This window comes from Anneissia japonica, unplaced genomic scaffold (assembly GCF_011630105.1).
Source record: "Anneissia japonica isolate Jap-2015-1 unplaced genomic scaffold, ASM1163010v1 scaffold234_len1672027_cov178, whole genome shotgun sequence".
Taxonomy (NCBI): Eukaryota; Metazoa; Echinodermata; class Crinoidea; order Comatulida; family Comatulidae; genus Anneissia; species Anneissia japonica.
This window is the reverse complement of record NW_022738761.1, coordinates 683,241-793,561: the sequence shown is the minus strand read 5'-3', so window position 1 is coordinate 793,561 and position 110,321 is coordinate 683,241. Positions and strand designations below refer to the sequence as shown.

Below are 110,321 nucleotides of genomic sequence, written 5' to 3'. Positions count from 1 at the left end.
AATGTAGACTGTATCCCCATCTCATGTTTACTACATTGATGTATTGATAAACAAATTGTTTTTTTCTCTTCATCAATAAAATTACTTGATTGTGCAAACTCCAGCATTCAAATTGACAGTTCTAATATCAGGCAATCCATTCTATGTAAATTTATTGCTGTTGAACTGTTTCATTCCCACTTCACTGCCTTTCTGTAAAGTTTAGGAAAAATATGCCTACAACTCTACCCTTGACAGGCCTATATTGGTTAATCCACTCACTGCCTCTTCAGTGCCAACCAACCTATGTTAATGACTTTTCTGTTGAACTGTATGGTTTTGTGCCAAGTTTAGCCAATAAATGCCTACAATACCCTTGGCTGATAGGTCTAGGCTAGCCACTTCCTAAAGCACTTCTTAAATTAGGGGATAGGTCACTTTCTTGCTTACTGTACACCTGGTATTACTGCCTAGTCCAATTCTACAAAAATAATTCCTCTGGGATTAGTCTAACCCACCATATTTACTCAGCAAAATTCTGAAGATAAATAAAGCTGGAAGTCAAGTCCACATGTCTCTTGGTCTAGGCCAACTTACACCACACTCAAACCAGTGTTCTACATCCTCTAACATTTAAATAATGTCATCAACCATTATCATTCGTTGTACTTCTGGAGCTTAAGTCTAGGCACAATGTTCATAGATTGTAGTTCTTGGAAGAGTAGTTTGCAGGCGTAGGGAATGTGCAGCGAAGACACGTTGCGTGATGATTTACAATAGTGACACCTGTAGGAAGGTGAAAAAAAAAAATACTGCTGAACCCCAAAGTCCTGTCCAAACTTCCATGTTGGTTTGAACAAGTAGCATATATCTACAATTACATTATATATATTTGATCTGTTCAGTGTTCAGGGCAATTCAAGGGGGGGGGGGGGTACACAGGTATAAGGCCCTCAAAAAAGAGGAAATAAGAGAGAAGCAAAAAAGCGGGGTACACAGTACTCCAAAACTAAGTTTTTTTTATTTAAATTCCATATACCAGTCTGTGGTCAAGCATTTTTTAGCAATTGAAATTCCAAGCACAGACCCCACCTATGTGCAGAGCCCATCACATGCCCCTACCAAGATTTTTCTCTGGATCTACTCCTGGTGTTTCTGTGGTTATTTGACTTAAATTGAGAAATGTCTAGAAGAAAAAAATCATGGATACATTTTAATAAGAAGTTTAAGTTCAAATTTGTGTTTGAGTGACCAGAGATTACAGTAGTTCCAATGAAACTAAGCTACTTGTGGGTGTTGGGTAGACATGTTTAACATGCATTGGTCAATCTATGCCTAAACCTGCATAAGGCATTGAATATGTCCATTCTGAGCTTCTATACTGCTATAACTAGTTCTGAATAAATTTGAATAAATAATCTTACCATCCTGAGTAGCCTAGGAGACCACATGTTCCGCAAACATCAACCTCAAACTTATCACTTGATATCATGAGACGCTCTAGAAGCAACATGCTGGCTCCATAGCCAATCAAACAATCTCTCTCCATCTCTCCTAGACGGAGACCGCCGTCCCTATAAAGAGAAAATTAAACAAATAAGTAACTAATTATGAGTAATATAATTATTACAAATATTGTATTCAATTATTAAATGCAGTTTAGATTTATTGTACTAGAACTACAGAAAAAAAAAATAATGGTTGTATAATTATGATGTTTATGAACAAACAGTTTAATGGATGTGCAAATATAATATAGACTCTATCTTATTTATCACATAATCACTATCTGAAGGGGCACCCTATAAGTCTGGCAAGCCTCCAACTAGCTAGGCCTGACTTCAAGTACCTTGATCTGCCTTCTGTTGGCTGTCTTGTCAACACAGCTCTGGGGCCTTTAGCCCTGGCATGCATTTTGTCCAATACCATGTGTTTCAGTTTCTGGTAGTAAACTGGACCAAAGTAGATATAGGCACTTAATGCTTCACTGAAAGAAACAAATACATCTGTGGTATACATGAAAAATGATATACAAATGAATTGACAAAATGATACTTTGGTGCACCATGATGAATATAATAAATGTTATTATTATGATTATGATTATTATTATAAATATTATTTTTATGATTATGATTAAAATTCTTACCCTGTTATGCCACTGGTCAGGTAGTCCTTGCCAAGGTAGTTGTAACCATGGCGAATTAGGATTTGACAGACATCCTTAACTTGATCGCCTCCAAATGCTAGGAAACAGCAAAAAAAAAACAAAAAAAAAAACATTGTGCATAAAAACAGGAATTAAAAAGTACAAAAAAAAAAAGAAAATAAAAAAAAAAAAAAAAAAAAAAAAAAAAAACAAGAATAAAAAAGGCAACACTCTGAGATAAGTAAAACTTACCTGTTCCATAATGGAATTTCCCATCTAGTACTCCTGCTTTACCTGCAAGCAGCTCCATGAGTTTACCGACTGTCATACGCGATGGGAAACCGTGTGGGTTCATGATGATATCTGGGCACACACCCTGATCATTAAATGGCATATCCTCTTGCTGTACAATAAGTCCACAAACTCTACAACACGAACAATGTATGTGACCATCAATTATAAAACTAGTGTCACTCACTAGTGACATAATAAAATACAAAATAGGTTGGAACATGAATTTTGGGTTTGGAAAATTTGAAGTAGTTCAATATCTATATTATTAGTGATTTAGTACTTTATTTACTTATTTCACCCAAATTCCATTATTGTACATGTTTTTTATATTAAAAAATGGATTACGTACCCTTTCTGACCATGCCTGCTACTGAACTTGTCACCAAGTTCAGGTCTTCTTGTTTGTCTCAATAGAACTTTGATTAAGAAGGCTTCATCTGGATTTGAGCTGATCATCACTTTCTCAATGTAAGAATCTACTGGGCCTTTATACCTAACAGCAAAGAGAACGTCCGATCAGTTAGTGTTAACCGCTAGTGGTATCCGGATACCGCTAACAGTTAACAAGCGCTATCGGTTAGCAAGCTGAGGGTGTTTCTATCATCAACCAATCACACATACGCGTTTACAATTTCCAGTTTCTTATTGGCCAGTGATTCGATCATCATATTGTTGGTATCCGGATCGGGGTTTTCTTGCATGGACGCATGGCAGCTAACGGTTAGTAGGATCCAGATCCTGCTAACCGTTAGCTGCCGTTTGAGAACATAGCCATAGTTAACTTACATACTGATACACACGACAATACTCACCACAATATTATAATGAGATACATGTCACTGACTTACGTTATTGGAACATCCTGGTAGTCAGTTTGCTTCTGTTCTCTCTCTGCTCCTGGTGTAACAAGAGTAGAATTGGTGACCTTTGGCACAGACTTGTTGAGTAAGACTTGTCTGTTTGTCACTCTTTCACCTAGTTAAAAAAAAAAAAAGTGATAACATTAGGTTAAATTATCTGCAACAGAATAAACGTTAATTGTACTGGTTATATACCAAAAAACCTATAAAAATAAAAATATTTATAATATAAAAAAAAATCAAAAATAATATGGAGTGATTTGAGTTATGGTTGTATTTCATCATCCCAACTTTGAGGTAGGAGGTTCGAATCCCATACTGTGGGTATATTGTGGGATGTTGCAGTATATTGTGGAAGCGGTTTGGTGTAGCGGGAACGGTTTAGTTTCCCAACTTCGAGGTCGGGGTTTCAATCCCTCACTGTGAATTTCGCTTGTGTCCTTGAGCAAGGCACATTTTCTGCAATGCTTCTCTTTACCCAGGAGTATGGGTACCTGGTGGGGTTGCTTGCTGTGCCAATATTTATTTATTTATTTTTTTTTTAACCATAATTTGAGTGGGCAACCCTTACTGAACACGTCTGATGTTCCGGGGCCCACTTAATATATGGCAGCAACACTTAAGCATGTGGACCTATTGATCAGGGACAACAAAGCGCTTTGTAACCCTAAGGAACAGGTGCTACACAAATACTAAAATAACAATAACAATATATTAGTTTAGGTGCAGTGATTTGCAAGAATCACCAGGAAATCTCCCCAGGAAGCAGAACAGCTGCATGATGTACATGTTTGTAAAGAGCTATACATATATATAAATTACCCAGCATTATTATACTCATAATAATTATTAGATATCTTCCTAACCTGGTGAACATATGCCATCGGCATCCAGGATATCGTGTCTCCATAGTGGTTTGCGTGTATTTGGATCCAGCAGAGGTCCCAGCATCCGGTCAAAGGTCTGGTTTGCATAGCGTTTTAATGTACACTTTTGGTTCCTGTACACCAAGCATCTTCCAAATCCTGCGAAAAATAATGCTTTGCAAGTTACTGTATATTCAATTGTAGGCCTATACTGTAATACTGCTTGACAAGTCAGAAACAATTCATATACTTAAAATTGGTCTGACCCCCTGTGGAAGTGGTAGAATCCACAGTAAGCCCCATTTCAGGTAATGAATGGGGCAGTAAACTGGGAGACAAATTCCTTCACTTTACTGTATCCTGTGTAAGCTTTTGTCTTTGTGTATTGGGTTTAGTGACAAGCTCTTGTTGCTAAGTAACAGATGTCCACTAATTTAGACTGCAAGAACACATTTCTTCTTATATTGTTTTCTTCGCACAATTTTGGAAAATATTATATTACGTACTCTTTCCTATAATGTATCAACCAACAAAAAGAACAGTAAATTCTATAGAAGACTTATATACAGTGTAGTTATACCTCTGTCAACAGATGCCTTGTTGAGGATAAGGGCATCTTCTATATCATATCCACTGTAACTCATAACAGCAACACAAGCATTCTGCCCAGCTGGTATCTTATCAAAATTGATAAGATCAATTGTCTGAAATTAGCAAAACAATTTGAATCTTCATGACATTTATCTTATAATCAATTTTAAGGCAAGAGCTATGAATGAAATGTATTATTAGTTATAATGATAATTATTATGTTTGATAGAATCATATTTAAACAATAATTAATAATCCACAAGCCTTGTGCAATATTCAACAAATTTAACACCTCTATATTTTGATAAAATCTTTGTATGGAATTTAAAAATTTCCTGTTTATTTCAATTTTATTGATTTTTGTAATCAACCATTACAAATTTAAATTTTACTGTTACTGTTTAGTTTTAGGTTTATTTCACAGTTGGACTTTGTATTTGCTCTTTATATGTATGTTTTTTCGGTATTGACATTTTATTGCCAATATTGTGACATTGCACTGCAAAAACAAGGATAAAAAATTAATTAATATCAATTATAAATTTATATTGCCCATTTTTTTACATTAGGTCATTTAAATTTCAATGTTTATCTTAATCAAACAGAAAATTTCAGCATTTGAATGCTTTCTGTTTATTTTACTTGAACAAATATACATTTGGTATGGTATTAATTAGAGTGTTCAGAGTACAGTATGTAAACTCACTCTAGATTTCACTAGCGGTGGTTGTGGATATGCTAGCAAGTACATCAAGGTATCAATGCGATTTCTCTGGTTGTAACCAATCGTTCCTGTACAAGAGCAAGTATAATTCTTATTACAAATTAAATAAAAACATATTTTAAATTTCAGTACTACTATTATCATGGACCTATTAACAAGGTCTTATTAATAGGTCCATGCTATTATTTTTATGTAAGTTATATATTGTAGTTTAAATAAACACATACTGTATATAATAATTTAATAATTCTGAATTTTTAAAATATATTTAATATTTATAATTCATATCTTCATAGTTTTAAGTGTTTATTATTATGTTCATTTTGATGTTATTTATGTATTGTGGTTAAAGTAAATAAACAAATAAATAATTTAATAACTTCTCTTTTCATAATATACTTAATAATATGTATAACTCTCTTTCTGCAATTTCTGTTTGATTTTAATCAATTCTGTGCAATTTTAGTGTCATATTTATTTATTGTAGATAAAATAAACAAATAATTAATAATTCAATAACTTCTCTTTTTTATAATATCCAATGTTTTTATATATATTTTTAATGTTTTTTACATGTATTAGTTTAATCAAATAAATCAAATAATTTAATAATTTTCTTGTAATAATTTTAAAATATGTATTCTATAATGTTCAATGTATTTATGTCTTTGTTTCTATACATTTTTGTGTAGTTTTCTGTATCTTATATTGTGGAATTTTCCAAATCTCTTTTTTTGTTTGATGTGATGTTAATTTGTTCAAGGGGGAATATAGATAGAGGTGCTTGACACCTGTTCATCCCTTCCTTTTTGCTGCTCTTTCTGTCTTGTTACCCTGTTACTTTTGCTCGTTGTATATGCAGTGATGAAGCTTAATAAATAAAACATAAATAAATAAATATTATATACACTATCAAAATGTATGTCAAATGATCAAGAAGAAATAAAGGTAGTATCTGTTCATCCCAATTGATTTTAAACTTCCATTTTCATCATCATCATTATCCTAATCATCTTTATCACTATCATTCCTATCAGAATCACAATCACCACTGCCAAAAGCACCACTAGCATTACCACTGCCACCTCATCATCCATTATCACCACTACCACCACCATTATCCTCACCACCATAACCATAAAACCACAACCACTAAATTACCGCCTAAATCAAGTACATACCCATTGCTTGTTTTCCCATAGCACATTGGTAGGTGTTTCTTGGTGATTGGTTGTGGTGAGGGTAGGGAATAAGGCCAGCACACACTCCAAGTATTGTAAATGGCTCTATCTCTAAATGTGTAGTTTCACTGGAAAATATTTTAAAAAAAAGTCTAAAACATTGAATAAAAATCACATATGAATATTCAAATCATAAGAAAATTACAAATAATTATTTTGCATGGTATACCAGAATAACTGGTTTAAGAAGAGGGCTTTTTCTTGCATGAAATGCTTGAAGCTAGGTTTCCATAAAATCACTACACAGTCGCTACAGCGTTTTCACTGCAAGCATTGCACTTCGTAGTTGTCCCCAATTCAATAGGGAATGCTCTGATTCAACTGACCAATCCGCATGGCCAAAGGAGTCGGTGATATATTGTTATGGAAACCAGGCTTTAGGGAATTATTTATTTTATTGCAGAGGAGAAATTGGTGGTTGTTCTCTCTTTCATTAATTCAATTTATTGTATCATGGGGAGTTATTTTCTTTGACTCAGATAAAACAAAATATTTTAATTCATTTGCTTTGTTTATAGTACCTTTGAAAAAAATGTTTTATGAAATGTATTTTCTCCGCCTATATTATAATTTTACTGTATACATTTTTCTACAGTAAATTCACATGGTGCTCACTACAAGACAACAGTTGAATTACAAAATGTGTTAGTCAATCAAGATGCATAATTAATGATTTTCATATTTATCAATTATATTCACAGAATTATTAACACAGACAATGGCTGAGCATAGATTGAATCAGTTTTTAGATGATCTTGACCAAAAAATCTTGGAATGTATGATATGTTTCAGAAGACTGCAAGAACCAAAGTCTCTGAACTGCCTCCACAGCTTCTGTAAGGCGTGTCTGCAGGACTGGATAAATGCCAAGGGAACCCTAAGCTGTCCAACCTGCTTGAAATCTTACCCAATTCCAGAGGGCGGGCTCCAGAACTTACCTCCAAACACATTCCTCAATAACTTATTGGAGATCGTTGAACAAGTTGAGAATGGAGAACATGAGTGTATTTGTGGGAAAGGTGAAAAGACAAAGTACTATTGTCAGGATTGTAGGGAGTATTTATGCCCTTCCTGTAGAGACTACCATGTTAAATTCAGAGGATTCACAAACCATCAACTGCATCTGAAGCAAGACATATTGCAAATGAGTCCACAGCAGCTTGCAGCCCTCCATCCCCCTCTCTGTTCACAGCACAATGAACGTTTGAAGTTCTTTTGCAAAGGTTGTAATATACCGATCTGCATGCATTGTGCCATTACTGAACACAATGTAGCTGACGGAAATCATAAACCGGTGGATATTTCCGAATTATTCAATGAATTTCGAGAAATTTCAGATAAACTGAAGAAAGATGCAAGTGTCTACAAGGACAATATACAAGACGGCCTAACAAAGGTTCTTCAAAATGCTTCAAACTTGGACAAATCTAAAGACACCTGTTCAAGAGATATTGAAAACTGTGTCAAAGCAATCATCAAAAGAAGCAAGGATAAAGAAAAGGAATTGAAAAATGAAATGGAGAAAATATATGAAGAGAAAAAAAAAGTAACTGAAACTCAGACTCATGAATTGAGGGCAATTATTTCTGATGTAAATACTAAGCTGAATTTACTTGATCAGTTATTAAAGAGTGATGAAGCCATGGCAATGGAATCAAGTGTTAAGGTTACAAAAGCCTTGAAGGAACGGATCAATGAATTGCCAAAATTAGAGCCAATTGATGATGGAGAAATTCACTTTATTGGCAACAAACCAAATATTAAATTATTACAGAAAAATGAGATTGGTATTGTTGCTGCTGCGCCTCGTTAATTGTTATGTCATCTTCACATTTATGTATGCCAGAGACATGGACCTTGCCTGCCAAAATAGAAGACATTTTGAAATGTGGATTATGAAAATATCGTGGACTTGTGGAATGACATATGAAGAAGTGTTGGAAATGGCAAACACCAGAAGATGTCTACCTAAAGAAATTAAAAAGAGAAAACTAAAATTCTTTGGACATATTATTAGAAGGGAGGGCATGCAAAAACAGCTCCTAGAAGGGAAAGTAAATGGAAAAAGGATGCGAGGCAGACCATGCAAGAAATGCTCTGAGAACATTCAAGAATGGACTGGGATGATATATCAAGCTTGTAGCAGGATGTTTAAAGACAGAAAAGAATGGAGAAACATTGCCACCGACCTCCTAAAAGGAGACGGTACATGAAATAACTAACTATTTTTGCTACTGATGATAGAATACCAATAAAACTGACTGAGATTTAATACAGTCGAGATTTAATACAGTAATTGTAGAAACATAAAATAATATACTGCAAATATGATTATATGAAATGAGTCATAAGTAATATGTAACAAATTGAATAAAAGGTCTTCAACCTAATGTAATAATGCACAAGAAATATAATCTTGACATCAGCAATACTTGGTATCATTCGATAGGTTCAGACTCGGATATTTCATAGTTTGATTAGTTTAATGTTTTATCAAAATTAATATACTCGGATAATTTGTGGTTTCAGTGCTAGTTGCTTTAAAATTACCTGTTGTTAGCTAAGTTTTAATATAAAACGAACAAAGTAGACAAACTTAGAAAAATTCCATATGCATTTATTACTACAAGTTTGTTTTGTATGGACAGCTGTTAAAAGCTGCCCACACTCATCAGGTACAAATACATAGTGAGTAGTCAGTACAAGGATTACATTTATGCTAAGAGATATGGGGAAAATACGTTGCTATGGTTCCTACCATTGTCAAACTGAGGTGTTAATATTGCTTAGTTGTTACACAATAGATGCTTTTTTCTGTGTCTACATGAAGTTACCAATTCATTTCTGTTATTTAATGTGCATAATTTTGGTTTACAAATTATGAGTGTGGGCAGCTTTTAACAGCTGTCCATACGAAACAAACTTGTAGTAATAAATGCATATGGAATTTTTCAAAGTTTGTCTACTTTGTTCGTTTTATTTTGCTCCCAACCGGTTGAGCCCTCTCACGCTTGATGACTTACAAAAAGATCACCTTGATTAAGTTTTAATATAAATAGTAAGTTTGTAATTGTTGTTTTGTCATATATAGTTTTACTAGCAGTTCAGTATGTGTAAGATGCAACCATATGGAAGAATAACTTGTAGAAGCGGTTGGAGTATTGGTTGTGGCTTGGACTCCCAACCTTGAGGCCAGGGGTTCAAAACTCTCACTGAGCAAGTTGCTTGTGTCCTTAGGCAAGGCAGTTTATCTACATTTGACTCTCTCTACCCAGGAGAATAAATGGGTACCTAGTAGAATGTTGTGGCATTGAATGTACTAGTTTAATGCGCTAAGTACAAGCGCACGACTAGGTTTACTCCCCAGGAAGCAGAGAAGGTTGCACTTTGTGCTGGTTTGCCACCATATGTTATCCAGTGACAAGGAGTAATAACGCTCAGCGCCTTTGATTTTAAATTGGCGTTATATAAATATTTGGCATTATTATTATGGCTTGTAAAAGTACCGAATGTAAAGATATGTTTCAATGTACCATCATTGTTAATAAATTATTTAATAATTTGCATACCTTGTGATTTGCTTTTCATACAGTGCAATCTCGCTGTCACTTTCCTCATTCACATCCAGGTACTCAACCAGGCCTTCTCTCAGGAAATCATCAAAGCTCCGTATGCCTTGAGTTAGCTCCTTAATATGCTCTTCTGTTACTAGTGGCTGGCCTTTGTTTACTATAATATATGGCCTGCAAAAATACAAACAGACAAATATGGTATGATTTCTATGTTTTGCTTTATATCATTAGCTGTACGTGTAAGTGAATGTTTATCATAAATTATTTCAAAACAATCATTTCATACAATTTGGCTTGTGAGTGTCTTTGCAATATTAGATAAAAATATAGCTAATGAGAATAAAACTGAAAATAAATGAAAGCAAAGATTTGAACAGCTTGTGGGAAAACAAAGAGTAGGAATATCACTAAAATTGAAGGAAGCTACCAACCAGCCAATGTGGAGACGGTATATTTAAGTTCTAAGTCATTATGTGCAAGGAGGATACATAGATAGCAAATTAATTAAAGTCAAAAGCTTCGTACCTACAAACACGTCCACCATCTGAAGCTATATTCACACACTGCTGAGCATGGTTTGGGCAGATTGAGATGAACTCGTTGATAAATCCTGCCCTCCTCATTAGACGAAAAGTCTGGATCAACCTTGTATACTTTGTAATTGCCCCTAAAATATTACCTGGAAGAAAATCAAGAAGGAAATAGATATGAATAAAATTGTGCATACAAGGCCTACCTAAAATGCCTAAGATGTCCATACTTCACTCCCATGGCCTTCTGTTAAAACCCAGTGGTGATGTTCAGGGGCAAGAGGACTTAAGATCCTCCCACACCAGAATAGATATTTTTTGTGGGCATAATATGTTCTAAAAAATGTCTCAGAACAAATTGAAATGGCCAAACTTCTCAGTTTTTCTTAGCCCCCAAACCTAGATGTTCACCAGGAATCTTTCAAAACCATATTGGACAGCTAAGCCCCACTTCATACACTTTTTGTGTAATCATTAAACATAAAAAGTCTGTAGTACCATTGACACCTACCATTAAGAAACACTATGTACATTCCAGATGAGCTGAGTTCTTCTCCAGACATCAAATTTATGTCTTCCACTCCAAGATTGAAAGCCAGCCGGACGATTGGTCCCTCCTCAATGTCGGTGGTAATGTGTGTCATTAAAGCAAGGTTCTTTACCAATCCACAGGCCTATAAAATTGACCAAGTCCAACCAACACAGAGATTAAAGTTGGGTAACACTGATAACAATAATAACAACAATAATTTTAGTATCAACTTATTACTTACAAGATGACAGATGAAATAACAGAATATTTAAAATTACAAGTACATAAAGAGATAGCTACCTCTCCTTCCGGCGTATCTGAGGGGCATAACATTCCCCACTGTGAGGGCTGCAAAGAACGTGGTCCACTAACTTTCCTGGTCTTTTCAAACTGATATAAGAGGAAAAAATCAATTGTTATACCAGAAGTTTAAATAGTAACTAAACATGACAATTATCCAAAAAAAATTGTAAATTATATAAAAGTATTAAAATACACACCAATCTTAGAATTTCCCCTCTATATTCTTATACTTTTTGCTTGAAACACAAAGGAAAACTGTATGATTTACTAATGTATTGTATATTTACCTGACTAGAAATTCTTGTCATCATTCCTAGGCAGGATATATATGAAAGTCGTGATAGCACCTGAGTCACACCAGCTCTTTCCATTTTAAATCTTTTTACTGTCCAATTACCCTGAAAATACAAAACAAAGAAATGAATCACAGTTTATTAATTGCCTTGACCTTTGACTCAGACATGCGCAGTTGAAATTACAAGATGTAATATTTTCAAATTAGTAAGCACAAATGAGATGAGATTGGAGTTGATCCTATAAAAGAGCGGATCCTTGATTGAGCATAATCTTACCGTTGATATGGCATTGACTAAGCCATTGGTTATCTGGTCCTGCCTCATATGTTTTACTACATCAAACTGCGCTGCCCTCGGTTTTGGAATTGTTTGGTCTGCTATCTTCTTTAATTCATCGTTGAACTTCTTGAATAGATCTTCGAATAATAAAGCTAGAAGCTGCCAAATATATTTAATATTCATTCATTATCAAAATATAATTATCTATTGAAGGTTCAATTTTGTAGGAGAAACTTAATGAAAATGCTCAAAATACATAATAATACATATAATAATATAAAAATATAAATACAAAATATGAAATTTTATGAATATTTAATATAAAAGCATTAAATGTAAATGTAAGGAATATCCATTACAATGTAAAACATGAACTTTAATGATCACTTCAATAATACATACCTGTCCTGCCAACTCCAACCTCTTGTTACCATAGTAATCTCGGTCATCGACTCTCTTGTCACCCTCAGCCAAAATAACTCTTCTTACCATTAAGGCAATATAAAAACACTTTGTACGAAAATTGTACCTTACAACCTATAAGGTAAAGGTGTATTGTAAGTTTAAGTAGTAGAGATTTAATTTAGGCTTTAGAAAAATACATAAGCTCAGTATGATAGGATTGGAAGAACAAGCATTGTAACCACCAATCCACATCACTGAATGTGTAAAGCTACACAGAGGCTTTGGGACAAAAATAATACATGCTGATTCTTACTGGAACATGTGCTAAGATGGTGCCAGCCAGAATATCCCTTGCCTCGTCTAACTTGCTCTTCTGTGGACCGCCCCACATTCTACGCTGTCTTATCTTACTACCAATGTACTTCAAAGCCTGCAAGAGAAATTCAGGGAGTCTTCTTAATTATCTTGTGTACTGAAAGGCATGCAAGGGTTTAAAGGCCAGTGACCTGTGTACATCCATTACCTGCATTTGTGTTAGCACCTGTAGACGATGGCACTCTTCAATGCTGGAGGAAAATGCTGTAATTATGTTCTCTTCAGTTCCGATCATCTGAATAATTTCTTGATCGGATTCCACACCCATAGCCTTTAAGACCACTGCTACAGGTATGTCCTACAAAATAATGATAAAGATGAAATAAACAATTAATGCCAACAAAAACCAGTAATGCATTTGTAGAAATGTGGGCCATATAGGTATTTATGCTTTTTAACAGGAATTCTTCTTCTGCCTTTATCAGTTTTCTGCAAATGTCTGGTGGTGATTGGGCAGTACCAAACAATAACTATACAAGCAAGAAAAATAATATGATGATGGAAACTAAGGTTTCGTGGCTTTTACAGAACGTTAGGTTATAAAACTCAATAAAATTCATTATATGAATAAATACATGCCTCAATTTGAGATTATAAAAGTAGATGATACTGTTTGTTTTTATTGTTCCACCTTATTTAATGAAATTTATATAATTCCTACCTCTGTCATGGTGTTGTGTTTGATGTAGTATCTTCCTTTTTTAACGATCACACTTGTTCTACTCTTCCTTTCATGTGTTGAGCTGAAATTAAACAAAGTAAAGAAGGTTATTCATTTAGTACTTAAGTATCTCTCCTACTAAGGTTTCATTTCTCTACAAAGGACTGATATTTTGTGTTACCTTAGAAAACCATTCTGGAGGTGGGGGGGCATTTAGCTGAAAGGAATGTTATTATTATTAAAATGACTGATATTTACAGGATCTGAACTCAGGATGATCAGTTTGGAAAGCAAACATCTGAACCACCCATCTCCACTTATATATTTGAGCTAGTTGTCAGTTGTTTTACCTGGTTACAGTGCAAGAAACTACATCTTTCCTGTCTGATTCAACGATCATTCGATTCTTGGACAACTGCTCCTGAATCAGGATCACCTTCTCGACTCCTTTTACTACAAAGTAACCACCGGGGTCTAATGGGCACTCATTCAGCTTTGCCAGCTCAGATTGGGTCTTTCCAGCTAGGATACAGTTTGAACTTCTCAACATAATAGGCATCCTACATAAAATCAAGACTTCCAATTATTAACGTGTCTCAATATGCATGCATCCACATATTTTATTTAAGAGTAACATTTCTGTCATGCCGAACTAGGCTAGGCCTACTGTATATATGCTGTATTTTCAAGAGGGTAGGCCGCATATCAATACAACAGGCCCGAATCCAGTAGGGGAGAGCGAGAGCACATGGAAGGGGTAACGTGCCGGCCCCTTTGCCACTATTTAAAAAAAATTTCAGTGCAAATATTATGTGCTACTCGCTTATTTATTCTGAAACTTTACTGTGGAGCATGGGTATAAGCTAGTCCTCAATAAATAAATGATTGGTAGAGTGTTTTGTCAAGTATATTAATAGCTTCAAAAAATCCTGCCGAAAGTTGATAGTCTGGACAAAGCAATGATGTTATAAAAATATCTTAAAGCTAACAGTAAAGATGTAGTACATACAGTATTAGAAATCAAAATTAATTTAGTCATATCATACCTGCCGATTGGTAGATTGTTACGAATGACCCTCTGCTGACCTCTGGTATATTCAATGTCCACTTTGATCTGAGCTGAGTAGGTCATGTCGCGAAGTCGACATTCGTGAGGAGAAGTTTCTCTTGTGATGCTGAATGTTTCTTCAACATCTGGCTTTCCAACATATATATTCAGGTACCTAAGGAGGATAGAAGAATCCAGAAATATCTTATCTTTTAATTATTGCCATTTTTCTTTGCAGTGAATCTTTCTACATCAAACTGATATTACAACTGAGTGTGAAACACTATTAGAACTAGAAATGGGATTTTTATTATATAGTGCAATAGCAAACATTAGATAATTCAGGTGTCTAAAATTAAAGAGGGTTCCAAATTCGCTAATCAAATGGTTCGCTGCATAAGTTTGAAAAAATGGGCGACTTGCCTACTTGCACCTAATTCTGAAACATGACAATAAGCCACTTTTACAACAACTTTTATAACAATGCAAGCTGGGGTATCTATGCATGGCCGGTTGAGAATGGAGAGCATGAGGTTGGAACTTCAGACCTTGAGGTCTGGAAATCAAACAGATCATGCTGCACCAATTAGTTAATCTCTGTAGTTAAATTTCTGTAGTTAAGTAGTTCTGTAGTTAAGACCTTTTTTCCCCTGAAAAGTTGCACCTCCTTACTTGAGGTAGCACTGCCAACTTAGCAGTGCACGGTAGGGGGAGCCATAGGCTTATCCTTGGTGGAAGCTACCGGAGCCGAGCAAACTGACGCCGAGGTACCTACGTGTACATGATAGTGATGGCGACGCTATCTCAAAATCGGGGGTCGCACTCCTCCCCCCACTTCGCGTTCTTTTGTCTTTGTTTCTTGTGGCTTCAAAAGCACCTTGAGACGGTTTTCTGTGGAAGGCGCTATATAAATACCATTGACCATCCGTCTACCCCATATATATATCTATGTTACCTATGTCAAATAAAGATTGAGTCCAACAACTGTCCATATTTGTGCATTTGGTTGATTGATAAATGTTTTGATTGATTGATTGATTGATTGATTGATGATTAAATGAACATACTTCATGTAGAAGTTGGGATCTGCATTGCTGACAACCTTCTCATTTGCCTTCATAATCTTCTTGATCTGTGAAGGGAAATATAGGATATTTAGCATGCAAGTTTTATATCCTTTATATTATGTTATATAGGGTCTCCTATTTAGGTAGCCTTTTAGTAAGTTATCCTATTTTTCATTTATGCACTGGGCTAAGGTTTGCAAGTAATAAATTAATAAACCATATACTTGGGTGCCTCGATTACTTCCCTGTGATTATCAAGAGTTGATTGCTACAATACTTACTTCTACATTTATGAAATAATTGAAGGAATCAATATGCTGCCGGACCAGACCTCTGACCTTTAAGAAAGCTGGCAGGAGTTTCCATTTTTCCTGTGGGGAATAAATCAACAGTATAATCAGGTAGAGAAATGTATTACTGATCTGGTTAAGAATTAAATCAATAGGTAATCTGGTATGATTAAAAAATAATATAATTTGGTAGGAATTAAATAAAACAAATATATAATGAATGCAAACTAAAAAAATTGATTTTAACTTGACTAACATTGAGTTAATTCAGAAAATAATTGGACATTCACATAGTACATTAAGTTGAAATTGTAAAAAAAATATATAAAAATCAATAATACATAATGTGACTTTCCAGAAAACTTTATAAAATGTTGAGGTTTGTTTCAGTTGGGTTTCCATAAGCTTAATAAATATTTCTATATACCTGTAGGCCTATGTTACCACTTCAAAAATATATTATATTAAAGAAAACCTAACATAATATAAAACAATCTTGAATATTATTTCCATGGAGCTTATATTACATACAGACATAAAGTGCAATTCTATAAACTATATTTTGAAAATGAATATGGATTTTACTGACACCCCAGTGAGATGACCCTATACAGGCTTATTAAAATGAATTCTGCATTATAATTTTTAGGAATTATCAGAGTTATATTAAATCTATGAGAAATATGAGCAAATTCATATTCATTTCAGCTGACCTGGACAGTATTGACAGGGGCAGCAAGTGTGTTCCTGTCAAAGTCTTCCTGAGTTTCATCTTCTGTAGCCATAGCAAATCTTGGGACTACTTAGCAAAAATCTACAAATGAAAAAGTAGTATTGTTTGTTTAGAAGAGCAGCTAAGCTCTCTTCAGAAAAGAGAAGAGGATTGTTTTTTGGTGTACCACTAATTAATGAACCTTTCTGAAAACTGACCAATCTGATTAGATCCAAGAATACTTATATTTTTTTTTTAAATAGTCATTTTGAGGGACCTTAGCAAGTATCGAAGTGGCGGGCCTTACCGGAAAGTCCATTCACCACCAGGACCCCACAAGAAGTAGGTCCTTGGAATTAGGGGTTATCGCTTTGTTTCACTAAATATACTCCTCCTAGTGTCTTATCCTATAATACTAAATATAAAATGCATTTAGAAACTAGGGCACATTTCCAGTAAAAAAAAAATCGCAAAACAATACTACACTATCACTATGAATATTCTTCTCATCTCCACCAAGAACAACTCAGATTTACATAAAATCGTCAGAACAATATCCACGATCCACGACTAGCCTATATATTGGCAGCATAGTCCTATGACCTAGATATCAGTCATTATCAACTTTACATTCAATTACACCTGTTTTCCAAGCAAAGTTTCATGTCATCTTTAGTTCATGTTTCTTGTGGGTAGAATGTTTTTGGCAGTGGAAGATATACAGTACATTACATTCATTACATAGAACATTATTTTTTGTGTGATGAATGTTGAGGGCGCAATTTAGTCCTAACCCAAGATAGTAGTAAATTCGAGCTTCAGAAAGTTCTTTCTTTTTTATTTTAGCACACCTAAAATTCACCAATGTTGCAGCCGATGGCATGTGAAGAAATATATAACTCTTAATATTTAGGTAATACATAGATGTTGACATTGTAGCGATAGTTTCCTGGCAGGATGGTGCAATATACGGAACGCCAGGCCTAGCTACGGTACACATGACACCGGCAGTGCGCGATGCATTCAAACCTCACCTGCAATGCTGGTCTATCCGTCCAACCGGGGCCTAGCCTAGCTATTCTTTCATAATTGTATAACATTTCTGCAGCCAAAAGTCTTTGTACAGAAACCCCTAATACAAAATGATACAGAAATTGTGTACCTTAGTTTTTCTTGTCATTTACTCTTTTTATTAGCAATAAACTGAGTTAAAACTCCCGGGCCCATGTGGTGTCCCGCGACGATACGATACGACCAGCCTGAATAATAACGACACGGCGGACGTATCGTATGGAACGCCGCATGAAACGCCAACACCACCATGACCATGAACACTGACTCTCTAATTGCAAGTACTGTACAGATGGTATAGTCTCTGTTGTTGACGGCAAGGCGCCACCAATAGTTGTGTTGGCAGTACAGTATGCCTACATACAGTGCCTACGATGACACCAGAAATTAGATCTAACTACATCATAGATTATATTATGGGGCAGCTGACTCTCAATGAGTTATAGTAAAATTTTGCTTAAGCTGCTCCTGACGATAATTTTTGTTGTACTGTACCTTTTGTAAATGTGTATTGGTCGAATAAATAAATGAAATGAAATTAAATATTGCCTACCTTTTATCACCTTCCAGAACAATTTTAATATATTATCAGGTTCAGTAATATATGAAAAAAAAATGCTCAAAAATTAAAAGGGCTAACCTAATTTGTTCCTGTAAAAAATAAACAGTGCATTTCGCTATTTAATATTTTAGATGCAACAAGAAAGTAAAGAACATTGAGAATAAATTGTATGTAATTCATTTTTTGTTTGAGCGAATATGCTCTTCAAGTAGGATCAATACTTAGCTAAGGCCTCCCCTATTGTGCCATGCCAAATGGTGTTCCAAGATATTTTTCTTATAATTAATTATTTGAATTATAACATAATGATGGTAGAGCCAGTAAATGTTGATAATTTTAGACCCTGATACACACAAATTATTATGAAAATCATGTTTTAATAAACGTCTCTACTATAGGCTAAAACAAAATAAAAGGAGTTTTAGACACTACTTGTAGTACTACCGTATGTGTCATTCAATTTTTAATAAATATTTTAATATTTATTTAGAGCAAGTGAAAGTGGGCATCAAAGCACCGGGTCGCAAAGAAGTACTATTAATTTTTTTTTATTTTTTAAATATATAGATAATCTGTTTTTAAAAGGTTAAATTCCAGACAAAACACTAATAATGAACACCCATGTCATATGTTGTTCAGTTTTTAATTAGGCCAAATTTAATTCATTATTAGTATTTTTAGCTAGTGCAACAAAATACAGTATGCATATTATACCTCACTAGGTGTATAAGGTGGCCTAATTCCATGATATAAATGAATAAAACTTGGCCGAAAATTCATCACACATGGAAGGACACAAATAAAATTTAATTAAAATAAGGTATGTATTTTACTGATTTTGTAAAACGAACTTTATCATTCACTGGTGTGGAAGCACATGCGACTGTGCTAAATAGATGACCCGTGATAAATAGGTTTTGTACACAGATTGTACAGTACCATTTGGGATACATGTTGGTTTAACAGAAAAAAAAACAAACAAACAAACAAAAAAAAAATCTCACGAACTATGTGCACATGTACATGCTACACTCAAATCAGTTATCTGAGGGTACCGATATAATTGCCCGGCAAAATCAATTAATAACCCTTATTATTAAAAAAGAACGAAATACATAAATAATTAAAATAACAACCTATTTGGTATTTTTAGGTCTTGTTGCGAAATACAACATTATTATTTGAAGGGGAAGTATATCTTTAATTAACATTTATTAGTTATCAATTTTAAAAATCTAATCGTACAAAGTTAAAATTGAATTTAGATATTTAATATATTGCATAATTGTATAAAAATTAATTATAAACTCGAACTAAAATATAAAAAGTATATAAAATATTTATATCATAGCCCTTTTAGATAATGGTTTTACCATGACGTCATTATTGAACAGATCGTGGAGGAGAGTGCGCTCTGCTACCGTATGTTGGATATGGTGGTGAAAGAAAGAAAGTTCGTGAAATGACGATTTTCCAACATAAAGAATAAGGCGAACTGAGCGACCATGACGACGGAAACCCGAAAAAGTATACGGCATAGTTGGCAGAAATCTTCTTTAAATTTATTTTTCATGTTTGTTACCAATTTTAGTGATTTTTAAGGTGTGTTTTTCCAATTTTTTTGACAAGCTAGCCAGATTGCCTGTGTGTGTTTGACCGCATGGCTCTTCACTATTGTTCATCGTTGGCATGCAGGATTGTGTTCGTCCAGCGAGATTATTGTCACTGCGGAGCAGAGCTCAGCACCAGGGCCTAGGCCTAGATAAAATAGTAAGTATGAACATATTTAACAATATTTTAATATTTCTATCCTGTTGAGATGAGTGAACGGTTGTCTCGGATTACTTAATTCACAGTAAGAGAGAAAAATAACGTTGTTATTTTCTAACTAGGGGTAGGCTAGTTAGGGCCTAGGTAGGCCGAATTAGCCTAGGCCTATATTTATATTATTATTTAGGTAGTAGGAGGCTATTGTTGGCTACATTTCAAGACCAAAAGAATGAGGAGTAAAAAATGAGGAGTAAAAAATGAGGAGCCTGACTAAAGTTCATGATATAATTAAAAAAGTGATTAATGGAAACAGAGGCTAAACTGTCTGAAGTTAAGAGGAGACTGAATTTAGCATCTAGGCCTAGGTAGGCCTAGGTAGCTAGGAGCACACAAAAATGTTAATCCTTCAATTGACTTCAGATATAGTTTCATATATTAATTCAGTGGAAAGAACACATTGATGCGAGTAATCTGTAGTTTATAGGACAAAACTTGGTTGAATATTTTCAGAGTCATGCTAAATTGAATAAAATGGCAGCCTAGACTAGAGTGGCTCATACTTCACCTAGCCTACAGTAGGGTATTTAAACATTCGGGGCACAGAGTAGTCTTATTAAATTAAATAAAAAATAACATTACTTAAAGTTACTATATATTATCTTTGATATTTTCATAATTTTTATTGAGAACGAGTTATTTTCTATTTTTTTCATATTTTATTAAAATTGGGAACGTTCTGAACATATAAACCGAAAGGTCCACTGATTAATCAGATAAGATACTATAATACATACTCCAAGTATCGAAATGCACGCCATCGTGTCGGGATTCAATATTTCGACATTAATTATGTCATCATCAGATACTCCAAGTATCGAAATGCACGCCATCGTGTCGGGATTCAATGTTTCAACATTAATTATATCATCATCAGGAATATGATGATGACATAATTAATGTCGAAATATTGAATCCCGACACGATGGCGTGCATTTCGATATTTGGAGTATGTATTATTCTAAACATATCACCACTAAGTTTTTTGAAGGTGGGAATTACATATTCCGAATCGAAAACTATCTGAGAACATCGTCCGAGTGTTTGTTTTTTGTAATTCCCAATCAGAGTCCAGGAAAAGGCCCCTGTGACCCTGATTTTTTTCCGATATGGTAACACTTTCCTATTTGGGATTTTGACAAGCGCCCTCACATGGATGTACTATTAGCTAGCCTAGGAGGCCTACTATTACCAGCCTAGGCCTAGTCTTAAAACATGTTTGTGAATTTTTTTTTCATTTGGTTTTTATTTAACAATATTCCATTTAGTAGGCCTACTGTACTGTAAGTCAGTGTGTCTCACACCACAGGGAGATAGTGGTAAAACAGTAGGTACCTAGCAGTTCACATTATGTAATCTGGGTCTACAGTATTAATATTTCAAAAAAATTTTATTTTTCTAGATGTAGATTTATAAATCTAGATGTTTAATTATTCAAGGTACTGTATACATTAGAAACTTGATTAAAATTGAATCTTTTAATAAAAATAGGCCTTGAAATCAAAATTTTATGTGTTTACTTTAGTAGGCTTGCAATGCAGAATATAGTACAGTATTGCAAATTATATGAAAGGCAGATAAGACAGTGTCACTTTGCTGGGAATTGCATTTTGATGATTCAGACTGTAAACTGAAGTGATAATGCAATTTGTTTAGTATATTATTACATACTGTACTTTTAAGGTATTTTTGTAACTTCCTACAGTACAACAACTACAATACTAAAATATAATAATTATAAATATACCTAAAATTGAATTTCTGATATGAAGACATTTGGTAATACTATCTGAACAATGATTCCAGAAAATCAAGAGTTAAAATTTTGATTGTATGAGATATCCTGAGAGTGGCCATTTTGAGGGAAATGACAGTTATCATTTGGGATATTAATAACTAGTGTGTCTGTCCTTAAAGGCTCTGATAATATTGTTGGCAAATAACATGTGATATCAAAGATTCCAAATTGAATTACAAGAAGTTGCTGAAGGATAGCAAAACCTTTTCTGTCGTGCATGAAATTAACGTTCATAATCATTAAACCTTTTGAATTTTTTTTTTAATTACTGTAGAATAAATCTAGAATTGCAGTTCAAAATGTGAAATTGAGGGAAAAAAATAAAAGTTTACTTTAAGGTTATTAACATGTAAAGATTACCATTCATTGTTTTGGAATGATAATAATCCGGTAAATATATTTTTCCCAGCATTCTTAATATTAAGGTATACTATGTAACATCATTTAACAAACAATTTACCATTGTTTATAGATCCCGTCAATTACTGTCAAGTGTCCGCTTATATCTGTAACTTTAACTAATATATCTTTTCTAGTGCAAATTATAGCTTATAAAATATATTAATTACATTTATTTATGTTGTGTAATCTGTTTGTTTAGTTTTGCTATATTAATAGCAGCAAGAAAAGTCTTCTTGTTATTCATTGGAAGCTTCCATTAAATCCTTTTCCAAGAATATTAATTGAAGCTTGCATTTTAAAACCTATGTATGTAGAAATACTGCAGTTATAGGCTCTATTTGTTATATTTTAATATTATATAGTTTTTATATGCCTCTGATTAATCTGTTGTTCATGAGAAACGCATATTTAATTGAGGTTAATATCCATATTGTTATGAACAGACATGTAAATTTCAATTGGTCTCTTAGTTATGTGCATACAGTAGTTATAAATGATAGATAGGCCTAGGACATTTTTCAAGTTTCTATTGCAAATTAAATATTCTGACATTGTCATGTGTGGGATTTGTCTTTCTAACTAATTAATTTTTGCTTTTCAAACATGAAATATTTAGACTGCCATAGTGACATAAGTATAAACACGTGGTCACAAATATGAAACTGTGCCAAAATTAGAGACTCTGGGCTGTTTTCTCTACCCTGGTGCCAACAATTGAAAGCAGGAATAGGCCTACTGCAGACAAAGTGCTAGCTAATTGGTTTCTATACTTGTGAGAATAAACCATCTGAATGCATGTATCTATTCAATGTTCTATTGTTGTAGACATGATGGGAGAGTTGATAAGTGGAACAAAGTCAGCAAATCCAGTACTGAACATACATTATGTCCATACTGTACATATGCACATTATTGATAGACACTTTTTCTATAATCTTCAAATGTTAGATTAGTTTACCATGGACATACTGTACAGCAAGGCTAGACTGATGCAGCTGTTAGCATAGCTATATATTCAGTGAGACCTACCAATCATACATTAATGACCTGTCTAAGGCACTATTTTTCATTAATCGTCAAACAATCAAAGAAATATGATAGAGAGTCTGGTGCTTTTGTTCTCTCTGAGAATGTGACCTGTCCCACATAACATTTATGCCATCTTGAATATGACTATACAGTAAATATCAATGTTGACTCTATTATCAACATGTGGCTCAGGTCAGTTTCATAATCAATTAACAAGCTGAAATGTGACCTAAGTATTGAGTCACTATATTGAGTCTAGCGTGAATGAAAAGCATGGGATTTATGTAAAATTAATTGTTGTTTTAATGGTATAATTAGTTAACCTGGCTGACTGATGTCTGTCTACAGTATGTAAAATTGCAATTTCTAGTACTGTATATATGATACCTTTTTATACAACATAGTGTATGGTCCAGTATTTTTTGGTAGTGAGAATAAAGCATGTTTTATGAAGATCCGCTTGTTATATGGACATTTAAAAAAATTATTAGTTATCAGTGACTTAATTATTGAAAAGATTTATCTTTATCAAATTTTTTAAATTTCTCTTTACAAAATATGTTTTCATGAATGGATAAATAAAAACAAGTTATTTTATTCATCAACTTTCATTAGCTTTATTTTTCTATTATAATGGCTATATCTCATCTTGAAAAGATTTATCGTTATCAAATTTTTAAAATTTCTCTTTACAAAATATGTTTTCATGAATGGATAAATAAAAACAAGTTATTTTATTCATCAACTTTCATTAGCTTTATTTTTCTATTATAATGGCTATATCTCACCATGAGTTGTGACATTCTTTTTTATCCATAATAAACTTTCTTAAAGGTTAACTGTAAGTTTTTCTTGTGACATGGCAGTGTTTTGGTGTTTTCTTGAATGGGTGAGAAAGTGTCAGATTTTTATGTTTAATCTTTCTCTTGTCTTGCATGTCTAGCCCTGGCTAAGGTCATCAGACTTAAGCCATATGGCATGCAGATTAAACCTGCTTCACACAGTTACTCAATCCAACTTGGTGCCAATACATTTTACTGTAGGCAAGGGGCTATTGCATATTCGTAGCTTACTTTATTTTAAACAATATATTACAACAGTGACTTAACAATGAGAGTAAGCATATTTGATTCATTAGGTTGGTGCCCCAGTTGGTTCGTTAGTCAGCTAGCTGTCTGAATGTATTGATTTGAGACTTGTCAGGCTGGTATTGTCAGAGGTATTGTTAATCAATTTAACACTGTGTTAATTAGAAATAAAGAATCAAATACTTTTTTGTTTGTAATTTCACAAGTTTGGAACAAATTTTTATTAAGAAGATTAGGATTTAATCTAATATTTAGTTTTCTTTTGTAGAATTTTCTTTGAAATTTGGTGTTTATTTTTGTTAGCAAAAGTACCCTAAAGCCCAGGTACAGATTATACTTTTTTTGGTCAAACTAAATTACAGTATGTACCTGGTCACTTGATTAAAAAAAAAAAAAAAACAAAAAAAAAAACAAAAAAACAAAAAACAAATACCAGTGTGTAACATTCTTTTATGTACTGTAAAATTAACCAAATCACACAGAAAGCTAAACCAAGCAATCATGCCTAAGGAAAACATACAGGCTGTTTTCCACCAGCAGTGGACAAATTAAAAAGTGTTATCACCACCCATTATCACCACCCATTTTATGCGACAAAAGTTTAAAATTCTGTATCATGGTTTGAATGCATGTTAGATTCCACATTTACACAACAAAACGAGGGTACCATGACAACAGTGGGTTGTTTAATCTTCAAAATAGATTATATATATTCGAGGTTTATTCATTCAAACATCAAAATTGTAAAAGGCAGCCAGTGGCTGAATTGTTACAATTGTACAAAACATCCAAAGTTAAAAGACTTGTCAATAAAATGCATATAAATAAAAAGAAAATGAATTTTTATTGATTTTTATTTCAGAAGCCCATAGATTTAAAGAAAATACAATACTGTGATTGTAAGTTGCATGCAATATGCTACAGTGCATAATGAATAAAATGAACAAAAAATGAAAAACTTCACATGAATATTAGCAGTTACAACAAACCACCTTTCTCATTATACTGTAATTAAACCGGAATTCCCCATGCTTCCAATAGCTGACCATATACTTTTTCATCTCCTCAGAATGACAAAGTCTATTTAATCTTGTCTGTCCACAAACTGCCAGCTGTCGAAATTAAAAAACTAAACACCGCTTAGGGTTTCTGCACCAATAGATTTGACCCAAGGCCATGGGTCAGTTAAAACCTGTAAATGCAGCCGGCAGCAAAAAGTGCACCACTATTACTAAGTTGATTGGTGCTCCAACATTCAATCAATTTTGGGTCTAATCCTTATTTTGTAACAGTATTTAGGCTGGAAAAATATGTTGGTCCTGTTTCCATTGATTATGAAATGAAAAAAAATAAAGGTTTATTTATTATTATTATTTTATTATTTACTTGTGTATTATAGACCTGACCTAAACTGTATATTCATTGATCATTTTATTTGAAATCTGGTACTGTCTCATCTACTTATAAACTAAAGTTGATGATGGATGAGCAGAACCATAGTATGCATTAAATCAATTAGTTCTTGCTCCTAATATATTGCATATCAAATATATTGTTCTCACCAACCATGCCATCAGGACTACGTTATCAGGGCATACTCAATAACGATTTGAATGATTCTAGATATTTAATTACCACAAGAAATGTCTGCTTTGAATAAACGTCCCCCTCGAATACATTCCCCTCTAGACGTTCATTTGAAGTAAACACCTCCCTCGAATAAAATGTCCTGGCCGTTTATTTTTTTCTTAAAAAAACGTTTTTCTCCCCCCCCCCCCCAATAACTGTAAACAAATCAGTAATATGTGTTGTAGCTCCACATTTACAGCGAAATTAGGGAGGGGAGGGGGGTTTATTTGAATCACTTGCATCCATTTTACACCAAACACAATAAACGCCTTCCTCAAAAACCCCCTCTCAACAATAAATGTCCCTGTGTGTTTATTCAAATATGTAGGCTGCAAAACTCTAAAGTTACTATCTACATTTACTTTGCATGTTTACTAAACTTTATGTTGTGATCTGTAAGTTTTTTCAAGAACTTTTTTTTTTATTTGTTTATTATTTTACACTATATAATAACATTGACTTTTTGTTAAAATTATGTCTTCATTGGCTCTCTTTTGTATATTAACATAAATTATCAGGTCAAATATATATAATTGACTGTCCATTGTCATCTCTTTCATTAGAATTTTTAATAGTATAATAATAAACAGTTAACAGCTATTTTCCGGATTGCCATGGTGGAGGATTCAGATCTATTGATGTTATTGTGCTCACCATACATAGAAATGATGTCTTCTGATTGACTAGTAGGTAGGCCTACACTATAAAAATTTATTAACTGAAAAAAGGTTATTATAATACCAGTACTGTAGGCAACACATAGAAACTAAGCCTAGAGCAGTTTCAAAGAATTAATGATTAAAGTTCAGGAAAAGCTACACAAATTATTTAAAGAGTAAAGTATGCCATATAGCTAATCTGTTTTGATAATTAAACTTTTTTTTTTAAATTAATGATTTTCATGATATTAATATTAATACTCATCAAGCATGTATTATGTGTTATACTGTAATTTAGGCCAAATAAGTTTCTTTGAGTTATGTTAAGCAAAATGATCCATATTACCTAATTCCTTGTTTGGGAGTACTTACTGTAATTACTAAACTATTATTATCAATCAGTTAAAATTAATGATAGTTAAGAGCCAGTCGATAATGTAGGTTGTAAACAATTCTGTATGACCTATTTTTTATTAGAATATAAAACTTTTAGGATAAAATTTTTAAAATAGAAAGGAAGAGACAAAGGAAAATGTAATATATTTTGCTATTGACTTTATAAACATATTCTAGTAACATCATAGAAAAGTGATTGTTGATCTCATCTGAATGCGAGGCATTACAAACAAGTACTGCGCTGTGAATTTTATTATTACACTGTGTCCATATGCATGGCAGCATAGTATACAAACCAATCAACAGAGACCTGGTAAAAGCGATTAATTTATGGACTTGATTACAAGGCAGATCAGCTGCTGAAAAAGGTGCCTGGAAATCAAATAAGAATGCTGGTGTTAAAGTTGACGCTAATCACAACCTTATAATGCATGTTATCATGTACAGTAATTATCTTACTGTCATTGACATTGTTTAATTTTCAGGTTTTTATGATGTGGGCTAATTTGAAATTTCTATGTAGATTGTGGGTCAAATTTATTATATTTAATCTTTATAAGGTTACTGTACAGGGTCATGAACATTGGGTTTTCTGCTCTATGATAGCCTTTCTATTGGGGAAGTGGATGAAAAACATGTTATCATACTATAGTTATATGTTTCAATATTATTGATGGATTTAGCATAGATGATTTGATGTTGAGTTTAGATTGATAATAAATATTATGTGATAACATTCGACCTTGTGTTGCTGCACAATACTTTGTCATTCGGTACGTATTAAAGTAGAAACTACAAACTCTTTAGTAAAATAGTACAGTATACATTATCCTTACAAACTTTAGCAAATTGACAAACTGTATGTCACCGGATTGGAGGGACTTGATAATAATGTTTCAAAAGAAATACTGTACAGTAAATGCTTTAAACATTGTTAATAAATAGGATTAGTTTGCTCCGAGTGACGTCAACACGAAACAGCTGTAAAAAAAAAGAAGAGATCAATATGGGGGAATTTCCATGCTTTGAGTAGCAATGAATAATCAGAATAAATGTTAGAAGTATATAAAAAGACCTCAAACATTTAAGTATCTATATTCATTCAAGTACAGTGTACAGTGCTAATAGTGAAGTTAAACATACAACAGGGTGTATTTCTACTAGAAAGCGAGATCAAAACCGTTATTTTATCATTGGTTGGTAATCGGATAACCAAGATAAACTGCATTGGTCATGAGAAATCGTTCATGGCCTGTTGGAGGCAGAAGTGATTCCATGTCAAAGAACTGTTCTTCGGCACGATAGAAGAACCCATGTTTTTCGTTGGCCAGGAAATCGTCCTTTGGAAGAGCCATTTTTTAAAACCAGTTTTCTTAGCCATGAAAGCACATGTATAGATACTAGAGTACTTTAATGTAAATTGCCATTGTAACTGCCGAGTAAATCTTGGAATATTTGTAATATCGCATTATAAATATGAACAAATAAAACAATAATAATGGATTTATAGAAGCATAACATTAACACATAAGCAGCATCAGTCAGCTGGCTGCATTTACATCCAACCATGGAGGTTATACCTCCATGATCTAAACCACCCATTGACATTTGACCTTTGCTTGAATAAGTAAATTGGTCATGAATGTCATGGGCTTTAAATGTCTTTAATAAAAACATCCAAGCTTTCTCAGAAAAACCTGACAATTGGTTTTTCATTTGCCGATAGATTGTTTAATCATCTAGTTGGATAAAATTTATGACTTATACTGTCAGCATGGAAAATTTATATTGAATAAAGTTCAAAACACTACCAGTAATTTTCAAATTTTTGTTGCCATTTGTGATCTTTCCATTGAACCTTATCCAATGCATGTTTGTAACGCTTGAGTCTTTGGATAAATTTACAATTATTGTCAGTTATAAAGCTGAAAAGATTAAGTTTTTAAGACAATATGATAATATAAAATTGCAGATGATGGTATAATAAACCCTTGCAAATTTGTATTTAGTACTGTAGTTATACGCAATTGGAACTAAGCGCTTTAATTCAAGCACCTTTCTTTAGAATGACCTGGAAACAATTATAATTGAATGTGATTATTTTTATGTTTTTCAGTTGAATTTAACATTTGAACATGTACATTAGGTCTATGGCTTCTTTCTCCTTATTATTTTATTTAAATGATGGTTCATACAAAAACTTTGTAACAGAATTACTGTATGAAAGAGACTTAGCTTTGATGAATAGAATGTTGTTATTAATTATTGGAAAGGGAATACATCTAAAACAATGGCACAGTATTATAATATGATTAAAAATAGTAGGATCCACTTGTTAGCAGCAGCTGTGCTGAAGAAATGATCATTGTCAATTTAGGCCCAGAATGATTAGGTTTCATATACTTTACACAGTGGAGTGGAGGTGAAACAAAAGGTATTTACTGATTCAGTTGGGTATTAAAAAGATGGCCTACTGGGTTTTGACATTTCTCTGTGTGTGAGGCTGCGATTTAGACTCGACAAGCCGCATGAATTTGACCTTGCCTACCAGTCATTTCTTAGAATTCAGCGGTATCGTTTTATGCTTTTCTAATTATAATATGTCTTGTCACCGTATAATATAATGCCCTATTTCTAAAATGGAGAATAAGTTGTGGGTATTTTGTTCAATGCACAAAATCATTTGAAGTCGCTAGCCTATTAATTGTCACTGCTAATGCAGTAGAACCCCTAATAAGGGGACACCTCCGGGATATTAAAAAATGTCCCCTTAATAGGGATGTCCCATAATAGTGGGACACTAACCAAAAATGTGAAATTATCCCCTTAATAGGGGTTTTTGACATGTTTTCATATAACGATGACATACAATTCTTTATAATTTTATTTTTATTGACACAATTAGTTACAGTAGAATTAGAACTAATTTATAGCTATAATTTGTGAAGCAAATAGAATCCATTTAAAATATGAAATCAGCAGAAAAGTAATTAAAACAACGATAGTTTTATGTGTTCCCAATATTGTTTCATGATGTAATGTTAATGAATAAATTAGAATCTTATGAAAGTGGACAAAAAACCGAAGAAAAAGAAATCCCCATGGTTAAGGGTCAAAATTGACAAGATTTGTTTACAAAGTAACACATGCAGTAGGTCTTACCAATATTCACTCCAAGGATTTGAGGAGAAAATTCTGGTTTATTGCTCATATTTCAAAATTCAATTTTCATTTACAATTAATTTCAATTTCAATTTATTCAAAAAACCTCCGGAACAGACTAGAAGTAAAGTAGTAGGCCTAGAAAAATTAATAGAACAATTTCATTAAAACGGACAATTTATTCATACATATACAAGAACAATTCAAATAAAAACCACAAAAAAATGAACAAATTCTCAAAATACAAAATTCAATCAAATCAATACGAGGTGAGAACAGAACACCACTTTAACAGATACAAGCAAAACAACAAACCATGAAAATACTTTTTTTCATGGTTTATTTTACTTGATTCAAAATTCTTTTTTGCACTTCAATTTCAATTAAAATATTATTATTATTATTATTATTATTATTATTATTAATATATAAATTTAAGTGAATTTTTCTTATTTTGAGATGGTTGTGTTTGTTGTGATAGAATAGAAAAAAAATAAGTGTCCCCTTAATAGGGGTTATTTAAGCATTTGGCACACTCAGAAAGTGTCCCCATTCCCTTAATAGGGGTGTCCTCTGAATAGAGGTGTCCTAAAGTTGGGGTTCTACTATAGTAATAATAGATAATACATGTATAGAAAAAACATACAAATTTGTATAATACTTTAAAAATAGATGAAATTTCTACCTATATTCACTCATTTTTCTTTGTGTATATTGTCTTATATTTCATATTTGTTCCATGTTAGTTTTATGAATACTAATAAATATTCTCCTGTTTTCAAGGTGTTGGTATAATAAAGATTATCATAATGACAGTGTTATAGACAGGATATCCATATAAATTCATAAGATTCATAGATAAAAAGTTCACAGATAATTGACCCCTTTCCTGGATTATGCTCTAGCCATGTTTCAAGTAATTCTGACTTAGTTCTCTTTGTCCACCTTGTCAGTATGCAATAATAAAGATATCTATAAACTGATTGATAGTATTTAAAATCCTACATTGTGGTAGCAAGATGTCAAGAAATGTACTATAATAGGCCAAATACATAATTTTAACATTTGCTTTATACTCAATTCACAAAGGGCAAGTATTACATATGTTGCATGCTGAATAATTTTTACCCAAGATATTCCTACCAACATCACTGGTGTTAAACATTTTAAACGTAACTGATGATAATGAATACAAATATGTGCAGCGCCACAGTGAAAGTTAAGCTTCACAACATGAGCATACATAAAAATTGTTTTTACTACTACTATTTTATTGTTTTTGCATGATTATGCCGTCATTTAATTTGATTTGTGAAATTATTTTTTCTATCAATAAATTGTTATCGAATCGTGCTAGTTTGAAAACTTCTCTTATTTCTTTTATTTTATATATGAACAATTGCTTTTTAACTTTTTATTGTTGATCATTACTATTATAGTGTAAACTGGACTTCTTCATTGGGTCACATGAATGTGAGTTCATCAAGTTAAGGTAATTGGTGGTATTGGTAATCTGATTGTCATTCAAATGAATGTGTACAGTATCGTTATAGGGACCTGAAATTGATGTATACTATAAACTTTTGCATTGCCTTTCAAAAATATGATTGACTGGTTTCATTTCTGTGCTGTCCTATCTTGTATTTCGTAATGCGATTGAGTTTTAGCAAATTTTATTTTTTATTGCTATCTTCCATTGTTCATTTTTTAAGGTTTTTATTGATCTGGGTAAGAAAAGTTACAAGGAATTCAACTTTCAAAATTGTATCATCGTAGCAATAGTTACAAAAGTAAAATGCCAAACATATCTAGAGTTTAATATATTTCCCAGCATAGATGAATTTCATATTTATCAAATTATTCTGCTGTTTTTGAGAACATTGTGAGTAAGTTCATTCACATCAAAGATTGACTGAATATTTTGTGCACGATAGAAGCTTGTTCAAGATCAACAACCCACGTAGAGCTGTTTACGACTAATCCCTACAATGCGCTCAACTGCACCAGCAAACCTCAACCATTTCAAATTATTGCCCTGGAAAAGATTATAACCTTGGACCATCAGACCTGTGTACAGGTTAGACCATTTAGAATTTTAGGGTATTTCTAATTCAGTTGACAAGATAAATTAAATATTAATAATTAATTTAAAGAAATAAACAAACTGTGTTATGAAAATATATTATTTTACATTGCTAATAATGAATAGTTTTATTTAAAAATATGTTACTAAGGGGTCATCCATAATTTTAAGAGTACAAAACAGTTTTTTCTGTGTCTTGTACTCTTATGAAAATGTTGAAATGTGGATAGCCCATATGGTGAGTCTTTTTTTATTCCTTGTTTTGCGTACTTATTTTTTTAAAGATTATCGGAGGAGGGCAGAATAAAAATATAAATAAAATTTTGTTTTCTTATTTAGGAAATAGTCTTGCCAAATCATCCAGACAGAGGAGAAAATAAAAATAAAATTTTATTAGTGAATGTAAAATAGGATGGTTAAATGCTTCAAATTTATATAATTTGAAAGAAATATTCATATCTTATCTTTCGAGATTTCAAGGCGGTGGAGGGCGTAATAAAAATAAAGAAAAACTTTTTTTCTTATGAAATTTTCACTTTTTCGTGGTGGCGGGTGCGCTTAATTGGCCAAAAATAAAATTTTCAATGTTTTATTTGAAATCATCAATATTTGCAGTCGGCGGGTTCGCTAAACAGGGTATAAAAAAAGTCTCACCTAAATAGAATAAGTGATCTGTAAAAAACTGAAACATACACTGATTAATCTCAGATAAGAAAGTATAATATATACTCCAGTATTGAAATGCACACCATAGTGTTGGGATTCAATATTTCAACATTAATTATGTCATCATCAGGAATGATGATATCTGTATTTTTAGGAATACTTCATAATATACATGATATTAAATTTGATATTATGTAGCTTAACAGTATACTGTAGGCCTGCTGGACAAAACATAAAATGATTCATATCGTCATCACTGGTTGATTCCTGTCATTTCCTTTGGATAGTTATAGATTTGATGAAGACTAATTGATAGGGCTCCAAATGGGCTGACCAAGGATATTAACTTCATTCATGTTCCATAAACCAACATTTTATTAATATAAACAGATTTGACCATAACTTAAGAAGTCTTTTTTTTTTTTAATCATTTTTACAAGAGTACAAGACATACACCAGTGTGAGGGAGGTGGGGGTGGGTGGGGAACAACAGATTCTTATGGAAATGACAACAGTCATGTAGGCCTTTTCTTCTCTTTTTTGGCATGGTAGTGGGGTCACAGAAAAGAGTGTTTATTACTTTTCTTACTAAAATGATGAAAAGAAATACATGATAAATGACCGCTACTTAAATCCAAAAGAGGGAATTGTTAGTAAGCGACAGTAGGTATTGTGCAATTTCTAAGGTGTACCATGTTGTGTTAAGAGTAAAGTCTTTTGTCCTATTGTATTATCTTTGTATTGTGTAACAGAAGCTTGACCTATACCAGTTTGCCCCTATCCTGTAGCCACTTAAAAATACTATAGAGTAAAAATCTTAATGGTAAGACAAATACAAATGTGTAGTGGAAATACACAAGCGTAGTGGAAATCAGGTTGGAAGGTCAGCAATTAATTTTATTTCTAGTACATAGCATGGCCTAATTCTTGTGGAACACAAAGATGTGTTTTTCTCATGATTATAACATCTCCACTGCCTAAGCCTCCTAATGAGAATTTGAGTATCGTCCATCCATATAATTAGCAACTGAACTTTCCTTTTGATTGAAAGGAAATATATTAAGTTATTTTTTATATTTTAATCAGATAGATTGTCTGCAGTATTTATTAAATATTTGCTTCATTCACTTAGTATCATTGAATATTGAAGGCCATTTAACTTTACGAAGAAAGGTTAAAATTTATAAGTTATAGTAATAATGATAAATAGTAATATTCTTTAACTTCTAACCTTTTTTTTGGTCTTTGTACCCTTTTTTTAATTTTGAAAATATATGATTTATGACAATGACAAGTTTTGGATGATTTGGCATAAATAAATAGTTATAGTTTTTATAGTGGTTAATTTAATAGTAAGAAACATCTTGTAGACAACTTGGGGAGCCTAGGCCACTTTAATTCTCTCAGGTTAGAAGTTCAAAAACTTTAACCACAATTGAGTTCTTGAGAAAGATCTCTAGGACATAAACTAACGTAGATGATGCGCCATAAAACTGTCCATCATAACTTTATCGAAATTTGAATGGCTAAATTTCATTAAATTCTTATTAGATAGCAATCATAGTACCAAGTAACTTAGCAGTTTAGGCTAAAATAAATGATTTACTGGGAAAACTCTAAATAGGACCTCTATAGGGGCCAGCTTCTTTAAATGATTATAATGGCTCAGTGAAGAAGACTTGTATCTGAAATCTATTAGGGAACCATTATTTGGGTCATTCTGTGCCAAATCTCATTTTCTGATAATTGGCAGAGGTCATCTCAGAAAATTATTCTATGTGCAGTATTTACAGTAACACATGTAATTTAAAAAATTTCAAATCATTTCAGAACTATGGTCCATCATACTTAGGGTACTACAGTACTGCAACAACCTCGGCCATTACTTGTATGCCATAGATCAGCTTTATAATAATTAATACAATTACAAAGCTGAAAATTGGAAACCATTGAGATTCAACCCAAGTATTTTCAACAATGCATTCTCATTAAAAGTCGGTGTTTTATTTGAATACAGGTTTTACCACGGACACATTCTCATTTAATGTAGCTAGACAGTACTGCAGTAGCTAAGAAGAAGCTATTTCGGTTTTTAACCATTGTATTAAAAGGTTACAAAATGCTAACACTTTCCAGAAAAAGAACGAAATCTGACAGTAACATGGCAACCATTTAAATGAAATTCTGATAATGGCATGATTGTCAGTTTAACATGCCCTGCACATTAACTAATGATTCATCAATGTCAATTATATCGCTCACGTCATGTCTTGTTAAATAATTTTGTGATATTCATTAATTATTCATCTTACAAAAAATGTAAGTTACACATGAGGTATATAGGTTAGAGTAGAAAAATAATTACTGTACTTAAAAGCAAAATATTTACTTATGTTTTCAATTTCAAAGTTACATTAGCATGTCCAGTATTATAATTGTTGTTCTTATTTAGAAGCAAAACTTACTCTGCATGGTGGGTGTTAATGATGTACTTTATTGTTTTACCGTGTTATGTTTCTTCAAAATCCTGAAAAAAAGCTAGTTAAGTAATTTTGAAATATAATACAACTATTCTTTTTTATTTCTTCACCCAAAATTCCTTTAGTAAATAATGATCAGTTATTTAAATGATAATTAAAGTTTATAGTTTTTTTTTCTTTCAGCTATGTCAGCCCACGTCAATGCAAATTTTGCCTCGCAAAGTAGTGCCTTTTCTTCAATAAAGAATACGCACATTGACAACGGCAACCATTTAAACAACAATGACGTGATTGAAACAGATAATGCAGTAAATGGTGCAACAACGAGCACACTCCGGACCGTACCGATTAGTGTCACAAACGTTGACAACTGGTCGAGAACTAATGCCCACAATGCACAAAACGTTATCAGGGCTTCAACAATACGGTTGCTTGATACGTATCAAAAATGCGGTCTTAAGCGAAAAAGCGAGGAGTTGGATAACCATCAACGGAGACGGACAGAAAAGGTGCACACAAAACAATATCATGGAAGTAGTTTAAGTAGTACAGCGACGACGTCGACTGCAACGACGTCAAAGACAACCTCCAAAAAGAGTTCTAGTAGTGATGGTGATTACCAACTTGTACAGCATGAAGTATTAACATCATTAACGAATCGTTATGAAGTTCTGGAATTTTTGGGGAGGGGAACATTCGGGCAAGTTGTGAAATGTTGGAAGCGCGGAACCAATGAGATTGTGGCAATAAAGATTCTAAAAAACCATCCATCTTACGCGAGACAAGGTCAGATTGAGGTGAATATTTTAGCGCGGTTGAGTGCCGAGAATGCAGATGAATATAATTTTGTACGTGCCTACGAATGTTTCCAGCATAAAACGCATACATGTTTAGTTTTTGAACTACTTGAGCAAAATTTGTACGATTATTTGAAGCATAGTAAGTTTAGCCCACTGCCACTTAAGTACATAAGGCCTGTGACTCAGCAAGTACTAGTAGCGTTACTCAAGTTAAAAAGCCTGGGTCTTATACACGCTGATCTTAAGCCGGAAAATATAATGCTTGTGGACCCTGTGCGCCAACCGTACCGTGTTAAAGTGATTGACTTTGGTTCCGCTAGCCATGTTTCAAAAGCGGTATGCTCTACATACCTTCAGTCCAGATATTATAGGTAAGTAAAATTTCAATTATTTTCGGCGTTTAGATATTTCAAATTCAATATCTTTGTTTATCACTTACTGTACTGTATATTTTTATTATTATTATTATAATTTATTGAAGTACATGCATCCAAGTCAATAGAAAAGGTATAACTAATAAAGTAGGCCTACAGTTGTCATACTGCTAAACTTATTATTGCTCCTTATTATCATTACAGTAATTAAGAAACCATTCATTTTCTATACATGAAGAACGATGCTACTTTCAATTACTATCATTTTTATGTGATATTCTTCATAACCTCTTGACTAACCACTGGTCTGCAGACTTAAAGACGTTCGAATTTGATATTACTTCATTTCAAATTGAGAATTTAGATCTGTATGAGTGTGTTCAGCAAGTAAACATGTACCGCAAAGACTGTATACGATTCATACACGTACATCAGACCATTCCACATGAAACTTGTCATAGAAATGAAATTAGCTTTTTTAATATGAAACTTGTGTGTGTTATATTGAATCTACTTCAGTAAACTGCGTTTCAGTAAGAGAAAATTTATTCGTAGGCTGTGCCTGGATGGCCTGTGCCCTATTTTTTTTTTTTTTTGTGTCATTCTAGCATGTAGACTTTTTCCTAACACAAAAATACACATTTTTGCAAGTCAGTATTTGCTTTTATTGTCACTTTATTTGTACATGTATTTCAGAGCTTGTAGTCTATTGTTGATCTGTATAAGCCTTTAAAAATGGAACTCCATAAAAGGATGTAGAAGATATGAATAACAATTTCAGATAAAAAATATACCAATATGACATTTGTATCGCATTCACAAAAATATAATAGAATATTAATGCATTCATTTGAAATATAACTTATAAGTTTTTTATAATATAATAATTTCAATTTAATAAACAGGTGTAAGAGAATAATAGATAACTACAGTACATTATAATAAGAGAATCAGAAATATTTAAAATAAAAATAGCAAAAATAATCATTATAACAGGTCCTTTTATATGCTATGATAAACAATTTATAAGGTTCATGTTACAGTCTTGAAAAAAATTAGCACACAGTTTTAAATAATATAGATTTTCGAATTTATAAATTGTTAAAATTCCATATGTTGTGAATCTTACGACGGATGAGTATTTCTGATCAATAAATTGGCTACTAGTTGCCAAATTTAGATAACCTTGGATTTCAAATATGGTGGAATACCTAATGGTTATGGAATATCATACAATACAGGCTTCAACAACAATGTACACACTACTACCTGTGTTCTGAAATAGTCTAATCGTAATTACTACAATTAAGCATCATTGTAGACCACTTGGTCCACTCTTCTCATGGAAATATAAAATTAAAATAAGTAATTATTATATTAATAGGAATTAGCTTTTTTAAATTGTTTCATATTTCATCAAAACTTTCTTATTCAAATTATATTTTTTGTTAAATAATTGTATTAAAATACATGATAGTACCATCCAAATTAATATACATTAAGCAATTAAATTGCACACAAATTTTTTATATGATTAAATAATCTTCATTGCTAATGAATATTCATAAGCTCTGATATCAGACAGGAAACACATAGTATCCTTGAGAAAGAATTCTCTTTGACCCCTCTTTGACCTGTTTCCATTTCAAATGACATTTTCAAATTGTCATATGTCTGCATACATGCGAGAATAATTATCCAGTCTTTCAAAACATGTTCAGTTCGATTAAACAAAAAGCCTAGCGAGTAGCCTTTGATGTGGTCATGTGACCATATCTTATAATGAATCCTTTAAAATCAGTAAATAAATGAAAATTTACTGTCTGTTATAAGGTGAAAATGGGAATAGTAATATTTAAATTAAATTTACTTTGTGTAATTATAATAGGTTAACTTAAGAAATTAGACCATTAAAAAAATAACCCCACAAATCAGCAGACTCATTCTAGTTAATATATTGTTCCCTATATTTTTTGGCATACTGTAGTACTTTAAATTATTTAAGGCCAAATATAATCTATTGCCAGTTTCATGTCCCATCCCTTATCATTTTTGTTTTTGTTTTTTGGAATAGGATAGTGAAATAAAAAATAACAAACCAAATAGTAAAATACCCTCACAAAAACATTTCAAATTTCAGGCATGGAACTAACAATTTTATTTGTTTCTAAAATAAGTGTACACTAAATATATATATATATATATATATATATATATATATATATATATATGTATATATTTAATTAATAACTCCTAAATTTTTAATGTGAAAAATAATAAACTGATAAAATAAGAATTTAATTAAATAGTTATAAATATTATTATAATCATGCAGTTTAATAGCAATTTATTGTTGTACAGTATAAATCACTTAATGCTATGTACAGTTAGTTAATGAAAATATGCATAGTTTCTGTTTAGCATTATAATTTGTTTTTGAAATCTATCTTTTTTGATCAGTATAATGAGAATTTTTTTCAATATTTTTTTTTTGTGGATGCTCTCCGATCACCTTGAGACATCTGTGCAGTAAGTTACTGTACTTTCAAAATAAGTCTGTAATAAGTTCACACACTTTGATTCATTGTTTTTGGAACATAGTGAATAAAAATAGGAAGTTCAGTTCAAAGGTCATGGTTATTTGTTAGCATTACAGTGAATAAATTATGTGAATTAGTTGGTTATCTGTCCAAGTATTAACAGATTATTTTGAAATATGTTTGAAAGATATCATATTTGTGGTAAGCTAAATAAATTTGAAATATAGTTCAATATATTATTCAAAATGCTTTGTTAATTTCAATTGGAAAAAGAATTATTTGGCTAGTAATCAATTTTAATGATTTTAAGGTAAATCAATGAAAGCTAAATTTTTTTGACCCGAGTTATTTGGAAGGTTATAAGCGTATTTGCAAATTCAATTTTGAAATTGATGAATTTTGAAAGAGGTTTAATGTTATTCAATATGACACACTAGCCACAACTTTACAACTGGTTCTAAAACTCTGAAGTAGTGTTGTAAATGGTCTTGCAAGTCTCACCGTACGTCACAGGAAATTGACACGGGGTCTTGTACAGTCCTGCAAGCAAGCAAAACATCCCCCATTCCCAAAAAGAAGCAGAAAACCTCCAGCACTCTCATAAGCAAACAACAAACCCATCTCCTGTAAATCATGTTTGTACGGTATGTTTTAAGTTTGTCTGAAGTCAGTTGGCCATGGTTTTCACTGTGTTTCGAGAAACCTCATTTACAGAATACAGAAATCTTTATTGTCCATACTGAAATTTGTTTTGTTGACAGAGCTCAGTGAAAAATATTTAACAACAATGCAGTGAAGTAAAAATTTTACAATACTTAATCATTATTAAACTTATAAAACTATGATTACATATAATACACAAAAAATATTACCGATTATAAATTTAAAATATACATTTGACTGGCATTTTAACCATTTTTAGTTCCTATGCATGTAAGCCAATAGGAACTATTGTAATCACTTTTCACTGTTTTCCCTGTGTGTAGTGTGTAGTTTGTGCTTGTGTGTAGACATTTATCAGGGTTGTCACCAGCTTTTTGGAGTGCCAGTTGGCGATCATTCCCCGTTTTCCCGGGGGTGGGGGGGGTCGCCGTATTCGTGAAAGCTCTTAAAAAACCAAAAGGCCTAAGTCAAGCAGGCCTAGGTCCAAGGCTAGCTGACGCGATTTTTTTAGGCTAGGCCTAGGTAGGCCTAGCTAGGCCAGAATTTCAGGAATGCAACAAAACAGATGAAGATGAGATTTACTGTAGGCCTAATTAAATTCAATAGTTGACATGCTTTGTTTTAGATTAAAAAGTAATAATGAACAAATCCCGGCGATAAAGCGTCGATCCGACTATACCCAGCCGCATTGTTTGCCGTAATTTCACATGTTTGACGATTACCACGATGAATGTGTATGTCACAGATTCATGTGCACTCATTTATTTATTTTTTGTCCATTTACACACATTAAATTAAAAGTGAAAAACTTAAAATACAAAATGAAAACAAAGTAAAGAAATAAAACATAAATCAGGTTTCGTAAATTTTTAATAATCTTCCTGCCCCGGACCATGCTCTCATAATAAAACACTTGAATGGTCACGATTTCAACTTTAACCTTTGAATGTGTACAGAGCAACTGTGTCATGCCAGCCCACGACGTTCGCTATGACTCAATTGGGCCTAGGCTGTTAAGTTAGCGATGAATAGCAGGGCAGTGCAGTATTTTGTTACAATTAACGTAACCACGGAAGCATTTATTGTATTCTTCTTGTCTTTTATCAATTTAGCTTGTCTATTGTGTTTAGGTAAACTAATTATTTTGTTACAATTTGTAAACTGTTGAAATAATAGTGGTGGTCGGGAGCCTGTAAATCCTGGTCGGAAATGTTGGGTGCTGGACGGGCCTGTCCACCGCAGAGCAGCGTGGTGACATCCCTGATTTATGCAAATGCGCATGCTTAAAAAAAAGTTTTCCTACATTTTGGGAAGTTTCTGCAGTGTTCAGTCAGGGCTCACGCTAACCGATCGACAAGTCGGCATGGATAAAACTTTTGGTTTTGCGGCAAAAAAAAATCAACTGAGTAGGCATAGGCATTTTGAAGAAGGCCTAAAATTTAAAAAAAAGTTTTAATACTTGCTGAAATACATCGTTTTTTTCATTTAGATCTCCATTTTTCACTACCTCTATGCGACGTTTTTTTCTGTTGTATGAGTAGTCATATGAAGGTACTATATCCCCAACAGTTGGCTATGCAGCAGTGTACCCTTTGAATGCAAACTGAAGACAAGTGAATATATAAAGGCAGCCGACTGTCGGGTACATAATGACTATCTGGCTTAGGCTTTTCACAAAAACATGAGGCCTAGTCCTAGTTTAGTACAATAGTTACTGCGATGCGAGGGTGGTAGATCGTTAAAATCAATGATATCGTGTTATCGTCTAATGCGTAAAATACATTTAAATAATGTGTATAAAATTTAAGAATGCACCGCGTGGGTCGCTTTCTTTGTTATGCAGTAGTATACATAGCAGAGTGACGGTAGCACGGCTAGGCCTAGCCTAGGGCCTAGATCGTGTACGTTCTTGATCATCGTGATGAAAACTTCGGGTGACAGACGATTGGGCCCAACTGGGTGAACGATCGGGCCAAAGCTATTTTCAAATAAATTGTAGTCTAGTAGGCCACTGCCAGCTCCCCCACTCCCGATATCGTTCCAAACTACTGTAAAATAAATATACTGTATACCTAACTAGGCCTAAGCCTACAAAAAATTTTTCAAAGAAATTTGCTAAAAATATTACTGTAATTTGCCTATCAAATTACATTACCAATGTGGGCCATAAAGATTCCCCCTGAATTTTTCAACCACCACACAAACTTGACCCAACCATATCTGATTATGTCATTTATGATGACTTAATCAGAAAATATGGTTGGTTAAGTCATGTATCATGCATAGTAACGTTGACGCCTGCATGGCTGTGGTTTAAAGATGGCTTCTCCTAACTTGCGAGCCTGGTGTTTCAAACTAAAACTTGTTAGCTACAAAAGCAACTCATCCAGTTAACCCTTGTGTGCTTCAACCTACAGTAATAATCATAGTTAACCCAGTTAACCCTAGGCTCTTTAACTTTAATTATTGTTTGCGATACCTGCATAAGTTATACAGTATCTGACCGTAATGTTAAGAAAGGTTACATTTGATGATGCATTGAATTTCATGATGCATTGAAAAACTTATTCACGAGAAAATTGGGAATTGAAGTGCACATTTAAGGTTAACAGTTTATAATCTAGACTTATTTTCTGTACTTTCTTTTTTAAATCCCAAATATTCCTTATGATAGATTGTATTCTTATATTAGAATATAATTGAATTATATGACATAGCTAAACTTAAAATATATAGTAAATATTAGTTTTAGTAAATTGTGGTTAATAATTAATTTTATAGGATAAGAAATTGAACTCTTGTATATAAAATAAATTGACATGAATTACTCATTAAAGTGTAGCTCCTGTACTGTAGCAATGATGAGTCATAGGTATAGAATACATCATGTTCTGTAATTCTATAGTTAAAGTATTCTAAGAGTTGTCTTCTGTAAGTTTCCAACTTCATATACAATTTCAATTTCTATTTTGATATAATTAAAAAACTGTATCAGTTTATAGCATATTTTTCTAAATTATTTGATTTTTTTTATAGTAAAGTTCATTTAATATTGAATACAAATAATGATTTAAAAAGGAGTTGTATCACACAAAATTTACATGTACCGGGTTGAGAAAAATAAAAGATGTAAACAAACTTCCTTTTGATTTCCCACTTGCTGCAAATCTAGTTAGACCTCTATAATTGTTAATGCTCCAACTGCTTATTATTTTTTCCAGTGTATTTGTAAAGCCATGTAGCATTTCTTCTGCTCTTAGGTCCATGGCACCAATGTATTCTATTCTTCTTTAACAAGTATGTTAGTTTCTTTGAAAAGCTGACCACACTCTAATGGTATTAAGGAAAATCAGTATTATATTTATCCTCTAACTGGTTTACATAGATATATTTCCACTATCACCCTTTTTAGTGGCATGTACTTTAATAGCATGGCAGGATTTAATTTGTGGATGTAGTTATTAATTCATTGTTGATAAATCAAATTTCTATTGGTACATGGTTCATGATCATGACATTCAAGAAATAATTTATTCCAGGAATTATTTTATTTAGAATCTGTTTGAAGTTATAGTATCTAAGAAATTGTATGCCATTGAGAATTTATTGATTTTAGGTTGTCTAAACATAATACTCCCTGGACTGCATGATTCACACTCAAAAATAATAAATTGTTAGGAAATTAAGATGCTATGACCTGCACATTAGGCAGTTAGAAGAAAATGTTGCCCTAAAAACATATATGCTTGCCAAATAATTTAATAAAAAGATGAACATTTTCTATTTTGAAAACTACTCATGATTTTATCATGTTACATCACATCATCAAAATCACTGCAGAGATACAGTACAGTGCAACTGATGCAAAAGTAGGTTTCTAGTAAAGGAAAGTATAGTACAATATAACACTTGACTATATTGAAATTTTGTTTCTTATTACTATATATTATAATACAGTAGGCCTACTTATATCATTCCTATACCTGTGTACTATTTAAATAATGGCTGTCTGAAGTTAACTTACTGTAGATATTCTCTTGTTTTTGTTTTAAAAAAAATCCCCCACTAATAATTGACCTTTTCCATAACTACGATGATGCAGGAAAGACTCACCCTTCCTCAATGAAGGAGAGGCTAATTAAAGCTTCATTAATTAAATGATAATTGTTTAATTAAGCTTCTTGTAGTGTGATGAACATTCATATCACATGTCAAAGCTATTAAAATTAAATACTCTTGACATGCTGGTCAGATATTGTTTTATTTCAAAATTATTAAAACGTTCAAAAGTTGAATCCAACCCTGATAGTATTTTACAACCATATTAATCGCTAATCACTAATTCTCCTATTTATAATAATTTGCCTATCCTTGGAATGGTTAGGATTTTTTAACAAAAAATATACCCTCTCAAACAGCAGGTTATCTTGTGATGTTGACGTCAATGAAAGGCATCAAGAATTTAGAAATAGGTTACAATTTCAGTACTACTGATCATGTTGTACTGGTAAACTGAAGAGGGTTTGTTTGTATCTAAGGATACAGTGTCTACCAGCAGTGTTGAAACGTTTAAATAATGCATACTTGGTGTGTATCTTTCTCAGTACGTCACAGCCTCCCACAAAGTTGTCATGTTTGACACTATAGATACAGTTCCAAAGAAATCAATACTTCACAAAACCCTCACGAACAATGGCCAAACAAGTAGGTAGGTCATGCCACTAATAATCAAGCCCACATTGAATAACTCTAAAGGTGCTACTCTTTATTACCCCTGTTTCAAACATTAAACAAAGTGAAGGTCCTAACTCAATATTGTAAATAAAATGGGAATAGAAACACTTTTTATAATTAAATATGATTTGAAATTTTTTTTTTCTGTTTATAAGTTGACCTTCAGTAATCATGTGGGTCTTACCGGTAATTATTATAGTGGTGATAATTAGTGATGATGAGGATGATGGTAGCCATGACGGTGGTGATGATGCTTTTAATTTCCTTGAATTGGGTACAGTATTTCAGATTCTTTCATCGTGGTTTTAGTATTGCCTTACGTAATAGCAAAGTCAGGGAGGCTGATTGATTATCACCATGACGACAATGATGGTGAATGAAGGCGATAGTGTTGAGGGTGTTGTTAATGGTGTTATGATGATGATGATGGTAGTAGAAATTTGCTTAAAATTAGATGCTAAGTAATAAACATGTTGTGAATAAATACAGTATTATGGATACAAAATGACAGTTTATATAAAAATGACATTTCGAATATAAACCACCGATTAGGCCTAGTTAGCCTAGTTTGGCCTTCTTTCATTATAACGATAACTATCGTTACAGCTTAGGCTGTGACTGTATGTGTTGTTTATTTTCAAGTCATTGAACCCTTCCCCCCCCCACTTTTCCACCCCTTGAAAAAAAAAAAAAATAGGGCTCGACTCACTATGTCTGCTCAGCTGACTTTATATTGACAAAATTACAACTTTAATGAATTTTTCACTTTTATAAAAAATAAAAAGCAAAGAACATGGAGGTAGAATACATAAAATGATTAACTTTTTTAAAATGAATTTTGTAATTTTATTATGTAAATAGAAAATTAAATGCTAAGTAATAGACATGTTGTGAATGAATATTATGGATACAAAATGACATTTTAAAAGGTATACTTACTACATAAATCTATTAAAATATAAACAACTTCGTTTTTTATATCCAATGTATTTTGTTCCTTTTTCTATGATATTTAATCTTATAAATAATAATTAATTTATAATGTTTTTTTTATATTTTTCTATGTCATTTAATTATAAATTATTAAATACTGTAATTATCGTATTTTGTAATTCAAAATATATATATATGTGTGTATATATGTGTATGTATGTATGTATATATATATATATATATATATAGTTGATGTTATCGAGGATGGTTTTGCTGATGAGGCCGATTTCGCTTTTTGCCGGGTTTATGAGTCTGCAGGGTAGTTTGTTGGCGAAGTTTTCCTTGTGGTCTTTCAGGCTGATGAATGCTTGGTTTTTAGCTATGGTGTTCATTCGGTCGGCTTTACCAAGTCTATGGGCGATATATATATATATATATATATGTATATATATTTCCCAGTTTTCTTGTATTTTTGATTGTGAAGTTATTTGTTCAAGGGGGAATGTAGACAGAGGTGCTTGTCACCTGTTCATCCCTTTATTTTTGCTGCTGTCCATTGTATTTTTATATTGTTTTAGTTTTCTTTGTGCAGTGATGAAGCGTAATAAATAAAATTAAAAAAAATTTATGTTGTTATAATGAGTAATTCATGAAGAAGCTTTCCCATTATTTTATTTTTGTGGTACTGTAGTATACTGTATACTTAATCAATGCAAATGCATCAAGTAATAATACAGTATTTGAAATGAAATATTAAATAATTATAATGCCTACTAAAATTATTTATACACATCATTATTTTATTGTGTTTTTTTTTTCCAGGGCCCCAGAGATCATCCTTGGTCTACCGTTCTGTGAGGCGATCGATATGTGGTCGCTTGGGTGTGTCATTGCTGAGCTCTTCCTTGGCTGGCCTCTTTATCCAGGTGCATCAGAATATGACCAGGTCAGTATATATTCCTAATCTGAGATTTGTTCTTAAAGCCACTTTTCATACTTCTAAATAACTGCCAAGTTCTAGTGTGGATTATGTATACAGTACTGTATACTGTAATTCTTTATTCAGTTCTGTATTGTTGGTACCAGTATACTGCCACTGATCTGTTGAACTTAAAAAGAGATTTTTTACAAATACCATTCAATATCTTGTCAAAAGGTTAACAGACTTCTGCCAATTTTATTATCAGTATGTATTTTACATATTTTGTATCATAAAGAGATATGTGTGTTCCATTCTCTTAAGAGGTGGGCATTACACATTATGAATTAAAATGAAATAAAAATTTTTCTCAAAGTACATCCCATTTATATGAAGGTATGACATTGTACCTAGTTATAAATATGTGAGCTTTGATATAGAAATATTTTATGAGAAATTACAGTATCTTATTGTGCTTGGTCTCTTGCCAAAATATTAACTCAAACAATCTTGCTTCATATAAATTTTCGTTAGGCCTATACTTAAAAAAGTACCATCTGTGATGATGATTTTCTTTGCTTATTATAGTAAAGTTACACAATAAATTAAATATTATATTTATAAATGTAGAATGCATAGTTCATGGTCAGGGCACTGCCTTCCGTTGCTTGCATCATTGGTTCAGTCAGTCCAGGATATTAATTGGGACAGTAAAAAAAAAATAAACACTGTCCGACTCCAACCCTGACAGAGAGGCTCGCTATAGAATTTAGGGAATAACATGAGTATCCATTGGCGGCTTTGCGTACGCCCATTTAAAAAATTGAAATGAATGTCTGAGGACTATTAATAAAATAATATTTAACTGGTAGATAGACTGCAGTACATCCTAATTTGCTAGTTGTCTTGTTGACTACTCATCATTTTGATATTTCTTCTGAGGTTTGGTAAAAGATATAATATATAGTTAGTACACAGTAGAACTCCTAGAAAGGGAGGGATGGGGTGTCCCCTGAATAACGGGTTGGCAGTAGTGTTAAAAGATATACAGTACTTTTTCTCTTTTTGTGGCCAAAAAAGTGTCCCTTTATAGGGTATCCCCTTAATAGGGATGTCCCAAAGGAGAGGTTCTACTGTAAATTGATTTTATTGACCCTAATGGATGCTGTCGGAAATTTTTTGGGTTACCTGAGAAATCTAAATTATACAATATTTTCTTATGAAATTGCTTTTCAAATGAGTGTTCAATGATTTTCCAAATAAACTAAAATGTAATTATAGTAGGTAGTTAGCCATATATTATATATTGTACCATAAGTCTTGTATAAATAAATACTCCTACACATTAATAAATTTATATTTATTTAAGGTTTACATAATATGTAATCTGATAGTGTTCTTTCGTGGTACGCCAACTGTTTTAAAATTTAAAATTGTAAATTCTGAAGAGGCTTTGTAGGCTGTCTGGACTTCCGAATATTTCCTTTCAATTCCTTGAGATGGTTATTATGCAGTACTTTGCCTTTTAATAGAGATTAATAGATTCAAGATATAACCTAAATACTGATTACAACTGTTAATGATATAAAGTGCATTATCAATAGTGGGGAAGAGGGTATTTTTTTCTATTTTTTATCCTGTGTACATTTTTATTCTCGGACATTTTTTGTTGACCAGCACTGCAGTTGTTGAGGGTCTCTGGGGGCCAGCTCAATGTTTCCAGTCTGTAAACTAGGATCAATGAATTGCTTCACTTCACTTGTGATTTTTTTAATTTTTATTCCTCAAAATTATTTAAAACCGTGCTGGAAAAAGATATACGATTGCTGGTTAGTTTTCCTTCCTTTCTTGTGACCTGCAGTGACGAAATCATAATAAAGGTCTGCCAGAGTCTGTCACATGATCAACCAAAAGCAATAATATTTTACCCATAAAATACTTTTAGAACATGAGCATAACATGTTTTCATTGTGTTGTATTAAATTGTTTAATTTACCTTTAGAGTACAATTTTTGTTGAGTAAGGGAATAAGCTATGTTTATGAAATTTGAATGCTGGCATTGTAGAGGTCAAGCATCTACATAGTACACTTGTATGAGCAGTTAGTTATTAAATAGGCAGTGTGTTCATTTTTTGTGTGTAGAATGTTAATATTATAAATTATTTGTATTTATATTTAAAGCCCCATTCCCGGCAAAATTTCAGTTTTTAAGAAAAATCTAATTTTTGTATAATGTTATAAAGATTTATAAATATAATACGGAATTGCTAGTTTAACAGAATTTAGACATTCCTAAACATGAAAAAAATGTAAAATAAGACTGAAATTTGATTTTTTGTGTTCCACACAAAAAATAAATGCGGATGAATTTTTCATTTTGATTTTGCGATAGGTCGTGAGAAGAAATATCGTAGGCGCCGAAAACATTAGCCTATCCAGCGCTGCTAGGCTAGGCCTAGCCTTACCTCGATTTAGGTTCTGTTACCACACATATAAACGGCCGACATGATATTTTCCGTTGCTAGTATTGACACTTGTGAAATATAATATTTCATAGGAATTATTTTAAATTTGTTAAAAAGCTGATTCTGACTGGGATTTGGTAATATTTTATGAGAAATAGTCTGTATTTCTCATTTTATTCTTTTGCGTAAAACTAAAATTCATGCCAATATTTTTCCATGATTTATAATAATTGGAGTAATGCAAATGAATATTTTCTTTAAAAAGTCAGTTTTTAGTGAAATTTTGCTGGGAATGGGGCTTTAACTTTATTTCACATGGGTCACACTTACACTCAAGGAAAATTAATAAACTTTTAATAAAATTAAACTAAATTAATAAACTGAACAAATAGCAATTTCAATAAAATATTGATATAAAAATAATATGATTATTAAATACTTAATAATCACTACTTAGTTTTTTTAAATACTGTACCGATAAAAGCTGACTCAAAAGCACAATATATTTTTATTATAATTTGTTTACTTTTAAAAATTAAACAAAATTAATAAACTTTTAAAGGTAAACAAAATTAATAAACTGAACAAATAGCAAGTTCAAAAAATCATTGATATTATGATATGATCTGATTATCATCAGCAAATGTGGAAGTGGTTTTAATACTTCTGATAAGAATAATGATAATTATAATTAAATTAATTAAAATTATCAATAATATGTCAATGTCTATCATATGACCAGGGCATATGACATCCATGTGAGTTGAAGTTTATGTGATAGATGATTTTGTGTGTTGCAAAATTTGAAAAATACTGTGTTTATAAAAAATAAAACAAAGAAAACCTTTAAAAGATTTGAAGCATACTCATAGTTTTACGACTTCATAAACATATGGAGCGTTTTCCAAAAACCGAAAGGTCCACTGATTAATCTCAGATAAGAAAGTATAATACATACTCCAAGTATTGAAATACACGCCATCGTGTTGGGATTCAATATTTCGACATTAATTATGTCATCATCAGGAATGATGATGACATAATTAATGATGATGACATAATTAATGTCGAAATATTGAATCCCAACACGATGGCGTGTATTTCAATACTTGGAGTATGTATTATACTTTCATAAACATATGGCATCTTGTACAATAGACTATACATACACTTGCCATTCAAAGACTAGACATATTGACATGTTTCAGCATATGCCATAAAATTACTGACTAGCTATTTACACAATGTTCACATTTAGGCTCAGTTTCAAGATATATTTATATTCTGTTTTTAGATTCGGTACATCTCACAAACACAGGGCCTACCTGCTGATAGGTTGCTCAGTTCAGCCACCAAGACCACTCGCTTCTTCAAACGAGATTGTGATGCTAATTTCCCACTGTGGAGGCTGAAGGTAAGTTAATGGGATGGCGGTAGTAGTACCATCACATTATGCTCTATTGATGAAATACAATTGGGTAATCTCAAGTAATCTTTTTCTTTGTTCAGTAGAATTGTCCCAAAGTTGAAAGTGGTATATTTTATGTTAATTTATTACATAATACCCAACGAGGTTTTGTGTATTGATGTTTTACAATTTTAATTCATGTGAATTATGATAGTGGTATATGAAAATATAAATATATGTATAGTGGATACTAGATTTTGTTACAAAAAGGAACTATAAATATATTTAAAATAGTACCAAATTCAATCTTAAATGCTTTTTAAAATAACGAGAAGTTTGCTTTGCCTTTGAACTTTTAAATAGATATGCCTCAATTGATTTGTGAAATTTAATTAAATCTACAGAGCTAAATATGCTGATTTTTATGATAATTTGTATAATCTATGACATTTTCTCTAAATAAAATAAAATTAGAATGGAAGGGGATAAACATCCCGGAAATAACCCTAATAGTGAAAGGAATAAGGGGGTAAGGAAAACATGCACTGGTGGAAGCAATTGAATGAGTAAGCAAGAATTTGAAATGCTAAATATAGTGCTGTACAGTGTTCATCCTGTTTAATTATCATACTAAAAAAGTAAAAAAGAGAGTGTTTAATGTCATTAAACTGATCTTTTTCTCCACATCCTAGCTAGTTTACTGTGTTCTCCCGAAACTGGTTGAGTTGCCAATTTTACGAGTGAAAATTGTGTGTTGGGTAAAATTATAAACCACTGATTAGGCCTAGTTAGCCTAGTTTGGCCTTCTTTCATTATCATAACGAAAATCATTACAGCTTAGGCTATGACTGTATGTGTTTATTTTCAAGTCATTGACCCCCCCCCCCCCCCCCCCGAAAAAAAAAAAATAGGGCTCGACTCAGCTGACTTTATATTGACAAAATTACAACTGAATTTTTCACTTTTATGAAAATTAAAAGCAAAGAACATGGAGGTAGATACATAAAATGATTAACTTTTTTTAAATGAATTTTGTACTTTTATGTAAATAGAAAGCAGAGGAACATGAGGTTGAAACAGGTATCAAATCGAAAGAAGCACGCAAGTACATATTTAACTGTTTGGATGATATTGCCCAGGTGAACCTTCCATCTGATTTAGAAGGGGCCGAGCTTCTAGCAGAAAAGGCGGACAGGTAGGTCACTGGCTTAATTTTGCATAGATTGTTAAAAAGAAGTTGGCATTGGAAAATCCAAAAACACAATTCTTTTTTATCTCCACACCCCCTCCCCCTTCCTCCCCCCAAAAAAATTGTTCTGGTATAAAATAACTTTGTAACAATTCATCTAGAAATATAAATAAGACAAAAAACACTGGTGGATAGATTCGATAACTCACACCTGCCTTATATTCTGAGCACAGGCAAGATTTTAAACCCAAATATGAACGTTGACAAATGTAAAATACCTTTTTTGGTACCTTGTGTGTAAAACAACTTGTTGGAATAGAAGGCTTTGTAACAATCAGTGAAACCAAAGAAATAGAACAATGATGGGTGGAGGGATCACATAACTTTTGACCTTTTTTATTTTAATCTAGAGGAATGCCCTAAATTCAGAATGTTAATGGTTGATTATCTATGCGTCATTGCTTTCTTAGTAAACCATTCTTTATTATGAATTGTCTACAATTTAGTAGTAGGCGGGGGAGAGCTTGCCACATGTCATTCTTTGTTTATTTTGTTTTTTGGTTGGTTAAGTATCCTAGTGTATAAGATCATACAGATATATTTTGTGAAGGTGTCATGGATTTTATGTTATAGTACTTTGAACTTCTTTCACCCTTAAAATTTCATTATTGTGGTTATGAAGAGGTTCTACGACCATCACTACAGCAGAGATTCTCAGACATAAAAACATTTTAAACAGTATTTTTCATCCAGTTATGTTCTTTACTCCATTCATAATGTAAAGTATATCTAGATTTTAGTTTTTCATTTAAATATTTACCATTTCATTTACTCAATATTTTATTTTGTACCCGTTAGTTTGTACATTATTCAATTGCGCATTATTTCCGTCGAGCATTAAAATATCAATTTAATCTCAATCTTGATTGGACTCGTAAATTTTTTTGTCGAGTGGTGAGTCCTCAAAAAACCCATGCTTCACTTTGCATTACTTTCAGTTACAAACAGATAAAAAAATAATAATTTTCTCGGTTTTCACTGCCAATTTAAGGGCCTATGCAAAGAATATTGGAACCATATTTTTTAATTCATTATTTGGCAAGGAACAGATAAATTTCAATTGGAACTTAAAATGTTACCCAGATATTAGGTTACACAGCAGTTCAAACATAGGCTTAAATATGTTATTTCAATGCAGGCATTATATGTCTTTAAAATTACATTACTGTACATTATGGCCATGTTCATTATTAAATTATAGCATTGGCTGGTGTTTTGTAGTGTGTCGGAAATGATGTGAAGAATTGAACTTTGACTTTAAGTAAAGGGTGTAGTTGAACTGCCTGTTGTGCAGAAGTAAATCACCATTTAGTCAGATGTTTGTAAAAGGTTTCATTTGAACTGCTTGATGTAAAGAAGTTTGTAATCGACTTAAAGGATGATATTTTGTAAAGATAGCTCGGTTTTGTGTCTTCCTATCCTATCATCCTACATTTATATCGTGCAAAGAGTAATCACTTTAAGCATTATAAACACAGACTAATTCTTGTAAGAGGAAGGTACTGATTAAAAATTAAGTAGGCAGAGGTAGATCCAATAAATTTAAAAGCTTTTATTAATACTAAGGATGTAGCTGCCTGTTTGTTGAAATAGGGAACAGACAGTAGGAATTTAAAAAGTAGAGGTGAGAGGGAAGTGATAGACAAAAATGTGGGAAAATGGGATTCAAAATGTGTGGGACACCTACGATTTCTAGGCCAGCTCAAGGTTTATAAAGAGTCACATAATTTTAAAACACAAAAATGCACAGAGAATTTTAAACAATCAACAATAATAAATAAATGGAGTTGTAGTTCTTTAAAGATAAGGCAATTGTAAAAAACTTACCAGCTACATTTCGGCTAGCTTCGGTAGCCTTGATCAGGCAAATGACCCCTTCTTGTTACAGTTACATCGTTCATGCTTCAGTGATCTTGCATGTAAGTTCTTACGTTAGCTTTTCGTTGGTTCCCCCTCCTCTTGTTACCAGTTCTACTGTTGGCCTTCGTAGTAAATCATCGTATATATGGCTGAGATCATGTCCTCCTTGTTCCCGATTAATGTTGTTGCTTGTTTTGCGTATCCATAGTGATTCTTTGATTTTTCTGGCTATCGTGTGTGGTTCTTTGTCTAACATCTTTGTGTTGCCCCAGTTTGGAATATGATTTTCAGCAATGACATGATCTGTAATAGCCGATTTGTGAGTGATAGAGGACTGAGAGTTCCTTGATGCTCTGGTTCTAATTTTAAAGTAAGTATAAAACACTATTTAAACCAATAGTATTGCCTTTCCTTACCATTTATTTTTCGCATTAACTGTGGGCGGTTGTCTTTCAACCATAAAATTACTCTTTCCTATACTTTCATATTGATCGCATTGTAAGTTATACCCACTATACATCACATAAACAGTACTGGTTCCCAGTCGCAGAATCCGTCTATTGGGTATCAGTGGTGTTGGTGGAGTCAAAAGAGTGATAAAATATATAATTAATAATAATAATAATAATTCTGGATTTATGTAGCGGTATCAAAGGAGGGGGATATAGGCCTGCCTACTACATATACTACTACTAGGGATGGTGGATAGGGATGTAATGTGATTAGAACATAACTTAATAACGAACCGAAGTCTGTATGTATCGAAAAAGTAGGGCACCTTTTTAAGCTTGATAAAAGAATGTGGCTGCTGCGAAAGAAACTCCAGAGAGAGGTATACATTAATCAAGTTTTTGATAATCATCAGGTAATAGAGGCCTGGCCTAGGATTCACTTCTTTGTGTGATTTTATCACTGTACGACCCATAAATCCCTGATGAGCTTAAATTTCCTGCCTAATGTTTTATTTGTTCTTTTAGCTACTTATCCTTGAAAGTTAGCAGATAAAATCTATTTTTTGCTGGATAATCTATTAAAGGGTATTTACTCTATACCCTGATTAATTTTAAGTCCCTGGTACATAATGTGTAAGGGAAATATAAGAAGCTTGGTATGATTTTAGGTGACTCCAGGTTGGTGGGGCATATTACCAGTATATTTAATTTGGTTTTTTTTTATGAGAGGAAGTTGGATTAGCACCTATTGGCAGATACCAGCATATAAAGATGTTTTTGTCGTTTATGTTGGTTTGGTTCGGTTTTGGTATTCTTCAGGATAATCTTACTTCTATTTGGTGGTGAATTAGCGTTTAAGCCTTCACCAGGACACAACCTCTGCTACAGTTTTATGCTATATCATATACTTTGATTCCGGCCCTCCAGCTAAGTCCTACCCCTTGGATGTTATTGCTAATGCCAGGTTTACAGTATTTTCCAGGTGGCCACGGCAGCCCCGTTCGCCCTAAAACGTGGTGCGCTGTGGGATTTTTGCAATTTTTTCTCTGTATTTAAGTTTTGTTAGGTCTTGCTCCATTTTTTTTCGCTTTGCCTTCTTTCATAGCTTTGTCTTTGTCAATTGCTTCTTGTTGTTTTATTTGTGGCGATTTTTGCTATTTATGCTTCCCGTCTCACTATGGACAGTCTCCAAGTTTTGTTACGGCCTATTACGTACTGTCACGTTTTGTTGCGTTCTCCCCGTTTTACTACGGCCTACTAGGTTTCTCATCCGCACCGTGACTGCAGTGGCAAATTTTATGACAAATCTACGCCAGTATTGACAGCAATCACGGCCTGTCACGTTTGCCCATCCCTGCGTTGTCTCATGTCCATCCCGTTTTGTTCACGGTGGCCTGAAACATGGCTTCCGTGGCCACTGAGAATATAGTGTAAACCTAGCATAAGGTCCCACAAAATGAGAGCATAACCGTACATAAAAATGTGTGAGTGTGGGACAAACACATACACTATTTTTGGCCCTGTTTTGGTCTTTGAATGACACTCCAGAATGGTTAATCAAGCTTAAATCAATATCAAGTGTCATTAAAAAGTGATAATTTTATATTATTTTTATTTCTACTTTAAGATCAATTTAATATTAAACTTCCAACACCCAAGATGTGATTATCGCTTTTTCTACACATACTCATATAAATAAACGACAAAAAAAAATAAATAAATAAAATTGATTAGCTCATCTACAGTAAGAAGATCAAATAGACTATTAACTTCCAAAATAAAAATATTGAAACAAATTCATTTTCGCTGATTTATTGACCTTATACTACATATATCCTTAAATAGGTTACCAGCCAATTGTAAGTATTTGTATGTCTGTTAATTGGCAAGGGAAGTTTTTTTTCTCTTGCTGATTTTCTGGTGAAAGCAAATCTAAAAGCAAAGTAATTCAAGTTCTCAATTCTTTCTTGTCAAGTTTTTAGATTGCAGTAAATCAGGCAGTATACATTAAAGGACATCAAATAAATGGGTTTGTTTAATAAATAAAAGGCAACCACATATTAACTGCCCAACCCAAAAATATATCTTCGATTTGAACATATGGACTAAAAACGAAAGAGAGTCCTATTTCCTAACTATATCTAGCAGAGGAAGTTTTACTTGAAACAAAGTTCAGTACAGAAGGAGAAAAAATATATCAACAGAAATCAGTCTCTTTTTGATTAACCTTATCAAAATCCTGTCCCAGATAAATATAGCTCAGGAGATGACCCGTTTCAAACGTGTTATTCCACATACGCCCTATGGCACTGGCAGCATTTCTTAGATTAATATTAGCATTCTGGGTTTAGTGGTCATATCTGCATGACCCATCTGATAGGATTTTTTTTTGCATATGCACACTTGCCAAATTTATTTTTTTTTCTGTAGAAATGTTACTCAATCTACCAACTACCAATTTCTACTTCCTTTGCTATATTTGATATTTATAAACATTATTCTATGAATAGGTACCTAGATAATTGCAGCTACATATCTTGATGACAAGGGTAATATGCTTCCTGAGTATAGGTGGGTTAACATTCCAGCCTGAGAAAGCTTATTCGTGTTACACTGTTTCATAACATGAAGAAGTATAAGCTAATATTTCATTTTGATATGGTGCCTATACATTATTTTTCTTGCACATATCTAATAGGAAGGTACAGTTTAAAAAACAATTACAGAGTGGCACATGACTTGTTTAAAAAATATCTCATGAGGGGAGTAATGTTGTCTTAAGTTGTGAGAAAATAAAAAATATTGGCTCTATGATTTGAATCTACAAACAATGGAATTTAAAGACAAGCACCTTAACAACCAAGCCATTTATCCATTCAAAATATGATTTTCATACCAGTAAAGATTTGTGAAATTCTTTACACTGTATATTTGTACGATTTTAATATGAATGCATATATAATAATAATAATAATAATAATAATAATAATAATATATTTATATCTATATTTATATTATTATATTTATAGTATTTATGTTAAACTGGGAGAGTGAGGTTCACAGACTTATAGTGATTTAGTTTGCTTTTGTGATCCTGCCAACTCATTAAAGTTATTGTACTTGTATTCTGTATGTATTCCACCACTGTATTGTACTTTGTTTTTTTTTTTGTTTTTTTTGGCGAATAAAAAATAAGAATAGGATTTAAACCTAAAACCAATGAATTTGAAGGCAAGACCTTAACCGCCAAGTCTTATATCTATTCAAAATATGATTTTCATACCAATATAAAGATTAGAAAAATATCTTTATACTTTATGTATGTACCATTTTAATGTTTTTTTCTAAACCATTGCCTACAACATTTTAATGCGAATAGTGCAATATTTCATCTTTTTGATGTGTAATATTGTCAATAAACTTTGAAATAATAATGTATGCCTATATCCTGCGGGACTATCGGATTATGGTACTGCCACATGTAGAGAGGTAGAGAGGTACATGACAGATGATGTTTGGAATACTGGGCCACCACCTCTCTACTCAAATATCTGAAAGGTATTGGAAAAACACAGGTACTAAATGAAAACATGTGCGGTTTTATTGAATGCGTGTCATGTTAATCAACAGATAATCTCCATTGCAATGCGTGTGGTATGCTTGTCGTTAAACGATGTCTATTTAACTATCGTCTGGTTTTTCCAGGAGTGTTACCGTCCTGAATTGGACAAATCGGCCTAGATTCGGAATAGGGAGTTCATGTTTTCAGAAAAGTATTTTATTAAAAGAAGAATAGGAATGATTTTGGGACTTAAAAAAATGTTCGGTTTTGCGTGAAATTCGATTTTGTGGGCATTGAGTACACATAGTATTGTTGTATGTTAAATTTTTTTTTTTTTTTTTTTCGAAAATTTGCAAGTTGAAATCTATATAACTCGATCTTTTTATGCCAGTCCCGTTAGATTCGACTTAGGCGGAGTCGACTGTATTTGTAATGATCAGTTTAATTGAATAAAGACTTATTTCTTTACATAATTTTACAAAAAAGTATATGTATAAGTCTCACCACAAAATGAGTCTCATAGTTCGAAAAATTATATACCTTAATTTGGTCTTCGAATAGCTTCCCTAGGATAAGTAGATCCAGAGATTTGAGCAGTTAAACTTTAGGTGTATGAGAACCATGTTTTGAGAAAATCAGCCTCGAAGATAAACTAACCTGTACAAATAATAGGACCAGAATTACAAAATATGTGCAGTGAACAGTGTTTTAGTGAGAAAATTCACTTAAAAAGTATACAATAATAAAGTAAAGTAAAAAACATTAAAATCAGAATTTTTTTTAAATTTTGTCTTTGACCTACTGTATTTTGGTGAATATCTCAATATGATTTCACCAATGATGCATCTAATGTAGTGCTGAGACCTCACATGTTTAATGAAATGTTTTTAAAAAAAATGAAAATTATGTATCAAACGTATTCAACTTTTTATAGCAGTAGCGTGGACTAAGATGAATGTGGAAATTTGATTGAATTTGAGGATATTACTTCACGTTGATGCATATTAATTGTGGTTCTCACCTTGATTAAGACTATTTTTGAGGTTTAATAGATGACTAAAAGTCTGATGAAAGGATGTGAGGGAGAAAAAGATAGAAAATAAAATGAACGGTAATAGCAACTCATTATAGTTGAAACACTAAAGAAGTTTGTGAGTCATACTTGTTAGGAAGATTGATTTACATTTGCTTCAAACTGTTAATTAATGAACTTTATTAGAGTTTGAACTCCCTATCTGTCAATGATTAAATAACAGTTCAAACTTTAACTGCCAATGATTATAGTCATTGGCAGTTAGGGAGTTTAATCTGTTATATAATGAACCTGATTTCAGTTTGAACTCTCTGTCTATGATTAAATCCAAAGAAGGTCAGAAAATTAATACTGTGTGGAAATTGTTGTTATAATACTCTCTAGTGAGGTAATTACTCAACGTAATTAGTATAGAGTCTATTCATATGACAAATGTAAAAAGCTAATGATTTAAAATTCTAATAATAAGTGTTTGTAAAGAAATTTGTCTAAGTTATATAAAAAAAAGGTACTAATTAAAACTCTATGGTAAAACCTGGTGAGAAACCCTAAAAATTAAATTAAAAAGATTTAATTGCTATTTTTTAAAAATCATAGCTTCCGATGAGACACATTTCGATCGAACCAATTTAGTTTTCTTTGATTTACAGACTTCACTGCAAATATAAAAATAATATACAATTTTTTTAGTAGTGAAAGCTAATAACTTATAAATAAAAAGAAGCAATTTAGATGTTGAATTTTATTGGGCAATTTTATTAGCTCAGCTCACACATATCTTTAAAAATATCCAATCTTCATTATAAGGAATTTGACCAAATCTAACACGTTCACTGAGAACTAAAGAAAAATCCCTTATTAAATATTAATTGGTGTTTGTACAGTGTAAATTTGACAGTTTTGAAGTGAGTTAGATAGGGAGTTATGTATGGAATGAGACCCACTGAGAATTGAACTTAGCTTTTCTTTTGTATTAAAATCAACCCCCTCTCCCCACCTCTGTCTGCTATTCTTAACTCTAGATGCTGCTGGGTTGGCATTCTGTAGACATTTCAAATGGATTCTTACAGCTGGGATTTGTGAACTGTATTTAAGTAGTTGTCGGAATTTCAAAATGCCCTGTGTATCCTATTTAGAATTGACACAATTCATTACATGACCTCTGTTGCACAACTGTCATAGCTATGTTTTAAACTATAACAACATCTGATGCTGTGAACTATAACCTATTTATAAACTATGACCTGATAAAATAATCTATGACCTGGTATTAATTATAACCTGATTATATAAACTATGACATATCTTTTATTCAATAAAGAGAAATATGAAAATTAAATTGAAAGTAATAATAATAAAATAAAAAAGAATATAGAAATAGAATGAAGAAAAGAAAGGAGTTAGTCACAATTAGAAATTTGGAAATATTTCAGAATCTTTCCATGTGACATAATTTGTTTTATGGCATTGTGGGGTTTGAAATATTGAATGCAGTTGTGTTGGTATCACCTTCATTTCAAAATTATACCTTCATTTCAAAATTATCTATTTGTGCATTGTTGAATTCCCAAGAAAATAGAGATAACATAGTTGAACAGAGAGCTTGCCAAAATAAATTCAATGTAAAGATACAGGTAAATATTTATGAAGAAGCAAAATAGTTTTTCTCTAGATAAATTGTTAAATGTTTAATTTAATTGCTGTTTAAGTCTGTCCATAGTCTGTATTTTGTGTGGTATGAGATGAGTATTTTTCTGGAACTGATGTTGATCAGTCACTCAAGACAATTAAAATTTGGAGTAAACTCGGCTTGAGTTTTACCACCTAAAAATATAAATTCCCAATAACAGTAATAGTAGAGATCAATATATTGTTAAAAAATTCCATCTGTTGTATTAAATTCTAGGCATTACTTTTAATAAGACTGAAAATTGACCACATATTTATTTTTCCTTTACAGAACCAGAAATATTAACATAAAATTGAGATGAAAATGTGTATTTTTATGTCTTAAAATCTATATCACGGAAGCTGTGTATTTCAGCTTTAATTACTTATGTTTGTTCTATAGATAAGATACTGTAATAAGTCTGTGGCAATTAGGGGGTAAAATGTTGCAATGCACATCATCTCAAGCCATGTCGCAATTTTGATACTGATGGTACAGTAGATAAGATTGAACTTAACATTTGCAGATGGTCACTTGACTAGATTCCTTTATGAGTTGGCAACTGTTGGCATAAGAATGTCATCCTGTAGACGTCCCTAAAATTTCTCAGCCACATAAAACATTTAATGTAATATTAATGCTTTAATACCTTTAGCATGATACATACTTTAAACTATACACTTGCAGGCTTCATACGATTGTAAGTGGATATACCGATACACAATTGGTGGTAGAAGCTGTTATTTTAAGTTGGTGGCACATGCCAAAGCTATTCGTTCAGAATTACTTAACACAATACATTTAAATAATTCATTGATACAGCCACACTTAGTAGCTTAGGAAAGTAAAAAAAGAATACAAAGGGGAAATTTATATTGTAGACAAACACATCACCTATACTACTGTATATTGTTTCTTTTTTAAGGACATACTGCTAGGCTATGACTAAAAACCATTCCATAAGAAATTGTTCTTGGCCTCGGACACATGAAAGTGTTCTTGGAAACTATTTTCTTAGCTTACAGAAACACTACATTTATGATTAATTGATTCTAATAATATTATACTTACTGTATTATTATATTGGCTTATTTTATAGAAAAACAGAGTTAACCCCCTCACAATTTTCCGTTCTCTGTCCACCCAAACTTTTTTTTTGGAATTGTCAAATATTATTATGAATTAATTATTTTTTCAAAATCAAATAATGTAATTTTTATTTTCAATTGATGTAGTGCCAGTGGGTAATTTTGTAGTCCATTAGTTATATTGTGGGAGCAGCTGTGCTCAGGTAGCTAAACAGATTGTAGCCACTGTGTACGCTGAACCGGGAAAATCTGTTGGTCCCTGGTTCAGTTGTACTACCCAGTCACCCCTAGTAGGACCTCACTGGAAATAAGTCTTCTTCAGACTTTCGTGTGTTATCTTTGGTGTTTACACCGAATAAACCCAACCATCCATAAGTAAAGACGAAACTAGATTAAATCGTACTACATAATTTATACAAGTGTAATGCATTCCATTTACTGTTATTCCTGGAAAATTGATTAGAATTTGACATAGCCTGCTCATTATGTAGATATAAAACATCTTCAATCCAAGTATTTTTCAATTTTGAAAGTCATTAAATAGAAAGTATTACAGTATATACAGTAAAATGTGTCCCTTTATTGACCTTTATTTCAATTGTTTTTGTTCTTTTGTTTAACATGACAGTTTTTTTTAACATGTGACTTAGATAAATATGTGTTGTTTATTTAAGCATATTGCAACAATGAAAGTTGAAGATGTGCAGTAGGGCGAGTATATCGATTTCGGTGGGCATACTGTAACGTTGAAATTTGAAAATATACTTTCTAGTCTATAAAAAGTCACCATTGAAAACAAGAGTTAAAGAGCTTATAAATTAATTTTGAGTGCTTTGGAGTTGACTTCTTTGAATGTCTTATTAAGTCATTAAAAAAAATTAAATCCCTAGTTTCCTATCCTTTCCTTCAGGTGTTCCTGATGTAAGCTGTAATAAAAATAATAGTTTCATAGATTAAGCCACCAACTGAAAATATATTTTTGTTGTTTACTACATCCAAGTTTTCTTGAAGTAATGTCATGTTTCAGAACACATTTGTCAAGTCTCAGAATTGAATCCTTTATCAAAACCATAATGTTATATTTCTGCAACTTTATCATTTTGGATGATTACGCAAGAACTATTTTAGCCAAAATTAGACCTGCCCAAGCATTGTATGAGATTGGTTTGTCAGGCATCCTATAAAGTGAACTGTAGTGTACTTATTTACTTTGCTCCAAAACAGCATCTCATTGTCTCTTAAGTAATCGCAAAGAACAACTTAAGCTCTGGCTGAGCTACTTTAGTAAAAATGACATTTGTAGATTCTTGCACATCATGTTTTGTCATATAAGTATGTCCTTGACCTCATTGACCTGGTGCAAGGGCCATTAAACAAGATATGTAAAAACATGCTAGTATAATTTGGCCATGTCTAGATATTTGATCACAATTTTGTCAAAATGTCAATATATAATTTCATAGTTTAATAAATATTATGTATTATAATTCTTGGCATTTTTTTTAATGTATTATAATTCTTGCATATTGACCATGAATGTTCAACTGTATTCACATAGTTGAACATTGGTCAATATACCAGACAAGTATACAAAAATTGAAATTTGGTTTTGTATTTATATTTAAATAATACAAAAAAAAGTTTCCATAAATATTTATCTAAAATTTTGTTAAATTTTTTAAAATACTGAATAGTTTTTGGAGGCAAAAACCCATTTTATTAATAATTCCACCGTACACTTTGATTAGATAATCTAATTCATATCCTTGAAATTTTGTGGTTGATTAACTTTGGAAAGCACTCCATGAAAATCTGGTTGTATGGAAAGTCTTGCGGGGTTGCCTGTCACATCTGTGATGTCTCTGTGGCTTGTAAGTCCTCCGCTTGTGATCTATCTAGCAAATAAATCTGCACATGTTAAGCCGAACTTGCAAGGCTGCCTGCCCGAGAGCATCCTGTTTACATACTGTACATCAAATTAAGTGTGATCCAGGGGCTTGCGATAGGGCTATAAAACAACCTGGTTCACTTACCTAGTGAATTTTGATGAAGACTGCAGTATTATACGCTAGACAATTTCGTTAAGAGAGATTAGGAAAATGTTCATAATGATTCCTATAGAATATGATTTATATATAAAATTAACTACTTCCCAATATAATTCAATAAGTGAATAAATCATGTTCATTTTTGATCCACTAAGTATTATTAGTTTATGAAAATGAAATAATAACAGTTATCATATTTTATTATGTTTTAATTATTTTTTTGTAGACGAGAGTTTGTGGATCTTCTAAAAAGGATGTTAACAATTGATGCTGAGAAGAGAATCACGCCTCTCGAGGCGCTAAATCATTCATTCGTGACCCTCTCTCACCTTGGAGAATATGCACACTGTAAACAGTAAGTTATAGATCGCAAATTATGCAGTGTGGCCCAAATATAACTTCACCTGTTCTATTTCACATGCTGTTTCCTATATTTTGAAATTTCATGTGAGTCACTGTGATTATATTTGGATACCAGAGGTGTTTATTTTCTATTACTTTCTATTTGAAATGCTCTTTTACTTATTTTAAAATGGTTATGTTTATGCAATACTTGACTATATTCTGACTACTGTATAGCGTGCTTTACAATGATAATCCCATAGCCTCATTGAATCATCACCATATAAAAATAGAAATTACATGTGCATGTACGGTACTTGATCATGAAATTAGGTGGAATTTGGGGAGGGCCTGAGGACCAGACAATGCACATGTGTGCATTAAAGTTTTAGAAGACACCTGTACGTGGAAGTGTGTGTCACACACAGCTATAAAACATTGATATTTCAACAAAATTATCGTGACTTTCAGTATCACATATCTTGTACATTTGGACAAGAAATTTTATCTATGCATGGTATTCTCCACGAAGAAGTAAAAAAATAGATACCTTGGACGAAGTGAATATTTATAGTTAGAATTAAATCGGTCAAGTGCCAAATTCTGAATCAGAATGTGATCTGGATTCTTAGAAAAAACTGTAACCAGTAAAAATTGGCAAAATATGAGTCGACAATAGAAAAAATTGAAATTTATTCAGCACACAAAGGATAAAAAGCCTTGAGCAAGCTAACACAACATTTATTTAGCATGACAATTGCAATATAACAGATCTTACTCAACAAACTTTAAAATTCATTATCTAAACAACTTAAAGCTAACTCAACAAGAAGATACATCAGTGGCGACAGGGTTCATTGTATATTTATTTATGGTAATATTTTATTTTTTTTATTTTATTTATTTTTTATTTTATATTTTATTTTTATTTTAAGTGCTATTGATTAAAACTATTGTATTAACAAGAAATATTCTTTCATTACAGTATTAAGAAATCTGCTCAGACGATGGATGTATGCAAAAGACGCATTCCACTCTACAACACCACAGACACCATTCAGTCTTCATTCCCAGGATTCAGTGCAACAGCATCCAATGCCAATTTAAATGTGGCTCTCAACAACCAGATTAATGCGTTCCAGAATCAGGTAAAATACGAGAGGGCAGGTTAATGATTAAATGGCTTAAATATAGCATTAACAACAGATATAAAAGATCAACCTGAATGACAGGTCATGACCTGACATTTAATCAACTGCCTCCTGAATAAAATATTTCTGGCTAATCATGAATTATTCATAAGTTAATACCAATGTTCAGTTTAAATGCCAACATTAATTTGGTGTTGACAAGTGTTAAAGGATAACGATGCTTATAATATACTTTATTTCTACCACTACAGAGGTCGAGGCAGTCTTTAGCAAGTACCTCGCACCAACCAGCCCCCGAGTTCCCATTCCTCCAGTATCATCTCCAGTCCGGTCCCTACATCCCATATCAACCGCCACAGATAGCCCAGCGAGTTGCTGGTAGCTCACAAGGGTCACAACAACGCAGCGGCCAGTATCCCCACCCAGATCCTTTCCAACAGGTTAGTGGTCCATGGTAGACTGGTTAAAATAGGTTAGTGGTCCATGGTAGACTGGTTAAAACAGGTTAGTGGTCCATGGTAGACTGGTTAAAATAGGTTAGTGGTCCATGGTAGACTGGTTAAAATAGGTTAGTGGTCCATGGTAGACTGGTTGAAACAGGTTAGTGGTCCATGGTAGACTGGTTAAAATAGGTTAGTGGTTCATGGTAGACTAGGTAAAACCAGTTAGTGGTCCAGAGTAGACTGGTTAAAATCAGTTAGTGGTTCACATGAGACATGGTAGAAATAGGTTAACAGGCCACAATAGACTGAGAAAATAAACAGAAGGCTAAGGGGTCTCTTAGTAATGATTGAAAAATGGCTGTAAATGAGGCCATGCTTCTAACTCTGCCAATCAATAATCATGTGTAGATGATGTTTACTTGGGAAGAAAGAATGAATATATTTTCAATGTTTACTACATTGTCAGCTTGTGTTATTTTAGAAAGGCCTTTGACAACCTCACTTATATATATATATATATATCACATCCTAGTCAACACATTCAGCTTCTGTATGTTTAAGCTGTAATTTTTCTTTTTTATTTGCTAATTCAAATCTGATAATTATTAGTTGTCATAGTTTAGGTTACTTAACTTTATTTCAATACAGCCTAATGTTTCATCATTATACTTAGTTTGCTAAATAGCTTAATGTGGCTTCTACGATCATTCATGTTCATGTGTATCGTTCCTTCTAGTCTCTGCAGATGTCCTCGTTCGTATGCCCCCCAGGGCTTCAAGGTATCGCCTCACCCACCAAACAAGGTTATCCAATCAGAGTGGACAACCCTGTAGCGATGGTACCGCAACAACATCAGTCAATTACTATTCAGTCACAGGTGTTTGGCCAGGTAAGTTTTCAATCTACTGAGATATTTAATTTTATTTTTTTTTAATGAGCTTCTTTGGCTAGTCAACATGTTTTTTATATGATGTTCAGTAATTTTCAATTTCTGGTTGGACGATATTCCTAACAAAGGACATATGAATTTCAAAGGGTACCATATAGATTATTAAAGAATATTTGCAAGACTAATTACAAGGAAACTACTATCCTTGCCAAATATAAGATGTTTATTTGAGTGATGAGGCAGTGGAAGGTCGACTTGGTTTGATTAAACCCTAAATCTAAGAATTGGAAGATTCACACTCCACACACCAGGTATCTTATATCTTCACCCAGAAGCAATCCATATAATAAATGACCTGAGTGTTTGTGCCTAAATTTAAAGGCTGAATTCCCAGGCCAATATGAGCAAACCATAAATGAAAGATAATTTTGAATTTAATGAATATAATCCAATTACTTGTTTTTATTTATAATAAACCATTTTTTTTATTGATGTACAAATAAAAACAAGTAATTGGATTATTAATTACAAAACCAGATGAAACACACACACACACACACACATATCTGCTGGACTAAAGATATATCATGATAGCCTCAGCATGGATTCAGAATGCTGCACATTTTCAACAAAGGAAAGATCAAATAAGAATTCATTATACATTATAGGACCAGCATGTTTGTGCCATTTTTAACAAGGCAATAATCAAACTGCCTACTGCTCTCACGAAGCATATTTATTCTGTTCTTTTGAATAAGTGATTATAGATAATAAAGGAAGAGTGCAATTTCTGTACTTAATTAATTGACCTCTGGAAAAAAAAAAGGGAATCGCTAACAAGCACGTTTTTACTTCACTAACGTTAATATTTCGTGTGCCATGATTTTTTTTCTTATGAAACTTGATCTAATCCACAAATTTTTATGACGTAGGTCTTTAGATCAAATGGATTCATATGATAGTTCTGTTTAAACAGATTTTCTCCTGAAATCAATATAATGTTTATTTGTTTACTTCAACAAGATTGTATATCTTGTTTTAATTATTTTTCTAACATTCTGTTACTGGTGAGCAAGGTTTCTGATAAATTTAGGAATAAATAAATAATAAATTATTTGTATAGATTTTTTTAAAGAATATAAGACTAATAATATATACAAGTAATAACAAATAGGTTCCTTAACTTTTAGGTAGCTAGATAGTTTTTTTTTTGTTTTGTTAATTAGTAAGGATTAATGTTGCTTTTTTTTTACTGTACCTTGCGGTTGTGCTAACATAATACTAAATTAGGACCAAGCAGTTCATTTTTTTTAGCATTTATTTTTTCAATTGTAACTGCTACAAAAGCTGTAGATTATTATGATCGATATCTTTTGAAGGTAAACACTTTTTTGGAATACAAGCAGCAGGTTTTTTTTTTTTGTCAAATTCTTATTTGATTGCAAATATTTAATTCATTAGCATTTTCTGTGACAAACACTTGCTAATGTGTTGTGATGTCAGTATAATAGAAGATGGTGCACTTCAGACTCAACTCAGATTCAACTGTAAATTGAATTCTAAGAAAAGATAAATGTCTTAATAAGTGGTGACATTGTGTTGCATATCAAGGTTAGGCTCTGATGAACAATTACTCCACTTTTCACTTGGTTGTTAAAAATTTACTTAAAAGATTGCTGACTGTATTAAGCTACTAGGGACAACTGTATGTACCTAAGATAGATTCATTCCTCTATGACGAGTTCTCTGAACAATGCAGATTCAAACCAAATCGATTCTAGAATTCAGTTATTTTTATGGTAGGGCTACAGTAGCTCTTATAATCGCTCAATCGAAAACTCCCTATAAACAATATTCAATATTTTAATTTGAATATTTGATTTTGTATTAATTTGCTAAATACTGTATATTTAATTTATTAGATTTCATTTGAAAATATTTTCCTTCAATTAACAAACACATAAATAATACAGTTTCTATATACTTTGCATTGCTCTTGAATTGGTTGGTACCTATAATCACATTAAGAATCTTCATAGTAAAAATTTGTATAAAAGAAGGTCTGCCTCGTTGGAAGTTAACATATTTGATCCTTTTGAATGCCGGTTAGCAATTTAATATTCAAAATTTGAGGTGGTATTTTAGGGATTTTGTGGCAAACAGTCAATCTTTAAACGTTAAGTTTTGAAGCATAAATGTTGATTTTCACAGCGTGACAGCTTCATGCAACAGCATTTTGCAGAATATATCACATTTACATAGATTGCAAAAAGCAATCATCATGCGTGCAATTTTTGTTTGTCAGAATATTTTTTGTCGCCTTCGTATTGTGGTTTTGTGTTGTGTTTGTGTTGTGTTTAACCATAAGGTTCCTAATATGTTTTTTCTTTTCTGCCACTGCTATATATGGCTATTACCCTTTTGAAAGTGATTTAAGTCAGCTTACAGTTTGTAAAAGTTGATTATTAGTAATTATCAAATCCATTAAAATCAGTATTATTATATCTGTATGATATTAAAGAATAATCTTCTCAGTTTAAAGTACTTCAGGTCAAACAAACATATGTGTGTACATCCTGTTATTACCTCTAGGCAACCTGATGCTAATAATAGAAAAGGACGAGCTAAGAAAGGATGTTCTTAGGTTTGGCCGGATTGACCAATCATCATCATCATTGGTATTATAGCTACTCATTAGATAAATTGCTCATCTGCTTAGATTTTTCCTTATTAAAAACTCTTCTATGATGATTAATAGCAGGCTGTCATTTTGATGTGTTCAGGTCTCTGCTTCTTTCTGGGGATAATTTGATAGGAAATAGATAAATAGGAGGTGACTGTTGTGTATTTTTATATTAACATTGTTTTTTTTTAAATTTATTATTTTATTTAGTTTTCATATGCTTTTTGTGTGTGAAGTTAGCAAGGATCCCATTACAGTGGCAGATCCAGGAATTCAAAATAGAGGGAGCCCAGGGAAGGACTTTCATAAATGGCAGGGGGGTGGCTGCTGGCTGTCTCCCCCCCATCCCCTCCTCTAAATTCACCACTACATTAATAGATCATGATGTAAGGCGGTATGCATGCACTAGTTTACTAGCTGCAACAGTGGAGTACTCCCCCAGGGAGCTCAGTATGTGTTTCATTACATAGGTGTTTGATTCAATGACCATAATAATAATGTGTAGTGTATAAGCGACCTTTGCACTATATATGTAGTAACGCAGACATAATTAATGTTAATGAGGAACAAAAGTCTAGTAATGGACTCCTCAGTAATTCATCATGCTTTGTACATGTTTATTTTATTTTCTTTATTTCCAACATCTACAGTAATTAAAAGATCAATTAAAAATAACATAAAGGGAAAAAAAGAAACTTAGAAGAAAATATACTACACCTTATAAAGCTAAGTGGTTGGGTAAGAAATATACTAACTGCATCTATGATCCTAAACTAAAGTTGAAAGTAGCAAAATTGAAGGCTTACTCTCCACGAATCTAATCCATCTTATGTAATCCATCATTAAACAATGGGAACACTAAAAAGATAATGTTGATATTCAAGCAAAAGGATTTAATCTGAATTAAAATAGTCCATCTTATGATCCTCATCTATCATTCACAGCTTCTTAACAAGATGATGTTGAACATCTAGCAAAACCGAAGGCCTATGTTTAATCTAATCCATCTCATCTAAACCACCATAGTCTAGTCTGCACTAGTCTAATCCATCTTATGTAATCTGTTATTAAACAATGAGAACACTAAAAAGATAATGTTTATATCAGGCAGGTAATCTAAATTAATATAGTCATCTTATGATTTTCATTAATCATTCGCAGCTAACAAGATGATGTTGAATGTCTTACAAAACCGAAGGCATAATCTTATTTAATCTAATCTATCTCATCTAATTCATCACGTAACATCAACAATACTAACAAGATAACATCAAAATTGTCATAAACCTTTTTATTTTCATGTTATATTTATTCTTTGAAGTAGTGTACATGGGAATGATTACATTCTTACTCGTGTTGCATGTCAAATAATTCCCCTGTGTCCCTGCAGTATGTCTTGCATTTCTCATAGAAAACGCTCATGATTTTACAAAAATGGCTGCTGGCAACATCTCATCTTAACTTCACATTCATGTTCCTTGTATTATCGATAATTATGCAAATAGGTTTGATGATTGTGTGCCCATAAATAGAGATTGAACATTTTCTGTTCGCAGACTTAATAAGTAATTGCTGTACAATCACATTGAAATTATGTTTACATTATGAGTTTTTTGATATGTGCTTTAACGTCTATAGACACTTATTACACTGTATTACTTAGCATTAATTAGCGTTATGGATGATTATGTAAATAATTTGTATTAATGAATGATATATTTCTCTTGAAATACAACAGAGCCTTTTCAGGGTATAAGGGAACATTCTAAATCTTTTACTTAACAAAATATTATATGATTATGTATATTTTGATTTAATGGTGTTTCAAAAGAAAATTATTTTTTTTTTACCAAATTCACAATTTCCAATATTATTTTTGTTACCTTTATATATTTTGACTATAGACCTATCCAAAAGAACATTTTTGAGTGTCGCCCTCTATTGTCGGCGCCATTACTGGGGTGGCATTTGCGAAGTTGGGGATACAGCGAAGTTTAGAGATGCAATGCGGAGTTTAGTTTTCAATGCAGTTGTTGCTGAGAACAACAGGGTTTTTTTCGACAGTAGCAGCTGCATAATGTCGTCAGTCTTCAACCTATATTTTATCACAATCCAAGATAAGTATATTTCGTGTATTTAAGACAGAATATTAATAACGATAGGAATTAGGGGCCTCGATACATCGTATACTGTATATATTACGTTAGGCCTAGCTAGCATGTAGGGAACACCGGGTCCCAGACTACTACGAGGCATAGGCCGTCTAAAGTAGCTAGGTATCTAGCCTAGGGTAGGCTCTTACAAGATAATTTCTTATTTAAAATTGTAATATTAATATTTTCAACTAAACATAAAGTTGTATATTTTTTTAGATCTAAGGCGATTTACGCTATTATTTCGTTAATACCCAGCAGCACAATTCACTCATTAAAAACTAACTCTAAAGTAATATAGACAATACACTTTATTTCTCTTTAAATATTACAGAGCCTTTTCAGGGTATAAGGGAACATTCTAAATCTTTTACTTAACAAAATATTATATGATAATGTATATTTTGATTTAATGGTGTTTCAAAAGAAAATTATTTTTGCAGGTAAAATACCTGATTTTTTACCAAATTCACAATTTCCAATATTATTTTTGTTACCTTTATATATTTTGACTATTGTCCAACAATATGTTTAATGTAATGTTTGTATCATCACTTAAACAAAATTGATATCCTTCCCATCATGCATTAGTCATTCATTAGCAGTTGTAAACAATCTTGTTAGCCATTCTTTAAAATGGTCCGAGGAATATGGAGATGAAAGTTCAATGCTATTGTCAAGTCTGATTATTCATTAACTTCCTTATTTTATTATATTTATTTTATTTTTCAGCACTAATTTAAGTCTGACTTGTTAAAATAAATAACAGTGGTAGTTATTGAATACTCTTCCCTACTTCTATCGAGGCTCAGAAGTCGAGGGTAAATAGAGCCTAAAGGGTGAAAGTGACCCGAGGGGTAACCAGTGATAAAGTCGTGTCTGTTACGTATTATATTAAATGAAGCGTTTCTAATTTTAGCATTGATGTTAAATACACCACTTAAGCTAAGAGTACACTAAGCAATATGTTAATCTAATCTGATCAGAAATCGCTAGCTGTAATTTAAGAGTGGTTACATCATTGGAGAAGCTAGCCTACAAATGCAGGCGATATGTATCAGGATGGTACTGAACAAGAATGCTGGCTCAAGGGACCTTTTAGAGGAAGCTACTGCTGGTGGCTGCTGTACCCCCAAGGGGCCTAGACGTCAACTAGTTGAATAACTTCTTTGATATCATTAATCCAGTAAACTTGGTGATAGATTATAGTTATAGATATAAAAAGTATTTTTCTTAGATTTGTGTTCATCTTTGAATTTCGTTCATATCTAAGTTGCAGTTGAATCATCAATTATATGGTTACCTACCATGCAGTAGTGTTCAATTAATTTAAATAACATTAGGTTTAAGGAAAACTATGGTGTTTGTTTTTACAAGAATAAATAGAATTAGTAACCTCCAAGACCCTTGGTATGGAAATTACTCACCTTATCACAAATAAGGACCCAGTGTATGGAAGGAAAACATCTTATAAACCAAAGCTAGCGCTGCTCCCTAGGACCCATGTATGGAAGGCACTCACCTTTTAATCATGTCTCATAATTTTAAAAAAATAAACATTTATTTTATGTTTAATGAATGGCGTCTTACCATTTGTTTATCAAGCTATGTGATATTTTATAATTTGATGTACTATTAATGATTAACAAAGTCATAAACGTTACCATTAACGATTTACTTTACAATATGACTTGTTACATATTTCTTACTGTACCTCAAGCACTACTCTTTAGCTTGTTCCAATGACTAGGCTATAATGCCAAGTGCCTAGAGGCCTTAGAAATATGCGCAACAAGACTAGCATTTATTATCTGGTGTTTAGATAATAAATGGCTACACAATGCCAACTATAGTATGTCATCTTTTTTTTTCACCCTTTGTCCAACTGGCCTACTTCCAGTACAAGAGCTCTCAAATAATTAAATATTTTTATTTATCCATACAAAATATAGTACAGATGAGAACCTATGGTGTCAGAAAAGGAAACAGATTGTCAGAATGGGGGAGGGGAAATCGATGTTTAAATCTGTTTTAGTAAAATAGTAAAGAAAAATTGCAATTGTTGCAGTCCAATCATAGGTATATGCTCCCTTTTCCCCTTCTGCATTTGTCCCTGCTCTGATTAAAAATAATCATCTTTTTTAAAAAGTAAATCTAAAAATAATGAATTACCTTGTCATTCTACCCCTCAAATGTCACAGCATTATTCAAACAGCTGCTTTGCAATAACCATGAATGTATGTTTCTGTTGTAGGGTTCAGTGTTCAACGCCCAACAGCCGACACCTGTTATGACACACGTGACACAAGCCCCACCTAACCACCCTGGTAGTCAGCAGCTTGCATTATCCATGTCAATGGGCAGCTCAGGGGGTCAGCAGACATGGGCTCCAGGACCAATGCCCCAAGGACAACATGTTTTTATTCGGGTAAGTCGACGATAGCAAACATATACGTATAATGTAAATATTTTCCAGATGATCCAATTCCTCTCATATCCTCACTGTTTCGTTTGTTAATGTATATATTATAACTATTATTAAAAATTAAGAAAAAGATATAAGCAACAATTTTTTTAAATAATAAAAGAAATGCAGAAAAGGCTACTGCTCTTTGCAGGTGGAAATGGTGCCACAAGCAGCTCTCTGAGATGGATACGTGGGCCTTATAAGATGTCATTATTATTAAATAATACTTTGTAATTAATATAATCAAATATAAGTTAACTGGGTAGGAGGCAATTATTTTGCTTTAATCGCTTCTGAATTGTTAATTATGATAAGAAAAATATTACCATACATATAAGGACTTACAGGATAATGATTACCGTATATCTTAAGGGGTAATGGTTACTAATATTAATGAAATAATTAGTAAATGATAACAAAAATGACAATTGAAAAATGCCTTTAAAAAAAAAAAAAATATTCACTCTGAAAACATGTTTGCAAATGGTAACATGCTTAAATAATTGATTCAGCTTCTGTTCATGTAAACAAAATGTAACTTAAATGTAAGGATTGGAAATTGAATTAGATATGGCGTGCGGTGAGTCTAGACAATAACAGTATGCAGTTGACCCAACCAAGCAATATACACCATTTATAGGTCATTAAATGAACAAAGTTACTGATGTTAAGGGACTTTGTTTTGTTTTAACATTGACATCATCCCAAGAGGGATCATTTAATGTACAATGCCGAGCACTGCCTGGAACATGCTTCCAGACTCCTACACATGGCCAGCAAATCCATGCATATGGGAAACCGCCGCCTCCAAGACGTTAGGAAAAATATATGTCAAAGAATGACCTTGGACATTTCACATCCAATGAAGTAATGCGACTGTGCTGTACCTATTAATTTAATTATATCTATCTACATTTAAAGAATTTCTTAATGTTCTTATATGCTGTTCAATAGACTGAATTAGTCACCAAAGCTACGATAGCATGAAACTAACTAGTAGATGGCAGTGTATCCACACAGTGATAATATTTATAGTGATTGACTTGTAAAATCCCATAAACTTTCTGAGTTTGTACATATTTCATCAAAAAGCATTATACTGTAAACATATAGACCATTTTTTAACTGCTCTGTGCTTAAAAAGAGGGATTTGGTGTTTGTTAATTTAAATCATACATTATCCAAGAGGTAAGATCAAAATCAAAATGTGTCTTTTCCACCTCATTTTTTTGTTTTTATTAGTCTCCTAATTTCATTTCAAACAAGTAAAACATTACAAACATGAATGAATAGTGAAACATAAATATAGAAATTTAAAAAAATCAGTTCAATTGAGGCAACAGGCTATTAATTATAATTATTAATTATAAATGTCTGCTACAGGATATGACAGTGTTTAATGTGAAGCTGTATAATATTTATTTTTCCACTAATTATAAATTTATCTGTTTTATTTTTTAATAAAATGAAATATGCTAAATTTGGAATTTTTTTCTTAAATAACATGCACATTCTGGCAATTTGTCATCTGCTGTGTGTAGAAATTACAACTACTCCATCACCACTCTCTCTGCATTTTGGTAATTTTGGAACATGTTTATAGTAAGACGTTGCTATTAGGCAACTTTTGAAGCTTAGGTGATGCATGTGTCATTTTGATGATAAAGCACAGAAGACAACATCATTACGTTTAGGCTTTTTGACAAAGTGAAAATCACTTGGTGACAGATAAACCAGTCAAACCGATTTCCTCCGTTTTTCGACATTAATATAAGAATCATAAATCATAATTCCCGTTCAAGCTAGAGACATCTGTATGATTTTTTCCTCTTCATAAATATGCAACTGGATGTGTTGATATTTAGTGTCATTTAAAGAAAGGTTTAAAGAAATCCTTTTTTTTCCTTTCCAGCCTACTGCACCTGTGCAATCATGGCCGCCGAGTAACCAGGTTTTCTTGTCACCATGGCAACAAGGTGCAGCAGCTGTGGCACAACAGCCTGTCATTCCTGAAACGCAGCCAATCAGAGACACATGGAGGTAAGCGAACCGGATATTTCATTCAATATGCTTTTGATTTGATTTTGCACATTGCACAGTCTCCTAACATGCCTTCTGTTTTTACCCCCTCCATTGCAGACGGCAGTACGTGTCTGCAGCCCCAATGTCGTGGCGTTCGTCTGAGGATTCCGGATTTTTAACCGAGCCGAGTCCTGCACTGTTCCCGATGGAAGTTGGAGAGAGTTCTTTTTATGATCATTGCCTAGAGGTTTGTTGTGTTTTAAGTATTATACCCTCCTACTTGGGTTGGAACCAATGTCCCTTGTAGATGTTTTTGCGGTGCTACTGTGTATGAGTGGTTGTTAGTCATTTCAAAGAGCTCTGGTTTGCTAGATATAATTTGTTTTCTCCCTGTAAAGCCACTTAGAGCCCATATTAACTCATGCATGAGAAGAAATTTATAATAAAAAAAACAGTGAAATTCCATGTCAGACTGATGCAGAGTGCAGAAAGGAAATTGACAACTTCCTTTACTGCATACGGGTTACTTGATAATGTATGCATGACCCACAGTGAACTTGAAAAAATTACTGGCTGATCTTTCATTATCAAAACCAGAAATTCACTCATAATATCCCCGTTTCTGAATGTGCATTTCATGACTACCATTTATATCGATTAATTTTGATTTTATTTTGTTTTTTAATCAAAATATAACATATGGAAATAATAATTTTAGTAACAAACCTTTAATATTATACATTGACAGTATCAACCAAGGCTATAAACTTACCATAAACAAAAACAATTTAACTAGATAGATTTTAGACAATTACTAAATTCTGGAAGTAAAAGAAATTCAAAAGATATTAATGGATTATTTTCTATATTGGTACAAGAATACTAAAGATAAGAATATTTATGAGACTACTAGGAGCCATGGCTGCTATTGAGTCACGAGTCGTAATAAATTAAATTAGGTTAAAGTCAAACTAAATTTTTAATAGAACAGATATGTTGTTGCTTGTATAGATTAAGTTTTAATTACCTAATTTTGATTATGTAAATCAAAGTTAATTGGGATAAGTAGACAGGGTAAAAAAAAATATAAATTTTGTCATGTTGGAATCCAGCAATATTTTCTAAAGCTTGATCACCATAGATCCAGTGGATGTATGGTTTCTTTGGTTAAGATGTTTACCATCTAAACCAAGGTCCTGGGTTCGAATCATGTGGCACTCCAAAATGATCAGCTCTGCTATATCACTATGATATTTAAAAACAACTAAAACAAACATGATTTTTTTCTATGTTTGTAGAGAGGTGGTATTACTTCCGGTCGCCCTGTACCGATGCTCCAGAGTACCCCACATCAAACCCTAGGCCTACCGCAAAGCCACGTACCTAGTTTACAGACACCATTGTACAGAGGCAACCAGACAACAAGAACTGCCCGTAAACTTCCTGGTCAAGGGTAAGTCATCCAAATTTTATTTTAAGAAAACCTGTTAAGATAACCTCCTGGCTTTTAATATTTAAGTAGGTTATGAGCTTTCAATTATAAATTAGAACAAGATATATCTTTTTGCTTAAGTATCATTGGTCCTTTACCCTTTTACAAAATTTAACCAGCTAATGCCGTATTTCACTGTGTGTAAGTCCAAGAGACCTACAGTAGCTACGGAATTCACTGAAAATTACGGAGTGGGCTTATACACAGACAAAACGTGGCGAAAGTATGTTGATTTTGATTTGTTTGAAAAACATGCAAAAATAAAGTGATATGCCCATACGATCATTTTGCTAGCTGGTTGTTACAACAGTATCTCAATACATGCAGCTCCTTAAACACAGACAGTTGCCGGGTGTCTATTCTTACACGTGTAGTGAGTATAGCCCGCAACATGGAAGCATATATTATAAAATAGCCAATGTGTTGGTACTCACCGTTATAGGTCATTGATTCCTGCTTGGGCTATAATACAATTGTGTGAGCTCTGGACTTGAATTGTTGTCCTTTCTCCGAGGGCTTCCCTGGGTCGGCCGTTCAGTGCACATGCCAGTGGATGCGCATTTGAAGCACAGAAGACCTAACCTGGGGAATACGGGGTCAATGCAGTGTGACCTCCAGGGGGTCGCCACTACATATAGATCAGTAACATCTAGCTACAGTAGTTAGACATAGCGTAGGCACTGTTGTAAGAATTATTTGTAGAGGGAAAAGTTACACAAGATATACAAAACATCCTTCCATGAAAAATAAGCCTAAACATATTGTTACAAAAGCAAAGGATAGAAAAGGAAAGGAATAGAAGATAAAAGAAGGGGAAAAGAAAATGAATGACAAAAGAAGGAAAAAGAAAGGAAAATTAATTAGAAAGGAAAAGAAAGGAAAAAGAAAAGAAAGGAATAGGATAGAAAAATAAAGGCAGGATAAAGAAAGAAAAAGGAATAGAAAAGAAAGAATTGAAATAAATTATAGACAAATGAAAGAAAAGGAAAGAAGGATCTAGAAAGGAAAAGAAAGAAATAGAAAAATAGAAGAAAAAATAGAGAATCAAAGGAAGAGAAAGAAAGGAAATAGGAAAGAAATGAAAGAAAAAGGGAAGAAAGAAAAGATATGGAAAAAGGTAAGAAAGGTAATATGGACAAGAAAGGAAATATGAAATTAGATGAAAGGAACTTAGAATTACTGTATTTTTCAAGTGAATTTTAACTTCAAATAAATCTATTTATATAGTAGTATATTTATTTCTATATAGGTAATTCATAATAATTCATCACCTAAATTTATTTCAATTCCTGTTGTAAAAGCGCATAGAGGTCTTTACATTATGCATAGTATAAATTATTATTATTATTATTATTATTATTATTATTATTATTATTAATGCTGAGGTGCAGACTCATAGTCAGATTTCATTTAGGATAGAATTAATGCCTTACCAGACTAATGAAAAGCTAGGACTTGGCTACACTAAGGCCTGCGTATGAAACTCCTCAAGAACTTAATTTTTGAGCGAATTTCTGCGCAATTTTTAGTAAGTCCAGCTGCATGCAATAGTTGGAATTATACCCTGGGCTTTTTCAGATTGAAGGCTAGCATCTGAAATCAAGCCTAAACAAGGGGGTGGTCTTATATTCAATCATGGGCTTATACTTTGTTAAATACGGCAATCAATTTAAGGATGTCTATTTTAAATATTTTTTAATTCTGAAAACAGAATTGTTTAAATATTTGTTTCATTAGAAGAATCTATGAAATAGGCTCTTTAATTTTTCCCCTTTTTTTTTTAAGTCTTCTATAACAACGGGCAGTAGAATAGCAAAACCAAATACAACAATGAATTGAATATATAATAATTATTATTTCTTTATATTACTATAATGTATATGTTATGTGTTTTGTGTATGATTTGAAAGTAGATTAATGAATATGACAAATTAAACACTGCAAAATGTACTAACATTATGAATACAAACCTTTTCTAATATTGTCTTCCTTACTATTCTTTTAATCTAGGCGTGGTGCTATGACAAAGAAAACAAATCCATCTTTTAGCAGTAGCCTCTCTCCCCAGAAGAAGCGCGTCAAAGCGAACTTATCTCCAACGCAGGATTTGTCCCTCACTCAAGTAACGTACGCCACAGACCGATCTAATGCTCCGAGTACCAGCAAGAGGCCTACTGACACAAAGAAAAGTCAATACACAGGCAAGCGTGACCCAATCGTGATAGCCGATTCACCCAGCCCAACACCAAGTGTCATTACTATTAGCAGTGACAGTGAAGAAGAACCAGAAAAAGCAACTGATAAAGGGTAAGTAAGCCTCGGTGTTGAGTAGTTGGTACAGCGTTGTGTAACTGTGGGAGCAGCTGGTGTAGCGGTTTTGGTTCTGGTTCTTAAACTTGAGGTAGTGGGCTCGAATTCCACTGTTCATTATCTACAATCTGTCAAGGGGCTGACTGCCATAAGTGTATATAGATATGTATGTATGACTAGGCAATGATAGTAAACTTAAAGTAGAAGATCACATGGCAAGTTGAATGGCCGAGCGGTTAAGGCAAGGGCGCTGCAACCTACAGCCATAATATCAGGGCTGGTTCGAACGGCACGCTCGTCTATGGTTCTGGAGGTGGAAGAAGTTTTCTCTGATAAAGACTATAAACCATAGGCCCAGTATACACAATTGGCTCATGTGTACTATAAAGAACCCAGTACATCCTTTGAGACAAGTAGGGGGTTACCCCGCTGTACTTATTCATCTCACAGACCCTGTCACTGTGGTCTGATCCAGATGCTGAACAGGCATTGATAAATAACTGAACTAGAACCATCTCCTACAAAGTGAACTCTACTTCTTTTTATTTAATGTTCTTAATAAATCTTGTTTTATTATATTTCAACATCAATTTAGAGTTTCAATTTTGGTTTCTTTCAGGTGTTTAGATGGCAGTTGCAAAGCTTGCAATGAAACCACTATCACACATTCATGCTCACTTAGTAGTACTAATAGTATTCTTAGTGCCAGTCCAGATGCACCAAATCACTACATGTCATCATCATACTCATCCTTAGAGGTATCGCCATTCAAGGCAGATGATGTCAGTAAGTCTCAGCGCCAGAACGTTGTTAGTTGTGTGACGATTCCTGACACTCCTGAAGTGTCAGAGAGTCCAGCAAATCTCAACAGTAATAGGGATGAAGAGACTGTAGTGAAGGCACCGGAAATTTGTATAGAGTCACACGAGAACGATGACCATGACCCTGAGTCAAGGAGCCCTGCCCAGCAGGTTGATAGTTCTAATGCTATCATTGTCACTCCAAGGAGTTCTGGCAAGCAAAGTCAAAAGGTAGGATTCCAGCAGAAAACCATGGAAGGTGCTAAACCAAAGGAACCTACAACAGAACATCGGAAGAAAGAGAAATCTGGGCGATTACCGTATAAGAAGTCTGTTGATGCACGCAAAGATGGTGCTTTGGCGTTGAAGCAGGAAGCAAGTACGCGGCAGAAAGCTGACAATTCGATAGCATTTGTGAATCTGCCACCACTCAAGTGTGAGAACACGTTAAATGCAAGTTCAAGACAAAAAGAGACATCAGCATCCTTGCCAAAGTTACCAACAAGCATAAGCCAACAGTCAACTAGCAGTCAAGCTTCTTCCCATAAAGCAAGCTCATCAAGGTCAAGGGTAAGTTACAGAGAACCTGGTAGCTCAATAGGTTATCAGGAGTCAAGCGTAGCCCAAGGTTCACGAGAAAGTTCTCAAGGAAACAGAGATGCCAACAGTAATATACATGGACATAGGGATATGGGAACTTCGCAGGGTTATAAAGAATCTAGCACTTTACCAATGTTTAGAGAACAAGGGAGTTTGCAGGGTTATCGTGAACCTGGAAATATCCCAGGCTACAGATGTACGTACCCTTCGCATCAATCCGCTACAGGATCGTATGATCGAAATGAACGTTTCCGCCACGTCAATACGTACTCATCACCAACCGTGCAGAATCTTCCGTTTCCATTTCCCCAACATGTGAGCCCATCACATAAACCTATGGTTAGCCAACCACATATTCACATACCTGCCCACATGGCCCCACAATTTGTCACATATCCAGGTTTGAGTTCACCTGTAGGACCCGCGAGTTTACCGTCGTTACCATCACAGACATCGCGTTATGTTCATTACAAATCAAACATTCCAGGTCAGCTGCCCTCGCAGGCAATGTTGCACTCGCCGACAGTACAACATGTGGCATACAGGCAGTCGCCAACGATTGCGCATTCATCCCAGTATGCGCCGCCCTACAATCATCCGGTATATATCAGATCACCCTCTGGGAATCTGTACTCCTATCCAATGAGTCCGACACGGATGCGGCAACTGTACGTGTACCAGAGTCTGCCGGGTGATTGACTGGCGGCACTGCGAGATAAATTTACTCAACTGAACATGATTGATTAATCTGTCGTTGCCATGTTCTTACAAACTTTTGTGGGCATTACATACATTTTTTCTGCTAGCCTGAACATTACTATAAACTGTACACTATCTTATATAAGTAAATATATATCTTTCCTTGTTGGGAATGCCATCAAATGCTAAGTTGCTTTGAGCCAGTAACTCTCACCTGAGATTACCTACAACTGCTGCATGATATTAGGAAAACGTTCCTTGGAACCGCCTATACACATTGAAAACTTTAAAGCATACTTGTGAGCTAGTCGCATTCCACATGTGTAGGTGAAGATTATATTCTATTACAATTAAAAGAGGTGACGCATGTTGAATAATAATTAGCAATCGTTTTGAGCAAAATTTGATTGAATAATTGGCCTTTTGGCCCAACTATTGCGTATTGTTTAATGAGTTTCCAGTTGATATTAATATTTCTGTTTACATTTTGTGTTTGAATTGTATGGAACCTTTTAGTTTATAATGTGATTCCCTTTAACCACAACACACACACACACATTTTTTATTCCAATTCAGAATTAGCATCTGAATTAACAATAACATTTATGCATATATTCAATACATGTATGTTATTATCCATGTATGCAAATGTATGATGCCAAGTAATTAATATATATATTTTTCAAATTCATATAATCCCCTTTGTCTCAACATTCATGTATATGTTCAATACATGCATGTTATTTCCATGCATGTAGATGTAGTATACATGCACAATAATAATAAAATATATATTTTTGAAAATTTATATAGTGCCCTCTGTCTAAACATTCAATATTCAATACATGAATATTATCTATACCTGCAGATGTACTATAAATACATGCACTAATAATAAATATATTTTGAAATGTGTATAGCACCCTCTATCTCAAAAGGTCCGATTAATAATGTATATTTTAAAAAAAACCATAATAATTATGCAAACTCTTCTGTTCTGTGATGCATGAAATACAGGTATATTCAATATGAAACATTTGCTTCCTACTAGCTACTAGTTTTTTTCCAATGGCACAAACAAGGGAACATAGCCATTGTACCCTACCCCCTCCTAATTATACCAAGTAAAATGCTGGTGTGTGTGTGATGTGTGTTTCAGCTTTGCCTTTTCCCTTTATATTCTTTATTAGTAGATATCAAGCTTAGATAAAATGGTATTTCCAGCAATATTTTCCCATTATCAAATAATGTAAACTTTTTGGCATTTTATTTTCCATGTCTGTGGGTTCACTATTTGACATCTTTTCTGTAACCTTTAACAAAATCATCTTTGTTTCAAGGAAAATATAGCATTTGCTAGTTGAGTGAATTGTTCTCGCAGCATAATTAAGTGATTATTACCCTCTGTACATTAAATAATTAATAAGTTTTAAAAAAGGATCATATTTGCCTCAAGTTTTAAAAACAATTTGATGAAGTTTATTATGCGGTTTTAGATATCTATTATTAATAGGGAATTTTAAGTTTTATGAAGGTTTTCAGTTTAGTACTGGTTCATAAGTATAGGACAGATATTGAAAATTGTTAGTTATCTTTTTATGTTAGCTATCTAAATGCATGAGTGCGGTTGTATGTTACAGTATATATTCAATAGTATGGATTTTTATGAATGTTTAAGCAGACAGAAGAAATTTAACCTGTTTTGCAGTTAAAGAAAATGTTGTGGTCCAATATGCTTATATCTGGGGAATGTAATATGCAGTATATTTGTCATGGAATAAACAAAGGATTGTTTGCCAAAGGATACGACTAATGTATTAGACAGCATGTTTATAATAAAGCACTATTTTTCCTAGAACAGAGAACATTGTATTTTACTGTTTAAAAATGAGGCTTTCAAAGTTGTCTTTCCATGAAAAAAAAATAGAACAATAAATAGGATTGACCTATATTAGGAATTACAAATTGTAAGTTTGAAAGTCTAAATATGTAAATGGAAGATAAAGCTTGTTTGTAATATATAGATAGTAAATTCCTGCACTAGAATTGTACAGAACAGAGATTTAATACACTATGTGTGCATTTAAAAAATGGAAACTTTGATTTAGTGACAATTTAATTGTACAGCAGTAATTTTGAGTAGTTGCAGTACTTTTAGAAAGTAAGTTATGAACTATTGAAATTTATCTTGTATACTCCCAAATTCCTATTGGTTTGTAATTTTTGAACATGGTTTTCTGAAAGTTTGGTGGCATGTCAGAATAAATGCTTTCAAATTGATTGGCTGATTTTTTTTTTTTCAAACAGTGTAAAACATGATGGAGCAATTGTTTAGAAATTTAAGAAAATTATAGCAAATGTTTTGATTGCTGTTAATAATGATGATGGAAATTTGTTTTGTAATGAATTTTGGTTTTTTTAAAGAAAGCAAATGTATGTATATAGATGAAGTTAATAATCGGATGATCTTGTAGGTCAGGGTATTAAAGGATCTCAGATGATGTTTGCTAGCATGTCTTGCCGGTCAAGAAAGCCGATGGAGGTGTTTGCTAAAAGCATACAATCCGATACCCATTGTATTTTAAAGAGATTGCTAGAAATTGTTTCTCGAGCATAAGAGACGAGTTGGTTGTGTCAAAAATTTGTTGAATTAGTATTAAAATGAATGGAAGTATTTAAACTGAAAGACATTTGTATTGTTTTGAAGCTAGACAATAAATGTAGTATGTTCCTTTCATGTTTTATTAAATGATTATGATTATAGTTTTATCGAATAATGTAGATATTACAGGTGTGTTATAACCATAGTTTTGTAGAGTATTCACTGATAGCTGATAATATTTTATTTTGGAGCAAAATCTAGCATATCTTGGAAATTTTATGTAAAATGGAGCCAAAGTTATTATTTTTTGTTAGTTTCAGAAACTTCTCCATTTATTTTTAAAGGTTATTTAATGATTGTGTATTTTCATTTTGTTTTTGTGATAGGATATCCTAGCTTTGTGATTGATTTGTAGTAATAATTGTAGATTGAAATTTTGAATAATTGTTGAGGTCAATTTATCGTTGTGGACGACTTGTTTGAATATCTCCATATTATATGGTGCTAAACTAGTGGGATTTGTCTTATTAAAACTGTAATATATTTGCTAATTTGTTCTACATATATAGTAATTGAAAGGGTGGCTTTCAAGAGATTTGGCTCAAACTAGCCCCTAATTTAGAATTGGTTTTCAGTAGTACTAAATGCTAACTGTTAATTGATAATGCTATGTATTATATATATTGTTAATTTGATGAATCATGTAGATTATTATATTAGTATATACTAGATACAAAGCATTAGGACTTAGCTTTCAAGTTCTACCTCTTTGTATAAATTAGTACCTCTTTTCTTGATTACCATGACCACTTCCACCATTAGAAATGTTTCAGTTGCTGTTGTATGTTGTCACCAATGTTTCCAGTAGAATTTAATATGTATTAAGTCAATAGACGAATCACAGATGGTTGCCAGTATCTACATACTTATTGTTTAAATATAAATTTGTTGTAATTGGTTTAGCAAGGTAGTAAACATTTTGTGTAGTACCTTATTAGAAAGCAGTTTTTAAGAATCAACATTGTTTATTTTTTTAAGTTCTCTTTAATATTTGATGTTTTGTTATTTTGGGTTGTCTTTTACTCTTATTATTAGGCTTGTTTAGTTCTCTATTTTTTGTTTCAAATGAAGGAATGTTAAATGTTGTCAACAATGTCTTTTACATTAACATTCCAAATAATAGCACATTGATAACAATGAAATTTGGTTTTAAATAGTACAATTTTCTAGAAAACAATAATGTATTTGTTGTCATTCCATTGATATTCTCTTTAGCTTCATCTGATAAGGCCACAAACAACGTTGGCATATCTACTACAGAAACTTAATTTTGTTGTTACAGTATACAGTACAGTAGAAGCATTTTGTATAAATTACCATTGTCAAATTTGTGCTTCTTTTAGATGTACTGTACAGTGGGAGGTGAAGCTGTTGTGAATATCTCAGTTATTTTCAATCCAATGGAATATTTTCAAAGGAATGGTTAGCCTTGACAAACACTGCCATGATTATGATGTTTGTTCATCAATTTTGCATTCTAGTTATCCATAAGCTTATAATATTACACCTACATTATGTATCATATTTATTGTTTTTTGAAACTGCCAATTTTCCTCTATTTAGCATGGTTTTCAACCCTTACTTGCAGCACTTTTTTGTATGTTATTTGCAAAATTCCTGACAAATACAACAGTTTTATAAATGAATAACCATAACTAAACCATATAGAAAACATGGATAGCCCTATAAACCAAAGAAATATCTCATTTACATCTGAAACTTCAAATAAATTGCAAAAACAAAATATCACAACTGAATTTCTTTATTCAGTTTACTGTTTTATGTACCTTGACCTCTTGTTTACGTTTCTAATGAAATTTGGTATTTGGCCTTAGAGGTTGTGAACACACCAATTCAGATATTTACAAGTCTATTAAATCTTTATTGAAGCTTAATAAGATTTGGTGGTTTCAATGGGTTTTTGTTACAACACATGACAGTGCTGTTCATTTGTTTGGATTCCATGTCTTACCACTAAACTACTACAGTATTAATTCTAATTATTTACTAGTTCTGTGAGTGTTCCTTTTTCTTTCTTTTTTTTTTGTATTTAGTATGTTATGATAGTTGTTGTAAACAGTAACCATCATAACATTTCCTTAATCTGCTTACCACTACTATAATTAAAATACTACAGTACAGTATATTTGGTTTTGTTGACAACATTTGTATCTTTTCCTAGTGGTCAGTATTGTTGGTGTATTACTATTAATTTAATAGGTTTTTATGCATGTGGTGCCGTAGTATTTAATGATTTTGTATTATATAGTGAGTATGAATGACGACGATAAAATGTAGCAAGTAGACATCGAATATAGTTTGCATACATTAGATATTTTGTTAAGTACTTTTATGTGAATTCGAAATGCAATTTATTGACTTGCAATTAAAATATCTATATATAAATATATGTATGTAAGAAGCCAAATGCTTAGTAAGTTAATGGGATTATTACAAAAATTAAGTTCGTTCTTGTCATTTTGTTAAATTGGACAAGTCGATCTTTACACTGATTTTGGATGAATGTTCACATTTTGGTTTAGTAAAATACAGATTAGAACAATTAGTACTAGCCGTTTTGAATTTCTACTCGCATAGGACGATTGAAATGCTTCAATATAGAAATACTTCGAGACCAATATTAATTTTATATGCTATATTATAAATGAATCGGGTATATTAAGAAGCATTAACCCATATAACTGCATACTCATTCGTGTACTGTATGTAACACAGATTTACTCTGTTGTGAATGATGAATTTAAGTGCTTGTATGGATTTACAATGCTTTTTTTCAATTCGTTGATATAAATAGGTTGTAGCTGATAGCATGCTTTGGTGTTATTGTTTGATTCTAGGTGCCTACAATTTACAAAATATATGTTGAAGACTGTGGTTGAAAATAATTATTAATTCCATTTTGGATTGTGTGCTTTTTTGATAGTTGTATAATATGTAATAGCTAATCTATTTTAGAAATTATTTTTGTCCATTTTTCTCTTTAAAGTACTGTATCTCTACATGTTTCTATGTTGTATTTTGACTACATGTAACATGGAACGGGCTATTGAGTGTTTTTCAGTGAAAGGTAGACATTGGTTTGGTAGAGCAGTATGATAATGTTACCAGGCATAAATATTGTACCTTTCCATTGAGCACAGCCCCTTGGTTATTGTTTCAAATGTTGCACAAAATGACATCGTAAACGAATGTACGTAATGCGCAAACGTGCATTTTTTTGGACATAAAAGTTTATTAATAACAAAGAACATAAATGGCAGAAGACAGAGCTCTTCGCGTAGTTTGCATTAAATTTGATGGAACGTCCACACTCCCTAGAATGGAGGAAAATTATTTCTTGGAGTGGAGAAACTAATGAAAACAAACAAATCAGAGATATCCAACCAATCCAAAATATAGCGCCGCCACTCGGATGGAGGAAAATTGCTCTCATGGACGCCCCCATGGGGCGTACTACAATATCGCGAACTGCTCTATCTTTTGCTATTTATTATCTTTGTTATTAAAGCTTATATATTCATGGTCCTGTTCTGGAAAGGTCCAATTTTATACTGGTTCATAACTGTAGACCCAAGTAACACATTTTTTTGCTTCAGCTGCTGAGTTGACGAGTTCATATTGCTTTTCTTCCTCAAATTTATTGAAAATTAACTTCATTAACTTTTTGATCAAGGTTTGTTTTCATGATGTGCTTTGCAATGAGGTATTCCACATACTGTAAACCATTTACATACTAGATTTGAATGCTGAAGAAAACAGGTGTGCAATACGTAAAGGTTTAGGATACTTGAAAACAAAAACAAAGTTGTACCACTATTGCTATGGTTTCACTTGTTCAAATGTTGTATTATTATAATGTTAGAAAATTGAATGTTCTTCATGTTTGATCATGCTCAGTCATTTAGCAAGCTTTGATATGTTAAATGCGGCCCAAATGATTCGGATATTTTTTTATGCGAGTGGTATTTTTGTTGAAGCGTTCTGCATGTTGTGTTATATTGAGGTAGGGAGCGCTTTCTTGAATTCTAGCTGTTGCCTTTACAGTGTTTGATTCGAGGAAAATGGTGACAAAAGAAAATGGTTTTTCTGGTGTATGGGAGATTTTTTGAATAAATAATCATATTTTACTGCATAATAAACGGTTGCCGTTGTTTTGTTTTCTTTCTTTGTTTATTGGTACTGTACTGTCACTATCTCTATGCATACATTTTAGAATAATATATTGGTAACTAATCCATTCGCAAGCCGACGTATCTATCTAGTGTTAGTGGGAGCACATGCCAGTCAGCTTGCTTTCGCAGTTCTGAGCTGGTCGTGAATCCATGGCTTTGTGATCTTAAGGAATTATGTTCGACATCGATGCAGCATGTGCACCAAAGCCAAATAATGAAAAAAAAATGCTATATAATTGTCTATCAGTGCAAAGAATACCTATATTTTTATTTTTTGGTATCCATCGACAAAGTTCTAACAAACCAATAATAACCTTAATTGATTATAATACATTACAGTATTTTAATGGTTCTTATATTTTTTTATAGATAAGTTAAAGTAATATGGATGCTTCCTGAGTTTTATATATAGGCCTATCAAATAAGATTTCTTCAGAAAAAGTGCCTTAAAAAACTAAATGTAATTTTTTCTTAGAACAGAACAGTACTGTATCACTGGCAGTGAATAATACTACATAGATTATTGAACTAGAAAACCGCTCCATTTGTTACTTCATGAGCATCAAAAACAAGGACAGTGCAACAAAATGTAGGCTAGCATATTTGGGAATTATAGATGCACCTGATGTGCAGTCACAGTCTGCCTTCTTCACTTCTTGCCATATTGGACACTCATCACCATCACGAATGTTCATACAATCAAGAATCTTCATGGCCTCCCTTTTACCACTTAGTTGGCCACCAAGAATGTAGCCGTTGTAAATGGGATCTGTGTGCTCTCCTCCAAAAAATATTGGACCGACTCGAGATTCAATCTTTTTGAAGCATTCTTCTGACACTTCAACCGGCCAGTTTGAGTAAGCACCATAGGTGAAGGGGTTGGTACTCCAACCAGAGTGAATGATTTCAGTTGGTGCAGATGCTGTGTCCCCAAATATCGTACGAAGAACAGTTGTGATCTCTGCACTGGTTTCTGACTTCGGTTGCTGTTCGATTCTCCTAGCTTCATTTCCCGTAACAAAGGCTGCAAGCATGTTGGTTCCTTTTGGGAACAATCCTGCAATCAAGAGTTTTGATAGTTTAAAAATAGCAATTTTAATCGAATGTACATAAAAAAATATCTGAGACACCTCTTAAGATATCCAATGAAGATATTTCTAATATAGGAAACAGAAAACCATATGATAAAATATTGTTTTAGGTTTTTCAAGGAACGATTCCAGTTGACAAAATTGTATACCTTTTGCTTCGAGATTGTAGAACACAGGGAAATATCCTCGCCTCTCGTGCGCATGTATGAACCACTCTTCGTCTGGCCAGAATTGTGTGTCGAACTTCATGAAGATCTTAGTAAAATCGGCCATAATAAATTTATACAGCTCCTGGATTTTCCATTCTGGGAGTTCGGGTTGGAAGTCTACAACTTCGTTCTGCAAGACTCCAAGACTGAACGTCATTAGCACGTAATCACCAGTAAAAGTCGTTCCATCTTTGCACGTCACAACTACTCTGTCACCTTCGTAATTTACGGCAGTCACGATTTTGTTCAACTGCAGACGACCTCTGGAAAACAATAAATGAATATTGTAAATCAAATTGTTTTTTTTCTAAACCACAATACTGTAAAGTATATGTAGGCCCTCTACTTGTGACGTCAACATCATCTAATACATCAATAGCTATTATCAGTCATGAGGCAAAAACTTTAATGCATGTTTGTGTTGCCCAACCACGACCACCTCAACTTATTTTCTCCCAATTAGACCGAAATACCTTATGACGTATAAAAAGGGCAATTTTAGAATTCGCCATTTGGCTTAAACATAATCTGTACTGATCCTGAATTTCAACTCTGTACAGTACATGGGACAACTTTTTTTCTAAAGAATAAGTACAGCACCAGATATTAAATAAATAGGCTAGGCCTACATAATTTTATTAGAAATACACTACATTATGTCTATCGTTTAATTTTTATTCAGTAGGTCTATAAACACTTAGTAACATTATATTTAATTTTCATACATCACTAAAACGAATTGGTAAAAACAATATTGTTAAGTCTTGCAATTTGTATTGGTGCGGTAGGCCTAATATTCTTTACTTTTACTTGGAGAGAAGACAAGACAATTTGTTGCACACTGGGATTCAATTTCAGAGACTACCAAAGTTTCACATATTCAGTGTGAGACTCGCGCATTCAGGGTCTGTCTCACTGTCAGTCAGTAGTGGCTCCAGAAAGTTGCCGAAAAGGGTGCGACATGTCCGGCGGAGGGATCCGATCCAAGATGTCGACGGCCCAGATTTTAAAAAAATCCTTAGGGTTCACGAAGAGAGTTTTTATGGCTTAGTATTGTCCAAATTCTACTTTTTAAGACCACAATATTAGGGATATAGCAATCAAAATAACCTTATTTGGGTATAGGCCTAATAATTTTTTTTATTCGACGGCCTAGTCGTGGCGTCGGACGAAGGGGGTCTCAGGCATGTTCGACGGGAGGGTTAAAATGCCTTTTTATAAAGCACTGTCAGATACGATCAAATAACACCTACACACGGTTAGGCGTACACGCGCGCAGCACAATCATGTATGTTAGCCTTGTTAAAAGGATTGTTACCTACTCGTCCAACAGTGATGTTCGCAATTGCAGTACATGGCACATGTATATGTGTACCTAAATATATAAATAAAATGTATATGTTTTTACAAATCTACATGCTTTTTTGGTGTTTCTTTTAATTAATGATATCCACAACACAGGTTCCGTCACTTTCCTCCATGGTTCCGTAAAGACGACTAAAGTTGATTGTTGGGTCTACAGCACAGGTGGGCAAAGTGCGGCCCGACAGCGATTTTTTTTTCGGTTTGCGGAAATGAATTAAAGACCCTATGTGTACGGCCCCACCGATCATATGTTAAAAGTAACATCTGAGAATAATGTGGTGCAAAAGCAGTGCTTGGAGATTTTTTGAAGCTCACTAGAAACATCGAAGTTTGGGTGCGGCCCCGGTGTTAAACCAAAAATTCACTTTGGCACTCTCTCATATTTAGAATTACTTATATAGGCCTACTTGGGACCTTGGTTCTTGACAAAAGAAACGATTCCGTTACTCTGCACAGGGATTGCTTAATATATTAGTCAATCCCATGTGTGCACGTTGTCATGACAACTACAGAGCAGGCCCTGGGATTGATCTATTCATTACGCACAATAGCCTATAAGCCTAAGTATAGGCCTACCAATAAATTCAACAAGTTTACGAGTTTGTTAGCTTAAAAAACCCAGTGTAACACATTATGCCTACACACACCCCTATACATTATAAGAAGTCATTAGGCCTAAGCCTACATAAAGCCTGAACATAATTTTTATGGCACCAATTCCATTGGGTCATGTGCAAGTCGTACATTGATATACCGCTAGTTGTCACGGAATGTTTAATTGGCAACACTAAATCGGCGCAACCAGTTTCTGTTCCCTGGTGAGTTATGTAGTCACGCTGCTAATTGCGCACAAACCAATACATTACCACAGAATCGTACCAGGTAGGCCTACCCATTTATATTTCTGGGTGGAGCGGTAGTCCAAGGATTCAAACAAAATGCACAACAAAACATCGCGATATTTGAGTTGAGATTAGTTCTCACATTCTCATAACCTCGTTCTCTCTGGCACGTTTCAAAGCCAAATGGCTGTTGTCACGAAAAAGATTGGCTGGCTCGAGGCCAGAGTACCGCAAGGCCATGTCGGACAACCTCGAGGCCAGAGTACCGCAAGGCCATGTCGGACAACAATTGCATAATTTGGTTTTGCGTTTCTACGCGACCACTTTAAAGTGTTCGATCACACTGTGAAACACGTCCAGCGCGTGGCAAAACCTTTCAACTTCTTTACAGCAAATGATTCGAACCCGGATCCCATTGCATCGAACTACAACAGCAGTGTAACCGCCCCCCCCCCCCACTATGTGGGTTAGTAGTACTCACGAGATGGCCGCCTTTCGCGAAGCTGTGAGTATTGGGGTGGGTTGATACTTGCAGGAGAGTTACGCATTATATCCATCCACCTAAGCTAAAAAAAAAATTGGAGAGCATTAGGCCCATATCCACTTAGCATTGAAAAATTGGCAGTCAACCAATTACACAATTATGCATATTTAATTCAACAAACAACATAAAATATATACTGTACATAGGCCTATCAAATTGAAAAATTCTGGATCCGCCCCTGAAATTCCCTATAATTATCTTTGCTATTATTTATTAACGAAGAGTGAAAAGGAAGTATAAATTTATATGGGCCTGAAGTATTTCATATTTATTTTGTGTATACGAGTAAAACTAAAAGGATAGTGAATCATTTATATTGTACAACCACACTAATCCATAAGCTTGTTTGTTTTGTCTGTAGTTTTAGTGGTTACCGTACTGATATCATTTAATAATTTACATTATATATTATACCGACTTTACAAACGTTTTGGATAGTTTTCCCAACTTCCTGATTTTGTTCTCGATACGGAGTGTGATACGGAGTGTTAGTCGTTCAGGAATTTGAAATAGTGAGGGCCTAGACGGGACTTTTACGGATGGATGGATACCTTCTCAGTCCTACCATGATTATGGCACTTATAGATAGCCGGAAATGGCACTCTCAGACAAATTTGCATAGGCCTATAATTTTCTTTTTCCCCCCCTTCTCCCCCCCCCCCCCCCCACCACCCAAAAAAGCTGAATCTGCCACTGCAAACGTTATCAAAGAATTTTAAATAAATGACTGAACCAATAATTGTTTTATGTTGACAAATACAAGTAAGATACTGATAAAGAATATAGTAAAAAAAAAAAAAAATTATAATATATGTATATATATTTAATATTCCATTATATATTTAGTGAGCATACGCTTGTATCAGCCGCGCTCACTGAAGTGGTACGTTCCATTATACTCATTGGCGTCACAGTGTTTGTAGGGCCCTGGCGGTGAATGTTATTTGGGGCCCTAATAAGCAAGCGAAGTGAACAAACAGACTCTGGGGGCCAGGGAGACCGCTTAGGGCCCCCGGTCGGGGCCCAGTGGTGAAGGCCCCTAGTGGGGGTCCGAGGGGACTTCATTTCGTGCGCAATGTTTCGAAACACGTTTCCTGGTTACGGTTCAATATTATGCAAATTCTCGCGCCTGGCTAATCCTGCTAGTCTGAACGCCCGGCAAAGTTAGGCCGGGCTTAACTCCAACCCGGCTTATCTCCAAGTCTGAACGTAGCCTAAGTGTGTTTGGCACTACAAACTGCAACATAAGCAGAAAACTGTAGCGATCGTTTACATAAGCCTTTCTGTTTGATGATGCCAGTCCAGTGTATTTTCAATGTCTAAAACTGTCGGGGCCCCATTGAATGAATGTATGGTATATAATAGTTTATATTCTTTTTTTAACTACAATGTCGGGACCCTCGTGTCTGGGGGCCCTGGCGTTCCGCCACACCCCTCCCCCGTCAGCGCCCGAGCGTGATACTGAATACTCTGCTCCTTCCACTCTACTGTACTAACGTAATTTGAATAATGAATTCTCACATGGGTTGCTTTTGTAGCCTGACAAAAAAAAAAACCCTCGTCCAGTAGTTGTTAGTGTAAAATTATATTTTTACGATACTTTAATGGACGAAAATAGGAACATGCCAATAATGGTAAGAAATCTAAAAGAATGTTGCTAGGCCTAAGGTTCTTCGAGATCTGTGCCCGAGTCTGGAAGGTAAATCGTCACATCGTCATTTGGTCCTGACTCAAAGTATACGGTATGATGATTACGGTGATTATGAACATAACGCATTATTGAATTACTTAATTACACGTTCTCACAACCACGTTCTCACAACCTCGTGTTCTTAACCTCGTGTCCACAACCTTGTGTCAATAACCTCGTGTCCATAACCTCGTTCTCACTGGTACCCCTTAAAGACTGGTTGTCGCATAATTTGGTTTTGCGTCTGCGCGACGAATTTTAAGCCTTGGTTCACACTGTGAACACGTACAACGCTTGGCAAAATCTTTATTTGTTTATGATACCATCCACTATGTTCATTGTTGTATCTTACAAACAACCACTCAAAACAAAAAGGTAAAAGGTTACTCTTTGGGGCCCCAGTATTCGTTACTTACTCAAATGTTGGGTCGTCGTAAAGGAAAGAAGTTGATTCGTTGAAAATGAACTTGAACCCGCGTGGATCCGTAACAAATAATATATCTTCATCGGCTTTCAAAAGAGCTGTTGACTTCGTGGAGGTCACCTGAAAATATAAAAAGTTTTGATAATCTAGTTTACAGTCCACTATATAAAACATATCGACCGTCACAACGTAAATTACACATATATAATATTCAGTTGTGTATACCGCCATAGGGGACCACAGTTGAAACCAATTTGCAGTGAACCAATAAATTGAAAGTTTTTTTTTCCTTAAATCAAGGTTCTTGTCCAGTTCATTTAACAAAGGATTCAATTCGGTGACAAGTAAATCAAAAATTGTAAAATGCCTTATACAAACCGTTATTTTGCTCGTTGGAATTAACGAATGTATTGATAAAGGGACAAGGTATGCAAAGGCGAAACCACAATATTGTTTCGGGTGTGGCAGGCTAAAGTGCTCAGCGGAGTGCTGAGGATTATTGTCACCCTCATAGCTTACCGACAACCGCATAACCTCAATTCACTACTCGCATCCTCTAAACTCCCCCATCGCTCCTAAAGTGGCCCTTGTGGCAATTCACGATGCCAAGTTTGCAAATTCCTCATCACCGACGACACTAGTTAACACCCGTTCTAAACCTATCTATACACCTACCACTCCTAACTTGCAACGCTTCCAATATGGTGTACCCAGTGTATGGATATTATATACATCGGGGAAACGGGTTCAGGCTCAGGTGCAATAACCATAAAAAAAATCTATCAGAGACAATGCATTTAGCTTCCCTGTAGCTAAACATTTCAACTAAGCCAACCATTCTATTATTAACCTTAAATGTATTTTATTAGCTACTGGTTTTAAATCTCTAACCGACAGACGATGTTGTGAATTAAAATGGATAATCAAATTAAACACACAAACATGGCATTAATAAAGTCTTAGGATTTCTCCAAGATAATTAGCACTTACATTTTTCTTTAGCAACCGATATCATGCTGAGATCACAGGCCTATAGCCGGCAGATTAACTTTTGTTTATTTATCTTCATTGTTGCTGCACCGCCCCTTATACTTCCGCCTTTAATTGCGTATCATTAACGATCTATCGCAGTCACTGCTTTAATTGTTTATTCCTGTGTACTACTTTGTGAGACTTTTTTAATCATACTTGTTATCGCTTAGGAAGAGCATAGGAGTGCTCGAAATATTCGAATTAAAATAGTTTTATGTCTATATAATGTCAATGTATATACGTTTATACTTTGTGCAATCGTACTTATTGCATATCGGCTTACATATATATATATATACATGAAAATAACTACGGTATGGAGATATACTTCCACTGGTGTTGATTAAAGATGATAATAAATATTTGAGAAAAACCTATGTCCCATCGGGATTCGAACTCAAGACCTTCCGATTACCGTTCGGATACTCTACCAACTGAACTATGAGGCCAAGTGGTATACACCCTTGTGTTTTCACATTAGGACACGTTTTTTTCTCAAGGTATTGCGTAATACGCATATATACATATACATTATACATATACATATACATGCATATACATATACATATACATTATATATATATATATATTTATATATATATATATATACATACAATTATTATATTGTTTAGTTGTTTGCTAGATCCTATATGAACGATCATGGCTAAAAGTAAAGGTGAATGCCCTAATATAGCATATATATGTATATATACATACATATACATATATATGCTATATTATTAGGGCATTCACCTTTACTTTTAGCCATGATCATTCATATAGGAGCTAGCAAACAACTAAACAATATAATAATTGTACGAAAAGCGCATGGGACTTAAAGTAACGGAAATAATCACATCCTTTACATGACAATTTTAAATTATAGTTTTATTATTGACTATCAATTAACTATTGACCTTTTATCCTGCTGGTCTTTGTTTTAACAATTTAAAGCATTAGTAGGCCTGTATACTCGTATGTTGACCTTAAATTTTGAAGAACAGGTAGTTAAATATGGACGAAAAAACACGATACTACGCTTGCTTGACACTTGTCTACTTTGTTGCAAGTAGGCCTAACTGGTGGAATACTAACAAATATTTTTTTCGAATAACCTTTCTTTTTCACTTGACGTTTTGCCCTCAGAGAGCATTGAATACAATTTTGATGCCTGTACCGGTACTCTTGTGTTCTCGAAGGTTCCGCCATTGACCCTATCTATTCGGTTTAGTAATAGGTCTACTTAAAGGTGAGATCGGATTGTTAACTAAGGGGAGCTACTAAAATCTGTCAGTGATGTGTAGGCGACACATCAACAGATATAAACATGTAGTGGACTGTCTGTTCAATGGCTATAACCAAGTGATACGAGAGTGAAATTGAAAGTTCTGACAGTGTGCACACCAAGATGCCAAGCTATCGCTCTCATTCTGGGAATTACCTGCCGTAAAAACTCAGGCATATAAATATTGAAAATGCTATACACAGCAATAGTACTAAGATTATCTCGAGTCATCCCTTCAACTATTTTGTTCTCCTAAACTAACAAGTCTTTACATCTTGATTAATTAAGGAAAACAAATGTTATACATTAAATTATGTTTTAGTATGTCATATTAGGCCTATTTAAAATATAATACAGTATTATTATTTATAATAAATACAATACAACTTTTAAACAAGAAAATTAAAAGTTTACCCAGGCTCAGTGTTATTATTATTATTGTAGATTGACCGTGGCTTATAAAACAAAATATTTGGTGCGAAAAAACATGAAAAGCAAAACAATGTCTATCAGCTTCCCACTAATTTGAGTTAAAAGTAACAAGATTCACCACTGCCTAAAAAACATCAATTATGGAAGGCAGTCGTCGCCAAAACACTACAATAAAATGAACATCGTACTTTATAAAAATGTAACAATGTTAAAATATATACGGTACAAAATACATGTGTGCGCGTTTGTGTGTGTATACATAGACTTATTTATATTTATATTGTAAAATTATATTTCGTGTGGATCTATCATAAATCTAACCGTAACCTATACGCTAAATTAGTGTAACTTTTGTACAGTTGATCCGAATTTGTTTGGGGCGAGGGAAGAAGGAGGGGGATTTACTAGCTTTAATTATTTTAATACAATCTTTTGTTAGGCCTATGTAATTTAGTTTAAAATAGTACTATTTAGTATTAGTAGTAATATAGTAATTATTTTTTATACTGGTAATCATTTACTGACAACAGGTGATTAGTACCACTGTATCAAAAGTGAAATCCGAGTAAAGTTTAAAGTTGTGGTAGGCATAATAACCTATGGTCAACAAAAATAATATAATAAAAAAATATTATTTGTTGATGTTTTCATTACTTTTCATGTTCACTATTTTCTTTTACAAGCTTGACCGATGCACGCGCCACCATGATCGAGGACTGTTCGTTTTTAATTGTCAATTTTCTTCCTTCAGATTATACTTCGTTTCCTAATGCTGTCCTGCGTAGACCCACCTGTAGATTGCAGATTGTATATAATGCAATAAACTATATAAAAGGGTGATGAACCTCAACCAAGCGCACGCGAGTCTACCACCAGTGATTGACAAAGAGGTCACAGCTACAATGCATATTTTATTTCTAACTACAGTATTTCCTCTTCCCTACCAGTCGAATTTACACAAGGTAAGGCGATAGTATTACAACATGTCCGGTATTGACCTTTTCCTTTCGCAATATAGATTCTTAATAAATCTGACATCGGCAATAAATAAATAATAATCGCAAACTATTTTGAGGTCAGGTGATCATAGAAAGGCAAAATAATAGGGGTGTATAGAAACGCACCCTCACTTAATCATTGAGCCCCTTACTCACTATACCTTCGCACCACCCCGCCCGCACCTCCCCGCCCCCACTCCCAATTTCCCTCTAACAATAAATGGTATGGTCTGTTAATAAATCTGGGTTTTCTAGAACTAGAAAACAGAGATTAGAGATGTGAGGTCTGACTTTTCTAGATCCGAGTTTTCTAGACACCCAAATAATAGAGAATGGAGAGGCAAGCGGCGCCAATAGTGTACGGTGTTTATATGCAAACACTGGTCTGTCCTATTCTATCATTTCAAGATTGATAAATTGATTTATTTATTATCATTTGCGCCATTCGATAAAAAGTGCTTCAAGCAGTGGCACGTTTCACAACAAATTGTACCAAGAGATTCAGTCAAGCATTCTTCAGACAACAGTACTGTATATGAATTCTTCCGACCGAAGTCTGTGGACACTAAAATTTAAATCAATTTGTGAAACTAACCTCGGGAATGTCAGCCCATTCAAAATCAAAATCAAACCACTCGACGGCTTTTTCTACAGGTGTCTTGGGATACCATCCGCCCAAACGAAGAGTTGCTCGTTGGGAAATGTCAGATTTCTTTTCATTGATTAAAATCTCTGCCTTCTCTGCCATATACTCAATCGCCTCTTCTAACCTTTCCCAGATTGGATCCGTTGAATTTGTAACGTCATTCCCAGTCTGGTTAAAGACCAACAGAGAGTCGAAATCAGATACATGATGCTTGATTCCAAGATCCAGAACCTCTGTAACGATACTGGTATCTCCTGGTTGAGCCCAGTTTGCTCCCAGTTCTACAATTGCCCCAGCAAAAGGGACATCAGTTACTCGCCCGCCAATGTGGTCATCGCCTTCAATGATTATAAAATCATCCATTCCTTGGTTATGGAAAACTTCAGCGGCTGTTAAACCCGCTGCACCAGCACCGAGGATAAGTACTTTTGCATCGTTCTCCGACCTAACCAAATAAAATGTCAGGAGGAGCGATAGAGCCCGCAAGAACATAGTGATCAGCAGTATATCCTTTCACTACTATACTAAACTGTATACTGTGGCCTGTAGCTCATGTGCACTTGTCTATGCGTAATAACCTTAGCTGTCTGACCACCTTCAATCCGCTTCAATGATTCGAGATAAAACACATGCAAATCATAAACTGTACATCGGTGACCTGAGTCATGAGAACTGCCACATCAAACGGTCACTGGGAAGATGTAAACAAGTACTGTAATTGTCTTAGCATCTAGGCTCTCTGTGTGATCAAAGGGAAAGTGTTGCACAATCTATGAAAGTCAGTTGAAACTAACAATACGATTTTCGTTTGTTGAAGTGGACGTTTCCACGGTACCGCATTCGCTGATTGGTTAATGTGTGTTAATCCAAATTAAAAATTACACGCATATAGGCTATATATATACATACAGTACATACACACATACATATATAAATATAAAACCCCTTGATGATGTGACAGTTTTTTTTCTCGAGATTTTTTTTTTATGTGTATGTGGATATATATAATGTATTTTTATATGTGCATTTTTAATGATTGATTTTATAATTTTTGTAAATTGACTCAATTCAGTTTTGTACTGCAATGTCTAATTTTTAAATAAAAACCAGAATGTCGTTGAAACAAAAAATTATGACAACAAGGCATGTAGACTGTAGAACACTTCATTTATTTTCGGAAGAAATTTTCGGCCAGTCCTCTGGCCTTCACCAAAAAATTGTAGTTAGTCAATTGAAGTGTAAACCAATATGATAGTCTCGTATTCGTACTAATAACCTCGACGGTATTTTATATGATTTGGTACGTGGTAAAATATATATAGTTGACCATATACAGTTCTACAGTAGATAATAATTCACATCCTTCTTGGGATTAGATACTACCGTATCCGGAGTGTACATGTGTAACGTCATCGCATTTAATGTGTTTCCATCTGCTGGAGGCGTCGTAACCTCCGGAGAAAAAAATAAGCGTAAAATGCTGACCTCGATTGGCACTGAAATGACCTCAGATAACAAAATCTAAACACACTTAAGGCATGCTTAAGGTAGACAGGTAAACAAAACAGAAGGTCTTTTTACATGGTCAGAGGCGAGCGATAGCTGGCCTTGGGACTGCCTTCGAGCGTGGCGGTCCGCCATCGGTACTCGTGTGTTATCCAGCCTTCGTGGTCAGGTGGTTATGACGTTCGCCATGTATAGGGAGGGTCCCAGGTTCGAGTTCCAATGGCGGCTGTTTATGTATTTCTTTCCTTGTCAGATTCCTACGAAAGCTGAAAGTGACCTTCCGAGTTTCCAAGATAATTATAATATGGAATCAGGGAGTTGTTATAAAAGCACTAATTAAGATATCTTTCCGATATAAGTTATATTGGAATACATGTGCTCGTGCTCAAATAGGAGCAAGATGTATATGTACTAGATGGTAAATGAAGAATGTAACCGTGAAAGTTAAGCATATTTATATTTTTTGAGTTCAGAAATTACTTGCATAAGGCCTACTACACTGTTTCTTTTGTATTTCTTATTATTACATCAAATAACATAGGGGATATCGATCGTATAACCATTGGCCATATGCCTAAAACTATGAGAGGTATCATTGCAATGTGCAATGGGTGATTTGACAATGTTTCCAATAACTTTTTGTCGTTTTTAGCTCCGATGAGGAGCTCTGGGAAATGCCAGTCTCCCCCCAATAGCCTAAAACGGGCCTCTTTTTAGAACGAGGCCCATTTTAGGCATAGTTCAGGGCCTGGTAAATTGTATTGTGCAAAAACCATCAACGTTGTCATAAATTTCTTCTATTATAACTATTCTATATAATTTGCCATTATTAAAACAAAATTCACTTTGTAAGTAACTATTGATACTTCCTCAATTTTAACTTGAAATTCCAAGAAACAAATAGAAAAATAGTGAAATTTAGAATGTAGAAATTGTTTAAATGGCTCCAACAACATGAAAATCGGTACTGTCAATGGATCAACTGACCGACAAACTGTACCTCCAAGCAAAAATGCAAATTAAACTAGTGACGTTGATACAGATTATACGGTAGGTGTCTCTCAGAAAATTCATTACATTATAAAACTAGAGTAGTCACTCCATAGTACCTTCGCCCTGTGCCTGAATAAAATACCCGTGTATAATGGGCGAAACAACAGCATTTGGAGCTTTCGATGGTAGGATGTTGAACTTAATGACGTCACATAAAGTCGTCTGGCTATGCGAAATTAACGTTGAATTCTCGCATGCATTCTAAAACGGAATTTGGCCAAATCTTCGTTGTGCAGAGGCTCTAAATTTTTCAAAATAAAAAAAAAATAGTGATAAAAAGAACATTACAGCCTAGCCTATTCAAGTGTTGGTGCCATAATCATGATGGGGCTGAGAGGTATAGACCCTCCATCTGTAAGAGCCCCTCTCTGAGCTCTCATTATTTCCTTTTAATTCCTGGATCCGCCGCTGGGTTGAAGACATCATAGATGACTTTACGACTAACACGGTATCGAGACAAGAAATCAGGAAGTCGGGAGAATTTGACAGACGCCGTCTTTTCAAAATGTATAGTATTCAGATTTGTTTTCAATTTGCGGGGTCTTTCTAAAATTATGGTTCACATAGTAGTATTCTGTACCAACTGTATCTCTGAATTCTTCAACAAGTATTTTTCAAATGCAATGCCAGTTAGCCTGCTTCTGCAGTTCTGAGCTGGTATCAATATATTGCTTTGTGATCTTAAAATTCGCGTCGGAAATCGATGCAGTGTGCACCATGATTTATGGAATGGTAATATTAATCATGATATTGTTTAATGTCCAATAATTATTGGTACAATGAAAAAATGCACTCCCCATGGGTTACCAGTGACACTAAGAAAACTAAGCGCAAGCAAATTACCGAGTCACTCTGTAAAACCTGATATTGACATCTATGCCTTCAATCTGTTGAAATATTACTTTAATGACATCAATGTTAATAAATCCGCAGGTCCTGGCTCAATTCATTGCTTATTCTCAAGTCAGCATTGGAATTCATTCCCCCGTCCTCTACAACATATATTTACCATGTCCTTGAACAAATGTACGCTCCCCTCTGCATGGAAGATATCTCATATAACCATATATTTAAAGTAATATTGATGTTTTCAACTCTTGTTGCTTCCTAAGTTCTATAAATACATTATCAAATATTTTTTAGAAAAATAATAAAATGCCTCAAAAACTGTCACAACTGAAGTCTGAAATGTAGTCTTTTTGGAACAGAAAAATACTACTGTATATAATTTACCGGTATTAGAACTAGAAAACCGCTATATTTCTTACATCATGAGCACCAAAAACACGGACAGTGCAACTAAATGTAGGCCAACACTTTTGGTAATTATAGATGCACCTGATGTACAGTCACAATCTGGCTTCTTCACCTCTTTCCATATTGGACACTCATCAACATCACGAATGTTCATACAATCAAGAATTTTCATGGCCTCCCTTTTACCACTAAGTTCACCACCAATAATGTAGCCGTTGTAAATGGGATCTGTGTGCTCTCCTCCAAAAAATATTGGACCGACTCGAGATTCGATCTTTTTGAAGCATTCTTCTGACACTTCAACCGGCCAGTTTGAGTAAGCGCCATAGGTGAAGGGGTTGATACTCCAGCCAGAGTGCATGATTTCAGTTGGTGGAATAACTTCATTTCCAAAGATGGTACGAAGGACATTTGTGATCTCCGCGCTGGTTTCTGAATTCGGTTGCTGTTCGATTCTCTTAGCTTCATTTCCTGAAACAAAGGCAGCAAGCATGTTGGTTCCTTTTGGAAACAATCCTGCAATCAAGAGTTTTGATAGTTAAAAAAGAGCAATTTTAATCGAACGTACATAATACAAAATATCGGAGACATCTCGGGAGATATTCAATGGAGACATTATTCCTAATAGGGAACAGAAAATCATATATGATAAAATTTTGGTGTTTTTTTTGCAAGACATAGTTCAAGAGATAGTTTACCTTTTGCCTCGAGATTGTAGAACACGGGGAAATATCCTCGCCTCTCGTGCGCATGTATGAACCACTCGGGGTGATCATACTTGCACTAGATTAATGGGTATTCTGACCCTCCTTGCTCTAGATTGGAATGTTAGTGGTTGGCCATGATGCCGTCACTTACCGTATCATATTAGTTTTGTGACTTGATATTGCTTTACGGAAGTTCAAGAGTGTATATTTTATAAATAATTAAATTTAAAGTACAATTCCTTAGCAAGGTTACATTACGTTCCACTATTATTATGTGGAATATTGAATATTACTATTTTCATCCTTCCACTGTACTCTACTAACGTTGTTTGTTTAATGAATTCTCAGATGCGTTGTATCGTGACAACAAATTCCTCGTCCATAATTTTGAAGATTCGTGTTAGTGTAAAATTATATTTTTTACGATATTTTATTGGACACATAGCCTGTCTCTTATACACATCTAGATGTGTATAAGAGACAGCCCTTGTAATGTCCTCATTCCCGCGATCTCTGATATTGACATCTATGCCTTCAATCTGTTGAAATATTACTTTAATGATATCACTGTTAATAAATCCGCAGGTCCTGGCTCAATTCATTGCTTATTCTCAAGTCATCATTGGAATTCATTCCCCCGTCCTCTACAACATATATTTACCATGTCCTTGAACAAATGTACGCTCCCCTCTGCATGGAAGATAACCATATATTTAAAGTAATATTGATGTTTTCAACTCTTGTTGCTTCCTAAGTTCTATAAATACAGTATCAAATATTTTTTAGAAAAATAATAAAATGCCTCAAAAACTGCCACAACTGAAGTCTGAAATGTAGTCTTTTTGGAACAGAAAAATACTACTGTATATAATTTACCGGTATTTATGAATTATATTTAAAGTAATATTGATGTTTTCAACTCTTGTTGCTTCCTAAGTTCTATAAATACAGTATCAAATATTTTTTAGAAAAATAATAAAATGCCTCAAAAACTGCCACAACTGAAGTCTGAAATGTAGTCTTTTTGGAACAGAAAAATACTACTGTATATAATTTACCGGTATTAGAACTAGAAAACCGCTATATTTCTTACATCATGAGCACCAAAAACACGGGCAGTGCAACTAAATGTAGGCCAACACTTTTGGTAATTATAGATGCACCTGATGTGCAGTCACAGTCTGCCTTTTTCACTTCTTGCCATATTGGACACTCATCAACATCACGAAGGTTCATACAATCAAGAATTTTCATGGCCTCCCTTTTACCACTAAGTTCACCACCAATAATGTAGCCGTTGTAAATGGGATCTGTGTGCTCTCCTCCAAAAAATATTGGACCGACTCGAGATTCGATCTTTTTGAAGCATTCTTCTGACACTTCAACCGGCCAGTTTGAGTAAGCGCCATAGGTGAAGGGGTTGATACTCCAGCCAGAGTGAATGATTTCAGTTGGTGGAATAACTTCATTTCCAAAGATGGTACGAAGGACATTTGTGATCTCCGCGCTGGTTTCTGAATTCGGTTGCTGTTCGATTCTCTTAGCTTCATTTCCTGAAACAAAGGCAGCAAGCATGTTGGTTCCTTTTGGAAACAATCCTGCAATCAAGAGTTTTGATAGTTAAAAAAGAGCAATTTTAATCGAACGTACATAATACAAAATATCGGAGACATCTCGGGAGATATTCAATGGAGACATTATTCCTAATAGGAAACAGAAAATCATATATGATAAAATTTTGGGTTTTTTTGCAAGACATAGTTCAAGAGATAGTTTACCTTTTGCCTCGAGATTGTAGAACACAGGGAAATATCCTCGCCTCTCGTGCGCATGTATGAACCACTCTTCGTCTGGCCAGAATTGCGTGTCAAACTTCATAAAAATCTTAGTAAAATCTGCCATGATGAATTGATACAGCTCTTCGATTTTCCATTCTGGGAGTTCGGGTTGGAAGTCTACGACTCCGTTCTGCAAGACTCCGAGACTGAACGTCATCAACACGTTGTCACCAGTAAAAGTTGTTCCATCTTTGCACGTCACAACTACTCTGTCACCTTCGTAATTTACGGCAGTAACGATTTTGTTCAACTGTAGACGACATCTGTAAATCAATGAATTAATAGCTATTACCTTTGACGGCGATCCATAATTTTAAAAAAGCAGATTTCCCATATGCTCGGTTGAATTAGTAAATGTTCATAGGGGTAGCCTACCTTGCGGAACGTTGATTAACTAGAATGTATGAGATCAAGGGAATTCACCTCTGATCTCCCCTGGGGTTTGGACACAACTGGATCCCAGTTTAGTGAATCAATTCAAGCTTATTCGTCACGTATTGACTTATTTTTAAAAATAATATGGTCACTTTATAATATGTATTATTCTATTATATATTGAGTCAACATACTCCTTTGTTTTAGCCGCACTTACTGAAGTGTTACTGTAACCGTGGAGTTTTAGATGCCTTTCCCCTTGCCGGCTACTTGTTCCCAATAGTCTATGTGGCAAGATGTTTCACACAGTAAAACACAGAAACGAAGGTCCAATCAAAGTATAGTTTACAGTAGTTTGTATCGTATTTAATCAAGGACTGTTCTATATCTACTCCACAACAATTTTCCAATAATTCTAACCATGTTCTCTCTTGTCTCTCTCTCTTTGCTCTCTATTTTAAGGGAAGGTAGTCACCATGGTAACCACCAAGGTGGGGGTGATCATACTTGCACTAGATTAATGGGTATTCTGACCCTCCTTGCTCTAGATTGGAATGTTAGTGGTTGGCCATGATGCCGTCACTTACCGTATCATATTAGTTTTGTGACTTGATATTGCTTTACGGAAGTTCAAGAGTGTATATTTTATAAATAATTAAATTTAAAGTACAATTCCTTAGCAAGGTTACATTACGTTCCACTATTATTATGTGGAATATTGAATATTACTATTTTCATCCTTCCACTGTACTCTACTAACGTTGTTTGTTTAATGAATTCTCAGATGCGTTGTATCGTGACAACAAATTCCTCGTCCATAATTTTGAAGATTCGTGTTAGTGTAAAATTATATTTTTTACGATATTTTAATGGACACATAGCAACGCAAATATGCCAATTAAATGGTAAGATACCTAAAGAATGGTGGCCTCGCTATATTTCTTCCAGATCTGTGCACACGTCTGGACGGTAAATTTTTACAAACATTTCGTCCTAACTCAAGTTAGTATATGATTATTACGGTAGTGATTATGAACATTACGCAATATTGAATTACTTCACACGTTCTGATAGCCTCTTTCTCACTGGCACGCCTCAAAGATAATGGTTGTCTCGCATCACAGTAATTTGGTTTTGCGTTTCTGCGCAACGAATTTAAAGTGGTGGTTCACACTGTAAACACCTACAGCGTTTGGCAAAACCTTAGGCTGAATCGTCACAAGATGATTTTCTTCCTGGGTCTATGCCTTTTTCCTTTTCTCATGAATTTGTTATGATCTTGTCTTGTTTTTTGTATGAATTGAAAAGGAAAAGTAAATAAATGTTACTTTGAATTGAATTGAATTGAATTAGTGTTGAATTGTTATGGTACTACGTTCATCGTCGTATTTTACAAATAACCACTTAAAACAAAAATAAAGTAAAATGGTTACTTTTTGAGGTCCCAGTATTCGTTACTTACTCAAATGCTGGGTCGTCGTAAAGGAAAGAAATTGATTCATTAAAAATGAATTTGAACCCGCGTGGATCTGTAACAAATAAGACTTCATCGTCGGCTTTCAAAAGAGCTGTTGACTTAGTGGACGTCACCTGAAAAAATAAAGGGTTTTTTTTATATAATCCTGCTGTGTAACAGTCCAACACAACGTTATTTACACATTTATATATTCAATAATTGTTGGTGACCACAATTAATCCATTGAAGAAATACCATGGTTGAACCTCCATGATTGAACACAGAGCGAATAAATGTGCGGTAAACCAATAAATTGGAAGTCGCTTTCACACTTGGTTATAGATTGGACTAAGGCTACTGATGGGATAGGGGAGCGCCTTGTTTAATCCTGGATCCGCCACTGGTATGCATAAGTGTCGCTTTCACACTTGGTTATAGATTGGACTAAGGCTACTGATAAGATAGGGGAGCGCCTTGTTTAATTCTGGATCCGCCACTGGTGTGCATAAGTGGTATTTTGCTTGTTGCTACGTGTACTCATGATAAGGAATTTTTATATAATTTTATTGTGTACTGGTACGGTATTATGCGTCACCAAATACACAGTTTGGCATTGTTATACCATAAAATGTATGCAACATGCCGTTTGTGCCAATAAATTAAATTAAATTAATGTATGATATTGCTTGCATACGCGGAATAAGCTGTTATAATGCCATTTATTTAAAATAAGCATTCTTTAAATTGAAATATCAGATTTGTAATTGGGCAAAAAGAAATCCGGTATTTATTAGGCCTACACTAAATCAGGTAACAATAGTAGTAGTGATCATAAATATTGAAGTTAAAGCCGATGAGAAGGCGCATTTTCAAAAAATGTCATTGCATTTATCCGATGCATTTTTATTTATATTTGCCTATGAAGCATGGACGTCGATCGGTGGAGGACACGTCACCCCACTTTTCAAAGTAGGGGACATCATATCAGTTGTCCTCCTCCACTTTTCATCAATCTTCTATAGTTAAAACCCCACATTTCAAAGGGAGTGGAAAGAACAACAGTTACGAATGACTGTCATTAATTTTGTCTGTTCACATGTGCTTTGTTCCAAGTGCGGTTCCAATTTCCGGATCATAACCGAGTAGTAAACTCGCAATTGTCTGTACATTTGGTAACCATCTCAGTATTATAACCACTTCAACGATTTTATGGGTGCAACGGTTATCAAAGACTAAATTTATTGTGAAAAAACGTATGTACTGTGCGTTGTAAAAATAAGTAGGCCTAAATACCGTACGTAAACCTATTAGGCCAACATTTTTTCAAACTCAAGAGTGCGCAATTTATACTATTAACGATTTATATATTTTGTATACTGTATTATTAAGACCCGTATTATGTGTTTGATATTATCTGCTTACATAGATTCCTGTTTTCATAATTTCAAAAAATTGTAGTTAGTCAATTGAAGTGTATATAGCCCTTCGACACGGATAAGGCTATCTATTTCCAAGTAGTGATACCACAAGTTTAAGAACTCCGATGTTACCTTGACGCAATCTCGCCATTACGTCATGATAATGATAAATTAAGTAAATAAAATTTATGTTTGTGAAATAAAAATGCTAACTAATGTCTTGTGTGCTTCCTATCTCCCTATTCCTGTGTAATCGTAAATTAGACGGTATGTACCGGTATTTCAACTCACAATAGCGTAGGCAATACACACAAAAGTGAAATTCAAAGAGGAGAAAATGTCTTGATTGATTTTAAAAGCATTGTACACGCAAATAGACCAAATTACTGTTTTAAGTTTATCTTACTTGTTTTTCATGGTTCGAATAGTCACAAGCTAATCAGTAGATAATAAATCATTATTTTCATGATTGTTTGTTTGCATGAAATATCCAAGCGGGCATGATAATGAGAATAAATTTTAAAAAAATGTTTATTATGAGTATTTCAGTGGCAGATTCAAGGGGCCAGCCGACACACCCTCCCTAATTTTTTTTTGAAAATGTAAAAGTGGAGAAAAAAGAAAAATATAAATTCAAGTCTGAGAGTGCCAATTTCCGGCCAACTAGAGGCACCATAATCATAAATTTCCTTACCTCAGCCCCAACCATGGTGGGGTTGATGTGGTCTACACTCCATCTGTAAAATTCCCATGGGTCACCTTTATTTCGTATTTCTGGATCCGCCACTGTATTTTGAAGATGTAGTGTGGAAATAAATGTTGATCGCATACCTTAAAATCAATTAGATACGACTTATAAAAGGCTATAGACGCCAGAGCTTCCGAAGGGCTTTACCCCTGGACCCCCACCGGGGGAACTAAACGGCTCCAAACCTAAGGCCCAACACCTCTTTATTTTGTAATTCGTCCCCCCTCCCGACATTCAACCACGGATCGACGCCCTTGCCATGAACTATGCACCTCAGTTTAGGATGCCGATAGATGAGCATTTGCAGCTGTCATATGCATTACTATAACGGCATTCAATATTAATTTTATCCTTACTCGTTCATACAGGAGGTATCACAACATTAAACAATTGGATAATTGTAAGATACGCGCATAGGACTTAAAATAACGGAAATAATTAGAGATGAAACAAATCCTTTACATGACAATTTTAAATCATAGTTTTGACTATCCGCTATTTAGCTTTTTGTTCTGCTGCTTTACAGATCAGGTCTGCGTTTTGACAATTTAAAGCATTAGTAGACACAGTGTATTCTTGTATATTGACCTTAAGCTCCTAATCAAAACTATGATTTAAAATTTCATTTCCATGTTATGCTTCGAAACTTTGGAATAATCTTCCAACTGACCTTAGAGATATCTCCGATCCTAATCTTTTTAAACGTGCACTCAAGACTTACTTGTTTGCCTAACTCTCTGCTTTTATTGTTGTACAGTAATCTGTTTATTTGTCTTTGTTGTTTGTGTGACTGTACTACTGTGATGCTTCGGGTTCCTGAATAATGACTGATTTTATGCCTACCATTGTTTTCCTGAATTATTGACGCTTGGCTTGCGCTTCATAACCGCAAGGGAAAGGCGCAATATAAATACCCAATACCAGTACCAGTACCAATTATAAACTTGTTGCTGCGAAGCAGCCAATTCATATTCTTGACAGCAATTTGACCTCTGAAAGGTCATTGTTTGTCAAAAAACCTGCGCCTAAGACAACTGAGAAGCGGAGTTTCCTTCTTTCGTTCTGCCGGGTAAAA

General features: G+C 33.5%; 6 protein-coding genes across 9 annotated transcripts in view; 2 read left to right on the top strand and 4 right to left on the bottom strand.

Moving 5' to 3' along the window:
• Positions 1-3: 3 nt before the first annotated feature.
• LOC117117721 (DNA-directed RNA polymerase III subunit RPC2-like) lies at positions 4-18,087 on the bottom strand (the record flags this gene model as incomplete). The annotated part of the gene is given in 27 exon segments (XM_033262115.1): positions 4-765; positions 1,404-1,553; positions 1,829-1,966; positions 2,129-2,225; positions 2,381-2,553; positions 2,772-2,915; positions 3,271-3,397; positions 4,149-4,307; positions 4,729-4,852; positions 5,446-5,531; positions 6,645-6,772; positions 10,274-10,447; positions 10,802-10,955; positions 11,318-11,480; positions 11,639-11,728; positions 11,929-12,039; positions 12,214-12,375; positions 12,619-12,753; positions 12,935-13,051; positions 13,145-13,294; positions 13,658-13,739; positions 14,008-14,217; positions 14,704-14,880; positions 15,773-15,837; positions 16,054-16,143; positions 16,776-16,876; positions 17,937-18,087. Coding segments are annotated over 26 exon segments (3,408 nt in total). The 5' UTR covers positions 16,848-16,876; positions 17,937-18,087.
• LOC117117722 (E3 ubiquitin-protein ligase TRIM71-like) lies at positions 6,783-8,701 on the top strand. The gene has a single exon (XM_033262116.1). It carries the CDS (start codon positions 7,423-7,425, stop codon positions 8,515-8,517), a length of 1,095 nt encoding a protein of 364 aa, XP_033118007.1. The 5' UTR covers positions 6,783-7,422; the 3' UTR covers positions 8,518-8,701.
• A 1,732-nt stretch (positions 18,088-19,819) lies between the features above and the next one.
• Positions 19,820-88,293, top strand: LOC117117757 (homeodomain-interacting protein kinase 2-like). 2 transcript variants are annotated; one of them, XM_033262175.1, is made up of 15 exons: positions 19,820-20,177; positions 35,810-36,797; positions 46,493-46,616; positions 50,350-50,469; positions 51,516-51,658; positions 63,651-63,779; positions 64,752-64,914; positions 65,169-65,357; positions 66,097-66,249; positions 73,340-73,513; positions 75,465-75,592; positions 75,692-75,821; positions 76,873-77,027; positions 79,077-79,373; positions 79,996-88,293. In XM_033262175.1, exons 2-15 carry the CDS (start codon positions 35,812-35,814, stop codon positions 81,473-81,475), a joined length of 4,371 nt encoding a protein of 1,456 aa, XP_033118066.1. In that variant the 5' UTR covers positions 19,820-20,177; positions 35,810-35,811; the 3' UTR covers positions 81,476-88,293. The 2 variants fall into 2 exon arrangements, with proteins under 2 accessions (XP_033118066.1, XP_033118068.1); XM_033262177.1 differs by lacking the exon at positions 19,820-20,177 and adding an exon at positions 32,456-32,474.
• A 16-nt stretch (positions 88,294-88,309) lies between these two features.
• LOC117117758 (polyamine oxidase 7-like) lies at positions 88,310-99,668 on the bottom strand. The gene is made up of 4 exons (XM_033262178.1): positions 98,838-99,668; positions 94,488-94,615; positions 89,571-89,893; positions 88,310-89,387 (listed from the first exon to the last, which is right to left on the bottom strand). Exons 1-4 carry the CDS (start codon positions 99,378-99,380, stop codon positions 88,879-88,881), a joined length of 1,503 nt encoding a protein of 500 aa, XP_033118069.1. The 5' UTR covers positions 99,381-99,668; the 3' UTR covers positions 88,310-88,878.
• Positions 99,669-101,311: 1,643 nt separating this feature from the next.
• On the bottom strand, positions 101,312-103,463 carry LOC117117744 (polyamine oxidase 6-like). The gene is made up of 2 exons (XM_033262150.1): positions 103,403-103,463; positions 101,312-103,220 (listed from the first exon to the last, which is right to left on the bottom strand). The coding sequence occupies exon 2, from the start codon at positions 103,195-103,197 to the stop codon at positions 102,712-102,714; it is 486 nt and encodes a 161-aa protein (XP_033118041.1). The 5' UTR covers positions 103,198-103,220; positions 103,403-103,463; the 3' UTR covers positions 101,312-102,711.
• Positions 103,464-103,889: 426 nt separating this feature from the next.
• Positions 103,890-110,321, bottom strand: part of LOC117117789 (polyamine oxidase 7-like) — a 9,372-nt gene continuing 2,940 nt past the window's right edge. The window contains exons 2-5 of one of the 3 annotated variants that reach the window (XM_033262252.1): positions 109,193-109,329; positions 107,087-107,214; positions 105,190-105,512; positions 103,890-105,009 (exon numbers count right to left, since the gene is read on the bottom strand). In XM_033262252.1, coding sequence (XP_033118143.1) covers positions 104,501-105,009; positions 105,190-105,512; positions 107,087-107,214; positions 109,193-109,329 — 1,097 coding nt within the window. In that variant the 3' untranslated portion in view covers positions 103,890-104,500. The remainder of the gene's footprint in view (positions 105,010-105,189; positions 105,513-107,086; positions 107,215-109,192; positions 109,330-110,321) is intronic. The other 2 variants (XM_033262251.1, XM_033262250.1) reach the window with 2 other exon arrangements.

Excerpts from the sequence above, each read along its gene's own strand:
- LOC117117722 (XM_033262116.1), top strand. The coding sequence starts at position 7,423 with ATGGCTGAGCATAGATTGAATCAGTTTTTAGATGATCTTGACCAAAAA.
- LOC117117758 (XM_033262178.1), bottom strand. The coding sequence starts at position 99,380 with ATGTTCTTGCGGGCTCTATCGCTCCTCCTGACATTTTATTTGGTTAGG. Across the intron at positions 89,894-94,487 it reads TACGACGACCCAACATTTGA|AGGTCGTCTGCAGTTGAACA; the intron begins GTAAGTAACGAA and ends ATTGTTTTCCAG. Across the intron at positions 89,388-89,570 it reads CTACAATCTCGAAGCAAAAG|GATTGTTCCCAAAAGGAACC; the intron begins GTATACAATTTT and ends TCTTGATTGCAG.
- LOC117117757 (XM_033262175.1), top strand. The coding sequence starts at position 35,812 with ATGTCAGCCCACGTCAATGCAAATTTTGCCTCGCAAAGTAGTGCCTTT. Across the intron at positions 51,659-63,650 it reads CTAGCAGAAAAGGCGGACAG|ACGAGAGTTTGTGGATCTTC; the intron begins GTAGGTCACTGG and ends ATTTTTTTGTAG. Across the intron at positions 77,028-79,076 it reads CGTAAACTTCCTGGTCAAGG|GCGTGGTGCTATGACAAAGA; the intron begins GTAAGTCATCCA and ends CTTTTAATCTAG.
- LOC117117744 (XM_033262150.1), bottom strand. The coding sequence starts at position 103,197 with ATGCTTGCTGCCTTTGTTTCAGGAAATGAAGCTAAGAGAATCGAACAG.